The sequence below is a fragment of the Rhinolophus hipposideros genome (assembly GCF_964194185.1).
Source record: "Rhinolophus hipposideros genome assembly, chromosome: 24".
Lineage (NCBI taxonomy): Eukaryota > Metazoa > Chordata > Mammalia > Chiroptera > Rhinolophidae > Rhinolophus > Rhinolophus hipposideros.
The window spans coordinates 29,277,238-29,420,847 of NC_138070.1; the positions used below are offsets into that span (position 1 = coordinate 29,277,238).

Consider the following 143,610-nt stretch of genomic DNA (forward strand, 5'->3'; position numbering starts at 1 on the left):
CCCCAATATTCCCCAATTAAAAAAAAATCAAACTCTCAAAAGTATTAGTGGATTAGAATTACCTGGAGAGCTTTAACAAAACTGAATGCCTTTATGTCAGCTTAGCCTTAGTGATTCAGAATTTCTGAGGTAGGGGCTTAGGAATTTGCCTTTTCGTAAAACTTCTTAGTTGATTTAAAGCATCTTGATTTGGGAGCAACTACCCTAGCCTGGTTTACCTCACTTGAATAGGTGTCGGATAACTAAGTGTCAAATGAATGAGTGCGTGCTATTCATACAAGTATACATTTAGGGACATAAAGTTTACTTTTTCCCCCCAACAATGAAATGCACACATCTTAAGTGCACATGGAAGAGAACTCTTAGGAGAAAGTCTGATTCTTAAGAAGATAGAAGAAAATAGGAGGTTATTTTAGGACCTTTTACTTTTATGCCCAAAAGATGATATAATGAAAGCACAGTACTCTTCATATGACTTGGTAAGTGATATGAGCATATTTAAGATGAAAAATTATTGTTTGAGAACTGCAAGACTAGGTATGGGCCTGTCAGTGACATGTAATAAAAATGGGGTAACATTTTAAAGTCAAGAACATTGATGAACAGGGCAATAAACTCTTATTAATGATCCTTCCGTGACCAGAAAATGCAAATAAACTTCTTTCAGGACCTAACTAATTTTAAATTGCACACTCCCTAAATCATTTTTCTATATTTCCTTGTCACATCCCATGATATTAGAACTCAGTCTTGAACAGACAGCCCCAGAAGCATGAATAGTGAAGCCACTGCCCTGAACTCAGGTAATTTCACTTGTTTTATTTTCGTGGCATTTAGATTTATAGGAATTTAGAGATCCCTGAGTTTCAGTCCCTGATTTTGTGGGCAGGGAAACAGGCCCCAGAGGTACTATAAGATTTACCCAAGGCTCCACAACAGAACTGGGACTTGCGCAGTCACTTGATATTGTTTCCACACATAACTTTCAGAGAAATTTGCATTCGGTAACATGTTGCTTCACTCTCCTTTCACCCCTTAAAGTTTCTTAATGATTTTCACTATTGTACATTCAGTCTTCGTGGAATTACACAAATTGGTGAAGTGAGACAGGTTTTTAATATCCACACTTGACAGAGAAGGAAAGAGAGCCCAAATGATGAAGGGCTTGCCCATAGTTACACAGCTGTACTAATCAGCTGCAGCTACCATAAGGGATGGGTGGTTTAAACAACAGGAATTTATTTCCCACAGTTGTGGAAGCTGGGAAATCCAAGATCATGGTGCTGGATTTGGTTCTTTGAGACAGTTCTCTTCTTGGCCTCCTTCTCACTATCTCTTCATATGAGGGTGAGAAGGTTGAGGGGAGGGTGAAAAGAAGAAGCAAGCTCTCTGGTCTCTTCTTATAAGGACACTAATCCCATCAAAGGGCCCCACCCTCAGGGCCTTATCTAATTCTAATTACCTCCCAAAGGCCCCATCTCCAAATACAATCACCGCAGGGGTTAGGGCTTCAATGTATATAAACTTTGGGTGGCACATAATTCAGTCCACAGCAACATTTCCAGAACTAGGACTGGAACCCAGCATAATTGGTTTCAGTGACACTGCACTATGACATACTGAAGTCTTGTCAGTGGCATAAGAGAGGTATGGAAATAACTAGGGGAGCAAGTGCTACAATGGGAAACAGCAGTCTGGGGATTCAGAAGAGAATGACATTACGTCCAATGGAGCGTTGGAAGAATGCAAATGCTTTCAACAGGTAGATAGATGGTGAAGAGCGGATATTGCAGGCCTAGGAAAGGCTCCTTGATGGAAAGGTGTGGGTGTCTTTAGGGAATGGGGCAGACTCTGTTAATCCACCGGGAACTGTGCATGTCACGCAGTAAGGCTGGAAAATCCAGCGTTCTTCTCATTGCTCCACTCTGTTTAATTTGTGGACACCATCTCTTCCTTTTTACTGTTTCCTGAGGTAGAGACCCTGTTCTCTACTTATTTGGTTGAACCTAAAGGGACTAGCAAGGACTCTACAGAGGGTGGGATATAAATCACAGGGCTATTGAAAGAAAACAAAGCCGTGGTGAAGCCGTGCCAGTTGTGAAATGGAGCAGAAGAACATTTTTCCAGTTGAAGTGGAAATGCAGTAGAGCAAGAAAATACAGAGAAGCAGGTCTCTTGCCAGTGATCTTAAACCTGAAGATGAAAGAAAAGCGATCTTTTCCTATACACAGGAAAGGGACCTGGGCTTTAAGGTCAAACGTGTTCCTTGCACCACTGGTCTCCAGTGGGAGGCAGCTAACTCTGGCTCAAGTGGCCGCTGGGAAGGAAGGGTAAGGATAGGGCCTAAGGAACAGAGGTCAAAAGCCTGGAAAACACCGCCTGGTACAGCCGCGAGGAAAGGGCGAAGCCGGCTCCCGATTAGCCGCGCGCTGGAAAGGGGCGCGCCCTGCGCAGGGGTCGGGAGAGGAGGAAACTGCCTCATTTACCCTTGCCCTGCTTCGGGGGAGGGCCTTCGGTAAACCTGCCAGGACTGGGAAAAACTCATCCTGTTTTTTTAATCCTGCTTTTAATAAAACCATTTTTCAGAACCAAAAAGAGGGAGGTACCCAAAAATCTGAAAAATACCCCGCAGGTTGGGGGGTAGCGAGGCATGCCCGTATCAGAAGGCTGCAGGCACACTGACTAACGCAGCGCAGACCGATAACCACGCGGGTGCCGAAGGGTGGAGAAAGCCCCCATTAGGGCCCAGGCGGACCGCGAGCCCAACCCGCTCACACCCCTGAGCTTCGCGGCCGAGTCGGGCGGGGGCGGGGCCATCAGCGACCTGGGGGCGGGGCCTGGCGGGGGCGCGCGGCTGGGGCGGGTGGGAGGGGGCAGCCTATCTGGTGCCTGATTGGGTCTGAGCTGAACAAGGGGCAGTGTCTTGGTGCAGTTCTTCGAGACGATATTGGGCGGTGGAGAAGGAAGGCGTGGTTTTGTGAAGTCAGTTCCGGTTGGTGTAAAACCCCCGGGGCGGCGGCGAAAGGGCTTCAGATGCTTCTGGGTCGCGGTGGGGAAGCTCTTTAGTACCAGTGTGTGAGCGTGAGAGCGGAGCGTCAGAGCTACCCGGCGAGGGATGGCGGTGACCGGGACCGCGGCCACGGGCAGGTTCCTGGTCCTGCTGCTGCTCGGGCTCACGGTACCCGCCGCGGCACTAGCCGGCTACATCGAGGTGGGGAGCGGGCGAGCGCCCGAGCGTAGTCTCCTTCGCCCGCCGTGGGAGCGCGGCCTGCGGGAGGCGGTAGAATCGCGGGGTCCAGGACTGGCCGGGCCGGGGGTGGGCACGTGGGAGAGGTGGTGGTCCGGCGCTGCGGCGGGTCTGGCGCTCCTTCCCCCGCCCCTGCTTGGCGCAGTGCTTAGCGCTGGAGGTCGGGCTGCCTCCGCCGCCGCAGAGGCCAAATGAAAGGCATCCGGGCTGCGGGGGGCGGTGGACCGCCCCGGCGGTCCCTGCCCAATGCCTCCCGTGGCGCCACAATCTTCTTGGGGGGGACCCCGCGCGACCCAGAAGCCCACCGCGCCCTCCCCCGGGACTGTGCGAACCTTGGTCTGCAGTCCTGGACCTCGGGGGCGGCCCGGGGCCGAGGGGGCAGCGCGCTCCCCCCGGACGGTGGAGGTCTTTCTCCCGGGAAGCGGCAGATGCAGCCTTTGTTGGCGAGGTGGGTTCCGCTGTAGGATGCAGCTTCCCGGGTTGGCCCGTGGAAGTGCGGCGGTGTGGAGCGAGTGCGCTTGGGCTGCACGGTGAGAACGCTCCTGCACCGGCCGCGGGTGTGTCTGCTTCCTGCGCGCCCGTCTCCCTCTCCAGGAGGTCCACTGCGCCGGCACCAGGCCTTGGAGAGGAATTGTAACGTATAGCTGTTTGCCTGAGTCTAATACACAAGGGAAACCCCTCTCTGATGCCCTTGTTGCTCCCTTTTAGAGTGACTTTCCGCGAGTAAGGAAGGTAAAAACTCCTTTGTGTAATCCTACTTTTTTGGTGCAAGAATTTAAGTAATTCTGCATCTGATAACCCTGTCAACATCTTTGTGCTGCGAGGTGGGTAAGTGGCCTGGATTCATGGACGATTCTCTGGAGTTGAGGCCGCGGGAACAGGCGGGTCGCTGAGGTCCGTGTGGGTTCTGCGGCGTATCTGGACGCCGCCGCTTCACAGAAACCTTTTTGTTTCTGGGGAGACCGGGATCTTTGTTTTTACCTGCTTTCTCCAGATAGCACTTGAACTGTTGGACTGGAATGTGGGTTTCTGGTGGTGTCGTTGATTTCTTTTCCCTCTCCACTATTTTTAAAATTACAATTGATTTTGCGTATTGAGTTAATTTCAGAGAGAAGTGAGACTGGATTTGATTACGTACTCATTGACAGAACTTTTTAATAAAACCCCCCAAGTTAGAATGTGTTCTGCTACAGAATGTTTAAGTATTTCCACAGGTAAAATTAATAAAAAACAAACCTTTTCCAATGAAATGGCCTAAAACGTTTGTATTCATTCTGCTTCAAGTTTTATGAGTCTTTAGGGGAAAAAAGGAAGTTAAATTTCAAATAGAAATTGTTAATATTTACATACAAATGCTTTTTTGATTATGATTAATTTAGGTTCCACACAATGGTTAGATTCATATCTGTGATTCCCAATATGTCCCTTGAAATCAAGCTAGAACACTGGGATGGGAGGGGAAGGGAAAAAAGGATTTTATGTGGAATATAGACCTTAAGGTTTGGCGCAGGGTGTCGAAAACCATTTTTCACACTCTTTAACCTCACTTTCCCAGGGGTCGGAGTAACTTCAGGCACTAGTGAATTCACAATAAAGGATTAATCATTTATAAAGAACGTCATCCGTTCAAGTTGAAGCAGAATGTTAACACTTGTATACCTGTAAGGAAAGAAGGGCTAACTATTAGCATTGGTTGTTGTGGATTAAATGTGATGTTACCCACAACATTGTTAAGTGGGCAATTCTGGCTAGGCAGAAAGTAGGAATTAGACATTTCCCTAAAATGGTTTTTAAATGCTATTTTATAGTTAACTTCTATTTTTTGGAACTATGCTTTTGCCCACACTAAATTATCTTTCAAATATTTTTTCCTTTGTCAAGCAGGCAAAATTATATTTGCATGTATATATTTTTTCTTTATTTGTTGTTGTCAGGCAAAGGACTGCCTAAGCCTTAATTTAGATGAGAATGGCCTAAATTGGGATGTCTTTGGAAAGGTCCTCATTGAGATTAGCCAAAGGGATTCTAGCCAAAACCCTGATCAAGTTGCTTGGCACAGAATTATTGATTGGCGAATCTTTAGTGTTGCTTGGTGTTGACTGAATTAATCTCTTACACCTGTTTAAAAAGAAAAACCACCTCTGTACTCAGGGTCACTTCCTCTTTTAAATCCGGGACAAGTCCTGTAGTGTGCATGCTCCCATTTGGGATTCTCAAACGGTGTTTGTGCTGAAACTCTGCACTCTGTACAGTGGACATTGAAGCTTCTGAGAGCCAGAACTTGAGTTCTTTCTCCCACATTTAAAAATAAATGGGCCATTTAATAGCCCATTTCAGGAAACTCAAAGTATGACACCTGCAGCAGAGGATAAAGAAGGCTTTGTGTTCGTATTTTTGAGTGTTGGTATAGGGAATGTCTGGTTCTGATAGGCGTATCAGTCATTATTTTATCATAACTGTTAAAAGTCTCTTGATAAACATAGTAAACTAAGTTTTATAAATCAGGTCTTCCTTTAATAGAGGGATTTGTTTCATCACCTAAGGCTGTGCTACCCGGTAATGTAGCCACATGTGGCTACTGAGCTTGCAGTGTGGATATTATGACTGGGGAATAAATTTTTCATTGCATATTAATTTACATTTAAAAACATTCAAATTGGTGATTGGAAAACTTCTATGTTTGAAACAACTTAGTTATGTGAACCCACTTTTTAAACTACATTTTATGAAATCTAAATGCAGATCAAGTATTTCCTATGAATAGTTAGCGTCTGCATGGAGATGTACTGTAAATGTAAAATGCACACCAGAGTTCGAAGACTTAGTATGAAAAAAATGTAAATTATCTCAATTTTTACATTGATTACATTGAAATAATATTTTAGACATTGGCAAAATGAAATATATTAAAATTAGCTTTACTTGTTTTAATTTTTTAATGTGGCTACTAGGAAATACTACATATATGACTCATACTATATTTCTACAGGACAGTGCTAATTTAATGTTTTGCTTACAGTTGGTTCTGCATGAGTATTTTTATTAGTAGGTTTCCCCCAGTAAAGTCTTGCTTGAAGTTGGTCCAGCATGATCTTAAGAGTTTTATTAGGACAATCTTAAATGTTATTTTTTTGTCTTGTTACTTTTTTCAATTAAAAATTTTAGTTAGAAAAAATTTCAAGCTTACAAAAAATTGCAAATATTGTACAAACAACTCATACCCTTTACCCAGATTCACCAGTTAACATTTCCCCCTATTTAGCATTTGCTTTATTATTTGTTCTATTATTATGCATTTTTTGCTGAGCTATTTGAAAGTAAGTTGCATACATCATGCCCCTTTACCCCTGAAAATTTCGGTGTGTGTGAGTATTTCCCAAGAATGGTGTGTACCAGTATTTCTTACGAGCCAAGGACATTGTCTTACATAACCTTAGTACAGTTATCAACCTAAGAAAATTTGATGGTGATAGAATGATCAGATCAAATACTGTCTATATTCTAGTTTGTCTGCTGACCTGATGATATCTTTTATAGCATTTGAAAACATAGTTATTTTTAAAGCTGAAGAGCTTAGAATTCTTGGCAGTAATACGTGAAGGGTTATTATTTCCAAATATAAAAATCAGATTTTTAAACTTATATGATATTGTTTGACTTTGGAAAATCCGAACTTGAAAATCTTTCAAGATTCTTTATGTTATTTACCCTTACTGAATTCTTGGGCTTTTACATTTTTTTTTTTTAAAGATGTTATCGGGGAAGGGGAACAGGACTTATTAGAGGACTTTATTGGGGAACAGTGTGTACTTCCAGGACTTTTTCCAGGTCAAGTTGTTGTCCTTTCAATTTTGGTTGTGGAGGGCGCAGCTCAGCTCCAAGTCCAGGTCCAGGTGCCTTGTAGCGGCAGGGGGCACAGCCCATCATCCCTTGCGAGAGTTGAACCAGCAACCTTGTGGCTGAGAGCCCACTGGCCCATGTGGGAATCAAACCGGCAGCCTTTGGCATTAGGAGCACGGAACTCCAACACCTGAGCCACCAGGCCGCCCTGGGCTTTTACATTTTCTTTTTAAACAATAGAAAAAATACTATGTAGGTAGTACATGTTCATTGTAAAAATAAAAAATACATGTAAACACAAGGAATGAAAAGTAATCTGAAATCATATTATACAGGGAAACCTCATTGTAAACATTTTGGTGATGTATGTCCTAGAGCAATCAGTAATGCATTTTATAAAAGTGGCATATATTGCGTATTGAAGCTGGCACCTAACAATTATTTTGAATTGTCTTAAAATGAAAGACTGAAAGAAAATAAAGTTTTCTGTGTGATGAAACATAGGGATAAATATGGGGCGGCTGGTTAGCTTAGTTGGTTAGAGCACAGTGCTCTTGAAAACAAGGTGTCAGTTTGATCCCCACATGTGCCACTGAGCTGCACCCTCCACAACTAGACTTGGAGCTGATGGGTCCTGGAAACACACGCTTAAAATAAATAAAAGTTAAAAAAAAAAAGTAGAGTTAAATATTTGTACAGTAATTGTAGTTTCTGTGGAGGGGGCCATTTGAGAGAATTTGAAATTGCCCACAATCCAATTTTCATGAGTTTTTTTTTTAGTGAGATAAACTAGATTACTCTGATGCTTTAATTAAATTTATTGTAGTTGATTTATGGCCTGGGATGGAAGTTGAACCATGGAGGCGCATTTAAGTAAAAATGAGTTCCAGTCCTTTGTATCAAGTATAACAATAATTACTTTTGCTAAGAGAATTTTTCTTACATAAGTAGTATCATGAAGTCTTTTTAAATGAATTCTTTTTAAACATAACTGTAATCTTTTTAAAATATGAGTTTTTATTTGTTATTCATCCTACTGGTGTTAGACTGTAAACAGTATAGTGCTAAAAACAATGCGAAGTGCTTTTTACTCTACTAAATGTACTTGCATGTGATTTCTAGGCCCCACTCCCAGAGATTCTCATTGAGTACATATGGGATTCTCATTTTCTTTCTTTCTTTCTTTTTTTTTGGGGTGGGGGGGGATTCTCATTTTCAAATGCTCCCAGGTGATTCTTATGTTCAGGTGGAGAAAAACAAAACATAACTCCAGCAAACAAAAAAGTCCCAACAGAACTCATTTGGATACATTATCTTATATAAGTTCCCAAACAGTCTGGTGAGTAGGTATTCTTATTCCCACCTAAAAAGGGAGTCTTTAGAGGCCAAGGGTTTAAAGTCATGCATCAAGGCCCAGGGTATGAATCAGTATGTGCTATTCTGTATTTGTTGCTCCTTCTTTCCTCTGTCAGGGTGTTTCATAATGTTTCCCTTTTGATTGCAGATTTCTTTTTATGCACGGCTATCTATCTTCCTCACTACCAAGAAACCCTGACAGGAATATTTTCCTTAAAAGAAACTAATTTCATAGAAGCTATAACATAATATACCAAACTGCTTACAGTGGTTTGAAGGATATAATTACAGATGACTTTGTTTTTACGTTTTCTATGGACTTTTAAAAACTTTTAATGCCTTTTAATATAATATGTAAGTTCTTTTTTATATTTTAATAGTCAGCTTGTTTTATCTTTGTATTCTGACAAAAATTTTAAGAAAATGTGACCCCCTGTGGGGAGGCTTATAAAACTCAGGATATGGTAGACGATTGGATAAAGAAACTGGTACTTCATTTATACAATGGAGTATTACTCGGCCATAAAGAAGAATGAAATATACCCTTTGCAGTGACATGGCTGCACTTAGAGAATATTATGCTAAGTGAAATAAGTCAGACAGAGAAAGACAAATACTGATCTCATTTACATGTGGAATCTAAAGAACAATAAATGAATAAACAAAACAGAAATAAGTCTCAGAGATACAGGGAAAAGAAAAACTGAGGGTTGCTAGGTGGGAGGGGTTGGGACTGGGGGAGAAGGTAAAGGGATTAGAAAGTACAAATTAGTGGGGTGGCCGGTAGGCTCAGTTGGTTAGAGCTCGGGCTCTCAACAACAAGGTTGCCAGTTCAGTTTCCCAGTGGGATGGTGGTCCCACGCCCCCTGCAACTAAAGATTGAAAACTGCAAGGACTTGGAGCTGAACTGCGCCCTCCACAACTAGATTGAAGAACAACATGGAGCTGTTGGGCCCTGGAGAAACACACTGTTCCCCAATATTCCTCAAGAATAACATATCCTCAGGGTAGGAAAAGACTTCTCAAACAGGACACAAAAGAAAAAAAGTACAAATTAGTAATCACAATATAGCCAGGAAGATAACGAAATACAGTTTGGGGAACATAATCAGTAATGTTGTAAAGATTTTGTAGGGGGTCAGATGGTCTTGTTAGGGACACCACTTCAGGGATGATGTAGATGTCTGACCACTGCACTGTAGGCCTGAAGCTGAAGCTGAATGATACGGAATGTCAACCATAATTTTGTATATACATATATATATATATATATATATATATGGTCACAGGATGTGGAGTACAGCATAGGGAATAGAGTCAATGGAGTTGTAACAGCTGTATATGATATCGGAGGGGTAGTAGATTGGGGGAGGGAGTTATCACTTTGTGAGGGGTGTAAATGTCTATTACATTGTTTTGTACACCTGAAACAAACAAACGAAAATCAGGATATGGGATTATTTGGAAGAGAAGAGGCTGCTGGCACCAGATTTACAATCACTGTCTGGTAGACAAAACATTAGGAAAAGGTTGACTCAGTAACCAATATGACTGGGATAAGACTGTAGTCCAGAAAAAAGATAATCAGAGTTTGGAGTGGGGCACCTGTAGGAGCAGCTCAACACCCTCTTTGTACTGTGCCTTCCTCAGTCTGTTGCCTGGTGGTTGCAGCATGGTGTAGTTTTAGAGGACATGCTCTGATGTGGTAACTCCAGGGGAAGAAGAAAGTATCTTTTCTTGTATATCTCCTTTTAAGAGTAAAGAAACGTTTATCAAACCCGACCAGCACAAGACACCTCAAGTCTTATCAGACAGAATTGTATCAGATGCTTCTAGCCAAACAAGACATAGGCAGGGGAATGGTCCCTCCCTGATCAGCTTAGACTTTAGGTTGCGTTCTGTTGGAAAAGAGAGCTATGGACGTTCGGCAGATAATAACCCAATGTCTGGTACAAGGGCATTCTCCATTTGGGAGGTTATATAGCCAGACAAGCTGGAAAGAAAAAGAACTGATTTATTCTTACCAGAATTATCCGCGAGTTGAAAGTTGGCTGGTGAAAATGAGATGGGAGGAACCTCTCATATAGTGCATTTATTAGGATCGTGGTTCTTCATTTTGAGGAATATTGCCATCCAGAATAAAATGGCTGGAATGGTGAAGCATATGAAAAATTTGACATGAAACTGGATGAACTATAAAGTAAATATTTGGCCTAGAGAAGAAAACATGGAATTTGGTGGTGGTAAAGAACATAAATACTTTAGAATATTTTGTACTTTGTCTCTGGAAGGCTGAAGAGATGATTTGCTTAGGCTGAAGCGGAATTTTTACCTGGAAAATGAGCTGATAAAAGAGTATAGGACCTTTTATTTTACTTCCTTTAATTATGAATGTTTCCAACGTAGTATAGTAAACATATGAGAGATACTCATTTATCCACCACCCCATTTTGGTAAATTTTATCACATATTTGTCTTAGCCTTTTTTTTTTTTTTTTTGGAAGAACTGAAATATAAACATTATAATAGAAAGGCCTTCAAACTTTTCCCTATCTTATTAACCTTCCTTTCTAGAATAACTTTTTTTTTTTTTTAAGATTTTAAGATTTTATTGGGGAAGGGGAACAGAACTTTATTGGGGAACAGTGTGTATTTCTAGGGCTTTTCCAAGTCAAGTTGTTGTCCTTTCAATCTTAGTTGTGGAGTGCTCCGCTCCATGTCCAGTTGCTGTTGTTAGTTGTAGGGGGCACAGCCCACAATCCTTTGTGGGAGTCGAACCGGTAACCTTGTGGTTGAGAGCCCACTGGCCCAAGTAGGAATTGAACCGGCAGCCTTTGGAGTTAGGAGCATGCAGCTCCAACCGCCACGGGCTGGCCCACCAGAGGTAACTCTTAATTTCGAGTTGGGAATTTAGCATTTCCATTCATGTTTTCATGCTGAGAGAGACTCCTTTTATCTCTATAGATTCCAAAGAAACTTGCTCTGGCTCTTAAGAGTTCTAATCAATATTTATTTTATCAGGGCAATGTGTTCAATTGTTTTACAATTTATTATAATGATTTTAGAAGGTAAGTGTGCTTAAAATACTGGAACTGTAAGTAAGGATAGCCCCATATTTCTGAAGGTGCCAAACATACAAGGCACCATTGAAGCCCTCCCTACCCAACATTAGATGCCCTTGAGTATTTTTGAGTTTTTTAAATTTAAAAGTACACAAAAGAAGAAAATATACAGCTCAGTGTGTTTTTATAAATCAGATATTTGCGTAACCACCACCAAGGTCAAGAAATACCACCCCCAGTCAGTGTTACCCTGATTTTTATTGTATATAATTCTTGCTTTTCTTTGTAGTTTTACTGCCCAAACATTCATTCTTAAACACTAGTTTAATTTTTCCTGTTCTCTAGCTTTGTGTAAATGAAATCCTTCAGTTTGTATTTTTACTGAAATACAGTTTGGCCCCTTTTACTAAACATGTTTTTGAGAGTCATTTGTATTATTGAGTGTAGCTGTGGTTCATTTGTTTCCTTTGCTATGTAGTATTCCATTGTATGGAGAAACCACAATTTGTTCCGTTGATGGACATTTGGTGTGTTTCCAGTTTGAGGTTATTGAGATAATGCTGTTCTCTCTGTGGCTTGCCTTTTCACTCTTAATGATGTTTTCTGAAAAGTTCTTAATTTTAATGTCTAATTTGTCAGTTTTCTCTCAAAACTGTTAAAATTATTTAAAATGATGATAGGTGCTTTTGTGTCCTGTTTGAGAAGTCTTTTCCTACCCTGAGGATATAACAGTTACTCTTCTGTTTTGTGGATTAGGAGCTTTGTTTTGCCCTGTCACATTAAGAGCTACAGTTTACCTGGAACTGATTTTTGTATAGTTATGAAGTATCAGTCTTTTAATTTTTATCTTTTCCATATGGATATCTAGTCTATACCATATGGTTATCCAGCTTGCACCATTTGTTGTCAAGGTCGTTGTCATGTAGGGACTCTGATCCTGCTCCCTGCGTAAGAACGCAGGATATGGTGAGGCCAAAAAGGAACATCAACGGAGCCATAGATAGGGGAGTCATACCATTATATTCTTGCTAGCGGCTGGGTTGGAGACACAGGGAGCAAATATCCGTCAGTACCCCAACAAGGGGTCTTCCTGCACCCCAGTCTCCCTGGCGGCTGGACGAGACACAGGAAGCAGGATCCACCTGATCAGCAACCTGCCATCCACTTTTCTTCCTGCCTGCCCACCAACCAACCAACCCAGTCACGACAGTTATATCAGTGGCTTATTGGCTAACTGGTTACAGCTGATGTCCACCCAGTCACAGCTGATGGCCATCTACTACCCGAGCTAGCACCTTTCTACATGAGGCCGAGAGAACCTCTTGCTCTCTGGGACTCTGTCCCCACAGTTGTTCTTTCTTTTCTTCCATGACACCTTTGTTGTTATCTATGTGGCTAATATCTATATGGATAATATAGATAATAATATCTAGATAATAATCTAATAATAATATCTTATCTATCTAATAATAATAATTTATAGATAACATCTATATTATCTGTATGGGTAAGTCTGTTTCTGGCCTCTCAATCCATTGCTGTTTTTTATCCTAGTAAAAGTCCGCATTGTCTTAAAGATTATGTGGTTTTATATCTACTAGATAGAGCAAGCCCTTGGTTGTCTTCAGTAGTGTCTTGACTATCCCTTAACCCTTTTCTTTCCATATATACTTGCCACACTTGACCCTAAGCAACCACCTGTTGAAATTTGATTGGGATTGTGTTGAGCCTGTGGTTTATTTGGAGAAAATTGACATTTTTCAAATATTGAGTCTTCCAATCTAGAAACATGGCTTATACCTTTATTTGGGTCCTCTCTAGTTATCCTCAATATTTTTATACTTTTTGCATGGAGAGCTTGTACATCTGGTGTTAGATTTATTAATAGATATTTGATTTTTTTAAAATGCTGTTGAAAATGGCATCTTTAAAAAACTTCTTGGTTGTCATTTTGTTATGGATATATTTCCAAATTGACCTTGTATCCGGTAGTTAAGCTTGTGTATAATTCTAATAATTTATCAGTAATTTTGAAAATTTCTGTGAATTGTGAGGTTTTTCTTTTTCCTTCCAATCCTGTGGTTTTCATTTATTTTTCTTTGCTGCATTTGCTAGGACTCTCGTAAAACATTCAAGAGAAGTGGTATTAGCTAGTTATATCTTTGTTTTAACTCCTGATCTCAGAGGAAAACTGTATTTCACTATTCACATGATACTTGTAGGTGTCTTGTAGATACCATACCCTTTATCACATTAAGGAAGAGCTCTTTTATTCTAAGTTCACCGAAGATTCTTGTCATGAATAAATGCTAATTTTTGGGAAGCACTTTTTTTTCAACTCTTAAGATGATCATATGGTTCTTCTCTTTAAATTGTTTTTAAGTTAGTTTTGGGTGTACAAAACAATGTAATAGACATTTACATCCCTCACAAAGTGATAACCCTCCTCCCCCATTCTCTTTAATTTTGATAGTGTGAAATATATTAATTTAAAAAATATGAAAACAACTTTGCATTCCTGAAATAAACCAAACTTAGTTTATTTATTTATTTGTTTTTTGAATTTGGTTTGTTAATTTTTTTTTTTTTTTATTTTTTTTATTTTTACAGAGGTCTTTTATTTTTTTACACTTATGCCATGAATTCATAGGGAATGGGTTCCAGCAGCTCAGGCTCCTTTCCATTGGTTCTCACAAAGTGTGCTTCTCTGGGTGGGGCAGGCTGGCGTTTCAGTTGAACCCAGGTACCTTTCTCTTTGGCTTCCTTCTTTTTCTGATCATTTTCCTTTACCCGTTTCAGGAAGCTATCTCGGCTCTTAGAGTGCTTAATATGCTCAATACGAACATTAATTCTCTTGGCAAGAATCTTGCCCTTGACTTGTTTGTTTACAACAATGCCAACCGCATGCTGAGTAACATTGTAGACCCTTCCCGTTTTGCCATGGTAACATTTGTGGGGCATTCCTTTTTGAACAGTGCCCATTCCCTTGATGTCTACAATATCACCTTTCTTGTAGATTCGCATGTATGTGGCCAAAGGAACAACTCCATGTTTTCTAAAAGGCCTAGAGAACATATAGCGGGTGCCTCTCCTCTTTCCCTTTGTGTTGGTCATTTTGACGAATTACTGGAAGATGGCGGTCCCCTAATTTTTTTTTTTTTAATTTAAAGTTTATTGGGGTGACAATTGTTAGTAAAGTTACTTAGATTTCAGGTGTACAGTTCTGTATTACATCATCTATAAATCCCATTGTGTGTTCACTATCAGCTTATTAAATTTTTGTTCAGGATTTTTGCTTCTGTGCTCACAAGTGGGTTTGACCTATAATTTTTCTCTTTTATAATATATGTATCAAAAGGAGTTGGAGGGACAGTGCCTCTTTTTATATTTTCTGGAATACTTATACTTTTTTTTTATTCAAGTATTGTAGACAGTTTCAGGTGTATAGCATAGTTATTTAGCATTTATAAATATTCTAAATGATCACCACGATAAATCTAAATCTAAATCTAAATCCACAATAAATCTAAATCATTTGTCAATTCTCTGGAATGTTTTATCTTTTCCTTAAATGTTTGGTAAAAACAGTGAAGCCATCTGGAATTTTCTTTGGTAAGGTTTTTAATTATAGATTAAATTTACTTACTAATTATGGGATTATTCATACCTTCTTGTGTAAGTTTGGTTAGGTTTCTCTTGTAATTTATTTCATTGGACTATTTAAATTGACTGTTTGATTGAAGTTCATAATATGTTTATTGTCTTTGTAATGTCAGTAGACTCTGCAGTGATATCCCCCTTTTTCATTCCTGACTTTGGTTATTTTTGTCTTTTTTAATAGTCTTTTCTTCTTATTTTCCTCCTCCCCTTTGGCAACCATCACCTTGTTCTGTGTGTCTATATAGGGGTCTGTTTCTGTTTTGTGATCATTCGTTTTGTCTTTTTAGATTCCACATATAAGTGAAGTCATGCGGTATTTGTCTTTCTCTGTCTGACTTATTTCACTTAGCATAATACCATGTAGGTCTATCCATGTTGTCACAAATGGCAAGATTTCATTCTTTTTTTTTTTTTTTTTGATTTCATTCTTTTTTATTGCTGAATGATACTGTATTGTGTGTACGTGTGTATTTGTGTACACACCCCACATTTTTATCCATTCATCTATTCATGGGCATCAAGGTTGCTTTCATATCTTGGCTATGAGCTAGTAATGCTTCAGTGAACATAGGGATACATATATCTTTTCACATTAGTGTTTTTGTTTTCTTTGGGTAAATACCCAGAAGTGGAATTGTTGGATCAAAAGGCAGCTCTGTTTTTAATTTTTTGAGGAATCCCCGTACTGTTTTCTATACTAGCTGCATTAATTTACAATCCCACCAACAGTGCACAAGAGTTCTCCTTTCTCTATATCCTTCTCAGCACTTGTTATTTGTTGATTTATTAAAGATAGTCATTCTGACAGGTGCGAGGTGATACCTTATTGTTTGAATTTGCATTTCCCTGATGGTTAGTGGTGTTGAGCATCTCTTCATACGCCTGTATCTGTTGGCCATCTGTGTCTTCTTTGGAGAAATGCCTCTTTAGGTCCTCTGACCATTTTTTAATCAGATTTTTTTTCTGGTGTTGATGTATGAGTTCCTTGTATATTTTGGATATTAACCTCTTAATGGATGATGTATCATTGGCAAATATTTTGTCCCATTCAATAGGTTCTTTTGTTGATGGTTTCCTCCGCTGTACAAAAACGTTTTAGTTTGACGTAATCTCATTTGTTTAGTTTTTCTAACTTCTGTCTGAGGAGACATATCCGAAAAATATTACTATGGGTGATGTCAAAGAGTTTACTGCCTATGTTTTCTTCTAGGAGTTTTATGGTTTCAGGTCTTACACTTAAGTCTTTAATCCATTTTGAGTTTATCCTTGTATATAGTGTAAGAAAGTGAACCATTTTCATTCTTTTGCACATACCTGTCCAGTTTTCCCAACACCATTTATTGAAGAGACTTTTTATTCTTGTTTCCTTTGTGATAGATTAATTGATCATATAGATGTGGATTTATTTCTGGGCTCTATTCTTATTCATTGATCTATGTGTCTGTTTTTATGCTAGTACCACATTGTTTTGATTATTGTAGCTTTGTAGTATACCCTGTTTCCCCGAAAATAAGACCTAGCTGGGCAATCAGCTCTAATGTGTCTTTTTTTTTTTTATAAAGATTTTTATTGGGGAAGGGGAACAGGAGTTTATTGGGGAACAGTGTGTACTTCCAGGACTTCTTAAAAGTCAAGTTGTTGTCCTTTCAATCTTAGTTGTGGAGGGCGCAGTTCAGCTCCAGGTCCAATTGCCCTTGTTAGTTGCAGGGGGCACAGCCCACCATCCCTTGTGGGAGTCGAACCGGCAGCCTTGTGGTTGAGAGGATGCGCTCCAACCAACTGAGCCATCTGGGAGCTCAGCGGCAGCTCAGCTCAAGGTGCCGTGTTCAGTCTTAGTTGCAGGGGGCGGAGGCCACCATCCAGCTCAGCTCAAGGTGCTGTGCTCAATCTTAGTTGCAGGGGGCGGTGCCCACCATCCCTTGCGGTCCTCGAGGAATTGAACCGGCAACCTTGTGGTTGAGAGCCCACTGGCCCATGTAGGAATTGAACTGGCAGCCTTCGGAGTTAGGAGCATAGAGCTCTAACCGCCTGAGCCACCGGGCCGGCTCATCATTTGAGATTTTTGTCTGTCTTTTTATTTTGTTTAATTTTCTATGTTTGTTTATGTCAATTAGACAAAACAGCTGTCTCTCCCAGTCTTGAAAAAGTGGCTTTATGTAGAAACGACCTCTGTGTAGACTGTGTGTGCCCGGTGATTTTGGCAGGCTGGTGGGGCCTGAGTGGGTGCCCAAGATGTCTGGGACACTGGCCTATTGAGCCAAAGCAGCTTTGGGCAGGGAATCCAGGTCTCTGCTGTTCCTGTTTGCTCTCTCTAAAAATTTTTGGTAACTTTTCAATTACGGTTGACATACAATATTATGTTAGTTCCAGGTGTACAACACAGTGATTAGTCATTTATAAACTTACAAAGTTATCACCCAATAAATCCAGTTCCCATCTAACACCATGCATAGTTATTACAATACTGCTAACTGTATTCCCTATGCTGTACTTTACATCCCCATGACTATTTTGTAACTGCCAATTTGTACCTCTTAATCCCTTCCCCCTCTCCCCACACCCACACCCTGTTTGCTCCCTTTGTTAGGAGGAAAAAGGTTCTGGGCATTGTAGCTCAGAATGCCCTCCAGTTCATTGTGCAGGAAGTTCCAAAGCAGACAAATTACGCAGTGCTCGCAAATTGCAAAGTGCTGGAAGTGGAGGGGAGCAGTGGTGCTCACTGGCGGCTCCTGGAGAGTTCCCACAGCTGCAGGAGAGTTCCTGCAGTTTCCTACCTTCTCTAGTTGTGTTTTCTCTTGTTTGTTTTCCAGAAGCTGTTCATTTGGCTTTGTTTTCTCACAGGAGTAACTGTTCTATATATGCTGTGTTTCCCCAAAAATAAAACCTAGGTGGACAATCAGCTCTAATGCATCTTTTGGAGCAAAAAGTAATATAAGACCGAGCCATATATTATGTTATGTTGTGTAAGACTTGGTCTTATAGTAAAATAAGGCCAGGTATATATTACATTGCATTATATTAGAAAGACGCAGTCTTATAGTAAAATAAGATCAGGTCTTATATTAATTTTTGCTCCAAAAGATGCAGTAGAGCTGATTGTCCACCTAGGTCTTATTTTCGGGGAAACACGGTACATGTATATTTGAGTTTGCTTATGGGAGGGGGTCAGTTCAGCATCCTCCTGTGCTGCTGCCATCTTGGACCTCCTAATAGTCTTTTTAAATAATCAACTTTGCATTTTGTTGATCCTCTTTGTTGTTTATTTTACATTTTATCTCTTTGTCATTATTTCCTTCTTTCTGCTGTTCATTGCTTTGTTCTTTTTCTAACAATTTGAGATGATTGCTTTAATTCAACTTTTTTCACCCTTGTTTACTAATATACTTACCCAGAGCTATGAAATTTGCTCTCAGTAGGGCTTTGGCTGTAGTTAATAAGGTTTTTTTTTAAACCTTCCTATTTATTTCTTAAAAATTGAGTTATAATTAACAATAACATTTTCTAAGTTTTTAGTTGTTCAGTGTGTTGATTTGACACATTTATGTGTTGCAATATGTTTACTCCATACTCTTTGCTAATACCAGATCATTTCCCATAATTGTCATTTCTTTATTGTGGTGAGAACAATTCAGACCTAGTCTCTTAGCAGCTTTGAAGTTTATAATATAGTATTGTTTACTGTACTCACTATGCAGTGCATTAGAGCTCCAGAAATTTGTCTACTAGTTGTAAATTCATATCCTTAAATAACATACGAGTTTTGATATGTAATATTTTCATTATCATTCAAATAAAAAAAAATAGATTTACCGTTGTGACTTTTTAAAAAAAAACTAGACCTAGGAAGTGGAATGTGGAATCACTCCATCCTCCTCTCCTTAAGGGGCTATCTAATGGTTAATGAATTTTTTTTTTTAAATGACTAAATAAAAACAAACCCCACACACACTCCCCACCCCACAAAAAAACAAAACACTAGATGTCCCAAATTACTCTCCAGAGTGGCACCTGGTAGCAGCTTCAACAACCCAAAGAAGTCTGTTACAGTCATCACAAGCATGCCTTGCTTTTAAACAAAAAACAACAAAAAATTGAAACAACAAAACAAAAACTAATTCTGGTCACTTTTCTGACAATACACAATTACTTAAAATGAACTAATATTGGGGGTGGGAAGGAGTCATACATATGGGCCTTGTCACACATGAGTGCATGATGGTGGGTGCAGGGCATTTGTCATTATTGCAAAAACAAATTTTAATTTTTAATCTTCAGTTTGATTTAAACATTGCTTTTAGTATGATGTCAACACCAGGTGTGCAGAAAGGACTCTGAAGAGATGTTCATAGCAGCACACACCTCTTCTTTGGTTTGGAGGTTCTAGGGCAGCCTATATTGCTTCATCAAGTACATTTTTAGGCCTTTGTGTGTGAGTGCAGAAAACTCCGTATACTTGACAACCTTCAGGTCCCCAGCCAGCTTTTTAGCAGTCTCTGGAGTGACAGGCTTCTGTTTGTTCTTGGCAAGTTTCTCAGTTGTAGAGGGGTCATCTCTTAGATCAATTTGGGTCCCAACAAGCAAGAAAGGAGTCTTTAAGTAGTGTTGAGTTATCTCAGGCACCCACTTTTCTTTCACATTTTCACATGAGGATGGAGAGACCACTGGAAAACAGACTAGAAATACATTTGTTTGTGGGTAACTCAGTGGTCGTAATCTGTCATAATCCTCTTACCCTGTTGTATCAAAAAGTCCAAGAGTATTTGGCTCTCTACCAATCATAACTGTGACTGTATAGTTGTCAAAAATGGTACCTACTCAGATGGACATTTATTATATAGGATATCAGGAGACATGTTTTATGAATTGCACCATTACCCACAACAACACACTTAATTGTTTGTATTGCTGAAACAGTTTTCTATCCACTTTAAATATTTCAGATCCCATGACCTCAGCTTATGGCCTGTTCATAATGAGTCTAAAAATTTCCTTTTTTTCTTTGACTTACTGAGAAAGGTGTGTTAAAAATCTCCCACTGCGTCTTTTTTTCTTTTTGTAGTTCTACCAATTTTTGCTTTCCTTATTTTGTGGCTATGTTATTAGGTGCATACAAATTTAAAATTGCTCTCTCTTCTGGAAGTATTGAACCTCTCATATAGTTTCCTTCTTTGTAGTTGTCTTTATTAGTACTTTGTGTAATATTTCCGTCTTTATGTTTTAAATGTGTTTATGGTTGGGTTTTTTGTTGTTGTTAATTTAGTAGACAATATTTGTCTTTTAACTGCTATATTTGGTCCATTTACATTTAATGTGATTGCTAAGGTACTTGAGTTTTCATTTACCTTCTTTAGTGCTTTTTGTTGGTTCTGCCAGTTTTGTTGCTTTCTCTTGAATTGAAATATAATAGACGTAACATATTAGTTTTAGAGATACAGCTTAATGATTTGATATTTGTATATGTTGTGAAATGGTCACCCCAATAAAATCTATCTTGTTTCCCCAACAATAAGACCTAACCGGAAAATAAGCCTTAGCATGATGTTTCAGCATGACATCCCCTGAACATAAGCCCTAATGCGTCTTCTGGAGAAAAAAATGATAAGATCTGGTCTTATTTTCAGGGAAACACGGTAGTTAATATCCATCACCACAATTAAATTTTTTTCTTATGAAAATTTTTAAGATTTGCTCTCAGCAATTTCAAATTTACAATGCAGTAGTATTAACTGTAGTCACTATGCTATATGTTACATCCCCAGGACTTATTTATGACTGGAAGTTTGTATCTTTTGCCCCCCTTCACACATTTTGCCATCTCCATCTTCCATCTCTGGCAACCAGCAATCTGTTCTGTGTGTCTGTTTGTTTTTTTTAAGATTCTACATACAAATGAGAGTATACAGTATTTATCTTTCTATGTCTGATTTATTTTACTTAGCATAATGCCCGCAAGGTCCATCCATATTGTTGCAAATGACAGGGTTTTTTTAATGGCTGAATAGTATTCCATTCTGTATGTGTATATGTGTGTGGTAAAGAAATGTATATGTGTATGGTAAAGAAAATACCATATTTTCTTTACCCATTTCATCCAACAATTGGTTGGAATTTAGGTTATGCTTGTCTCTTTACTTAACTCCTTTGGTAGTGGTTATTATTTTATTTCTCTTATTATGTGGGGATACACACACACACACACACACACACACACACAAGGTCTGACAATTAAGTTTGCAAACTTGTTGCAACGATGTTACTAATTTTTTTTGATATCAGAGGGATTATTCATTACGAATTCGTACCAACTGGACAAACAGTTAACCAAGTTTAACTGGAAGGGCTGAAAAGGCTGCGTGTAAAAGTTAGACGACCTGAACTCTTCACCAACAATTCATGGCTCTTGCATCACGACAATGCACCAGCTCCCACGGCACTGTCTGTGAGGGAGTTTTTAGCCAGGAAACAAATAACTGTATTGGAACACCCTCCGTCTCCTGATCTGGCCCCCAGTGACTTCTTTCTTTAGAAGATAAAGGAAATACTGAAAGGAAGACATTTTGATGCCATTCAGGACATCAAGGGTAATATGACTACATCTCTGATGGCCATTCTAGAAAAAGAGTTCCAAAATTGCTTTGAAGGATGGACTAGATGCTGGTGTCAGTGCATAGCTTCCCGAGGGGAGGACTTCAAAGGTAGTGATATTCAGCAGTGACGTATGTAGCACTTTGTCTAGGTTGAGTTCATGAACTTAATTTTCAGACCACATGTGTGAGTGTGTGTGTAAATTCCTGTACTGGTTATTTTAGACATTTCAATAACTTGCGCTTATCAATGTCTTAAGTATGTTGGTATTTTTACCCTTTTCCTGGACAATTGAAAGACCTTATGACACTTGAACTCTATTTAACTCCCTTTTCAGTACTTTTGCCACTGTTGTCATATATGTGAACTTCGTTTTAAACCCCAGGAGACATTATAGAAGTTACGTTTTATACAGCCAAATGAATTTAAATCAGTGGTTATCACCTCTGGAGGCGCACTGGTATCATCTGGGGAACTTTCACAAAACATGGATGCCTGGATTTCAATTCAGTCAAATTACTTTTGGGTCTCTTGGGGGGAGGGTCAGGCATACAGTCCCGTGCCACATAACGACGTTTTGGTTGAGGACCGTTGTAATCCCATGAGATTATAATGGAGCTGAAAAATTCCTATTGCTTGGTGATGTAGCTGTCTTCACGTTGTAACACCATGCGATCCAGTGTCGGAGGTGGCCTGTTGCATGTTATGCATCTTGCCTGTAGGGCCCACCTCTTCTTCCCTCCCTCCTTCTCCCCTGTCTCTCCCCATTGTGCTCCATCAGTCCCTTCTACACTGCACATGGCTCTCGGTGAAGTTGGAGAGGAGCCAGCTGCCTGCAAACAGGAAGGCACATGCCTCCCCCAGGGCCTCAGCCACCTTCCTGGGGACCTGGTCCTAATAGTGCAATGCATTACTCACTTGTTTGTGGTGATGTGCGGTAAACAAACTTACTGTGCTGCCAGGCCTGTAAAAGTAGTGTACTTAGAATTGTGTAACAACTTACAATTGTTACAATTGCCTATGTTTTCAGTACAGTAACACTATGTAGGCTTGTAGACTAGCAGCCATAGGTTGTACCATACAGCGTAGGTGTGTAGTAGTAGGCTGTGCCATCTGGGTTTGTGTAAGTGCACTCCATGCATGATCACACGTCGACGAAATTGTTTAACACACCCTTCTTGACCTGATCCCTGTTGTTAAGCAGTGCATGACTATTTCTTAAAAACTCCTCGGGTAAGTCAAATTTTCAATGAGATTGAGAGGGTCTCATTTAGATTTACATATTCTCTTTGTTATTCTTCATGCCTCTTGTGTTTCTGACCTTCCTGGGGTAATTTTTTTGTCTTCCAAAACACTCTTCAGAATTTTCTTAAAGGTAGGGTGTTTGGGGACATTTAGTTTCACTGTCTTTCTTGTAAGATAAGTTCATTGGTAATAGAATTTCTTTCATCATTTTAAAGATCTTTATTGCTCATATTTAATGTTATCCGTATTGTCATGTTGAATGTTATCAATAACACTGTAATTGTTGCTCCTTTAGAGGTAATATGTCCCTTCTCTCTGGCTGCTTTTAAGCTTTTTCTCTTTGAATCTGGTTTTCAGTAATTTTACTATTGTATAAGCTAGATGTGGATTTAAAAAATCAATGTTGACCTTGAAAAACATGGGGGTTAGGGGTGTTGACCCTGAACAACATGGTCGGGGGTGTTGACACCCCCACCCCATGCAGTCCAAAATCCACATAAAACTTAACTCCCCTAATTTTAAGTACCCTCAGTATCCATGGGGGATTGGGTGCAGGACCACCATGCACACTGAAATCCCTGTATGAGATGATGTAGACCGGCGCCCACTTGGCCCTCTATATTCATGGACTCCCAGCCATGGATTGAGAACAACAGGTGTTTATTGAAAACAGTCCACGTGTAAGTGCATCTAAGCAGTTCAAACCTGTGTTCATTGATCAACTGTGTGCTGCTTGTAGAGCTCCTTGAATCTGTGCTTTGGTGTTTTAGAAAAATTCTCAGCTATTATCTATTTAAGTATCTGTTTAAATATTGCTTCTGCCTAATTCTCTCCTTTTCTGCGGGACTCCAAAAACAAACATCTTAGACATAGTCGTTGTATCCTCTGTCTCTCCACGTCTCATTTGGTAGGTTTTCTTTTGACCTGTCTTTGTGCTTACTAATACTTTCTTTTTTTAAAATATTTATTTATTTTTTTTTTACTAATAATTTCTTCAGCTATAATTAATCTACGATGTACTCTATGCATTGAGTTCTTAATGTCAGTTATAGTAGTTTTCGATTTTATAATTTAACATTGGCGTTTACAGTTGTTTCTGGATCGCATTTAAAATTCTTGATTTTTGTCTTTTATGTCCTTGGACATGATAAGCATACTCGAAGTCTGTCTGAATTTCAGTGTCTGGTCCTCCTGTGGGTCTTTTTCTATTGTCTGTTTCAGCTGGTTTTAATTCATGTTGTTTTGTCTTTATGTTTGTCAAGTTATTTTTGATTTTGTGCCAGACATTTTATTTACACAGATGCTTAAAGATTAATTTGAGGCCTAGGCCAATGTTATGCTCTAGAGAGCATATGCTTTGCTTTTACCTGGAGCTTGAAGACACTGTAGTAATCCAGGATCTCATTCTCATTTCATGGATTGAGAGGATTGGAAGCTGAGCTGCAGTCTCTGTGAAGTCCTGTCAGTTTCTGAGTTACCCTTCTAAGTTCAGCCTGCTTTGCGATATCCTCTCCAAACAAGTATGTTTCCTTTATCTGCTCCTTCCCACCCTGACTCCAAGTCCCTTTTCCTTTAGTCTTTCCATGTTATCAGAAGCAGTACTTAAGTTCTTCAGAATCTTTCAGCATCAGGAGAAGAAAAAAAGCCCTGCATGCTGTACTCACCGTCTTGGGTTTCCATACAACCCTGTGCACTGACCTAGTAAATTTTCACTGTCTTTTAAGATCCCTATTGCCTTTAAGCACTTGCTTTTAAAGTATTTTGTATTGCTTTTCTAGTTGTCCTTATTAGGAGAGTTGGTCTAAATTACCTAGTTGTAATTGAAAGCTAGTTTCCTCAAAATTAGATATTTACTAAGAGTTTATAGAGAAAGCCTAGTGACTTTTTAGGTAATTAAGGAAGAATAGACAAGCAGCAACAGAGAGGAAGATTCTGGTGGTGGTTGGAATATAATAATAAGTTACAATTATGGTACAATTACTATGTATAGTTTTCTCCATGTATTCATTGAAGCCTTAAACAGGAACTATGGTTATCCTTGTTTTATAGATCTGGAGAAACGGGCATGTACTGGTAAAGTAACTTGACCAAAGTCACAGGTCAGTATGTGATGAACTGACTTTCAAGTTTATACTCACTGGTAGACCAAGTGGCTGGGTCAGATGCCTGGGGAAGAGATATCCTAGGGTGGCATGGGGCACCAAAGGTCTGTGGAGAAGGTTACCAGTCAACATTTAAACAAAAATTTGCAGTTGATTCTTAGTAATTAGAAAGTAAAGAGAAAACTCTTCTGAGGTTGTTTCTCAGTGTTCACTACCAACCCACTATCACGTCGTGGGATTTAGATTTACAGTAATTGTACATTATGACTTGAACATGTATGATCTAAGGGACCTCTTTGGTACTTCTTATAATCTTTCATTAAAAGTGACCATAAGATTCTAAATTGACTCTATAAATTATTATGGTGACTTGGTGTGTATCATGTGTTAAAGAATTATGAGGTCATTGTGAAAAAGCTTGAAAAATAAAAGTATAGCCCCCCCCTCAAAAAAAAGAAATTAACTCTAATTTACTATCCAGATAACTAATTTTTTTATTTTTCTAATTTTGTTTTCTGTACATCTTTATTTTTTTAAAGAGTGGATTTCCCTTTATGTGTTTATAACCTATCATCCCCCTCCTGTTTGACATATTGAATGACTTTCCAAGCCATTAAGTATTTTACAACATCACTTTTAGTTCAGTCACCGTTTATGGTTTGGGGCTTTTGAATTCCCTGGTTTTTATTTATTTACATATTTATTTTTATCCTTTTCCCCCATCTTCCACCTTCCCCCACCCCCTCTGGTTCAAGACGTTGTTTCTCAGTCTAGTTGTGTAGGACACAGTTACCTGGTCCATGCTGGTGTTATTAGCCTTACGTCCTCCCACCCCCACCCCAGGCAGTCGGTCAGCTGCTCACAGCTGGTCACAGGTAGCCCAGCGCAGCCCTTAGGCCAACCTCCTGTTGCTCCTGGCAGCCCAGCTCCAGGGAGACAACCGCCTGAGCCAGTGGCCTTTCCCTGCATTTTTTTTTTTTTTAAGATTTTATTGGGAAGGGGGAACAAGACTTTATTGGGGAGCAGTATGTACTTCTGGGACTTTTTCCAAGTCAAGTTGTTGACCTTTCAATCTTAGTTGCAGGGGGCGCAGCCCCGGCAACCTTGTGGTTGAGAGCACATGCTCCAACCAACTGAGCCATCTGGCCTCCCTGGAGCTGAGCGGCAGCTCATTGACTTCATTCTAGCTGCAGAGGGTGCAGCTCGCTGGCCCATGTGGGAATCGAACCGGCAGCCCCGTTGCCCAGAGCTTGTGCTCTAAATACCTGAGCCACCCGTCCTCCTCCACTCCCTGCATTTTTAAATGTGCAATATGTACCACTCTAAGTTGCCTTCCCTGCACTGAATTTGGAGTTACTAAAGTTGCTGCGCATTTTGAGTTAGTGCATAAGGATGCTGCCTACCAGCCAGTGGCTGGAGATTTGCCAGCAGAATTGAAACTAATTTGAATATTTGATTGCATTTTGCCTTTATTTTGTGATAATGAGTGGAAAAAATGGGAAAAGTGCTTATTTTATTGATTTGAAGCATATGTTTTGATGGAGTTAGTGCTTATTTGGTGCTTTCTAGGTTGAGAGTCTTTAAAATTGGGTGAATAATGCAGTGGGCTCAATTATGTAGGAAAAGTTAAGGAATGTTTATAAAGTAGTAGAATTAAGTTTTCGAGGATTTTTTTCCCCCTAAAACACTAGGAATAGTTGAGATTTGTACAAATTACTACCTTTCTAGTAGCAGAAGCCCTAAATACCATGCATATCTTTTAAAGTTGTTCACCTTTTCTGGACTACATTATATGTAAGAGCAAGGGTCTTCCTGTTCTATATTTAATTCATTCCTTTCATTTGATATTTATGTTTTAATTTTTCTCTAATGTAAACAATATTAATGGCTATACCTTTTTTAATCCATTTGCTGTATCTTAAGTTGACATTTAAAAGAAACCTTGGATATAACTTGTTTAAAAGTTGAAGACTTTCTGTGGTAATTGGTTTATTTGAGGTTCTTCATAGTCATCATCATAGGCACACAATTAGATTGCTCTAAGCAAGGTATTGTCATAGGACTAATAACTAGCTGAAGGCAACATAAGGTTCCTAAAATGATAAATGAAAGAAACCTTTTCTATTGTTGGAAAAATGATAGTCAACACTTCTCTAGTCATTTAAAATAAATTTCTTTAGCTTATGTTTTTTTAAACCTTTTTTATAGTGTTTACTTCCAGACGGTTTACGTTGTCAGCCACGAGATAAAAATTTCTCTAAATTGTACAACTCAAATTCCATAGATTTTTGTTTGTGTGTGTGATAAAATATACACAAAAAATTAAACAATTTAACCACTTTTAAGTGTGCAGTTCTGTGTCATTAAGTACATTCACCTCGTGCAACCATCAATTCTCCATTTCCAGAATTTTTCATCATCTAAAACGGAAAAGTTGTACCCATTAAACAATAACTCCCTGTCCTCTTCCCTCTCAGCCTATGCAAACCTCTTAGTGAATTTGTCTGCTCCAGATACCTCGTATAAGGAGAAACATACAATGTTTGTCCTTTTGCGTTTGGTTTATTTTGCCTAGCATGTTTTCAAGGTTCATGTATCAGAATGTTTTCCCTTTTTTTTACAGTTGAATAATATTCCATTGTGTGTATATGTTCCACATTTTGTTTATCCATTCATTTGTTAATGGACATTTGGGATGTTTCCACCTTTTGTCTATTGTCAAGAATACTACTGTGAACATTGTTGGACATGTATGTATCTGTTTGAGTTCCTTCTTCCAGTTCCTTTGGGTATGTACTGAAAAGTGGAATTGCTGGATCGTATGGTAATAACATGCTTATCTTTTTGAGAACTGCCAAACTGTTTTCCAAAGTGGCTGTACCCTTTTAATTGCCACTATCAATGTGCAAAGGTTCCAGTTTCTCCACATCCTGGCCAACACTTGTTTCCTTCCTTCCTTCCTTCCTTCCTTCCTTCCTTCCTTCCTTCCTTCCTTCCTTCCTTCCTTCCATCTATCCATCCATCGTCCTAGTGTGGGTGAGACATGGTATCTCATTGTGGTTTTGATTTGCATTTGCCTAATGATTAGTGATGCTGAGCATCTTTCATGTTGGCCATTTGTATACCTTCTTTGGAGGAACGTCTATTCAAGTCTTTGCCCATTTTTGAATAGAGTTTTTATGAGGGTGGTTGTTCAGTTGTAGGAGTTCTTTATATATTCTGGATATAGATCCCTTATCAGATACATGATTTGCAAATATTTCCACCCATCCTGTGGGTTGTCTTCACTCCCTTGATAGTGTCCTTTGATGAACATAGGTTTTTAATTGATGAAGTCCAATTTAGCTATTTTTCTTTTGTTGACTGTGCTTTTGGTGTCATATCTGAGACATTAATGCCAAATCAGATGTCATGGAGACTTTTCTTTGTTTTCTTCTAAGAGTTTGATCTCTGTAGTTCTTAGGTTTAAATCTGTGGTTCACTTTGAGTTAATTTTTGTATATGATTTAATATAAGGGTCCGACTTCATTTTTTTGCAGGTGAATATCCAGTTTTAACAGCAATGTTTGTTGAAAACACTTTCCTTTTCCTATTGAATGGTTTTGGCACCCTTATAAAAAATCGTTTTACTATATATATGTGAGACTATTTCTGAGCTGTCCTATATGTATGTTTTATTGTATGCGTTTTTTATGCCAGTAACACTGTTTTGATCACTGTAGCTTTGTAGTAAGTTTTGAAATTGGGAAGTGTGAATCTTCCAACTTTGTTCCTTTTCAAGATTGTGAGATTCCACGTGAATTTTAGGATGGATTTTAAAATTTCTGTGAAAGGTGCTGTTGAGATTTTTATGAGTATTGCATTGAATTAGCATATTGCTTTGTCTCATTGTCATTGTAATAATATTAAGTCTTCCAATCTTCAAATACCATAGGTCTTTAAAGTAAATTATTGTAATCAAATTTCTTAAAATTGACAGAATATGATTAATTTTAGTTTATGCTATGACTTATGGGTGTTAGGTGTTTGATGAATTTTACACTTTTAAAATTAACTGCCATCCCTCCTAACTGTGATGCTTGGTACATAAACTAAAGCAGAGATTGAAAACCTTGCATGCTCTCACCATTGCATGGCTTCATTGTATTTTAAATTTAAGTTAAACATCAACATTTCCAAATGACATGCATTCTAATATATAAATTCCTTTCCATTTTTTTGAAGAAAGTGGAAGATCTGGCAGCAATGCTTCAGTAGCAGCAGGCCCCTTTAGTTGTCAGAGACTATGGTCTGCTTGAGGGAGGTTGAATGTGCGTTGCCATTTTTGTTTTATACCCCTGTATGTTCCTGTTACAGTTTCAACCTTTGTTGAAAAGAGGAGAAAGAGAAAGTTGGCTTGAAATCACCTCTTGCAATAAATATTTATTATTTATGGCAGATTTCAAATGAACTAAAAACCACATCTCATAACTTAATGTTTTTTGATTGGCTGGTTAGATTCTGCCCTGGCCCCATCCTCTTTTGAAGAGGATTTCTGCTTAATGCTATATGAAATGTTCTTCTTTATAGAAACTGTTCCCCCCTACCATGGCAACTCTTAAGAAAATGATTATTTGAATTTTGATTAGCTTCCACAGGATCTATATTCATAAAATATTCTTCTGGGCTATTATTTTGAAAGATTAATCTTGCGAATTGATACAAGTTGTTGAGACTGAATGTTGGCTAATGTTGATTTTAAACACTGGAACTAGTCAGGACAGATTAAAAGCAGATTAAAATGTTTTAAGTATTGATTTTAAAAGATTAAATGCAAAGCACAGACTCAAACCCGGTAAGCTCCCAGATAAGCTGATACGTTATATGTGGGTTTACATGTGAATATGTAGTCAGTGAAGAAACTGAACTTGTCACAGAATGGTGGCAGGCATATTGCAGCAGTACTGATCTCTTTGGATGAATGGATAATTATTAAAATGTCCCTGTGGTGATCTGATAATTCTGTAAGCAGCATCTATGTCTGTCTCTGAAAAGCTGGAGAAAATAAAATATAAATTCCTAGTCAAGTTTGAGGTAATGAAGTTTGCTTCAGTAAACTTTATCATGAAGATCAAATTATAGATAAACTACTTTTAGCATTCTTTCTACTTGGTAATTGTGAAGGTAAATTTCTTTTGGATATCACATCAGTATTTGGAACATTTGGAGTCACATGGAGAAAATGACTGGAAGAGAGTAAAGAGACAAAGAAGTGATCAGAAAGGTAGAGTGTCTTATACAAATATAGATTAGATCACATCATTTTATACCAGCATAGGAAAAGTTCTTTGTTGGCCAAGTAAAATATATTATCATGTTAAACATTACTGAGACTAAGATAAGGCTTTTATGATGTTATGTAGGTAACTGTTAGTCTTACATGTGTTTGGAAATGTTTGAAACCAGTTTTTCCACAGGGCCAAAGAAGTCACTTTAACCTAATATGAACACTTGTTTTTATCCTGGCAATAAGTATTAGAAATAAGTTACAAAATTTTTTCCATTGAGCTTGTTAGTAGCTGTCCCAAGAGATGAGGAGGGTGAAGGAGAATCATTCTAATACAAAGCCAACATGAATTGCCCAAATTTGGCTTGGTAGTAAGTGGCCAGATAGTATTATATTAATACTATCCCGAAAATAAGACCTAGCCGGACCATGAGCTCTAATGCGTCTTTTGGAGCAAAAATTAATATAAGACCTGGTATTATATTACATTATATTTATTATACTATATCTTATGTTATATTATCATAAAATAAGACCAGGTCTTACAGTAGTAATAAGACCGGATGTTATATTAATTTTTGCGTTAGAGCTGATGGTCCAGCGAGGTCTTATTTTCGGGGGAACACGGTAGACCTAAGCAGCTGTTTGACCTGCCAGTCTTTAAAGGGTTCAAGGTGAACTAGTACTAATGACTTTGTAAGACTATTTAAAAGAAAAGCAAGGAGGGATTTTTCTAAACAAAATGTGTGTGCCGCACAGATTCTCATAGCTGTTGAAATTTACTACAGTGCTTAAATACCACAGTGCTTTTTTGTTTTCTGTAAAGTCACTGCGTATGTATGTTGGCAGAAATAATTTCTTCTTTCTCCCTACAATGTTTCTGTTGATACATCATTTAGAGGATAATCTAACTGCTACCAAGGACATTAAACACTTTGCTTTTAGTAGAGCTAGTTTTTTATTAACTGGTTTGGTTGTTGGTGTTCTCAAACCATATTCAATTCTTGTGGGGTGAATTTTTAAGAATTACTGAATTTGTGTGAGTGTGTACTTGTGACACTTATACATATACACATATACATGCATGTACTGGGGTTGCCAGAAAAGTGTATACACATGACTTGTGTTCATCTTTTGTTATTGATATATATTGAACATTACAATTTTAATAGTTTTCACACATATATACACAGGGTACCAAAAATATATATATATATACACATTTTAAGAAAGGAAGAAAATGTATTAAAATATATACATACATATATAAAGTATGTATGTGTAAATACATATTACATATATATACACATATATAAACAAATATACATACACACAGACAAAAGATACTAATGCTTGCTCTAGGAAATTTTCAAGAAAAAGTCTTCTATATATATGTATACATAAACATATATATATACGTACATATGTATGGTTGTGGATTGTAGTGATATATTAAAATGAAGAATAAAGACTATTTGGGAATTTTTAACTATAAAATATATAAAATCAATTTAGTAAGATGGTTGTCATTTTTTCATTCAAAATATAATAGTTTGGAATTTGCTGATGGTTGCCATGCTCTCATCTGCCTTTTATTGATTTGCTTTTAAGGAATGCCTGAACTCAGATTAACATGTTATACAGAGTAATTGATTAAACTTGGTCTGTGCAATGTCTGTAAATCATCAAAGGAAGAAGGTTTTGGCACAAGGAAAGGATGGTTTGATTGATTGTTCCATTTTAAAAAAAAAGATTAGATGGATTTTAAGAAAATCATCTAATTTTCAGGGGAAGTCTACAAGCACTGGTACAGAAACATCGCAAAGTTTTCCAGAAAAATTAGCTGAAATTGGGAGTAAGAGATCACTGAACATGTGTCTTTGGGAGAATGCCTGGCTCCCTCCTTGACATGATTGAGGCATTCAGGTACTACAATGAATTGGCAATGAAAATCATCCAGGCATGCAAACTTGAAGGAAACACAAGGTGCTTAGAGCAGCAGAAGGTACTAATGCTTGCTCCAGGAAGTTTTCAAGGGAAAGAAGTCATCTTCTTTCTGTGCTTCATGAGATTTAAATATTTTAAGAAGCTTCAGCCACTCTCGCCCATAAAGGAAACTCTTGAAAAGAACTTTCATGATTGAGATACTTAAGTTTATAACAATATTGGTATCTGCTCTTTTTTCTCTTTATTTTCATGTTTGTTTAGGCATAGACTCCCAATTTATAATATTATGCCTATAGAAAATGGATACCATCATTGTACCTTTCATTGTGGCTTAACTTTTAGCTGCATTTAGGAAACGGTCAGATGTGACTGGGCATCTCTTATATGACAAGAGTTTGAGAATCTTTCCTTTTTTATTAGCATTATTTTGTTTACATGCTGTCTCCCCTACCAGGCCAAGCCTCCACACAGTTGAGGACTTGTGACTCATTCATTTTGTTTATCTAGGGAGCCTACTCTCATAACGCCCTTACAGATGTTTATTGACTTAAAACAAAAATAATTAAATCAGCAATTCCTGTGTGATACGAACATCATATCATATATGCTTTGTCTGTTCTGGGTTTTTTGTTTTTGTTTTTATCTTTGGAAGATGTTTGGATTTTGTTCTGTGATTGTTAGAAGCTTGGGAGAGGGTTGGTTTGTTTCAACCAGGCATACACATATGTAAATCTAAAGAGGTGGGGGATGGAGGAGAGCATGGTGTGTGTGTTTGTGTGTGTGTCCCAGCAATTGAATAAAATAAGACATTTGGCTCTTGGCACTTAACCCACTTACGTATAACCCATAGAAAATCCCTTTTAAGAAGAAATGTCTTGAAATCCCTTTTCCTGTCTAATTTCTGTTCGTTATTTTACTTGTAACCACTTGTCTCTTGAACTAGCTAGCCTGGCCTCTTCAGAGAAGCTTTGTGGCGGTTACCTATTTAACTCTTGGCATCATGAGGATTTCTCAAGGAGCTATTCAAGTACCGCATTCTTGAAATTAACAGAAACCCTAGCTAGCCTTCATAATGGAAGAAAGGAAAGCGTATTTAAATGGAATCTACAGGTGAAAGAAAAAAAGTCATTCAGATTATGTCTTTCATAGCATAATGTTAACTGAACGTTTAACACAGCACTTTACATTAGAAATAAATACAAGGCATATGTGTAATGTAAATTTTCCTAATTGGCATTTTTAAAAAAAGCAAAAATAGGTGAAATTAGTTTTAACAGTATATTTTATTTAACCCAATATAGCTGATGAGATATTATTTTAACATGGATAGTCATTTATAAAGCTGACATGTAATAAAATTAATGAGATATTTTACATTTAAAAAATTTGCATACTAAACTAAATCTTTGAAGTTCTGCATATATTTTACATTTACAGCTACATCTCAATTTGGATGCTAATCTTCATAGGAAATACCTGTTATTTAGATTTCATAAAATAGACCGTTGGAAAAGTAGACTTCCATTCTTTGTTTACTCGGACTGTATTTCCTTTCATCTCCTGTGCCTCCTTGGGCTCACATGGTCGTTTCTGTCACTCCCTCCACCTTGAAGTGACTAGTGCTCTTACAACCACTGAAATCTCGGGCTGACGTTTCAGTTCCTTCTGATTCACCTTTCCTGGTTCTTCTCCCTCCGGCAAGGACTTTCCTTGTAGATGCCCATTATTAAATGTTGATATTTCTTACGGTTCTGTTTTCTCCTTTTCATCTGCAGTCTCCCCAGATGATCCTACCTAATCTCTGGGTTTAAAATTGTTTCAGCCTGTCATTGAAGTGCAAATTCATCATTCCAGCCCACATTACTCGCTAGTTTTTGTCTAGTAAATACCTCCACTATTGCCACTTGGGTAACCTTGAGTACTTCAAATACAACGCATCCAAATCTAAAATCTGTCCATCTTCCATCCCCTGTTCCCTCCCTACCAATCCTCTTCAGTTTCTCTGCTGGTTATTAATTCCACTACTCCCCTAGTTGTCAGAATTAGAAAGTTGGAATCATTGTGACCCTTCTTGTCCCCTGTACAAATCCTGTCAACATCTCTCCAGTCTGTCCTTTTCCCACTGATGCCTTTTTGTTCATCACCTCTCTCCTGGATGAATTCATTGCCTTCCTAACTGGTCTCCTTGTCTCTCCATAATTGCTCCCCCCCCCCCGAAAACATATGCCTAGCAAGGTCGTACATAACTCATGCTTGAAGAGCCCAAGCACGGTTTCTGTGGAGAAGAGGTCATGAAGACTTTGTCCTGAACCTCGCCCCATAGTTGTTTCTCTTCTGTGCTAAGCCCTGTGCCCACCTCTGTTGTAGCTCTTCTCAGCTTACAGTGCTCTCAGTTTTCACTTCCTCACCTCTCATTCATAATGCATGTGTTTTACTGTAGTTCTGGGTTTCTCTATGTCTGGATCCTGTCTCTAAAGACTATGAGCTCCCCCAATATATACATTGAGTCTTACTAGTTTTCCCTGTATATTCATTTGCTAGGGCTGCTGTAATGTAGTACCACCGAGTGACTCAAGCAACAGAAATTTATTGTCTTCCTGTTCTGTTCTGGAGGCTAGAAGTCCAATATCAAGGTGTCGGCAAGGCCATGCTCTCTCTGAAAGTGCTAAAGAAGGATCTGTTCCAGGCCTCTCTTAGCTACTGGTAGTTTCTTGGCTTTTGGTAGTTTCTTAACTCCAGTTTTCATGGGGTGTTCTCCCTGCGGGGGTGTGTCTGTCTTCACATTTCTCGTTTTTATAGGGATACCAGTCATATTGGATTATGGGCCCACCCTACTCCAATATAACCTCATCTTAAATAATTACATCTGTGATGACCTTATTTCTAAATGGGGTCGCATTTGGTGGTAGTGGGGTTTAGGACTTCATATGAATTTTGGGGGCACACAATTTAACCCATAATGCCCAGTGACTAGCATGTTGACTGTAACATAATTGTAAAGTGATAGGGTGAAATAATTTGAGTAAAGATAACAATTTTATTTTTTAACTGGCATTATGTTTAAATAATAAAAAATAAAAGCTTGTGATCTTGTCAATACTTTTCCATCTCCAGTTTTCAAATATATTCATAGTAGCTTTGAATTGTTGCACCTCAAACGATGCAGGCAGAAGATTCTAGTTGTCCTAGCTCTGTCCTGATGAGAGAATGCTGCTTAGTTTTCCATCCATTTACATATGAATAAACCAACAAGTACAGAGAACTGGAGAGAAGGAAAGATGGCCACAGAAGTCTTAAAGATGGAAAGCAGATAGACCTGAGTAAGTGAGCTAGTAGAGCAGAAAAAGCTGACACCTAAATGCAGAGGGAAAAGCCAAATAAAAGCAAACTAATTTGCAGAGCAGAACTTAAATGAAGGATGGAAAGCATCAGGGCTCTGAGTAGGTAAGGCCAGTAACAGGGAAGGGGTTTACACTAAATGTGAGTGATTATCCCCTCAATACCCCTCCCCCACTCTTCACCCCAGGAAGACTTAAGATTTACTCCCAGTGGGAAGCCCAGCAGAAGATGAGGCAGTGAGAGGTGAAAATCGCCCTAACTAGGCCCCCAGGTCCCTGACAGCCAGGCTCATGGGCCCCAGTCAGGGTGTAGGATTCTTCTCTGGAGAGGGGAATGAGAGTCACTTGTTGACAAATCCATGTACAGAAAACTTCTAACCAGTTTTTCAGTGTTCCCTTCTTAGTAGTAGTCAATGGATTAGGTGGTTTAGGATCACCAGGTATTTCAGGAACACCTTGAACATGAACAAGAACAAAACAGATAGGGGAAAAGGCAACTTGAAGACAATGCAAGGAAGATAAATAAAATAACTTCAGATGAGTTTTTGATATATACCTCAAAGAGGAGAAGGTACTACATCAGTGAAATAATAGTTTGCAATAAAATATGGCTTTCAGAGAACAAGGAAGAGTTCTTGGAGATTAGAAACATGACACCAGAAATTTAAAAATATAGAAATCTTTCTGAAAGAGGGAATGAAAAGACACTAGAAAAGATGAGAAAGATAGAGGATTGATAGATATAGGAGGTCCCCAAGATGCAGCTGATGAAAGTTTCATACCGAGCACAGAGGAAACACAGGACTGAGTGTGTCCAGGTTGATGTGGCCCCAACTGAGAGCTTAGGTACGCAAATGACGAAAACCCAGACCAAGGCACCACACGTTCAAATTTCAGAATGCCAGAAATTGTAAGATCTTAGAATTTACTTCCATATGGGGGGGGGGGGGGAAGAACTAAAGGATTAGGAATCAGGAATCAATGGGCCTTAAATTTATCAGCAGCAGTGCTGGAAGGCAGTATCTCCATATCTCGAATTCTGAGGGGAAATTTTGTCCAGCTTATAATTTAGTGCTTAACCAAATTACCAATAAACTCTGTGCATAAAATAGAAACTTGTTTTGAGAACCTGTTATGTTTGAAACTTAACCATTCACATACCTTTTCTCAGGAAGATGTAAGCCACTAAAATAGGCAGTGAGTCAAGAAAGAGGAAGGTCTTGGGTCAGAAAACAGGAGAAAAGTGGAAGGAATTTTCAGGATGGTTATAATCAAAGTCCCAGGAATGGTCGCTGTGCTCAAGCCTATGTGTAGGTGAAGCAGGAAAATGGTGGGTCGAGGGAGAAAAAAAGGAATAGAATCTGTTAGATTACCTAACGCATATGACTGCATTGAAAGGAACTTCACAGATCTTCTTGACAGTCTTGAGTGTTAATGATCAGTACTTGTGAAACCAAGCAAATAAAAGACTTCAGTTGTGGACTCAAAATGGGAAAAGACAAGGTCTGACAATTAAGTTCACGAACTTGTTGCAATGACGTTGCTAACCTTTTTTGATACCAGAAAGATTATTCATTATGAATTTGTACCACTTGAACAAACAGTTAACCAAGTTTATTATTTGGAAGTGCTGAAAAGGCTGCGTGAAAAAGTGAGACGACCTGAACTTTTCACCAATAATTCATGGCTCTTGCATCACGACCATGCACCAGCTCACACAGCACTGTCTTTGAGGGAGTTTTTAGCCAGTAAACAAATAACTGTATTGGAACACCCTCCCTACTCACCTGATCTGGCCCCCAATGACTTCTTTCTTTACCCGAAGATAAAGGAAATATTGAAAGGAAGACATTTTGATGACATTCAGGACATCAAGGGTAATACGACTACATCTCTGAGGGCCATTCCAGGAAAAGAGTTCCAAAATTGCTTTGAAGGGTGGACTAGGCGCTGGCGTCGGTGCATAGCTTCCCAAGGGGAGTTCTTGGAAGGTGACGGTAGTGATATTCAGCAATGAGGTACGTAGCACTTTTTCTAGGATGAGTTCGCAAACTTAATTGTCAGACCTTGTAGATACCTAAGAAAAGAACTGTAATCAGTACATTTTTATGTTATAATAATGTAAATTGGCGCAGTGATTTGACTTAACGGGCAAGAGGACGTGGGCGGATGAACATAGGGTATGGTGGTTTAAGAGTTAAATCCTTTTCTAATAGGAAGTTGATACTGTCTGGACTGAAAAGAAACAGAAATACAGCATGTTTGGAAATGAGGAGGTAGACAGCACATGAAAGGGCCAGAGGTGGTGCTCCCTTTGACAGGTGTGCTCACCTGGGCTGCAGGACTGCTCCTCCTCCAAGAGCCTTGTGTTATGTGGCATTTCAAGCTGTTTACATGGATTCACTTGCCAAAAAAATAACGAAATAAATAAAAATAAAAACTTGCCATGCTGCATAAGTTTCTTTTTAATTTGTCATTCATTATCGGTCTAGTTATATGAAGACTAGCACAGTGTTAATCATTTAGGAATTGCCTCTGAGTGATACCTGCTAATTGATGGTACTTTAACTAAATGTCTTGATAAAAACCAGGAGGAACACAGGCTTTAGATTCGGACAGTCACTTTAGTGGAAATGATTACCTCTATATTCTAGGTGCTGTTTCCAGATACTGTGGTTAGAAAAACATGAGGGTCTCACCGTAGGGACTTACATTCTCATGGAGGGAGTTGGAAAGAGCAGGTGAGTGAACAAGTAGTTTCAGATTGCCTGAGGGGGAAGTAAAACAGCAGTGGTTTGGGGATTGTCCTCAGGAAGGCCCCTCAGAGGATGTACATTTGACCTTTGAGAGTCTTGAAAGGTGAGAATGTGCCTGCTTAGGGAAGATCAGGGGAAGGGAGTTCTAGGTGGAGAGGCTTGAGGCCAGAAAGACCCTGGCTGGTGTGTGGACACAGGGACACAAAGGGTGGTGCTGAGCACAAGGTGGGGTGATGGGGTGAGGCAGGAGTCCTGTTAAAGAGTTGGAATCTCTTGGAACCAAAGAGTGATGTGTTCTAAGATGATTTAGAATGCTGTGGGGAGAACGGATCATGGAGGGCAAGGGTGTGGACACAGCTCCCCAGCGGCCCACCTGACAAGGAGAACAATAGTGCTGTTATACTTCCCAGTGTGTATGTGTGTGTGTATCTGTGTGAGCCTGCACTCACACACGTTTATGTTCTTTTTATTCATTCTTTCTACTTTTTTTGCTCTCTTTTATGTGCTTATTTAGTAGTTAGGTGGCTTGAACCCAGGAAGGCTAATTAATGGCCATGGTAGCTTGCAGTAAACATACTAACTAGCGGCTCAAACTGGCTTTATTACTTTATTTTTTTAAATTGCTGATAATTACAATAATGCACATGGGCATGGGTCCCAGACCGGAAGAATTATTGTCTGCAAGCAGATCTGGTGTGAGTTGATACTACAGCCTCTATTTACTTTCAAATTTAAATGCTTCATAAATCATAGGAAAGATGCCTTTTGACTTGCTTTGAACTTGGAGAGGGTGGAGCGCTTTCATATTTTTGTTATCTTCACAGTTGTTTTAATGGATATTAGAAATTAAAAGTGAGTCGTTACATCAAGATTGGTATCTGAATCTTGCTTGTACCTTGTAAACATAGTAAAATGTTTAGCAGAATGGCAAATAGAAGTTGCTGTTTATGTTTTAAAATGGGAATTTGCCTCTCCCTGCTCTGTGAAAGTCATTTTGGAAAATTGTCTTATTTTCTATTTATAAACAGAGATAAGGATTATTCACCTAAGAATTTTTGCCCTTTCTTGCCTTTCGGCATCACAGACCCTTAGAAATAAAGGTTTTCATGGGCTATAAACACTAAGAAAAAATTTTTAGATAGATAAGGTTGTCAATTATTAATAATAATACAGAATATTTTTTAAAATGACTACCTACTTACTTTTGCCATCGTTTTATGAAAAACATTTTAAAACAAAAGATGGAAAGAAAGTAATCTTAGAATTCAGGACAGTCATTTCTCGAGAGAACAGTTAGCGGCTCTATACCCTGACACTCCTAGACATGTGTGCACATACACGTGCACTCTAGACTTTTCTTATTTTTCAGGTCACTTAAAATCTGTTGTAGACCTGATTAGCCCCCCTAGTGAGTGTTAGGGAACCCTTGCTTTAAAACACTAGTAAAAACCATCCTACATATTAAAACATGAATGTTTTCAGCAGCATGGATTTGTTTTCTTTTCCTGGATATATTGGAGGAAAAGAGATCCCGTGGAATAAATTTCAGATTTCTGACATTGGCCTTTCATGTTTGTGGTTGTAGCATCTGGAAGTCAACATTTCAGCCAAAGTAGACATGTTGGATAGTTTCCCACCTTAACCTAGGTAAAAGTCATTAGGTTGAATATTTATTTTAGTGAAATGGATCTATCTGAAGAATAGAATACTTCTTTAAAAGGTGCAAATTACTACATTTCAAGTACATGAAATATGGTAAAGAAATACCTAATTTTTAAGGATTGTGACACTGCATTTCAAATACTAAATGCAATATCATAGAGCTTTGGATCAACCAGAAGTATGCTTATAATTTCTGAGACTATGGCCAGGTTTGTGCTTGGATATTCTGCAGAAAACCTCCCATCATTTGAATTATTTCTGTCTTCTGCAAATCAGTAAAAATGATTTAGAATGAAGGTATTTAACGATTAATATTTAGTAGTAGTACTTTTGAGTGTTTGTTACTGGAATCATTTCACCCTTTGAAGATTTAGGAAACATCTCTCTATACATTCCGCCCAACCTTGCACACACTGTTTAGCACACCCTTAGTAAATAACTGCCTAAGTGATACTGGCCAGTGAGTTCAAAGGTTAAGCCCAAGTTCACACCATTTAGATCATCCTATATTAATGTTTAAGCCTCTTGGCTCTCTGACCTGCAGTTAGCAGGCCTTCAAAGTATGACACGTTACTGCTTAGCTTTGGAATCATGTAGATTCTTATTCAGTGAGGATGCTGTCCTTTTGTTTCTAAGCCATGTTTCTTAGGCATCAGGAGTTTTAGGAAAGGAGAGTTCTATCTGTTATAATGTGAACCAAAATGCAAAGCTAATATTGTAGGTGTCATTTATTGTAATAACTAATGTTTGGGTAGCGCCATATTTATGTTGCACACAAGCAACAACTAATGTCAAGAGAGAGTGAGTAAATAACTTCCAGGAGGGTTGCATAGCTGGTAAGTAGGGGACTATCCCTCAGGAAAATGCGTTTAGAGAAATAACGTACATAGTGCTCTTTTGATCATAACAGTGTCTCAGTAGTAACTGCAGATTCATGTTGAACTCACTTCCGTGCCAGACGGAAGCCGGACCAGAGCCAGGAAGCCAGAGCTCCCGGTGATTTTCCTTTAAATAGTAGGGCAGTATTAAATTGTTCGTGTAAGCATTTGGTGACTGAATTCCCACAAAATAAAATATAGAGTATTGTTGCAGCCTAAGGCATGTCCAATTTAATAGGCAAAAAAGAAATGTGCAGTCTTTTAAGCCCATTTCATGCCATCCTGGATTTGGGGAGGATGACTGGTCACGTGAGGATTTCATGTTTTTCCCTGTGTGCCCATGATTTAAGCCCCAGTTCTTTGTAATTGGAGCCAGAGAATTAAATCTTCAGGAGCCAGCCTTGTGATAATGATGCTACCATCTGAGTGCTTGCTCTGAGGCCAGCATTATGCTTAGTGCATTATTGTAATTTAATCCCCAAAACAAGCCTGAGAGGAATATGTATGTTAGTAGCCCTGTTTTGCAGATAAAGAAATTTAAAGCCTGGTAATAATAGCCACGGACACTTGAAGAACTTCGATGTAACGAGCACTATTTCAAGTACTTTACATGTGTTAACTCATTTAAACCTCAAAACAACACTGTGGTGTGCAGTCACTATTGTCATCATTTTATAGGTGAAGAAACTGAGGTCCCGGTTGGTTAGGTGACCTGCCAAAGCTGGCAAGCTAGTCAGTGATGGGGCTGGAACTCAGTCACAGTTTGTCTGCCTCTTAAAGCCTATGCTGTTAGCATCACGCACTTTCTCTGAGGTCTGGAGTGAAATAAGCAGAAGACCAATGGTTGGACAAGGCATATCCCTAGTGTCTGCATACCTGTGGAAATCAGTTTCGTAGAATTCCTATTTTTTTATGGGAAATTGGAAAGAAATGAGCCAGTAAAGAAGCTGTTCACTTGAGAATTTTAGTCCATAAACACTGTTCTGCATCTTGGTTTTTTTACATAAAAGTATTTTATGTATTTTAATAACTTCATTTATAAAAGACTTCCTGCTGTCATCTTGGACACACATACAGAAAGACCCGTCTTAAATATTGGTGCCGGTGTAAAAAGCCTTGGAGACAGTCTAAACTGTTTCAAGTCTTGAAAATGATACCTCATTTATACTTTAATATTTAGAGCTCTAATACAAGCAGGGATGATTTGTATAAATTACTGCCTATGAAAATAATACCTAACAGCTGGTATATGTCAGTGGAAGGATAATGGCCTTTTTACATTTGGAGTTTATTCCCTCCTAAACCCAATTCACCAGCTTCTAGTCAGAATGAAGTTCAAATGTAAAAAAAGACCAAGGATTTTCAACTGGTGTAATGCAAACTGTCACTTTTAAGGACAGGTTTTCTGTTTGCTGCTAAAACTGGGAAATGTTTAATAATAATGATAGTGAGTTGAAATGTTTGAAGCTTGGACTTTTTAAAATTGAAAGCTTCACTTTGGTACTGTTGATGAAGATACTCTGAAGGCTCCAAACTATAGGCACGCTTTGACAGGACTTTCTTATGTCTTAGACGCTGGGCAAAATTGCTATAGTCCTTCCGTTGGAGAGATACCAAATTTAATACTTGTGCACAGGGGGTTTTACTACATTATGGTGCATAGCCACGTGTTCAGAATAAATAGTAAGTTTTTCATGTATTGGGCCTGCTCTGATTATACTTACCAGTTGCCCTACCTAAAAGAGTGTCTTCTCTTTTTGACAGATTGGAACCGTGCAATAGCCGTTAAAATTAAGGCAGGTAATGAAGAAGATTAAAAACCAAAACCACTTTATTTTGAACTAATTTAAAAAAAAAACACTTGCAAAACTACTACAGAGTTCCCCATACCTGTAGACCTCCTTCCTTAATATTAACATCTGATATAACCACAGTGCAGGTATCAAAACTGGGGGAATTAACATTGGTATAGCGCTATTAATAGATTTGCAGACCTTATTCCAATAATTGCGCCAGTTTCCCCATTAATGTCCTTCTCCTGTTCCACGATCTTGTCCCCAGACCCCCACTTTGCATTTACTTGTCATTTCTCCTTAGCCTTTTCCGGCCTGTAATAGTCACTCGGTCCTTCCCCATCGGTACTCTTAAATGTCTTACTGCTGGTGAGGATAATGTTGGTGCCTTCACTGTGAAGTAATTTGTCCTACCTTTTGTAGTTAATAAATACCTTGGGGGGAGCTACCGTGAAACCATGGATTTTTAAAAACTTGGTTCAGTCAAGTAAATCTTAGGTGCAGGTTTGTGGACACAGAAGTCATTTGAATTTATGAATTGTGAAGTAGCATTTAGCACTTTGAACAAACAGGAATGCATTAGTATAGTGGGTTTTTACATCCATTAATAGGTTGTCATTTTACAGACTTGACAGTTTTTAAAAAGGGTCTTTGAGTAAGAGTGCTGTTGTCTTCCGATATCTCTGTCATTCAGGAGGTAACTAGTTGCTCGTTCAGTGTTTATTAGAACTAGAACTGCCTTCCCAAGGTGAAGCTTGGGCAATTGAGTAGCTGTGATGCCGCACCTTCCTATCCAAGGAAACATGATTCACTTAGTCATAGGATAAAATCCTCTTTGGAATCAGCTCCCTCCCCTGCAGGCACTTTCACAAACTGGAGCCAGATTAGATTCTGGGGCACTAGCTTCAGTGAGGAAGGAGTAACGGGCGTACATGTTGGCTTGGATTGGGAGGCTGCATTGGTCCAGAGTGACTCTGTGAAAGGAGGTAGGGCTTAGGTGGGCCCAGGAGTTGTGTCTCTTAGTGATGACTAAAGGTTAGGTTCAGATAGAGATTTATTTATTGCTTTCAGGTTTTCAACCAAGTTACTAGAAGCACTTTTTACCAAGTTGAATTTGTCCTTAGATAGCTAAACTCTTCTTAGAGCCAAATTAATAAGATGGAATTTCTTATTAAGAATGAATTATTAAGTAAAATGGAAGCACTGGGCTGGGAAAGCAATTGATGCAATTTGTTTTCAAAGCCTTCAAAGTACTGCAGTGTGCATAGATCACAAGGACTGGCTTAAGTGCCAAAGCATAGGGCATTAATTTTCTTTCAGAGCGGATTCCAGGTTCACAGGATATCAGAAGTGCTGACGTGGCAGTGAAATCCCATTTGTAACATGTTAGATTAGGAAACAGATTGATTTATACATTGATGTAATGGATCAAGGCACAGTGTGTGCTTAAGAAAATGGAGAGCACATTAAATAAGAGCATTTTCAAAGTAATGCAGTACAAACATAACAGAAAAAAAGATCGTGTTATACTCTAGATAAGGTTGGGGTATGTTTGATTAGTTGATTCCTAGACATGGTCCACAGAGGCTTTTTATGTTTCAGATGATACCTTCTTGAGAGTCTCTTATGACCACAAGGATTAATCTTTCTGAACTCAAAAGTGAATCACTATAGCATATTAGCTGTCTGGAATGATTCCAGTTACTCTCCTTTTTCTTGGTGGTAACTGATGTGAGGAGCTGTCCGCTGCTTAGTGGCCTCTTCCTGTTGCTTTAACCTCTGGTATTTTAGATTCTCTTTAGGGAAGGTAACGCTGACCATCTCAGCACAGAGATCAAATGCACTTACCACTGCTGTATTGACCTCAGTGGTTGACCCATAAACTGAACATTTATACAGTTGGAGCTCTGTGGTCTTTTAGCCAACAGCCGTAATGAGGAACATGTGGAACATAATCCTTGGTGCTGATAAATGGCTGCCTGTGCAGTTTTGACCACTCCACCGCTGTGGCTCGAGTGACCTCACATAACTTACTGACCCTGTGCCCTACCTGTGTTCATTTTTTGGAATTGAAGTAAAATGTTCCCATCCTCGTCCTTCCCCCCCCCCCCATGCTTCTGAAAACTTAAACACCACACCTGAAATTCTACTGGTTAAGGGCAGCCTTTAATGTTAAAATAATACAAGGCCACAGAGAATTTAGGAAATACTGCTCAGCATCTGTCAGATTTGACTGTCTTAGTGCATCTATAGCTAGTTTAGGAAACACTTCCTTTCTGACGTGTCCCTTTAGCTTTCTTGCTTACATATTTATTATGTCTTCCTGGGTTTTCCTCATTTGCTTCTGTCTGGGCTTTTGAAGCAGGAAGGAAAGAATTTGGGGAGAGCACTGGTTTCAATACCCAGAAATGTCCCTGGGAATTCCTTGCCTTTGTCTCTCTGTGTACCCATTTTATATATGCCTATTTTCCTCCATATCATAATCAGAGTTTCTAGCCATAGTACTTAGATATGGCTCCCAAAAGAAGAATGGCCGACACAAGAGGCATTTTGGTGCATGTCTTCATGTCATTGTGAGAATTAACATACTTGTCTTGAGCACCCTTTTGCCTTTTAATGATTCCTTTTGATTCAACACCGTTAGAGTATTACCTATAAATAAGTGTGTGTTCCTTTCCGAAGATATGTTTAAATGTTTTTTTCTTTCTTTGGGGGAGACAGCATTTCACCGCATTCTGTAGCTTCACGTGCAGTTATACTGAAGGCTTAGAATCTGCCTTTTACTTTAATAAATGATTATTACTATTACAGCAGAGCTACAAATCGATTCTAGTTAATAAAGTTGCTAATTATTCTCCTCATTGGATTTAATTGGTGTTTTTCAACCGTGATTGATCTAGGCAGCATTTTACTTCCAAATTAGTTTTCTCCCAGCTATCCAACAAGTGTTTATGCTTCCTTTTCTTGTACTAGTAGAAAGCAGGCTAATTTTCATAAGTTTCAAAGCAAAACCTGTGTAGGTGGTACATTTGTCCTGGAAAAGGATCATAAATGCATTTCAAAATCAAATGTAGCCTCCTGATTGGAAGGATCATTCTTCATGTCTGTGTTGGCCATCAGCATAGATCACTAAGAGCTGCTTAGAAAGCATACATTTCCCATATATTTTAAGTTAAATCTACTCTTGCTGCTATAGGAAAACCATTTTATGTTCATTGCTCTTTTTAAAAAGAACAATATAAGATACCACACAATCTAACACTGCCTCCCCCCCCAGGTTTTAACATTTAAAAACAAAGCTGTTTAATTTTTATTTTGAAAGAACTTTTACATTAGGGCAGACCACGAAACTCCCCTGTGGATGTAACCGTGTGTTGGCATATTTCTGGATGCGGGGATGCCTGTGTTTTTTCTAGTGCAAGAGACCCTGCGGGAGCCTTACTGTGTGCCTAGATGTTAGCTCTCACCTGTAACTTGTGACCTGTTAATAGCTACAGTCTTTCCCAAAGAAGCGAATACTAGTCAAAGACAGACTTGTGCTTTGATTATTTTTACCTAACACGAAATAAAATTGTTCATGAAATCCCTTTCAGTGTTCTGTTTCCATGACTGACATCATCAAAGCTAGACGTGACATCTTCCTCTCACCCACCCTGCCTTAGACCAAAATACCAGTATCTCTCTCTAGGACTCTGCAACTCCAGCTTCCTGAGCCATTCCCCTGCAGCCAGTCTGTTTACCCTGAAATTAGAGAAAGCATAAGAGCTACATTTTGAAAATACTAACTTTGGGCTTTACACCTCTTCACACTTTCAGTGATAAAGATCAAAATCTTTTCTTGGTCTACAGACTGTCAGACTGTCCTCTTGTCCCTGCATGCCTCTCCTCCCCTTCTCTACCCACCTTCTTGCCACATATGCTCAAAGCTCTAGCAAGTGCCATTCTCTTCTGGAAGCTTTCTTGATCACTTTACCAAGCCTAAGGCAAAGTCCCTTTTATATGCTTCTTCACTGCTATGTTCTTTTCCTTCTTAAGATGTCTGGAAATGTGATCACACTTTTTTGGTGTGAATATTGTCTCCTGCATTAGACCATAAGCCCCATGAGAGCAGGGGCCATAACATTTTGCTTACCCTTGTGTAAACATTTAGCTTGTTGCTTTGCATAATAGTAGTTACTCAATAAAATTTTGTTGTGTGAATGAATTGAGTAAAATTTACTGGAGCTTTACCCATCCTATACTTTTGTGGTTTGATATATTAAGGAATGGAAAATAGATTTGCTTGTATTAGAAGAGACCATAGTTGGATTATAGGTTCCCAAACTGGAAGTATCCAGATGGGGGGTAGGAGTTAAATTTCCCATTGACCTTTCACTTTGATCCCATAGGTCCAAAGGTCATTTTTATTCTGGCCTGCCATCTAGGAGAATGATTTGTTTGTAAAGATAAAAATAGTAAACAGTAAAGATTTTTTTGAAGATCAAGTTCTACTGTCACAAACCTCTGAATGCCTGTGCCCTTGTGCCAACCTTTTTGGTGTAAACCTGTTTTTTTTCTTCCCCTTTGGTAGGCTCTTGCAGCCAATGCTGGAACAGGATTTGCTGTTGCTGAGCCTCAGATTGCAATGTTTTGTGGGAAGTTAAATATGCATGTGAACATTCAGACTGGGAAATGGGAACCTGACCCAACAGGCACGAAGAGCTGCTTTGGAACAAAAGAAGAAGTTCTTCAGTACTGTCAGGAGGTAAGAGTGTTACCAGAAAGTTAAAACTGCTTTTTTTCTGGGTCAAATTTGAACTGGCTTACCTTCGAAATGGATATTCTGTCATTCTTCCCTTCACCGAAGACCAAGTTGCTAGTGACTGGCACACGGGGCCTTTGTTTCTAAGTGTATGGTGTGATTAAGACTTCTCAAAGGCTGTGCCTGTGTGTGTGCTGTGGACTTCAGTTCTTTCAGGAAGGAATATTGCAGAAGCCTGACACACACCGCAGAAGTGCAGCCTGGTTCTCTTGGCTTCCCACTTAATATGGGAAGATGTGAAGCAAAACATGTCATGTGTATGCTTGTGTTTTCCTCTTTCTGTAAGCGATCATGTCAGGTCTGGTTAACTTGGTTGGGGTCAAAACGTGACCTTGAAAAGGATATAAAATATGCAAACTTCTTACATAACCAAGACTAGCATTGTGGGCCAGGGTTGAAGCATTATTTTATAATTTCATTAACGGACGTTTCCATAGACTTGCCTCTAACATGTTTTAGTTCATGAACTCAGCTACTTACCTGTACCCTACAAGTGGCCTTGATACGTAATAGATTTACTGAGCTGAAAGCTTGCAGCTTTTTTGTGTCCTTAAAGATTCCTTTCTTTAAGAGAATGCATTAGAGGTAGTCAGAAATCTGCCTGTCACAAGAAAACTAATCTTTACATTATCTTTTTACTTGATGAGTTTATCTGGAGCCAGGGACAGCAGAGTGGAACTTGAGATTTATATAGGATAATGGTGACGCTGAGTTGAACATAGATATTCATCCTCACGTGCGAGTGAATGTCCATTTATTCTGGACCACGCCATTTAATTGTGGATGTGCTCTTTTCCCTTGCAGATGTATCCAGAGCTCCAGATCAATAATGTGATGGAAGCCAACCAGCCAGTCAGTGTGGATAATTGGTGTCGGAGGGACAAAAAGCAGTGCAAGAGCCACATTGTGATCCCTTTCAAGTGTCTTGGTGGGTACTTCTCACGAGGTGGGGTCCCTCGTTTTTAAATTTAATTTTCTCTTGACTCACAGTGAAATACCTACATCTGTTCAGAAGCTGGGTGCTGCAGGAACGTATTGTGGGCCTTTCCCTTGAATGTTGACTGCTTCCTGTTCTCAGTCGTTGACTTGTCTTGGATGGTCGCTAACTCTCCGTCTCCCATTCTGAGCATCCTTCTGTCTTTTACGGATGAGTCTTTTCCATGGCACTGACTGAGAGTGCTGCCCTCAGAGTAGCCCAGCTTTGCCTCCCAGGGAGAGCCTGAAAGTACTGTTTTACAGTCACAGTGGAGTGGTACTGAAGCAGCCCAAGGAACAGAATCTTCTGTTCCCCCATCTCATCCTACCCACATTTTGCAAGGTACCAAAATCCTGTCTTGTTAACCAGACGAAACTTGTGGTAGTTTTCAGAAGTCACTTGGGTGCTTGTAGACATTTGGGCATGCCCAGGCTAGGCCCTGTGCTGCCTGCCATTCTGAGGGCTGGGAAGGGTGTTAGGACTCTGTGTGATTGGTGTTAACAGTCAGAGCCAACTTGAGTAAAACCGTAACATTTTATTACCCAGAACAGAGTTGTTGCTTCAAATGCTTTTAGTTAATGTATTCATCCTAACTACTCATCACTGACACATCTGAAGTACACTCACATATCTGTAGTCTGGGTGATTAGGAACAGATTTGGTCACAGAAACTTAAAAAGGCAAAAGCAGTTTATTTTAGATGATCCGTGATAGGATTAACATTGGTATGGTATTAACATAGACATCCTGGGTAGTTCTATGGATGTATTTAATTTTAGCCATGAATTGAACTTATTCCTCTCCTTTGCTTCATTAAAACCTTTCCTAAAATGGAATACATTGCTTTTATCATCCTTACATGTAGCAAAAATAACAGGAAGTGCCAGCACCTGAATAATAGTATTTAAAATATGTAGCAATTACTTTGTTTTAAAAGGGGTAGAGAGAGACACTACATGTGCTTAACTTCATTTACTTTAAAATTGAAGCACCATGCTATGGCAGTACAATACTTGATAAAGTTTTGTATGATGTGGTTTAAGGATGTTCTTTCTATTTGGCTCTAAGAAATTTCTGGCTCCAGAGGTTTCATTTATTCTCTATAAAATTTTCAAATTAAACGAAGCGAGAATATTCCTGAATATTTGTAGATAGACAGTATTTGGAATCATTTCTGCCCTTTGCACTGTTATCCCTGAAGACTTTGCAGCCTGGTCTGTCCCCTTCTGTGTGTTTGTCTCTTGCTGGTTCCACTACCCACCCAGAACTGTGAGCTTGAGATCTGGGAAACCTATGTCTCTGCACATCCAGTCAGTTTTCAAGCTAGCCTGATTGTTACCTCTTAAATATGGCTTATATCCATGGTTCCCAAACTGCACCGAAGCACTCCATGACATGGCCGCAAACTCACAGGGACATCGTGGGATATTTTTGATTTTCAAGGGAAACATCTATCAGACGTCCTATGAACTGCTAGCTGAGGTAGTCACAGTTTCAACACCGCATCATTTCATTCCTTTCTATGACCACATATCTTTTTGGAGCTGTATTTTAGTGGTTCCTAAGATGAAAAGCCAGCATCACACAAAATCGCTGTAGAAGAAATACAGTTGATGGTGTTCAATCAATTGCAACGTTGGAGGAGTTCCACAGGGACCAGCAGGCACTAAGTTGTTAGGATATATAAGTACTTATTAAATTGTTGGACCTAACTACTTAATTTTGGGGTATTCTTTTGGTCTGGGGGTGCTGTGAAAAAATTACTGAGATACTCAGGGTGCTGTGGCTAGAAAGTTTGGGAACCTGTGGCTTAGATCCTCCTCCATCTGATTCCCACTTCTCTAGTTCAGCCTATCCTCATGTCCTGCCTAGGCTCTGACAATGGCCTCTATGCATGTTTCTCAGTTCTGTTGTCCAGGCTATTGCCCTCTGATCTAAAATGAAGGTTGAATTGTCTCTCTTGCACGTAAAACCCTTTTGTAGGTCTTCTTCACGTAAAAAGTAATGTTTAATTAAGCTCCTTAGCATGGGTTGAAAAATTCCATAAAGTGGTTCTTGCTTAGCTCTACTGAGTCCCCCACACCCTCCCACTCTGTGCTTTAGATTCGTCTCAGGGCTCCTGGTCACTTACCATCCAGTTCTCATTGTTTAGAATTTCTTGCCTCTACTTACTTTTCTTGGGGAGTTCTCCCTATAAGACTTAGCTCAGGGGATGCCTCTTTTAAAGGAAGCTTTCCTCCTGGTTGTATTTTCTATCTAGATATCTAGATTTCTGAAATTCTCCTTGTTTTTGCCATTACACCTGTCACTGGACAGTGATGTCTCTTTCAGTTTATGTAAAAGATACAGTTTATGTATCTTTCTCCAACTGTTGTAAACGCCTTGAAAACAAGGACCCTGCTTTAGTCTTTTGTCCGCTCAGCACCATGACAGTGCCTAGAATATAGGATACACTCTTAATGATAATTACAAGACAAGACCACAACCATAGCTAGTACACAACAATTTTATTTTACTTTATTCTCCAAATGCTATAGCTTGAATTTATCCGTGTGTTATAGAACCAGACAATGAAATGATATTGTCATTAACTAAATGCATAAAAGACGGTTTGACCATAAACCATTCAGTAACTTCTTTGCATTGTGGTCACTGAATAAGCAGTCTTTCTTTATTATACAGTCTTTGATGTTACTTAATTCAATTACTTGTGTTTACACCAGTATCCATTTAAACAGTTTCTTAACCAGTGAGTAGAGCTACCCTAAAAACTGTGTTTTGAAATGAATACAGTTTGCCTGAGCCTAAGGTAGTGAGGGACCAGCAGATTGGAGTTTAAAGGAGGTCGTAGGAAGGAAATATTGCTAATTCTTCCTTGTCATGATTTAATAACGTCTCCTGCTGTCCTCACCCTGCCTCCCCTTACAGTACCGAGGTAGAACTGACAGTGGTTAATAATCAGCAATCACCACCTCCTTTTTTACTATAGATTCCTTAGAAAGCCTTTTGGTGATGGTCTTTTAGAGTTACTTTTGCCTTTTTAAATTAGAAGTAATTAATTTTAAAATAACTTCAGAATGGTTTACAGAATGGTTGCAAAAATGTACAAAGAGCTTTTGTATACCCTTTCTTCAGATTTCAGATTTTCTAGTTGTTGACATTTGGTTAATAATGGTAAAATTAGTCTTATCATTTGTCCCCCCCCCCCCACACACACACACTGTTTTTGTTTTGTTTTGTTTTTTCAATCATTTAAGTTGCAGGCAGAATGTCTTTTTTTTTTCTTTAACTTTTATTTATTTTAAGTGTGTTTTTCCAGGACCCATCAGCTCCAAGTCAAGTAGTTTCAATCTAGTTGTAGAGGGCGCAGCTCGCAGTGGCCCATGTGGGGATTGAACTGGCAACCTTGTTAAGAGCATGGCGTTCTAACCAACTGAGCTAACCAGCCGGCCAGGATGTCCTTTTATCCCTTAGTACTTTACTGTGTATTTTCTAAAACCAAGGACATTCTTCCATATAACCATAGTGCAGTCATCAAAATCAGGAAATTATCTATCCAATATCTAATCTATAGACCCTGTTCAAGTTTCGCCTGTTGTTCCAATAGCACTAGAATCTAATTCAGGATCTCATGTTGCATTTATTTCTCTCCAAAGCCTTTCCTTGTCTTTCATGACCTTGACATTTTTATATAGAGTACAGGCCAGTTACATTGTAGAATGCCTTGCAGTTTGAGTTTGTCTTAGGATCCTTTTCATTATGCATTTTTCAGAGTACTGCCACAGAAGTGTTCTCGCTGCCTCGTACGGTATTAGGAGTTGCATGGTATCAGTTTGTTTCATTGCCGGTGTTAACATTTATCACCTGACTAAGATTTGTATGCATTCATTTATTTATTTCATTATGGGATAATTGTTCAGATTGTGCCAGTGGGAGCCCATTTATTCTAGTTCTTGTGTCTTTTTACTATGTCCCTGTCATTCTTTGAAAGCGTCCTTACTTTCTGGTACAAAAAGGTGCTCTAGGCCAGGGGTGTCCAAACTTTTTCCAATGTTTTTCACCAAGGGCCATATGCGGTAAAATATACACACAACCGGGCCTGCGAGGTGAAGTACGTATTGCCTCACCTGGTTTATTTAAGTAAACTAAATATACTTTTGGAATTTGCTGCAGGCCAATTAACAATGGATCATGGGCCACAGTTTTGACACCCCTGCTCTAGGCTCATCCTGTGTTTTGCCTACTCCACCCCTGGAGTCATCCATTTCTCTAAGAAGCCCTGGTTTCATTTAGGACTTTAGATTTGCCCTAAATGAAGGGGAAGGGTATTTAGATTTGCCAAGATCTGGGCATTAGGTTTGTCTACTGCTATTACAATGTTACTGCTTCTAGGCCCACTCAGGAGACAGAGCTAAGAAATATATGTATGTGTATATTACAATCACACACAAATCTGTATTTCTGTATGTATCTATTAAAAACAATGAGTTCATGTTGCTACCTCCAATTCCAGTGTCTTCAATATGTATTTTTAATTTTCTCAGTATCCCCTGTAAATAATCAGTCTCTGCTCTTTGTGAATAGGTATGTTGAGATATAATTCACATACTATATAATTCATCCATTTTAAAGTATACAGTGTAATGCTTTATGGTACATTCACTGAATTATGCAACCATACTCAATTCTTTTAACATAACAAACTGTACTAAAAATATGTAATTCACATACTGTATAATTCACCCATTTTAAAGTATACAGTGTAATGCTTTATCATACATTCACTGAATTATGCAACCGTTCTCAATTCTTTTAACATAACAAACTACTAAAAATTAATGCAGTAAAAAGTGAGAGTCCTATACATTTTATTCATCAGAGTAACCATAGTGAGTCCTTTTATACATATTAAAATGAATACTTGTGGGAAAGAGATGGTAGCAGGTAATTATCTTCATCCCTTTTCAATACTGAAACCCCTTTTCAATACTGCTGCCCAGCAAACCCAAATCATAGGCAAGCCAGAAGTGTGAGAAGATGGGAGCTGGGGAGAAAACAGGATGTGTCTGTGTTGGTTGGGTGCCTCTATGAATTGGTTTGGATGTTCCCAGGGGCCTCATCTGTGTATGCAGGTACTGTTTTTGTTGTTTTTTCGAGGTTAAGGGGAAGGATGTGTCTTGATTAGCACGCTTGAAAGCAGTTTGAGAATGAATGTAGGTTGCTAGCAGTGTTTGCATCAAATCTGATGTTGCACTGTCTGGAGATGTCTGTGTTCACGTCATTCAACTCTGCTCTCCTCTGAGAGCATGCTTAATTACCCATCAGTGTGACTCTTAACTGATGCGTGGTATATTCGGTGAGAAGTGACAGTTCACTTTTCTCCTCAAAATGAGCCTTTATATCTCACGTTACTACTAATTGCCTCCTCTTCATCTGTAAAAATTTATCTAAATAAATAAATAGGACGATCTGAGAAGACAGAGTTGGTGATGTGTGAAGAAGCAAAACTGCTGGTATTTAGGGGAAGGAGTTAGTCATCTCTGACATTTATATATAGACAGGATCCTGGACTAAAAGAAGAGAGCTGTGCAAGCCCAGGACTGTTTTTGTGTTTGGTTATTTTTGGAAGAAGATTTGGACAGGGAGTGTCACTGTGGTGTGAAGACAACCAAAGGACATTTTCACCTCGTCAATACACAGTAGTCACATTAAACAATGAGAGTTGGTGGTTGGATGGCAGAATTTTTGTGATTGCTACTTTCGTTGAGTATCAGGGGTGTCTCTCCTAGCAGAGGCAAATCCTGGTTTACCAGGAGATTTTTGTTTTTTTAAGCTTTGATTGTAATCTAGTTGATTGGTAAAGTTTTTGTACATGAGTCTAACGTACCTTTGTGTTCCTGCATTTGTGTCAGATTGAGCTGTTTGGCCCCAGAAATCCCTATGCTAATAGTGAAATCTTACTGCCATGAATAATCTCAGTCCCCATGTGTAATACGGGGAGGCAGTGTTTACTGCTCCAGCTTGTAATGTCAGCAGATCTTCCCCTTATAGGAGATCAGGGACTTCCTTTACTTGCCACTTGGGTAGTAGAAAGGCTGGCTTCTCCTGCCCAGGGATGAGGCCGACAGGTCCTGAAGGAGCAGGCAATGATGACAAAGCTGGGGAGGGGGTCTACATAGATTTCACACTAGCTCAGAGCCCTAAGACCTTTCTGAGGCCAGATGACTTTCTCACTACACTGTCCTTTTTAAGCCTCAGAAGTTAGTTTGCCTGCTTCCTGCTGCTGCCCCGACTTACATTGCATCTCTCCCTGGGCTAAGTACATGTCTCTCCTTCCTATGGTTTTCCTGCCACGTACAACCTGTGGGAGCATATCGGCGATGCGCCAGAATCGCCTGGGGTGTTTGTTTGCTCAGTGCAAAGTACTGCGTCCCAGTCTAGACCTACTGAATCAGAGTCTCTGGGTGAGAATCTGGTGATATATAAGTTTTTAGCTTTTTATATGGAAGTTACAAACATACCTAGACATAGAAAACACTACCATTAACCCTCACATCCCCACTGTCAAGGTGTATAACTTGTTAATTCGTGAACCACTCCTATTTTTCATCTATGGTCCTGCTCCCACCTACCCGATTGATTTATCTGGAAACAAATCACAGATTCTATTTTTTTCCTATAAATTTTTTTAAAAGATAAGGATTCTCTTTTCTAAACAGCTATGTGTATTTTTCCTCCAGATTTTTATTTTTAAAGTTTTAGACCTATAGAAAAAATGTAGTAGTGAATTCCTCTGTACCCTTTATATAGGTTCTCCAATTTTGCCTTATTTATCCATCTCACTATGTATGTGTGTGTGCGTGTCTTACATACTTTTCATTGTTGTTGAACTATTTGAAAGTAAGTTGAGACATCATGATAGTTCACCTCCAGGTACTACAGCTTGTTTCTTCTAAGAGCAAGGACATTCTCCTATAACTATGATACAGTAATCACAATCATACTTGGAACAATTTCCCTAAATGTCCAAAGAATGTCCTTTACAGCTTCGTTTTAAAAAGGATCACACATTATATGTGATTTAGAACAGTGCCTAAGGCTTATTTTTTTTAAAAAAATCTTTCATGACAGTGATATTCTTAAAGAGTCTAGGTCATTTGTTTAACCGAATATCCCTGAATTTGAATTTGTATTATTGTGTTACCATGATTTGTCTTATTGTGCCTTATTGTATTATCATGATTTGACATACTTTGGCAAAAAGACTGTGTAGGTAATACGTTCTTTTTAGGACATCGTATATGTCACCTTGTCCATGATTGGGGATATAAAGCTGGTCACCTGGTTACGGTCGTGTCCACCAGTTTTCCATTGCCAAATCACTTGTTTCCCTTGGTAATTAGCTTTCCATTGATGATTACGTGAATCAGTTACAATGATGGTTGGTCTTAGAGCTAGGTGTCTTTAGGTACACAAAGGGCTAAAGTAAGATTCATCTGTAGTGTAGGAGGTTACCCACTCTTAGTTTCCTGGGCATTTTGTTATTAGCACCAGTGTGGGCAGAAATAGAGACGTAAGAGGCTGGGATTATTGCATGTGAAGTCAGAGGTGGGGGGGAAAGTACCTGTGTGTGCTTTGGAGGTCATGGAGGGGGGATCCTGTTCCTACTCCCCCACCATGTGTTGCGGTAGCACTGCAGCAGGACTGTGAGGAGAGTCAGGGAAGAGTGAGGAAAGTTCCAGGCATCGTGGCTATAATGGAAAGTTGAGTTCTTGTGGCTGCTTGCCTGGAGCTGTAACATCCAATTGGCCTTTGCAGATGACAGATGCTGAACCTATCTACACCTGACTGCAACTGTCATAATCTGCAGTAAGGGTCATCTTCACTGTGATTCAGATTTGCTTCTCACAAAGCGTTTCTTTTCCAGTGGGCGAATTTGTAAGTGACGTTCTGCTAGTTCCAGAAAAGTGCCAGTTTTTCCACAAAGAGCGGATGGAGGTGTGCGAGAATCACCAGCATTGGCACACTGTAGTCAAAGAGGTAAAAGAATGGACTGAAAAAGTGAAGTGTTGTTTTTTTCTGTTAGGAGAGAAAATAGCATTTTCCTCCAAATCTCACCACGATTTTAAAGTAATTTTCTTTATTTTCCCTTTCTCCCTTCAAAGTTTATAATTACTTGTATCTTCTAATTTAAAAATAATCTGGGAGAAGAATAGATATTTTTGTAAGAAGTATGGTGTTGACACTCCAGCCTCTGAAGTTAAGGATATGAAAAAGATTGTTAGGCAAGGGTGCTGTCGGCAGGGCTCCCAAGAAGGCTATCCTAAACCCTCAGGCCTCAAGGAAGAAATGACCAATGACAGAAACTGTGTCTGGACACATACACTGACAGGATTAGATGTCATTTCATTCTTCTAGTGGTGAGAAATAATACCCTTTCTTAACACTTGTCTTCTGTAGTTAAGTCGGTTCTCCAGTCAGTGGTCAAACTGGTCAATTTCTGAAGCAGTGCTCCCCCTCACAAGTTTGGAATGTAAGTGATCACTGGCCACCTAACTGGTGTTGATAATTACTAGAAGAAACTCCCTTTCCCTTAATTTTTTCCAGCTTTGGGCTTTTATTATTTTTGGCTGCAATGTTGTTTGCCCATTGCAAGCAAAATTTGTCAATCTTCTTAAAGTGATAACATCACAACTTTTTGACAGAAAATCTATGTGTCCACAAGAGAAAGCATTGCATAGTGTTTTGATAAGGGTTTCTTTTGGATAAAGCTGGGAATCGGGTGTGTCCTGATGTGGGTCTGTGGGTTTCTTTTAGGCCTGTCTGACTCAGGGAATGACCTTGTATAGCTACGGCATGCTGCTCCCTTGTGGAGTAGATCAGTTCCATGGCACCGAATATGTGTGCTGCCCTCAGACTAAGATCATTGAATCTACCGTGTCAAAAGAAGAGGAGGAAGATGAGGAGGAGGAAGATGAGGAGGACGAGGAGGAAGACTATGACATTTATAAAAGGTGACTCTTGTGCTGAGCCCGTGAGGTTATTTTGTTGGTAGCTGGGGGCTGCTGGTCTCTCATTTCTGGATGCAGTGGGCATTGCTTTGTTCGTGCTGGCGCTGAGCCAGCTTGCATTTCATTCCAGCTGGAGCCAATCTTGGGAGAACCAGTGGCTTTTGGCTTTATGTTATTCTGGGCCACATTATTTTCTACAGGTTAATGTGGTCCCTGTTCATTAATTCTTCCTATTTGCTGACGTAGCTGGGCCGAGGGCCTTAGTGGCGCAGCTAAATGCGAGCTGAGCTTACTTCCTGTCTCTTTGTGTGTTTCAGAATAGGGAAGGGAGTCATTGTTGTGCTTTGTGCATAGGAATTGGCTAACCTTCCTCTTTTATTGTGACCTTTAGTGAGTTTCCTACCGAAGCAGATTTGGAAGACTTCACAGAAGCAGCTATGGACGAGGATAATGAGGACGACGAGGATGAGGACGACGACAAGGATGAGGACGAAGGGGAGGAAGTGGTGGAAGATCGAGATTACTACTACGACACCTTTAAAGGAGATGACTACACCGAAGAGAACCCCACGGAACCCAGCAGCGATGGGGCCATTTCAGAAAAGGAAATCACTCACGATGTTAAAGGTAACCTGATGTGGAGCAGTCGCAGTAAAACCCGTATGGTAACTGTTTACTTAGAATTGTGGACTGCATTCATCAGAGGTAAGTCACAGAAGGAGAGGTGGTGCCTCTGTGCACTGAAGGGGAAGTCAGCGCTCCAGCACGCTGGTGATGCCAGCTTGGCAGTGGGCCGCTGGGCCACCTCAGGGTCTGCCAGTTGTCACGTCCAGGGACAGATGCAGAATTGAATCAGAAAACTACCTTTTGATTGTAAGGACTTAACTGGAGAGTAAGAGAGACCACATGGTCTACCCTGGGGCAGGCTTCTTCCATATTCAGCCTGAAAATGTTCTCTCCCGAAGGGGAGCCCCCCTCCTCTAAAGGGGCTTTACTGCTAAAGCCCCTACCTTCTGGAGTGGAAATAACTTTCTTGGTTCTTCTTTTCCTGAGTGTGTTCCAATTTGTAGGCTGCCCTATTTATCTATTAGAAAGATGTTTGTAACTGGGAGGGTGGAATTTAATGGCCTATTGGTAAGGAATTGGGACCCACAGTTTTTTCATCTTGTGAATTTTATGAAAAGGTTGTGACAGTTCTAGAACCATTTACACAGAGCCTCCTGCTGATTGTATATTTGAAGCCAATTAAGATCTAAGGAATTATTTAGGACCACCTAGGGAGAAATTACTTAGTGAGTCTAGAAGTTTATGATTCACCTTGGAGGACTTAAAAATGTTCACTCATCCTTTCTAGGTGCTTAAGTAGCGGTTACTATTGTCATCACTACTGATGCTACCTGTTCACCTACATTGTCTCCTTTGGGCCTTGACCCCACCAAGACAGACAAATCAGGCACATATCTCCACCTAACTGGTCAGAAATGTGGGGCCCACAGAGCTATGAAATAAGGAAATTCTTTATGTCAACCTATACATCAATCTAGACTCAAGACAGCACGAAAATTTTTTTTCAATTCATAAATGACTATATTGCCTCCGAATGGAAAAGGAATGCGTCGTCAGAAATGACTGGCTCGAGCTGGTGAGATAGTCAGCCAGGGCGATCAGGTTCTGTCTCACCTTAGCCTTCACTGTTGTTAAGTGTCACCTGGTCCTTCCTCCTCACCTGGCCCAGCCCTTGCAGTCTGTAGCGTTGTGAAACATTTGAAGCTGCTACCTCTGTCCTGCTGACATTCTGACCGTTTCCACACAGCTGTCTGCTCCCAGGAGGCGATGACGGGGCCCTGCCGGGCCGTGATGCCCCGTTGGTACTTCGACCTCTCCAAGGGAAAGTGCGTGCGCTTTATATATGGCGGCTGCGGAGGCAACAGGAACAATTTTGAGTCTGAGGATTATTGTATGGCTGTGTGTAAAACGATGAGTAAGTCCCACCACGCTGGCTCTGTGCAGCAGATCGTCCTGTCCAGCGTTCTGTCTTTCCCAGCCGTCCTCGTGACTGCATCTGTGTAGTGCTCCCTGCCCACTCAGGTGTTTGCTGTCGGTCGTTTTTCCCTCATCTTGTGCTTTCTAGATTTAGACTTGCTTTCCTGTGGGTAGTTGTAAGCTCAGTTTTCCATGTCCCGTGCTCACTGTGGGTCTGGTGGTGGCGGCGGCGGCGGCGGCGGTGGTGGTGGTGGTGGTGGTGGTGGTGTGTTCCCTTCCTGGTACCCCCAGAGTGCCCAGAGTCCTGTTCTTTCTCATCCCACTGTGTAGTCTGCAGGCGCCCAGTGCGCTTTGTGTTGTTTGGGAAGGCAGCCGTGCCCTTGATTGTCTCTAGTTGAAAGGCACGAAAGGGTAACCAGATCTGCCATGAGTTCTGCATATGCTTGTTTCCGGGCTTTTCCTCTCATTCTTGTCTTTGAACTAACCTGTCTCTGACCTCCATGATGCCCGCTCTCCAAAGCAGTGGCAATGGGGATAGTTTTGGGAGTCCAAAATATTGAAATATTTTGCTTTATGCACTCTCAGGCGTGAGCTCTGCAGCTAAGTGGTAGTAAGTCTCTTTCTCCAATATTTTGGCAACACTGGTTCATGCAGAGCTTTAAGTAGTGAAGGAATTTTAGTTTGTGTGTTCTTTGGTCAAAGGAAACTCAGTGGTTCAGTTCAGTTGGGTTTACTTAGATAGGAAAAGTTTTGCTTTTCTCCATGGTTACCCCTTTTCCTTTTTAAGACTCTCTTTCTCTTACCTTGCAGTACTAACCCAACCCATGTGTTTGGAAAATCTTCAAGGCAGGCAGTCTTTTCTTGGTTCCTATTCTGAAATGCATTAGAGTAATGAGTTGCTGCTTGTTCCTGGTATTTGGCTGTAGCTTCTGATGTCTTTTCATTCAGATTACCTTCATGGTTCCCTCTTTTTTCCCCCGCACCAAAACATTTTTGAAATCTTAATATAATATGGTATATTTTTAGCACTTCCACTCCAGCTGCTGCTTTGTGAAAAGACTATTTTGATTTGAGACGACTGAAAGGTGGTAAATAAATGAGTTCTTAGGGAACTTGGGCAGAAACTTTTTTATTCAGGAAAGATGTATAGAGAGAAATTGTTGTGATATTTCCTGCTTTATAAAATTACTTAAACTAAGAGGCAACAAGACATTTGTTTTGTGTTGAAGCCTGAGGAATCACAGATTGTTAAGATCTTGCTGAGTATGCAGATGGTGTCCTTTTCCCAAAGGATCAGAGAGGTAGTGCCACAACACTGTGGAATGGCAGTTCTTCAGGGCATTAATGAAGTCCGCAAAATTGTGGTTTCCTATTATTTGAGGTAGGGGAGGCATGTGTTCACGTACTTGTGGGGCCCCTGGCTGGAGTGCTCTGAAAGCCCAGAAGCATCACTGTTCCCGTGGTCAAGTTGGTGTTCCTCCTTGAAGGGGACTGCAATGGGTGAATGAGCTGGTTATTTTCACACGGACAGGAGATGTGGTTCTAGGTCTGAGCCAATCGTATCTTCAGAACCAAACTTTTAGGCCTACTTCCTCTTTCCCCCTTTGTTCCCAGGGGGTGGAGGAAGCTTGTGTTTGGTATTATCTTTATCCAGCCCAGTGATATGAACCAAAGACTCTGTCTCCAACACATAAGCCTTTAAGCTGCAGACGTGCGGCGACGTGCTTAGTGTCACGGTGGACTTCTGTGCTTTGAAATTCTCCTAGCTGAACTTTGGAGTATCATGGGGAATGTGATTTGTGAAGCTATGTATTTTAATTTAGTTAATCTGAAAATTGGCTGTTGAGATTCTACTTAAATGTATGTATAATAGCAACCAGATATTCTTTGGGAGATTTTAGTTGTAGTTCATAGGTTTAGTAAATAAAAGACGCTCTGATGGGAAACTTTAGAGTGGCTGGCGCATGTGTAGTTAAATTCGTCAGTTAATCAGTTGTTTTCAAGTTACATAAAGTGACGCAATTCTGGAACTTAGGTGAATTTGTTTCTGGATTACAATTCATTGGATGTGGGCATTTGCTACACACTTAGCTCTAACATTACGTCATGATAGAGCAAGTTGCATGTCATCCTCCCTAGCTTGGGAAATCTCGAGTGAACTGGACTAATAAATTTTCATAGATATTTCTTGAGAGGTTGACTAAGTTAACCTGTCATCTCAGTCCTTTCCTTGATGAGGTTAAGCTCCATTCTGCAGATATTTCCTTGCCTGGAGCCATAAGAATCTATGTTTGACTATCAGTGAGGAGTGGTTATTCTAATGGGTTTGTTCTCTGGGTGATAGCCTGTTAGCCAATGAATGTCATGGATTGACTATCTCAAGGTATCTTCATACTCTGGTAAGTCCTTGTCAAACAAATATAGCAACTTTGTCCTTGCAACGTAGTTTTATCCCTGTTTCTCTGTTATTGGGGGTGGGACTAAGAGTCCTTCACTGATAACTGAAAACTGAAGGACAGTAGCTAGAGCGGTTTGGACTTTCTCTACCTAGTCTATCATATGCAAAGAACATTCAGTTGAATCAGTTCCCCAAAGTAAGTTCTAACCTAAAAATAGCCAGAAGAAAGGAGGAAACCTGAGCACTGAAATTCCTTTCAAAATGGAGAATTTGTAGAAGTGCCTCCACGGGTCTGATTTCAGCCCTCGTCTCTGGTCAGATGCTAGCAATAAGGTAGTTATTTTTTAGCATTTAAGAGTTCAAGAACTGAGGGATGGTATAGAAGAAGTGATCTCCATTTCTGCTCCTGGAGTCCTAAGTAGATGCCTCGCTGCTGCCGCAGTTACCAGGGGGCCTGGACGGGCCTGATGGATGAATATCATGTGAGGAAGATGGACCAGTGTATCTAACAGAGCCGGGCCTTGGCAGATAGGAGTACCCTGTACTTCGAATGTGATACCAGACAAACTAGCCTGCTCTGCAGTCCTGAGCTCGGTTTTCTTCCTAAAGCACTGTGCAGTTTCAACATTGGGCCTGACCCCCAAAGAGAACACCCTTTGTCGTTTTGTTTCAGTTCCCCCAACTCCTCTGCCAACCAATGATGTCGATGTGTATTTCGAGACCTCTGCAGATGATAATGAGCATGCTCGCTTCCAGAAGGCTAAGGAACAGCTAGAAATTCGGCACCGCAACCGGATGGACAGGGTAAACCTATGCACTTCGCTTATCTTCATGGTGTTTGGCACTGGGTAACGTGGTTTTCATAGTTGAAGAAAAGGGACACCAATCTAGGGATAGATTGTCATGCTAACGTCATGCTAACCTAGGACAGGTAAGGTGTGAGAGTATAAGGGGAGCTACTTTCTGGGTAGCTTCCTCCCCTCCCCCAACTCCTACCTCCAGGATAACATAATTACCCTCTGTTCCAGACTCTGCAGAACACTTTTCCAGTAACCATTATGTTCTTGTTGTTTTTCTTTGCCATTAATTAGCTTTAAAAAGTTTTCATTTTAAAGAAGGAAACTGTATATCACTGTTGTAAATAGAAAGCTAGTATCATTTACCATTAGAACAAAATAACCATAAAAATATATTAAGTGAAAGCAAGCATGTATTATTAATATAGTTTAGCTAGATCCTGTTGCCTGGTGAAGGTTGTGAGTCTCTGGGATGTGTCCTTTTCTTTTAAAGGGTTGTTAAGTGTTAGAACAACGTGAGCACTATAGTGCAACTGTCTCCTAGACTTATTCAGAAGGGTTAAAAGAAAATTAAAAGCAGAATTATTTGCCAGGTCTTGAGTGCCCCATCACCTGTGCTGGGTTTATACTTTGGGAAATGCTCATTATTGTAGTTTATCCACATCAGTTTTGAGAAGTATTTACTAACCCCCCCCACACACACACACACACTTTTCTTTGGTGAGGAGAATAAGGCACAGAGACTGTTAAATAACCTTCCCAATGTTATAGCACAAGGAGGTCAGAGAATTGAGACTCTGTTTGAGGATATTTGAGGCCTGGGCCCTTAGGAGGCGATAGTTTTATGAATAAAACAACCCTGAGCTCATGAAGGGATCCTGTGTGTGATTTCCTTTTGCACAGTTTCCTACTTTAGATTCAAGACCTGGCAGTATTTTTAGAAAATGGGGGGACTGTTTTAGAGATTACTCTCTGGTTAGAATGGTTTGACCTTTGTTCTAGGTAAAGAAGGAATGGGAAGAGGCTGAGCTTCAGGCGAAGAACCTCCCTAAAGCAGAGAGACAGACTCTGATCCAGGTAAGATGCATTCTCCAGGGACAGAGCTCCAGCCGGACCCTTTGAAGTACCGTCAAAGTCAGAGTCCCAGGAAGTTAGAGTTTGACACCTCCTTTTAGTTGACAGCTCATGTTACAAGGAAGTTTTAACTGGCCTGCTTTTTTTTTCACCCCCTAACTGGTGATCTCTAGAATAGCTCACCTATGGTAGATGGAAAACAAATCCCGGACCAGAGCACACCTAATTCATGCCAGGAAGTAACCTTAGCCGGGCTCCATTTGTTAATTCTGCTTTCCTGGCAAAAGTCCTCAGTCATCTTCATTCTTAGACTGTGACTTGTTTTTTTAGCAGTACTGAATTCCTTTTTTACATACTTATTGGAAAGTCAAAGGCAGAAAATAAAGCTCTCTGGTACCAATTCATCTCTAACTTTGCAAGCGTGTAACCTTAGAATCAGAGCAGCAACTGCGTTCTCCTTGACTAGAAGGGGGTGTTGATAGGAATAGGGATAATAATCCACAGGACAGATTTGGGTTTCATAAAATTTTTAAACATTTTAAATCAGTTGGTGTTTATGTTTAGCTGAAATCTCTGTTCTCATGATAACCTTTATCAGAACACTTTTGCTTTTTATCAGTCACCTAGAAAATCTACGAGTGCTAATTTCTAGATAGCCAATGCATCCTGTGCAAAGAAATTAATTCAGTAGCTTTAAACTATACCTTTAGGGGCAGCCAATTGGCTCAGTGGTTGGAGCGCAGTGCTATAACACTCAACTTCACTGGTTCGATTCCCACATGGGCCAGTGAGCTACACCCTCTACAACTAGATTGAAAACAACGACTTGACTTGGAGCTGGTGGGTCCTGGAAAAACACACTGTTCCCCAATATTCCCCAGTAAAAATTTAAAAAAAATTTTTACAAAACAAACAAAAATATCCCTATACCTTTAAACATGGCCAGGCACCTCACAGATCACAACTTGCCCTTCAGGACTTCCCGTGTGAATGAGTCAGCCAAACCCACCATATTCCTGGAATATGTTTTAAAATACACCTATTAGGCTGTGGTTTCAGGATTTAGAAGTCTGCACCTTGCTACAATGTGGAAAGCAACAGCCTTCTTTTTCTTGTAGAGTATGTGGAGAAAGGAGTAATGTCACTTATGGAAATGCTAAGGAGTCCTTCTGACACTCGATTTACCATACTGTCGTTAGACAAGGAAGTAATTCATCCTGACAAATCAGATAAAGTACAGCAGGTTCTCAAATCACATCCATTCATTCAATATCATTGTAGCAATTTAACTCTTGTTTATATCAATTAGCCTATGGTAAAATTAGTTTTGTTATTCATCATTTCACTTAAAGTCACAGAAGCTATCGAGGATGTTAAGTGAGGACTTACTTTATACAATACTTAGATCTTCTCCTTGCTCCACTCTTTGAGCTGGTTACCAGCGTACCCAGGCAGCACTGGGCTCTAAAGTTGTTTGCCTAGACTTCCTCTAGGTACCATGAATTATATATATCTTGTTCCTACTGACTGGGTTTAGCACTTCCAAGCTATGGTGAAAGCTTTAGAGAAGGAAGCAGCGAGCGAGAAGCAGCAGCTGGTGGAGACCCACCTGGCTCGAGTGGAAGCGATGCTGAACGACCGCCGCCGAATGGCTCTGGAGAACTACCTGGCCGCCTTGCAGTCTGACCCGCCCCGGGTGAGTCATTTTAAGAGCAGGTCACTGATGAAGTGTCGCCTGCCCTGAAGTACTGTTTGGGTAGAACCAATGTATGACACAGGTCAATAAAATGACATTTTTATGTCAAATTCTGGCAAAGCTAGAGGTAAGGAAAGAGGAAGGAGGAAAAGGTATTAGTTGTAGTATCTGCTTATGTAAGCTTAGCATTATACCTACGCCTACGAATGCCACCTGTGGCATGGAAGTATCTGACACCAAAAAAGCATAACCTCAGGATATTGGTTGGTAGTTATTCAGCTACTGAATTTTTGTGGCAGCCTTAGGTTCAAAGATAAAAATATGCCTTCCATGGACAAAAGCTTTTGAACCACTTCTATTCTAAATAAGATGATGAAGAAAGAGGTAATTTATATAGAAACCTTTTTGTGCTGGTGGTCTCAAAACATTTTTACCCCTTAATTCTAACCTGTCTTGCTTTTGGGGACGAAAAATATTGAAAAGGAAGATATCCTTCTTAGGTAAGCAAGTAAAATCTTTTCTGGGTGACACAGGGACCGCCTAGCTTGTAATTAAGGTGTTGGAGGCTGAGCCAATGACAGAGTACACATTGGAAGAGGACAGTGGGCTAGAGGTTCTGGAAAATACTGTTTGTTAAGGAGCAAGTATAACTTTGGAACTTAGTTTTTGGTACTTTTCTTGGAAAGGTAGCTTCTTGGTACTTGACAAGCTGAAAGCTTTTAAAAGTACGGCTTTCATTCTGGGGCCTCACTGCGCTTTACATTCTTAGTGAATCTTTATAGCTTTGTTTTCCTGCCTGTTTTCACTTCCCTCGTCTTTGGATATAAAACAACTGTTCTTTCTTGCAGCCTCATCGCATCCTCCAGGCCTTGCGGCGTTACGTCCGTGCTGAGAACAAAGATCGCCTGCATACCATCCGTCATTACCAGCATGTGTTGGCTGTCGACCCTGAAAAGGCGGCCCAGATGAAATCCCAGGTACACTAGACATAAGAGGAGAGTGTTTCTAGTGGGGAGAGGCTGCTTTGGCTGACAGTTGGACAGCACTGATAGTTGTGCTTGATATCAGGCCTTAGAAAATGATTTTTGATTTCCACAGACACCCTAGGTACAAGACTTGGTTTCTGCAAAGTTACTATTTTTAAAATATCTTTTCCATACTTTTTATATTAAGTACTTTCTACTTAAAGAGTTTCTGAAAGTTCAGGAATGCATGATTATGTTGAATTGAAGTCTGTTTCTGTCAGTTTACTTCTGATTTAGGGTACCACCAGAATTAATATTTGAAATCTTTTTTTAGCAAATGTATCAAGCAGATCTTAAAAATTGGTTTCTTTTGTTTTGTACATTACAGTTTTTGTTTAAACAGACACTTTTACATTCCTGGGTTTTGTCTTATGCTGGGTCTAGCTTTTCTTTACAGTCATCTACAAAAGTTTGTTTCTGGACCCTCTTTCTAATTCGATATTGCCCATATATTAACTTGAGTTTTAATCTCTTGTATTCATTGAAAATGAACTTGCCTACAAGACTGCAAGCTCTCTTTTTGAATCAGGAAGTCTAATAATTCAGCCTGTTAGTTTTCCTAGAGGGCGTCGTAAGGATATAACTGATCTTACTTTGTTTCCTCCCATATTATAAATACAGCACTGTGCTGATTGTGAGTACCCACCATATGTGGGAGGCACTTGTAAGCGCGGGTACTTGCCCATCATCCCAGGAGCTCCCCTTCCTAGCTTCTTGTCGCATGTGTATTATGATTGGAAGGAAATCTGCCCAACGGGTCTAGGAATAGTGCAGTAAGGTTATTATTGCTCCATTTGTTGAGCAGAAGTTTATGTGCTTCCTGTTCACCTGCCAAACTCTGCACTAGCATCTCATGATAGAAAGTTGAATCAATCCATGTGTACCCTTGAGAAGCAGAATTAATTCACTATAAAGATGAAGAATAACTGGCCTTAAACATACAGACTTCACTTTAGCATTGGGGTGTTGGGAGACATGAAAGAACTCGGGCTCCTACAGGGTGGGAAGAATGTAGAAAGGGGATGGATCTGGGACCACAGTGGGGATATGGTATAGGCCTGGAGCTCAGTGGTTCCCTTTAAGCTGGACGGAGTAGAAGAGAAGGAGAAAAGGCCAAGAATCTCCTAGATTGGCTCCCAGGAAGCTTAGGTGGAACAATGCATGCATCTTGACAGGTTAGGTTTTTCAGGTCTACTTGATTTTTTAAAAATGTAATCATTTTTTCCTTTTTGTGTGTGAAAAACTAGACTACTGTATAGTATTTTACGGGGGGTGGGGTGGGGAGCCTGTCCTGTGTGGTTAAGAGTAGAAGGAAAGGAGAGACCTGATCAGTATATTAAATTAACAAGTAGAGAATGAGTTATCTACAAGCAAGATTATAGTGCTACACTAGGTCACACAAGTAAAACCCTCCTTAGAAAATCTCGGGGCCAGGAGGAACCCAGTTCTATTGTGTGATATTTACTGTCTGCTCTGACCCCTTAATTCTAGTGAAGCGTGGCCTCTGAATTACATTAACCTTTTATCTGTCACCTATTCTGTTATCTGGACTCTACAGAGCCCTGAATACATTCAGCCTGTTACAACGTGCATCTTTGGTTTGGGTGTGAGTGATGTCGTGCTTTTACCTCATGCTGTACAGCTCATGGGTTCACTATGCAGATACTAATGTCCATGATTCCACTGTGTGGTTTGTGTGTCCTCATTGGGTATATGAACCATCCTCTCTCAAATGGCTTCTTAATTCATCTGAAGAAGTACAACAGTGTCAACACATGCTGAGGCTGTGGGTGGTCCATGTTTCCATTTCCATTTGCATTTTTTCTCTGAGGCACTCACTCTTGTGCTTTCCCATCAATTTACTTGATTAAAAGAATGGCAAATACAAAATTAAATTACTTCATCCTTGCTTTTAAAGGTCAGAGAGACATCAATCTACAGTAAAAGCATCTTTCCATTTAACTTTTTCTTTCCATTTTGACCCTTCATGTTAATGGCATCGAGTCCACAGAATTAATCCATTGGTTTAGAGCGCCCTCTGTTGGGAGAGCTCGACAACTCCAAGTGTAACCAGGCAGGACAGTAGCTTAGGGGGAGCTACAATATGCTTCACTGTGCCATTGGGGTGGAAGTTAGCCCAAATCACCTTTCATTTCCACCCTGAAAAACTTTAAAAGTAAGTGACCGGCTTTCATGGTTTTTTTTTTTTTTTTAAGTGAATAACCTTGGAACTTTTCATTTAGAAAAGGTAGTAAGCTATGGAAGACAGGTGGTAGATAAGTCTTCCTTTATCACCCCTTAAAATCAGGTTTATTTATATCTCAGTGCAAATGTTTGAAAGATTAGCTAATTTAGTTAAATAGGAATAAACTAGTTCTCTTCTTCATCATGATAATCATTTTAGTTAATTGCTTTACTAAGCAAAATCCATGAATGTCCCCCAAATCTGTTTTTTAGCCTGTGATTTCATTCTTTTTTTACCCCATCTAATTTGACCAGTGGTAAAAATTGGTCGACTCTTTCCCATTTTCACTCAGAAAAACATTATTGAGTACCTGGCATTGTACAAATTAGGGTTCTTTTTAACTCATTCAGTACAGTTAGTAAGTTCCTCATATGAAAAATCAACAAGTGGCTTGTGAAAATTTTTAAGTTTTCTTTTAACTTGGAGTTCTCTCTGGATAAATTCTAAGGTCACTGAGGGGTATCGCATAGTCTGAACACATTCTTATACGTTAGGGGTCATTAAATATTGTGTGGAGATTAATACATTCCCTCTGACCAGCAGCTTTGCTGGACATTGTAGAGAGCGTACATACCTTTTCAGCTGGCCTTTGCAGAAGTGTGTGTGGATGTCCCTCCTGGCCGGATGTTTGGGTGACAAGGCTTCTCTGCCATACTGTACTTCCAGGTGATGACTCATCTCCACGTGATTGAAGAAAGAAGGAACCAAAGCCTCTCTCTGCTCTACAAAGTACCTTATGTAGCCCAAGAAATCCAAGAGGAAATTGGTGGGTGCGACTGTGTTTGTGTTGAGGTCAGGAGGGACTTCTTGCTGAATCTCGAGAATGACAGCTGTGCTAGATTAGAGAAATGGCACAGGCAATGCCATGAAGCTGGGTGTTAGCACACCATCGTTTCAGAAGTCTGGAATTCCCTGGAGCTTATGTGGCAAGGTCAAGTACTGGCTCTGAGCATTGAGTTTCGTTGACCTTCACTCTGTTACCGGAAGAAAAACCTAGGCTGTGAAATTGCAAGGGACTGGGGGAGTCTCCTGTTACCCTTTCCCTCCTTGGTTGTTGATATATTTCAAGGCAGTTATTTTACACACATTGCAACGTCCTCTTCTAGTCTCTATCATCTTTGTTTATTCAATAAGTATTTATGTGTCTGCTCTGTGTCACAGAGTAAAATGGTGCACATGCAGACAGTATCTCCTGGAGCGCATGTCCTAGTAGGAGAAAAACACAGCAAAACAAATATTACAAGGGGATGAAAGCTGTGTAGGGAGGTGCAACTAGAATGAGATTGTGGAGAATGGCTGGGAGGCCAGGGAGGCTGTCTCAGGAGTAGTAACCTGAGACCACAAGGAGAATAAAATGCTGTTAGCATAGGCATGGCTACTGCAGAGGCCTGGAGTTTAAATCAAGTGGCAGCACATGTGAGTAGGTCAAAGAGGGAGAAATGAGGCCAAAGGAAGTAGGCAGAGGCCAACTTGTTACAAGCAATTTTTAGCAAAATGAAGGAGTTTGTATTTTATTCCAGGATAATGGAAAGCTGTTAAAGGCTTTTAAACTAGTGACTGACTAGATCTGGATTACGCTTTTTAAAAAGAGCGTGAATTAAAGAAAAAATAATTGGTTGCTATGTGGAGAGTTGATTAAAATTGGAAACCACCCAGGAAGCGACTGTAAAAGTCCAGGAGAAGGGTGGTTATGTGCACTAAGATGGTAAAAAAAAAGAAGACAGAGATGGGGTGGTCTTCAGGAAATGGTTCAGAGTAGGGTGAACAGGATATGCTATGGGTCGGATGGGAGAGTAAGGGAAAGAAAAGTATCAAGGATAACACAAAAAAAAGAATGCCCAGGTTTTCATTGTGAGCAATTGAGTGGATGGTGGTGCCAAATTTTACCGAGGTAAAGTGTTCCCTTTACACATGTTAAACAGAAATTATTGTTGGATATGACGTGGAGGTGTAAGGTCGGCTAGTAGATTGATGAGCCATAGGTCGGGCAGTAGGTACACGTAGGTTTGGGAGTCCTATGTGGGTGATATTTAAAACTGTGCCATTAGGTAAATTACTTAACCAGAGTGAATCGATGGAGAAGACAGAGGTGCCCAGGTTGGAGCCCTGGAGTTCCCGGTGCTGGGGTTCTGCAATGCCACAGAATTGGGGAAGCTGTTTCAGGAAGGAGGGAGGCAGCTGTTGAACTTGTTGTGAGCTGGAGAGATGCTCCCCTCAGCAGGTCTCACGTTCTATGATGACATGAATTAGCCTTGTTCACACTGTTAGTCCTATGCCTAGAAACTAGATCTTTCTGGAAACCTGGTTCCCTGCCATGTCTGTCTTTGTCAGATGAGCTACTTCAAGAACAGCGTGCAGACATGGACCAGTTCACGTCCTCTATCTCAGAGACCCCCGTGGATGTCCGGGTGAGCTCTGAAGAGAGTGATGAGATCCCGCCATTCCACCCCTTCCATCCCTTCCCGTCCTTACCTGAGAACGAAGGTGTGTATGATCGACAGTGCAATTTCTTGGCAGTGGGGGTGGAGGGTATGGAGGGAGAAGAACACAGTTAGAAAATGGAGGTCAGATTTTTGAACCTGTGTTGTGTTGGGGAGGCTGTGTTTCTCAGAGAGACAGGCAGAGAAAGGGAGACTCAATTCATTGAGCACCTACTCTGCGTAGACACCATGCTGGGTGCTTTCAGATAGTTGGTTTCAGTAGCACCATGAGGTTAATAATATTTCTCCCATTTTATAGATGGTTTGCTTAAATACCACTGATTTTCCTGGTCCCATCAGCTTCCCCCAGTGTGTGTAATACCTTACATGTGGAAGTCATTTTACAGTTTAAATGGCACTTTCATGTTATATTATGTCATTATCTTTTCATAATAGTCTTGGGAGGTAGGTAATGGAGAGGACAGCGGTGACATGACTCGCTCAAGGTGACACCTCTGGTATATGAGGTGGGGATAAGACGCTGTTTCTCCTCCCAGTCACGCATGCTTTCTTCTATTCCTTTGCTCATTCTTGATGTCGAGAGGGATCTCTCAAAGCTTCTGCACCAGAAACAAACAAGGTGCTGAGACCAGTACCCTGATACCGGGGTGTGGAATTAGATTCTACTTACTTGTCTGCTGCTGTTGCTGCTGATGGCCGTGATGGAAAAAATAGTGGCCACAGCTGTGCCAGCTTTAGCTAACCATTGGTCATGGGTGCTCTCATTTTTAATCCTCAAAATAATTCTCTACTGGAGTATTTCCATTTGGGGGTTCCCAGACAGAAAGAGATGAAGTATCTGCCCACGGTCATGTAGCTTGTAGGTGGAGAGTAAGGATTTGAATCCAAGCTGGTTTGGTCCTGCAGGCCTAGGGAGTTACTCACCTCTGACCAGATAGCCTAGTGCTGGACGAAGGCCTGAGGAAAGCACCAGGTGGGGAGAAGGGGGCATCCAGCTTAGCCTTCAGACCTTACATGTCTTCTCAACTAGTTACCTCAGAAATACCAACTCAGTGCAGTTGACCCTCCAATAATACAACAGAATCTGAGAAAAGAGGTGGATAAACAAAGAGTGTTTATCTGTGTTCCTAAAACCTGCACTTCCGTGAGGGCTGTACAGCGGCCACGCCCACACAGCTTATTTGGGACCGGGACATTTGGACCTGTCAGAACTAGGACTTGTCTCCTTTTCAGAAAATCACAATCGATACTAACTTCTGGTTTTGTTGTTGTCTAATGAAAAGAACTTTGTGGGTTAAACTGAATAATTTGGGAATCTCACAAAATTTCCCCCAAAAGACCCAAGACAGACCTGCTTCTTTCTCTCCCACCTTCCGGTAATTTGCTGTAGTTCTTACCGTTGGTTTGTTTATGGAATATCTCAGGCATGGTTCTTAAGGAAGGATACTTTTTGTTCACATTATGGAGAAATTCTAAGATAGGACATTTGAAAGAAGCCATTTTCTTTCTTAATCTCCTTTTGTGCTATTTTGTTTTTATTGTTTTCCTTTCTGCTAGACACCCAGCCGGAGTTGTACCACCCAATGAAAAAAGGTTGGTTTGTCAGAGATTTTCCCTTAAAGACCGTCATTCCTGTCACTTCCCCAGTGTGTCAGAAGTCTCATGTTCTGTTTCATAACATCACCGATTTTTCCACCTCATTTCTTCAGACACGGCTGTGTGTGGAGCCAGAGTGGCCCTATCTTCAGTGCCTAGAGCCCAGTGTCAGTGGCATTGGTTACACAGTGGCCGTCCTGAGTTTTCCTTCTGGATGTCCAGAGACAACCAGAATAACCAAAATAGATTTTTCATAAATTCTTTCAATCTGGGTAGACTTTTAAAAGTATGTCCAAGTTAAACAGATTGGTTGAAAATTGCTAGTATGTGACCAAATATGCTTAATTTACGGTCAGGTGGAGAGTCATTTTCTTTCACCTCTTGTTTTCTCTGCTCCTCCCACTTACATCTTTTCCCTTTTTAGCTATCCCTTGCCCTTTGTCTGTGCCCAACTGTCTGTTGCCAGTTGTCTCATGTCTCCTGAATTACAGCATTAATCAAAACGTATTAGAAGCTGATGGATGAAACAGGTGGAGACAAATGAACTCTTGCTGTAGTGAATCTCCAATTTTCAGAAAAATGTAACATTATGTAAGCACTGTGCTAAATGTTTTGTATACTTGATCTCATTTAATCCTCTGAACCCACTGTAGTTGGTATTTTTAGCTCTCTTTTATAGATTGAGCAGTTGAAGAAGTCTTACAGATTACAGGATTTGCTTAAAGTCATGAGTTTAAGAGGTGGAGGAACCAAAATTTGAACCCAGTTCCCTCTGTCTTTAAAGCCTATGCTGTTTCTGTTACATAAAATACCAGTTTTGGCTGCTGAATTTCCCCAGGTTGTTGGGTAGTCCACAGTTGCTAAGAGTCACTGAGTTAGTTGAAATGTTTTGTGTTCTTAGTGTGTGTTCTATGAGTCTGCTCCTTTGGCTTTGGCAGATGGATTGTGGATGGACTACTAGGGTTCCCTGGCTGAGAATGTGCTGGTGGTTTGTGCCACAGCTTATTCTCAGAACGTAAGGCTGTGATTTAAATCTTCTAAAAATCGCTTCTATGTAAATACTTTATTTTATTCTGCTAGGATATGCCTCTTCATCAGTGTGTTAACATGCCTCTGAACAGCACATCTTAAGATGCTTTTAGATCGACATAAATTTTCTAGAATGTTAACTGGCTTTTCCCCTCATATGTCAACTGTTATTAGTTGGAATAATTTAAATACTAACTTTTGGTCTTTTAAAGTCAACTTGTTTATGCATTTTGTAAAACCAAAATGGTTTTGGTCAGTGTTTAAGAAACACGTGGGATATACCACCAAAAAAGTATTTGACTAGCTTGGACTGGTAGTAGGACTTTAAATTAGTGGGTTCAGTGCCACATTGTTTTTTAGATAGGATACTGTCCTTATGACCTTTAAAATTTTGAGGAAGAGATCCTAAGAAAAAGTGCTGGACAGAGCTCAGAATTGACGGACAGAGCTCAGAATTAGAGTTGATTAGGTTTGAGCATGAGTATCCTTGCTGAGGCAGCACCGTTCCCCTTTCTCAGATAGTTCAAGGGCAGTGTTGCTGTTTCGTTGTCATTTTGAGACTACAAAAGCCAGTCCTGGTTTAACTTACCCTAGAATTAAATTGTGAAATTATTCTTTAAAATGAAAGCTTTAGGGGAAAAAATGCACCATTTTAGGCTGCGTTCTAATGAGTTACTACTGCATTAGCTGGCCTGCAAGTTCAGCTGCAGTAGTTGTTATGAATTGTCCCATCAAGAACGAGTCTAGTTGTAAGCTGGAAAGCTTCTGTGGCTGGCCCAGTAATATGGTTGCCTGCCTTTGGCAAGTACAGGGACAGCAGTGCTTTGCATATACTCATGCTGGAATGTTCCTCACTTGCAGGTGGTCACCTTACAATGCCGAGTATGCTGTCAGGTTGAGCTATTTATAAAGGTTTTAATCATAGATGTTCATATAGCACTGTATATGTTATTATTAATGAGAAACTCTTAGGATAGCTAGAAATCACATGCTTTGGAGCTGAAAATAAAGAGGGTTGCTCCTCACTTTTCCTCTCTGGGTTTTTTCTGGCTTCAGTCACACTGCACCTTCAGACACTGTCATTTGGAGTGCCACACACAAGTGACGTTGGCTCAGGCCACGTCTGACCTTGGCAAGAAGAGTATTGCTATTCTTGCTCCATTTATAGAAAGGTACCTTCCACCCTGGTGTCAGGATTCCTCCTCTTTGTGGAATGCTTCCTTCCTGTTCATTCACTAATAACCATCAAGGATGTGACTGTATAATCTAGGCCCTGAGAGGATCACAGCCTATTGGAGACACAGGAGATTTTAAATGTTATAACCTGGGATTGTCTCCTAAGAGCAGATACAACTAAAGGACAAATAGGAAGGGTTTAAGGTCAGGGAGGGTATCTCAGGCAGAAAGAATTGCCTGTGGGATAAAATACGATGCTGGAGGCGAACATGCAAATTCATTTCAGGTACAACAGTGGTTCCATTCACCTGAGGGAACCCCAGGTGTTGAAGGAGTGAGTTGTGGGATAATAGGAGGTGCTCGGTAATGTCTCATAGGGTGCTACATGTGTTCCATGTAAAAATGCCTTTGGATTCAGCTTCTGTTTCTCATAATAATAAACATTCTCTTCTAAAGGCTTGTATTTCATCTTTCCAAGTTGGATACAAGTAAGCACTCTCTCTTCATTATTCCCATTGGCCCTCTGAAAAATGCCTGTTTCATTCATCCTTATAGACCATAGTATGTCCTCAAAAATGGGAACCAAGTAGCATATCGAGTCACAAGGGGAGGCATTCAGTGGGGGCTCCCTGCCCTCAGGAGGGTGTTTGCTGCTTCTGTGGTCAGCCCATCCTGGGAAACTCAGCTATGATCTCTCTCCACACAGGCTCTGGAATAGGAGAGCAGGATGGAGGACTGATTGGTGCTGAGGAGAAAGTGATTAACAGTAAGAATAAAGTGGATGAAAATATGGTGAGCCTTTTCTCTCTTCTGCCCTGCCCTGTTTTAATTTTGAGAATAATTAAAGTAAGTGACATTGTTTTAGATTCTTCCCAGTGAGCCACCATGTGTTCATTTTCCATATGATAGAAAATGGGTGGGCTCCAGCTGCTCCCACAGGATTGCTGTATTGTTTAGCATCTGGGTATGAGAAGGAATAAATAATTATATTTCAGTAGCTCATTATTACTATACTGTGGGAAAATGTGGGAAAATACATTTGCAACTGAAGAGATGAATGAACTATCAGAGGCCATTTTCAAGTGAGTAGAGATTTTATAATGAAAATGGAGTAGAGGGCCAGCCCAATGGCTCAGGTGGTTGGAGCGCCGTGCTCCTAAAGCCGAAGTCGCCAGTTTGATTCCCACATGGGCCAGTGAGCTGTGCCCTCTACAGCTAAGATTGTGAACAACGGCTCTCCCTGGAGCTGGGCTGCTGTGAACAGCCAGAGGTTGGCATGAGCTGCCGAGTGCTGCTGTGAGCGGCCGCCTACTAACCACCTTGGGGAGGGAGGGAGCGCAAGGCTCATAATACCAGCATGGGCCAGGGAGCTGTGTCCTACACACTAGACTGAGAAACAACGGCTTGAAGAGGAGTGGTGGCGGGAGGCAGGGGAGAGGTGGAAGAAGGAGGGGGGACAAATGGAGTAGAGCTGGGTTTGGTCCTTATACTGCCTTAGGTTTATACCACTTATTAATTATTCTTCTAGCATTGTCTCTTACTTAAATTTCTGGATTATCCTTCACTGACTTTGATATTTCAACCTAGAAATCTGTCCTGAAATATCTCTCCACAACAGTTTTCTGTGGGAAAAAGGAGGTGAAAGCCCTTAAAGGACCAACTGCTATATAATAGTTTTCCAGTCACACTTGGTCCTTCATGTAGGGGTTTGGTGAGTGGATTTAGATAAATGTGGCAGAACTGATTGATTAGTGTATTTCCATCGGGTATCATCTGCTTCCCTCTACCAAATAGTAAATGGAATAATGTTTATACTACATTTCCCCTTCATCCCAGTTACTGACATTTTCATACTGTTTCAGGTCATTGATGAGACGCTGGATGTTAAGGAAATGATTTTCAATTCTGAGCGAGTTGGAGGCCTTGAGGAAGAACCGGTATGTGTTTAACTCCAGAAACTAATGCCAGGTTTTTATGTCCATCTCAGCTATTTCTCTCTCCTGACATCTCATTCAAGTAGAAAATGGGAGAGATGCCCGGTGTCTTAGGTTATCAAGGGCCCTCATCCCCAGTTTTCCATACTTTTGGAGAAGAAATCTAAAATTAGAATCTCCAAGGAGACTGGAAAAAGTGGGAGTTCTCCCCATGTGGATGGTTACCTGGAAAGCGGGCTCTTGGGGTTCCCGTTGGTTCTAGAGACACACTAAAGAAGCATGGCTCTCACTGAGTTGCTCTCCTCTTGGCTGCCATCTCTTAACGCTGTGCCCATGGTCACTGGGACTGTCACACATCTGCCTTGTTGTTTTAGGAATCCGTGGCGCAGCTGAGGGAGGACTTCAGTCTGAGCAGCAGCGCCCTCATTGGCCTGTTGGTCATTGCGATGGCCATTGCTACGGTCATAGTCATCAGCCTAGTTATGCTGAGGAAGAGACAGTACGGCACCATCAGCCATGGGATCGTGGAGGTGAGTAGCTGAGCCTTTTCCGACTTGGCTCTGAGCTGGCAAGGCTTGCTGCCTGCTGCTGGGAGCTGTGTGGAGTTCAGGTGTCTGTACTTGTTGGGCGCTGCACATCACGTAGACTACTCACTGGATTGTTAGGTCACGGTATGGAAGTCGGCTCCGACTGAAGGATGCTGATCCCATGACAAAGGGCTGTTGCCAACTTTCAGCATTAATTTGGGCTTTGACTGTGAATGTGAGAAAACTAAGAGCATTTTATGCTGCAGAGAATGAAAACTGTTCTCTCCAATTATTTCCTTAGTGTTTCCCTTTTTTAGGTATGTTCGATATTTGAGAATGAAGGACTCTTAATACTCTGTTGTTGTTGACTTGTTTTATAAGGAACAAACCAGGTATATGATAGGTCAGGCAACAGTGGCGATTATGAGTGAATTAAGCCTTAAAAAGATGAACTGGGAATAATACTCTTCTTTTTTAATGGGGAAAAAAGCAACAGAAATTTAGAAAGAGCCACAGCAGGCTGTTTCTGTTTCATCTTTTTTGCTGATTTGTAATTAGATCTGCTTGTCACTCGTATTTTGGTGGGTGGTGGAAACGTCTAGTCTCTTGATTCTAGAAAATGAATCCAATAAGGAATATAACATGCACTGGAAAATTAGTTTAGATGCATATCTTAGTTATTTGGTTTCATCTCCCGCCGGACACAGACCCAGTTGTAGAATTCCAAGAGCTAGAAAAGACCCGATAGAGCCCCCGGCCCACTCCTTGTTTTACAGGGTGCTCGCCTAGGCTGTCCCAGATGGGAGGTAGCAGAACTGGGACTTGCTTGTCACTGTGGTTCTAGGAAATTCAGTTCACTATTTTCTCTGACTTGGACTAAGCTTTTAGGACTCCAGCTTTCAGAAGCATTGCCTCTTGGACCCCTCCTCTTTTCTCTCTTGTCCTCCTGTGTCCTCACCACCAGCTCTTATTTGGTTCACCCAGTGGAAATGGGATGCTGGGCTGGTTTTGGTCCCCAGGGGATTTCACAGCAAACAGCTCAGGTCTTCTGAGTCCTGTGCCATTTTCTTAGGTGCCCCTTAGTCTTTGTTCCTCTAGGTTGACCCAATGCTCTTAGGTGATCCTTAGTCTTTGTTCTTCTAGGTCGACCCAATGCTCACCCCCGAAGAGCGTCACCTGAACAAAATGCAGAACCATGGTTATGAAAACCCGACGTACAAATACCTGGAGCAGATGCAGGTTTAAGTGGGAGAAGGCATGTGGCCCCCCCCATTGGAGTGCAATGGTGCAGGTGGGCCAGAGAAGTCCAGCATTTGGGATCGACTACTGACCAACAATTACTTCCAGAGGATTTCATCTTACATTCAGACCTCCTGGATCATTAAGACTATAAAGTACTACTGTAGAATCACAATTTCCATTCTTTTAAATGGGTGAAAAAAATGTTAATATAACAATATATGATATATAAACCTTAAATGAAATGAGAAAATGATCTATTGCAGATATTTGACTGATGTAGTTTTCTGTTTTTAAATTAATCAGGAATCCCACTTCTATTGTATTGTTTCACACGTGCTCTCTATAGACATGGAAAATGTTGATTTTCAATGATAGACTGTATATGCAGGTGGTTTGTTCCAGTTGCATTGTATAAATCAACTGTTTAAGGCTCATTCACTGTCCTGGTTTTTATTTTTTTTAGAGGTATTCCCTTTTAAAATTAGCTTTCAGAAAGTTGCTGCGAAACTAAATGAAATAGGGAACTGTAAGACCATTGAAGCACATCTGATACCCTCTCCAAATTATTTTAAAGGACCAGTATGTCGGGAGTCTGGTGTTCGACTGCTGGGTACCTTGGTGTCTCCACACAAGTCCCGTCACCAAGGAGGTTAAAAGCATTTGAGTTCCAGCATCTTTAAGCAAGCCTAATGTATACAGAATAGGACATCCACTACTGCTTTCCTTCTAAATCCAGTTCTTCCACAGAAATTAGCCTGTAGTTTGTATATGAACTTCATTGTCCACCGTTTATTTACCGTAGCTTTTTACAGCTCACTTCCCTCCCAAGGAATGTCCGAATGTGCTGTCTTTCCCCTCTTTGGACAATTCCCTCTGAAGGCACTGATTCTTGTCCCTCCCCCTTTGTACCTTGACTACTCTGCCCTCCCTCTCCCGTCACCAGCCTTATCGGTGTTCGCTCAGAGAAGACTGTAGTTACAGGCGGCCAGTGGCCAGGGAGAGACCATGGGAGGTTTGCTTTCTGTGGAAGGAGAATATTCTGAATTACACCTGATATGGTCTGTAGACACCATGGGAAGTGGTGAAGATTTTGTTTCCTTCACACGAGTCTCTGTAATGCTTGTATAGTTGGCATTGATGCTCACAGCTGTTTCTTATTATTCTGAAGGTTCTGGTAACCTGTGGTGTATTTTTTTCTATTTCCTTGTGACTTTTTTTTTTCTTCTCCCCTCCTTTCCCTTATCCATGTCTCTTCCCACTATGCACAGATAAACTTTACCTACAAACTCCTTAATCTGATCTGTGGAGAATGTACAGAATTTAAACACATCAATAAATACTTTAACTTCCACCAAGACTCCTTGTTTTATTGGCCTTGGTTTATTATTCTGTGGTGATGGTTTCAACCCTCCTACGTCCAGGACGATGGGTTGCCAAGCTGCTGGCAGAGGCGGGGATTAGTCTGCTCACACAAGTTGGACTCTTGAGCTTGAATTCCATGAAAGTAACAGGGGAAGTGCTTTCAACCTGAAGGCAGATGTCTGTTAACTCAGAGAAATATTCTTTCATTATGTCTTTAAAGCTTTCCTCCACTGTGTTTTGCATGTTTTCTAAAATTATAATTGGTTAGACCTTGGACCTCCCTGATGGCTTCTTTTTCTTTAGTTTTATTCTGTAATCTGAGTGATTGCTTTTTCTTTACCTTTCAGCATTTCTTGTGAATTTTATAATCATGTTTTTAAATTTTGTGAGGGCTGCTTGCTTTATCTTACTGTTTTTTTAAACATCCCTTTTTTAATGATGGCAAACCCATCTGAGTTTTTACGTTAGAAATTTTAGTTTTCGTCTAATATGTAGTAATAGAAAGAGAACTGACTCTGGGTGGTGTACACACAATGTGAGATATAGATAATGTATTACAGAATTGTACACCTGAAATCTATGTAACTTTACTAACAATTGTCACCCCAATAAACTTTAATTTAAAAAAAAAAGAAAAATTTTAGTTTTCTTCCCTTCTCTACATAACCTGTTTTCCTTTTGAGCTACTGGTTTCATGTAAATGGATAGCGATCATTTGTTTGATCAAACTTAAGAAAGTACAAGGTTAGCTTAAAAAATAAAATAAGAAGGAAAGTCAGCCATGAGTTTTTGTCCAGCAAAATTTAATTTAAGCTACCAATGTTTATTAATGAGACTTTGCTTCTTGATACTGGAAACAATGAGGGGAGCTTGTGGCTGAATTTTCAGAGAAATGTTTGCAGTCTCCGTTTCTGAGTTTCTTAAACAACCTGCCACTAGGAGGCGATGTTTTCTCATTGAAAGGTTTGTTTACCTGTCAGCTGCTTACAGTCACTTCGTTCTAGGGGAGGTTTACACTGGTGACTAAATCTTTAATGTCTGGCTACACGTATAAGTAAAATCGGGTTAATCTCAGAGTCATCACTCTTTAATGTAATGCCAGTTTACATATATGGCGCAATTAATCTTGCACATACATACATATGTGTGTAAATGTACGCGTGTACATGTATGATGTTTCTTCCTAGGATACTGTAATAGGGAGTGCGCATTTTGTGAGCCTCTGGCAAGGAAGCACCTTGGGACAAACCAGTTAAACAGGCTGTTTCTTTGTAATGATTAGCACTTCCCCATCTGCCTCTACCTCCTGCATTGGCCATTCAAGTCGTGGCCAGAGCGGTCATAGAAAAGGTGAAACTTTATTTTTTGAATCCAGTTTCTGCCACTGCTTGGAAGAGTGTAGCCATTGACCCTGTGTAGTATCAGCTGGAAAGGTGTGGATCTAGCATTCATTATCTTATTTTAGTGCCTGCCACCTGCTAGCTGCTTTACAAGCAGTGTCTCATTTAGTTGTCTTAACCTTTATAGCATGGGCATTCTTACTGGACAGAAAGCTGAGGTTTTCCTAGTCTAGCGGAAAGAGATGGAGCAGAGATCCAAACCAGCTGTTATAGTCAGTCCCTTGTTCAGTACATGTCAGTCGTGGAAGACACCACGTCATGGAAGTCACCTCACAAGCTGGTGCCTGTCAACTACTGGGAATTCAGTCTGTTACCGACATTCCTGTTAATGGGCCTGGGAGAAGTTTGGGGCCAGTGAAATTGCTGTGGCTTCTGTTTACACATTCATGACCCAAATGGGCTCAGTACAGAGACATTCAGGGTTAGAGTTGAATGTAATGGCAACCAGGCTCCCATATCTCCCTCACCCCGGGTTGACTCAGATCTGTAGATGTAGTTGCTCTGTAGAGAGAGTTTTTGCATTTTGAAAGAAAATGTCATGGAAATTATGTAAGTCTTGGACTGGCCGGTGGGCCTCGCCCTAGACCAGCTCCATCCCTTCCCCTCATCAGGTATTGAAAGAAACTTACCTCCTGGTTTCTGCCTTGGTGACTCAGCTGTGCCCTCAGGAATGTGGCCCTGCCTACCTAGCTGTCAGTCTCAGATGATGACAGCTCTCAGCTGACTTGGGTGCGAGGTCCTTGTACTACCCTGTCTGCTCACAGTTACAAATTGGCACCGGGTGTCCTGGCAATCTGCTCTGGTTTCAGTTGCTGTGACACTGATATTTTAGGAGACTCAGACTGGGATGTGATGAGTCCCTCAGGTTTTGGGAGCTCCAGGGGTCCACTCTAAAGGAGGCTGCTCTGTTGCGTTCCTTGTTAGAAGTGATGGACACGGACAAAATGGATGGAAGGAACTAGAAGGGCCCTATGGCTTGTCTCATTTCAGTTATAACATGGCCACAAAGTCCCACGCTGTTCAGCATAGAGCCCAAGTCTGGTCATAGAGCCCAAGTCTGGTATGTGCAACAGGTTCTTTTTTCAGGTTCTTTTTTCTGGGACCAAGGATAGTAAGTACTTTTTTAAAAAAAAAAAAAAGATTTTTTTTATTGGGGAAGGGGAACAGGACTTGATTGGGGAACAGTGTGTACTTCCAGGACTTTTTTCCAAGTCAAGTTGTTGTCCTTCAATCTTAGTTGTGGAGGGTGCCGTTCAGCTTCGAGTTGTCCTTTCAGTCTTAGTTGTGGGAGGGCACAGCTCAGCTTCAGGTCCAGTTGCCGTTGCTAGTTGCAGGAGGCACAGCCCTTGAAGGAGTCGAACCGGCAACCTTGTGGTTGAGAGCCCACTTGCCCATGTGGGAATCGAACTGGCAGCCTTTGGAGTTAGGAACATGGAGCTCTAACCGCCTGAGCCACTGGGCCGGCCCGATACTAAATACTTTTAAAACAAGGAGAATGGTATGTTGCTTTGTTACCTACTATGAAAAAAAGGGAAATCGTGTCTGTCCTCTGTGGGTACTTGTATTAAGCAGACCTTAACAGTTACAGACTATTAGTGCATCTGCACTGTGGAGTAGCCCCGTTATCAAGAGAATGGGACAGGAGACATAATCAATACTTCTTTTCCCCCCTAGAATCCTTGAAATGAATGGGGCATGACTTTCTTGAATCTTCTGGAGTTGTCTGGCCAAGTTCACTCAGGTCTGGTTAACTTAAAATAACCTAAAATGGTCTGGTTGAACTTAAAATATTGAGGTCAGTGGCTCTTTCTGATTAGAGCAGCAACCTCCATCAATAAAACATTTTTAATCTGTACCTTATGTGTATAGTTATTTAAAAATTATATATATATACTGTCAAATAGACACTTGGAAAGCATAAAACAATTTTACCCCCAAATTTTAAGGGTACAAAGCCTTTGGGGTCCAATAAAATATTACTAGTTTTAGTACAAGCAAAGAAAGTGCCTCAGCCAGGTGATCAAGGCCGGCACCCATAGTGACAAGTCATGGTGACAGCCAAGTTCCCTTGATATGGTGTGGTGAATATGGCCCTTTAACCTCCGTGTCTTCCTCCCCAATAACACATAACCCCAGGGTCTTATGAGAAAAACATCAGACAAATGCCAAATAGAGGAGCCTCCTACAAAATACCTAACCAGTGTACCTCTAAACTGTCATGATCATCAAAAACAAGGAAAGTTGGAGAAACTGCCACAGTCAAGAGGGTCTTAAAAGAACACACCTAAATACAATGTATTCTGGGACAAAAAGGACATCAGTGAAAACTAAGGAAATCTGAATGAATTTATGGACTTTAGTTGAGGGAGTAAGGGAGGGAAAGCAGTGTTGCTCATTTCCTCCAATGTGAAGTTTTTTCCCCTCCCCCTTCCCTCTTTGGAAGGAGGTCACTATGTGCCACTTATACATACAGAGTGGAGAGTTATGCTCCCCCATAACTTACTATTTTTTAAAAACTGTTGTAACACTTTGAAATAGAGCAGTTAGAAAGTCTGGTTCTAAAGTTTATGTTTCATTATTGTATTTAATGGCTATTAAAGCTGAAAGAGTTCTTGATTGTAGTGATTGTTTAATGGGTGTATATATTCGTCAAACTTGTCACATTGTACACTTCCAATATGTGCAGTTTTATATATCAATTATACCTCAATAAAGGTGTTTAAAAAAAAAAACCAGAAGAGATATCTTGCAAAAACAGGCTGGAATGGAAGAAGCGCCTCATTGGCTGTGCCTATTATAGTACTACATTTCCCATCGTCTTTACCAATTCTACTTCCAAATTTAAATATACAAATAGGTCTTTTAGTTGAGACATCACTTTTGACAGCAAGATTACCCAGAAATGGAAATCTTTCCAGACTTGTTTTAAAATTTCTCCATAGCATGAGTTTCTCTAGAAAAATAGAACAGGTGGGGTTTTTTTTAGCTTGAAAAAAAAAAACAGACCAGTAACATCTTTAAGCTCAACAACTCTTTAAATACTGTCACCAGATGAATCTCCGTGTGGTATAAAATGTTTTCTTGGTCACTTACAATCTTACTAAAAATATTAGAGCTGGCCCGGTGGCCCAGGTAGTTGGAGCGCCATCCTCCTAATGCTTAGGTCGCCGGTTCGATTCCCACATGGGCCAGTGAGCTGCACCCTCTACAACTAAGATTGTGAACAACAGCTCTCCCTGGAACTGGGCTGCCATGAGCAGCCAGAGGTTGGCTGGGCTGCTATGTACTGCCGTGGGCTGCCATGTGCTGCCAGGAGCGGCCGGCGGCCAGTGTGAGCTGCTGTAAGTGGCCGACCAATGACCGGCAACCACCTGCCTCAGCCGGGGGGAGTGCAAGGCTCATAACACCAGCATGGGCCAGGGAGCTGTGTCCTATACAACCAGACTGAGAAACAATGGCTTGAGCTGGAGTGCGGGGGAGGAAAGGAGGAGAAGGGGGAAAAAAATTAAGTGTTCCTAATTCTTGTCAAAATAACTTCATCAAAGACAGTTTTTAGCATTTTGTGCATTTATGGTATCCATGTGAACTAGCCTCAAAATCTTAGCCGGAAATATTTCTTTACTCCAAAGTAGTCAATTCATCAGTATTAAAATTGTCCCAAATTTTTCATAATATATTTTCCATAAAATATGAATAAAATTTAGGAGTCAGCTATCATGTTGTAAATGGGAATTATGAAACTGTAACGCAGGCACTCAGCTCCCGCTCCCCACACAAAAACGCAGAATATGGTGAGGCCAAAAAGGAACAACAACGGGGCCATGGATGGGGGTTCATACCACTATATTCTTGATGGTGGCTGGTCGAGACACAAAAGCAAACATCTACCGTACCCCAACGAGGGGTCTTCCTGCACCCCAGGATCACTGGCAGCCGGGCGAGACACAGGAAGTAGGATCAACATGATCCACAATCCACAATCCTCTTGCTAACTGCACTTGCTAGCTGCAATCCACGCTTGCTAGCTCAGCCACGGCAGTTATATTAGTGGCTAATGGCTAACTGGTTACAGCGGATGGCCATCTGATCACAGCTGATGGCCATCTACTGCCCAAGCCAGCACCTTTCCACGTGAGGTCGAGAGCCTGGAAACTGCTCCCTACACTCCACCCCTCCAGAGTCTCACCTCACACCCTACGCAACCAGCGTCTTTTGCGAGGGGCCCCATGCCAGGAACCCAGCTCACGAGAAAAAGTTTCAGTCCAGTTTAGTGTCCCAGGCGGTGACCCTCAATGTCCAGCCATACAGCCGTTGCCACCTGGAGTGGTGAATTTTCCACAGCAACCCGGGTGCTGAACTAATAATGGGCAGTTCTGTGCTGGTCTGACAAGATGACTGACTCACCACACCAGTAAAAGTACAGGCCCAATCCACTAGCATATTAGCCCATAGGCACCTACTGACGGAAAGAAATAGTCATAGGAACCAACAATGGCAAATCCCTTCCATCTGGGAGGATACATGCTAGCTTTTTGTCCTGGGAAAGGAGGGTCCCTGCCACTGGCACCTTTCCCGGTTTGTGGTACCAGACCTTTATGGCAGTGCTTGGGGTCGCTTGCGTAGTTTCAACATGTAACAGAACAGGGGACCCCATAATAGGCCATAGTGAGAGCACATAGGTTCTCCGCAAAATCGTCCTGGCATCGGGACCTCCGTATACTACAGTCACTTGCGGTGGCCACTCAGCCACCACCCCTGGCGTCACTTGCAAATCATGGGTCGAACCGGCTCCCCATGGGGCTATCAGGCCCAACCATCGACAGTGGGGGCTTTTGACCTGCCAGGGCCAAGTCCGTTGCTGTTGTTCTCCTGCTCTCAAGCATGTGGGTGCTGGCAGCAAAATGTTTCCATTTCTGCCGTAACCTGGCTTTAACAGAGTCTCACTGGTGGTAACTTGTAACTGAATGGGAGATACTGTTCGATGTAGCAGAGCTTCTACTGGTGCGGGCCCTCCCTTCTGTGGTCTCTCATTCAGGACTCTCAGGACGTCCCATACACACGAGGCACAGTACACATCGTGGAAGGGTGTTTTGACACTCGGAGACCTTGCTTCAAAAGGCCATTGTAGCGTTCAGTCATGCCAGCTGCTTATGGATTGTACGGAGTATGAAACAACCATTGCACGTCCATCCTGGCAGCCCAGCGCTGCACTTCTTGCCCCGTAAAATGAGTACCCCTGTCACTTTCAATGACTTGGGGGCGCCCATAGAGGGCGCACAGCCGTGTAAGAGCGACCACTGTATGTCGCTGATCCTCATCAGCCGGACACTGCCAAGCTGTGGCAACAAAGCTTGCTCTATAGCCTCTGTCCAATCCCATGAAGCCCCTTTTTTATCATGTTATACAAGGGCCTTGTTACCTGTGCTAAATGGAGTATAAACACCCGCCAATACCCCAGCAGACCGAAATACGTCTGCAGTTGGGAGACCTTGGTTGGCTGGGGAAATGCTTGTATCTTATCAATAACAGCTTCAGGTATGACCTTTGTCTTACCCGACCACACAACACCCAAAAACTTGACAGATAAGCCAGGGCTTTGGACCTTTCCTCATTCACAGCCCAGCCATGTGACTTCAGGTGGCGGAGAAGAGAGGGAGCTGCTTGCTCTAAATCTGAAAGAGAATCAGATGTTAGTAAAACATCATCAACATAGTGAAACAAGGCCACAGAGGACAGGTGACCCCACTGTGCCAAATCCTGGGCTACAAGCCTGTGGCAGATAGTGGGGCTGTGCAAGTATCCTTGCGGAAGGACTTGAAAAGTCCCCTGCTGCCCGTCCCAAGTAAAAGCAAACTGCTCTTGACACGCGGATGCAATGTCAATGGAGAAAAAAGCATTGGCCAAGTCCACTACATAGTGATACGTTCCCAGGCTGACAGTCAGACGATCCATTAAATCATGTATTGAAGGTACTGCAGCATGCGAGGGTGGTGTCACCTTATTTAACTCCCTACAGCCCACAGTCATTCGCCAGGTCTCGTCTGGCTTCTTGACAGGCCATACTGGGGAGTTAAAGGGACTGTGCGTTGGCCTCACAATATGTGCCTTCTCCAATTCCAATATTGTACGACCAGTCTTCTCCTGCCCTCCTGGCAGGCGGTACTGTCGCACTGTAACCACGTGCCAGGGCTGCGGCAACACTTGAGGAGGGTGGTGAGCATGCCCGCGTGTCACCGCTTTCACCACCCGGATCCAGAGACGGGACTCTCCTACAGACATCTGTAAGCTGAGGCCACGTAGCACGTCCACCCCTAGAATATCTTCTGAAACGGGGGAGACATAAACCTTGTAGGTACAAGGGGGAAGCCTTCCTATACCCAGTGGTAAGGAAACAGCTTTCACAGTCACAGTCTTTCCTCTATAGCCATCAATACAGATTGCTGGTCCAGGGAACAGTCTGGGTTCCCATAAACAAGACTGCAGTCTGCGCCAGTGTCAACTAGGGCCAAATCCCTCTGCACATTAGAAGGGGACCAATGTATGGACAGTTCCACATCGGGCCTCTGGTCCTTGCTCGTCCCCTCTGACCGGGTACCTTGGCCCCACCCCTAATAAGCTGACAGGAGTCGGCCTCAAGTGGCCACATGAAGTCCTGGAGGGACACGGGTCGCGCTTTCCCAGATTTCTCCTTTAGGCTTCGCCGGAATTGCTGTTCCGGACACAACTGTTTCCAAAGTTCCAACAAGAGTGCATTGGGTTGTCAGTCTATTTTTTCCCGATCAACCCCTGCTGCCACGAGATCATACCACATCTGTGTACAGCTTACTTTCTGACCCTCACGACCTCGCCCCCTTGCTTCTGATTTGGGTTTCCTGGTCTTGGCTTCTTGGACCTCACATCTTAACTTCCCCTGAAGCAGGCTTTCAACATCCCCCAGGGTTGCCATGGCAATGGTAACTTCATGGATCTGCCACCCCACATAGGGCATAAGAATGGCAACCAAGGATCCAAAAGCATTTGCAGGGGCAGTATCCAAAACCAGATCTCTTATGTTGGCTGTAAAACGCTCATCATCCAGACCCCTGCATATTAGGGTTGAACATAACATGTCTCCTACCCATTTCACAGATGATTTCAGCAAGTTCAGCATATGATTGCCATTTACTCACAGTGTCTGACAGCTTGCCAGCCTGTCCCCACACAGTGCTCACCGCAGCAGTGAGCTACTCCATTAGAGTGTGGTTGCCTTGGCTTTAACCGACGGCAGTTCTGTAATCGGATGCACTGTCATGAAGGCTAGCTTTTCCATCTCGTCTGGGGAGCAGAGAATGTTGTCTGCCCCCTCATCTCATAAACATAGTAGCCAAGCCGAGACTGGCTCTCCAGGGCGCTGTCTGTACCACCTCCCCAGCTCCTGCAACTCAGTGGGAGTGTAAGGGGTGTAGGTTGTGAACTCAGTCACTGCTAGGTTGCCGGCAGTAATGCCCCTGGAGCCCAAAGGCTGCTCATGCTTTACCTTTTGCTGCACGATGGGCCTGGTGTGAAGGTGGGGAGCTACATTGCTTCCACTTGCATCGACCCCTCTGCCTCAGAGTCTCCACTGTGGGGCTCCTCCTCTAACAGGCAGACTCAAGCTTCCAGTGTCTCCGCCTGGGACTGCAAGTCCCATACCTGGGCTGCTTCAGTAAGCGCTTCCTCCGTGCTACGAAGCAACGCGGTGAGGAACATCCAGCCCACAAGGCTGGCTGTGCTTCTTGCCTTCTCCAGCAACTGCTCAGTTAAATCCTGCAGGGCCCTTTCTATGCTGGCCGGAGAGCCTGGAAACTGCACTCCTGGCTCTGCCACCAAACCATTCTTCCTGGTTCTTTTTTTTTAATTTGACCACTTACTAGCTGGTGACCTTGGGGGAAGTTATTTAACTGCTCTGTGCCTTAGTTTCTCCATCAAAAAATGTGGAATATGATAGTACTTACTTGATTGGGTCATGAGTGAGTGACCACAGGAAAATCTCCTAAACCTAGACTGGTGCCCAACACAGAGCAAGTGCTCAATGAATGTTAGGTATTATTTTTAACTGTTGAAAACATCTTTGCCAGTACGTAGGGCTGACTAAAAATATAGTACTTGTATGCTTATGATCAATACAATTGGCAAATATCAGGCCATAAAATGAGCTGTAATAGTGTCAACCGATGGTCACTGTCACTATGGGGACAGAGCCAGGAGTGCAATTTCCAGGCTCTCCTCCTCACCTGGAGGGGTGCTGGCTCAGGTAGTAAATGGTCATCAACTGTGACTGCATGGCCATCAGCTGTGGCTAGTTGGCCATCAGCTGTAACCAGTGAGCCATTGGCAACTAATATAACTGCTGTGGCTACGCTAGCAGAGAAAGGGGGCTAGCAAGGAGATGGTGGCTGGCAAGCGCGGATTGCAGTTAGCAAGGGGTTGGTTGGTTGGTAGAGAAGCGGACTGCAGGTTGCGGATCGTGTGGCTTCTGCTTCCTGTGTCTCCAACCCAGCTGCCAGGGAGACTATAGTGGTATGAACCCCCTACCTATGGCTCCGTGGGTGTTCCTTTTTGGTCTCACCACATCCTGCGTTCTTATGTGGGGAGTGGAAGCTAAGACCCTGCAGGCCGCCCTGCATGACAGTCACCAATTCAGGAATTTCCAATTTGGGGTGTGTTGAAGAAGGAAACTATTTAGTGCAAATAGCTCAACTGTGATATGTCACAGCTGTGGAACAGCACAGCTATAGAACAGCACAGCTGTGAGATGCCCTGGGCAACCCTCAGGTGTCGCCCCTCTCTGGCTAGACAGCTCTGCTCGGCTCAAGTATAGTCCGCTCCTGGCTGCTCTGCCCTGCCTGCTCTGCTGAGAGGTCTTAGGTGTTTCAGCCTGTGAAACACAGTCTTCAATGGAAAGGAAAAATGTGCTCTCCAAGCCAGAGGGGAGCTGACTTATACAGAGAGAAGTCCTCATACAAATGAGGAATCCAAATCTTCAGTTTGGTCCAAAAAGCACTGTTCTGATTAGTTGAAGTGGAACAACTCTGATTAGTTGGTGAAAACGGGGCCGTAGCTGCACAGCTCTGATTGGATGGGGAAGTCTCAGTCCTATTGGTTAAAATACAGTTCCAGGAACTCCTTTATAAAGGTTGGCTTAGTGGGCAGGAACACAGCACAGACCTGCAGTTCAGTGCAGGCTTCTCTCTGAAGAGCGGCTTGTATGAGAGGTCCCTGTTAACAACTGCTACTCTGTAAATTTGAGCCAAATTAGACACCAGGAGCCTTTATTGGTTGGTATCTTTCTCCCGGTCAACAATAGAAACATCTGTACTTTTATCTGATCCTTCCATCCTCTTCCATTGTGTGTGGTTAGTTTCTTCAAATCTATGCATCTTCCAACAGCATTTCCTGACAGAAGAATGGATTACAGTGTTGCCATGTTGTTTCCGTGTATTGTCCCTCAGCTATTTTTACTGTGGCAGGAAATAGTGATTCTATAATGGTTTATGGCTTTTTTCTTTGGCTTTTAATTAAGAAATCTCAAGGTGTACATTATCATTCCTTAATGAAGTTTTATAAATTGCCAAATTACATTATTGCATGACTTTAAGCACTAAAAAAATTGTAGTGGCTTGTCTTCATGCACTGGACATTTAATTTGTAAGTCTCATCAATCATGTTGGCCTCATAATATTCATTAACACCTCATGACCCAACCTACATTTGGAGAGAGCAATGTCATCATTAGTAGTGAACTTGAATCCATGGTCTTGATAGCTTATAACTTTTTGCCAACTTTTTATCGGATGATAATTGTTTTAACCTGATAATGTGGCCATTGAAGAGTTTGTACTAGGAGTAGAAATGTCAGTCCTGGCCAGTCTCTTGTTCTGTTCTTGCAGTATTAGTATTATCTTCAATCGCAGTGAAGATAATATGTTGCAAGAATCTTTTAAATCCACACTCATATATTTACATTATCTGATTAAAACTTCAGTTCCTTTAACTAGGCACTTGAGCACTGAGCTCAGAATGTAAGCAAATGAGTCAACATCCTTTGATTTTTAAAAAGTCTCTGTAGGCCACATGGGTCAGGGAGTAGGTTGATCAGTACTGTAGGTCAAAGAGTGGGCTGGACATAGCTACACAAAGCAGATGGGAGAAGGAATGAAATGGGATGTGCTGATTATGTGGACAGGGCAGGGAAAGTCAGAGAAAGGGAAATTCTCAGTGATACTCTCAAGACAGAGCCCTAAGTAAGTAGCCCAGGCTGATAAAATGTATTTCCGGAAAGGCTCCGAGGACACACTCCCAGACTACCAGCTCAGAGCATCTGCATTTGCCCAGTGTATGAACACCAGGGTGTCTTTTTAGCAGTCCTCCTATATTTGGAGGGTTTCCATATTCTAAGTTCTGCCTACCCAAGTCAGGAACCAGAACTCGACTTAGCTGGCTTGTAGGTAGGGCACAGATGTAACTTAGGATCGCCAGTGAGGTGCATTTACGGAAGACTTATTCAAGAGGGGAAAAAGAGAGGACGCAGGCCTCTCTCTAGCTAGGATGTCATTAGAGGAGTGCGTTTTCAGTCAGCAGTGGTATCGTTACTGGTGTCCACGTGGGGTCTCCCTGGGACTGGAGCAGTGGGGGCTTCCTGAGCAGCCTTGGGGTGTGGTCGGCTCTGTTCCTGGCTGTGTCTCTTCCCCTCTTGCCTTTCTAGCCCTCCCAGAAATTCTGTGAGTTTCCTAAGAAGCTTTTCATAATTTCCTCTTTTTTTCCCTTCAAACTAGCTAGAGTATTCTATTGTTTGTGAGCTGACAAGATGACAAAAACTCAATTATTATCAAAGAGTGGGTTGGGCAAATTCACTGAATTTTAATGAGAAAACTGTACATGTCACAGTCATTTAATAAAGGAGATAGGACTAAAAAAACGACATGAGAGCAAGGAATCTTAGTGTGGAAAAAAGTAACTACAGATAAAAGAATCAGTTCAGTCAATATTTGAATCAGAAGTATCAATATAAACTTGGGTATTTTACCTCTTCAAAAAACTCCTAGTTTTGTTCACCAAAAGCCCCAGAAACAATGACCAACTCTGTAGTAATGAACATACCTTGTGCCCAGATGATTGTCTTGAAATACCATTTTTCACTAAAAGACATGAGGATGTCTTGAAGAAATGGGTGCGCAGGAAATGTATAAGATGAATTTGGAACATCTTACCAGAAAGCACAGAAACAATAAAAATGAGTAGGATTGGGTCAAAAGGACTCAGAGACAAGTGGAAGAGGCTCCCACTGGCCAAAGAGGAGACAATTTGAACATCAAGGAGCCTAACAATGACAATGGACCAAAACATATCAAACACGTGTAAATCCAAGAGCTCATAATCAGAAAAAACAAGCAAAAACCAATTGGTCCCTTTGAAAGATGTGCGGGAATTAATTATTAGGATGGTGCAAAAGTAATTGGGTTTTTGTAATTATTTTAAACCTCAATTACTTTTGCACCAACCTAATATTTTGAAAACTACTAAATAAAGGGAAAGACTCATGCCTTTCTCCTTCCTTTCCTATACAAATGTTAGCACTGAGTATCCACATAGATGAGAAATGTCTCTTTATAGAAGTATTCCACATAGGCAACAGTTTAGTGGTTACCAGAGGGTATGGGGGCTGGGAGGATGGTAGAAGAGGGAAAAGAAAAACAAAACAAGAAGTAGTCCAGCAAGTAAATAAACAAGGAATGATAAATTGAAATGTTATGGTCACATTTCCTACTGAAATTAGAATCTAAGCATGGAGCTAGTGATACAAAGCAAGAGACAACCAGACAAGAGCCTCATGTTGAAAACCACACCAACCCCTATGACGTAAGCTCTTCTCTGAAAAAAATCAAACCTTTATCTGATTAGGCCTCTAGATACTAAAATTTGCAGGAAATACAAGGGGCCAGGGAACTCACAAAATCGACTGCACTTTGAGAATAGAATCAGCAAAATCCTGACTGTGTGTGTGGGGCGGGGATCTGCAGAACACATGATTTGACAAAAAAGATGCAGTGGGAACCTCTGGATTAAAAGAGACCTAAAAGGTATATTTAAAACAAAGAGACAAATAAAAAAGTAGGCCAAAGCTAAAGTGCAGTGTGTAGAGATTTGCACCTGGATGATAAAAACCACATAAAGAAAAATGAGAAAGCAATCCCCATGGAAGTCAGTGGAGTGCCGGCTCTTAGTGGGGAGAGTAGGGACTGTTTTGGTGGACAGGCACATGGAGGGCTGGAGGTGGGAGGTCTGCTGGGCTGGGCTCTGTAGGGTTCTGTGTTCCTCTCACAGGTGGTGGTGACAAGGGTTTTGCCTTAGAATAATCCAGTAAGCTGTATATTTGTTTTATGCTGTTTTCTATATTTGTGTAACATTTAATAATAAAAAGTTTTAAGCGATAACAGAAAACATTTGCTTACATTTTCACTTATTCATTTATTCTTTTAATAATTTAACAAACACTTCTTGTGCGTGAGCTGGGGAAACTAACAGATACTGACCTTGCCTTCAGGAGCTTTGTGTTTTGTGAAGGGAGTGATGCATGTTGAGTATCTTTCAGGAAACCACATCGGATCTGAATGGAGTCGAGTGGAAGAAGGCGGAGCATTGAGGAGGCCATGAGCAGTCCAGGGAGGAAGTGATGGCGGCTGGGAATAGGGAGACTGCAGTGGGGAAAGAGAGAAGTAAATGGGACCCAAACACATTCAGGAGATAGAACTGACAGACAAGATGATTTACTTGTTTTATTTGTGGGCGGGACAGGAAAAAAGAAATCATAATGTCTTTAGAACTGTTTGGCTCAATGGATGATGAAGACATTTACTAATATGGTTGGATCTGAGGTAACATAAATGAGATGGCACTCATGGCACTAAAAGCTGCTGTTCTGCAAAAGAAGTGTCACGTATTGTCTCCCAGGTTCCTAGAGCGTCATCTTTTATCTCAAGGAGCTAATAAATGCTTTGCATATAGAAGGCACTCAGTGCTGTCATTTGGACATAATACATATGCAACGCATTACTGCAAATCCAGATTCAGAGAAAGTGACACAGGTCAAGAGCCTTTCCCTATGCTCATTGTGTCATGTCAACTTACTGAGTGCATGCTATGTGTGTGACACAGGAGGAAGTGTAACTATATGTCATGACATTAAACCCATTTGGCTTAATCTTCATAAAATTATGATATATGAGGTAAGTGCTTTTACTCCTACATTTTAAGTGAAGACACACAAGAGCAGAAGCCTGATCTGGGGAACCGGCATGAACTGGCCTCACCCATTCTTTCTTTCTTTTTCTTTTTAAGGAGGGCACAGCTCACAGTGGCACATGAGGGAATCAAACCGGCAACCTTGGTGTTATCAGCACCACACTCCAACCAACTGAGCTAACTGGCCACCCCCTCACCCGTTCATTCTTGCAACAACTTTCGAGAGCTCTTATGTGTACCGGGAAAATCAAAAGGCCCTGTAATGTAAGCTCTCACTGAGGACTGTACCAGTTTCTGGGAGAACTGAGGAAGAAGAGATTAACTATGCCTGCAAAAAGTTCCACAGAAGCGATGTTTTAGCTGGATTTGGATTTCACTGGGAGAAGAGACAAAGTGGGCTAGGGTGAAGTGGGAAGGATTCAGGCTGGTGGACTGGCACCTTAAAGGCCAGGGGTGTGGGAGAGCATTCAGTGTCCTACAGCTGTGCACTGGGTAATGGGTGAGTGGGGATTGTCCAGGGAGAAGGTAGCGTCACCTTGTGGCTACTAAACAACTGATATCTACAAGGTACATTTTTACCTTCCACGAAGCACCTTCCACGGGGCTTTGCTAGAGCTGCAGCAGCACAAAGACCAAAGTGGCACCAGGTGTCAAATATATAAATCTTGTTGTTCCAGAAGATGTAGATACGTTCACGGATGGCGGTTCTATAACTGGTTCATTCTGCCTTGCTCCGTTCATTCTAAACCTTGCCCATACCCCTTGTCTGTAGACTTCTCCCTGCAGGAGTGGGATTTGCCCACAGGCCTGGCACAATCTGCTCTGGTTGGGTCTGCCGCCTGCTCTTGGACAGTAACAGAGCTTGGTGATTTTAAACTTAGGCTGGGTCGACCTGATGTGTCTCACTCTCTCCCAGTGTTTTCTGGCCTATGGTCAGGTCCATACTTCTACACCCTGTAAGTGGTCCTGGGCCCAAGGTCACTGGGTTCAGTGGAGAAGCCCTCTGAGCAGTCCCAGCAGGCAGAGTCCTGGGGTGGAGAAGAGAAAGACTCCCCAGAGAGATGGCTGGTTTGGCATGGGAGTGTTGGGGGCAGGGAAGAGGATGGGGATGGAGGCTATGCAAGTTGGTCGCTGCTGCACACAAATGATAACAGGCCTCAGGCTGAAATCTGGGTTTGAGTTTGAATCATTTCTTCACTTACAATTTAGGAATAAAAGTACCTATTTTACATGTTATAATGTTGTGAGGATTACAACAAATGCATTTAATGTAAATAGACATGTCAATCATAGGGAAAGGCCCTTGACCTGCATCGCTTTCTCTGAATCTGGATTTGCAGTAATGCACTGCATATGTATTATGTCCAAATGACATCACTGAGTGCCTTCTATATGCAAGGCATTTATTAGCTCCTTGAGATAAAAGATGATGCTGTAAAGCCGGTGGTTAGCTCAGTTGGTTAGAGCGCGGTGCTCATAATGCCAAGGTTGCCGGTTCAATCCCCACATGGTCCACTGTGAGCTGCACCCCCCCCCCACAACTAGATTAAAACAACTACTTGACTTGGAGCTGACGGGTCCTGGAAAAATACACTAAAAACAAACAAACAAAATAAATAAAATGATGACACTCTAGGAACCTAGGAGACAATATGGGACACTCCTTTGGCAGCAAAACAGCAGGTTTTAGTGACATGAGTGCCATCTCATTTATGTTACTTCGGATCCAGCTACTTTCAATCATCCAAATTGTCCCACTGGTAATTGTAGTATCAATGTAGTACCTACAAAGGACCATAGGTGATTTTGTCCCACTATGCAGAAAATCATTTTTTGATATCTTCTGTTTAGCTTTGGAGTGCTTTATATAACGGAAGATAACAGATTTATTTTCTATTATAAAATTGACACAATTTACTATGTTAGTCATTGTGCTAGGCTCTGAGGATTCAAAGATGAGTGAGATACTGACAGGAATACAAAGAAAAGGTGATAAATTCCACAGTAGAGGTACAAACAGACCTAGTTGTGGTTTAGAGGGAAGGAAAATCTCATTGAGGAGGTAGAATATCAGTCAGGATGGGTTAGGTTTGCTGCAATAATGAGCAACCCTCAACTCTCAAAGGTTTAACATCCTCAAAGCTTACTTCTCATTCATGCTACACATTCCATGCACGTCACAGGGGTCTCTGCACACTGCAGCCACTTAGTGTCACAGGATGACGGAGGTTTTATATCAACATGTGCTCCCAGGATGACCTTGCAAGGAAGTAGGTGTGGGAATTTTGCATTTCCTCCTTATGCTCCTACCTATAAGTGGTGTGTATCCCCTCATTTGATATTTCCTTGGCCACAGCTATCCATATGGCCACAGGAGTGCAATCCTATCCTGTGTTCTGAAAGTAGAGAGCTAGAAACACTCAGTGAACCCCACTAATGACTTCAGTAAACCACATCAATAACTACCATGGGTAACTTTGTCCCAATATACAGAAATGAGTGTGAAGGAAGAGGGCTTTCCAGTGTATGAGAAGCATTAGGAAAGGCAAAGGTTGGAAAGCCTGGCTGCAGAGAAGGGGTCCAAATAGGAATGCTGGGAGCCAAGGTTGCAAAGGAAGACAGGTCACATTGTGAAAGCCATGCAAAAGAGGTTGGATTTCCTCCAGGAGACACTGAAGGTTTTAAAGAAGCTGTAGTTGAGGGAGATGAACCTGATTGCCATGTGTAGGAGAGATCAGAGGGAGCAAACTGGAGGCAGGAGATCCATTCACTTCTTACACAAATCCAGGCAAAGGGTGATGAAGGCATGAATAGGAGTCTTCTAAATGGGTAGGAGAGTCAAAGATGATTCCAAGGTTTTGAGCCTACAATAATGATACTATTATATAATAATTAGAGAAAGCCATGGAAGATGGGCACGTCTGGGAAGAGAATTTGGGGTTTGTGGATTGCAAAGTAGGGATTTTTATTTTATCTACTCTTATTTCCCAGCACCTAGAGGAGTGCTTAGCATATGTGTGCTCAGTAACATTTGTGGACTCTGTAACACCAGTAGAACACAAATGGAGAAATTCCCTGGCAATAGTTAATGCAGAATTGGCACTGTTTCATGATGTTCATGCCAGGAAGGCAGATTTATCTACTTGAAGCCATAAGAAAAGATACCAAGAAAGTATAGAGAAAACAGGGAGGAGACTGAAGAGAGAACTTTGGAAACCATGACATTTAGGAGCTAGAAAGTTGGACCAGAATTCAGGGCAGGTGGGCATCTGAGGATGGCATCATCCATCTCAGGTGTGACAAGCGTGTAAGGGACGCTGGGAACAGATAAGAGGGCGTTTGGTTGGGCAACTCAGGACTCTAGTGACCCACGAGGGAGAGCTGGAAGCAGGCCAGCAAGAGCCTTTAACAATGAAGAAGGGGCAGCGACTTCTGGCCGCCAGGAAGGCTGGGCCACGAGGCAGGCCTGGTGTTTGTTGGGGTTTGGAGGCCGTGGAATTTGAGACCTAGTGATGTAGACAGGTGGAGAGATTGAAGTAAGAGGGAGGGAGAGAAACCATGGTTGGCCTCAAGGAAGCTGATGGAAGTTCTGTCTTCCAGCGGAAAGAGAAAGGACCCCTTCTTCCAGGAGTGGAAGAAAGCGCGGGGACGGCTTCCGTCGTTGTTGGGTGCTGACCATTAGGTGCGGGGCACAGTTAGGGCTAATGGCCACCACCAGCCCGGTCGTCGCGTCTCACTTCTCCGTCACCTGCAGGCCAAGGGCCTTATTTTCCTCCTTCCCAGGTGGGAGGCGATTCCCCGGAGGCCCGGAGGGAGGCGGGGGCCCGCGGAGGGACAGCGAGTCTGGGAAGGGGCGGCGGCGGGGCGGGGCGGGGCGGGCCCGGGAGGCCACACCCTGAAACTACCTGCGCGGGACGGGACAGGAAGCGTGAGGCTGCGAGCCACCGCGGGGCCGGGCGCCGGGCCTGACACCGGAACTCGCCGCGGGCCGCGCTCCACGCCCTCCGCGTCCCCCGTGTCCCTTTGCCCCGACGGCGATGGAAGCCAGCCGCCTCCGGGGACGACTCTTCTGAGACGCGCGGTCGGCCACCCGGACCATGAAGAGCCATCGGGGCCGCAAGGGCGGCGGGGGCTCCAAGGACCTCGGCGCGGGACTCAAGTACAGCTCCCGGCTGGAGGTGGGTGAGGGCTCGGGGCGGCCGGGCGGCAGCACCCACGCGGGCCTGGCGGCACCCTGACCCGGCCGGGGGGGAGGGGCGTGGGCTTCGTGGGCGCCGTCGGGCCGGGAGCCCCCAGTGCGGCCGGGAGCCGGACTGTCGGAGCGGGCGCCACGGCCCCCACCGCGCGCGCTTTGTCTCGGCCTAGGGACTGCCCCTTTGTGGCCGGGGCGCTGGCCCAACAGGTGGAATTTCCAGTTTGGCGGGTGCCTGGCCGGGGGACCTTTGGTACCTGCCCTGCTGCGCGCCAGCCACCGGGGAGGCGGGAACCCTCAGGTCCTTGGAGACGCGGGATCTCCAAGGAGGACAAGGGACCATCTCGGTTCCTTAGAGGACTGCGCTCTGTCACAGCACCTCCCGAAGGAACTGCGGGCGGAGTCTCAGAGTGGGATGATTTGGGCGAGGAAGGGAGATTTCCCCGGGGGCTTTGGAATCTAGTCCTTAGCCTCTGCGGAACGTTCGTGTTCCCTCCGCGGTCACAGGCATTTGGAGTCCTTTGCAGAGGGCACCTGGGAGACCAGAGCTTTGGTTGCTAAGGACTGGAGCTAAGGACTCCAGGGTGGAGCTCGTCTGAGCTTCTCCAAGAGAGCCTTTGGGATGGTGACTTTGGAAGGGATTTGGGGTTGAACCTGTGGTCTTGAGCATTTTAGAAGACCTGGAATCTGGGAGGCCCTTGTTTGGCAGGAAGGACAATGAGAGAGACCTCTTGAGATATCTCAAAGACATTGTAGAGAGATGGGAACAGGTTGTTACTTTATTGAAGGACACACCTAGGTGGCAGTGCCCAGGCAGGACTTCCACCTCCCTGTCCAGTGGGATCCCCAGGTTTCCTGGAAGGCCAGGACCAACCCTGAAAGGCAAGGGCTGTTCTGTGAGGGAGCTTGGCCACTCTGCAAATGACGGCTGCCCTGTGCCCTGGCTCTCACTTTCTCTAGTGTTCCTCCGTTCAGCAACCTCCTCTCCCCACACTGCGGCCATTGCGCCCATGTTAGGTCAGATTTTGGAGCTCTCCTGAAACAATTCCTTTTCTCCAAGCAGTATCTTAGGCAGCTTGCAGAAGTCTAGATTCTGGGACTGCTGTGGTTAGGTGAGCCCCAAACAGAACTAGTTACTTCCACTTTTCACTCCCCTGTAGGAGGAAATGTGGACTCAACAGGCAGCCCAGAGGCTGGACCTGTGTTTCTGTTGAGCCCCTGCCTGCTTCAGGTGGTGGACGCCTTCAGATTCACCCGGTGGACGCCTTCTATTTTCCTTTCTGTAATTGCCATGTTTATGAACCCTCGATAATTACCTACTGGGGCTCTGGACTCCGGCCTCCTGAGCAGACGGCCTGCTGTTTGGTATTTGTTATTTCAGGGCAGTTTTTCTTCATGACTTCCCTTTCTGGGACTGTCTTCTGCTGACACTGGGAGAGCTGGGCCTTCCTGGACTCTCCTGGGTCACCTCACTGCCCATGTTCCTTCCCCCAGTAGGACCAGGTCTGAGGCTCACCTCCACACCTGCTCTGAGCTCCTAGGGCCTGCTGACATCTCTTGTCACCTGCTAGTCCTTGCTTTCTTGTCCCCTTGTCCCTTCTCATTTTTTTATGTTCTGTGAAACTCACCCATTCCCCACTCCACTGCTCTTCCTTCCACGTACAAGTCTGTGGTTTTCCTTCATACGGATCATTCTGTCTGTTCTCCGGCCGAACTCCATTGGACCAACTCTGTGCCTTGTCCTGGGCTGGGCACTGGTGCAGGGAGGGCTCTCAAAGGCAGGTAAGACATGGCTGTTTCCCTTGAGGGACTTACAGTCTTGAGAGCCATGCTAGGAGGTGTGATGGGACAAAGTGTGTCCTGCAGGAAGTGGCCTGCAGTGCCCAAAGCTCATACACATTTCTCCAGGAAGTCTTCAATCTTCTCCTCTATTCCAGGCCTTACCAGCGCTCTCACTCCCTGAATCACCTGGCGGTGTTTGCAGCCAGGGTCTGCAGACTCTGTGTTAACTTATTCCCGATGAGGAGGTGCGGCTGCCTCCCCTGGATTTGCCCTCTGCATCAGCAGAGCCTGTCTAGAACATGCCAAGTCAGAAAGGGGCACTGTTGCTTCTGGGAAAGGTTCTGTTTGTTGGTACTGTGTCTGGCTGTGCCCTTCCGAAGACTGCTGACTCTGGCCCCTGCTCCACCCCACCCCCACCTGTCCCCATCCAGTGGAAAATAGCCACCTCTGCTCCCTACCATCTCTGGAACCCTGATGCGCTACTGTGTCTGGGGATTGTGTGAGCCCTGCCTGCATGAGAGAGGGTGTGCAGAGGCCAAGTATTGTGGCTATTAAAAAGGCTGGGAAGCCTGCCTCACTGAGTGTCCTGGGCTGTATTGAATATGTAATAGTGGCCATCAAGTTGCATTGGCATCCACTGGTTCCTTCTCAAGTCAGGATTGCCCCACATAAGACTTGGTATGACCCAGGCATAGGAAAACCAGGACTGGGAAATCAGACGTTGCGGGCCTAGACAGCTCGGTTACTCAGAGTCATCTCTGTTAACTGGTCAAACATTCATTCCCCCACGTAACATTTATTAGGTACCCACTGACTGAGCATGTTCCAGGTACAGGGCCATAGCATTGGGAAAGATCCCAGTCACACAGTCTCTGCCTTTAGGGAACACCCAGTGTAGTGTGGGATACAGAGGGTTAAATTCCGTGTGATAAGAACTAGATTCTGGAGAAACCCAGGGTGGACACTTAAGATGGGTATCTAACCTGGGCTTGAAGGGCTAGGGTAGGTGGACGGGGGCCAGAGGCCATCTGTGAAGTGGTGGCAAGAGTTTCCAACATGGATCCAAGACATGGTGCTGCTACTTTTTTGCCAGGTGATCTCAGAGGTGTTAGCTAATCTCTCTAAGCCTCAGTTTCTGGGACTATAAAAAGGGGATGACATATACGGGTTTGTTGCAAGGATTAAAAGGGATACGTTACATGAAAGCCCTCTGTAAGTTGTAGCGTGGTGTACAAATCACACAGTTTGAATTTCTGAGTTGGAAAAGGCCTCGAGACAAACATTAAGGTGTTAGTAGGATACGTGCATGTGCAGAGGCTCGAAATACGGTTGTCAGTGGGGCGTTGACCTTGCCGAAGTGCTGGCTTGCCTTACTGGACACAGGGATTCTCCCTGAGGAGTGTTGGGGAGCAAATTCCAGTGATTGAGACCATCTTCCTATGGTTCTTGTTTTCATTTCCCTCTCTTACACAGCTTCTATGAAAAAGAGCCTGTATGGAAAGGAAAAATGTGCCAAGACCATATGACCGGCTACTCATGCGTTTCTCCCTTTCATTTCTTTCCCTCCCCAATACAAAACAAAACTTAAAAATTCCTTTCTCTTGAGCATGTGCTGTGCTCTCCGAAGGCCCCATGTCCTGGAAGCTGTGTAGGCGTGGGGGGAGGAGTGAGGAAAGAGCAGGGAAGATAGTCAGCTGCGGGTCACTAAGATTGTTCTTTAGGTGGGGATTCACCTCACAGGTGCTGCGGGTGGGCAAGGAGCCTGCCTCCTTCAGGGGGCTTCCCTCCACCTTGGTCTTGGGGAGACCTGAAAAGTCATGGTCCTCATTTAGGAGCTGGGAAAACTGAGGCATAAAAGAAGACAACCCTCACTTGATAGCTGCCCAAGTAAGCAGCCCAAGTTGCCTATGCCCTGTGGGAATCTGCCCAGGGTGGATTATGCCCTGAACAGGCTTGTTGGTGGAGCTGCCATGTCTCCACAGCTCCCCCCCCCACCCCCCCGCCCGGGAAGCTCACTCTGCTCCCCAGGAGGTGTCACTGCCTGTGCTGTGGCCACTGTGGCCCTGGAGTTCCTCTGGTGTCTGTTCCTTTTCTGGTCTGTGGTTCTGCCCAGGCTGTTGGCTCACATCCCTCCTAAGAGAGAAAGTCTGTTCTTGAAAGAGAAAGGAGAGTGTACTGGATCCCTCAAGGGCCCAGGGCCCAAAGATGTTGCTTCTGACATTGTGCACATGCTGTTAGAGTGCTTAGCATACTATTAACCATTGCCAGCATTGATTGAGCACATATCATGTATTGCACCTCTAAATGCTATTGTTACCTTTTCATGGTTGAGGAATATGGAGCACAGAGGGGCTAAGTATTAATAACTTGCCTAAGGTCACAGAACAAAAGCAGTAGTGGGATCAGGATTTGAACCCAGGTATTTTGGCTCTGCTGTACTCTACTTGGAATGCTCTAGTACAAGACAGGGCTGTAAGCCCAATGGGCTCAGGAACAGATGGATTACTAAGGGTAGGAGTTGGTTTGATTTGGTAAGAAACTGAATTTCTCTTAGGATGTTTCTGAGATGCCTGTGGCTTAGCAAAATTAAAATAGCATTTGGTAGTATGGGAATGAGAACGGGAACTTTTGGGCTTCTCAGAGAATTTTCACCATGGTTATCAGTGGTGACAGCATCTTGGAGTTTGCTCAGAGCTCATGGCCAGTAATTGCCTGTTTTTCTTTGTTAAGAACTTTTCTAGAAGCAGGTCCCTGCTTAAAATTCTGTCTTGGAATCTCCTATTTTCAGAATTTGCTTATTCTGTCCAGGTTTAGCAACAGAATCCGTAGAATCCTTGTGATAGTTGTCTAATTGGTCAAAATCTTGGCTCCTTGTCTCTCTTGAGATGGTGGTAATGATGGTGAAAAGGAGAATATGATGACGGTCATTCTACCCATCACTAAATATGTGCACTTCAATTCATTATCTTCGAAGCAACTGTGTGAAAAAAAAAATGCCTAGTTGAGAAAACTGAAACTCAAAGGGTTTATGTAATGGCCCAAAGGCAGAAGTAGAGTAAGAGCTCAAACCTAGATCGGTGAGACTTCAAAGCCTCTGATGTTAACTGCAATGCCATTATACAGTTGTATTCCACAGGTCGTGCTGATTGATGTGTACCCCCAGCAAAATCATAGCACACGTTATTAAACAGCGTGGTGAGCACCAGGCGCCAGCACAAGTCCACTAAAAACGTCTCACACCAAACTTGTCTGGTTTCCCCCTTTGATGGGATTACTCATCTGGTAGACGAGGAGTCCCTCTGGAGATGTGGTTTCAACAAGGCTTTGAACAAAATGTACCTTTGTTTATTACATACATGAATAAAAATCATAATGGAAATTTTAAAATGAAAAAAATCATTCACCCTTCCCCAAACCAACAAATCAGGTTGTTCACATTTTTTCGTGCCTTCTTTCATTCCTTACCCTATATATACGTTTTATCTAGTTTGTTGTTGTGCATATACAATTTGTGTTCCGGGAAAGGCATTCATTCTATCAGCATTTTGTCTGCTGGGCATGGTGGAGGACTGGGGGCTGGAGGACAGTCAAGTCTGGTGGGTTTGTGTCTGTTGAAGAGCTGTGCCCAAGAGGGTCCATTTACACATCCAAGTCACTCTGGGCTACTCCCGACTCCTTCCTGGGTTCTGTGACATTTCTTAGTTAGTAGCAAATCTGATGAGGTTTTGGGACATTTGCTTATCTTTGCAGATGACACCCTCCTGGGAGGGAAAAGCCAGATCTTAGATGACTTAATTATGAGTCAGAAGGACGTGGACAGCCTGTGGGATAGGCTGCCAACAACACAGTTGTGTCCATCTGTCTTAGGAGTAACTGCTGTGCTTACTGCACCACCCTGACAGTGGAAAGAAAAGCCACGTCCCCCACACCCACGGAGATGTGAGCCAGGAGATGAGGAGCCAGTGGAGAGCCAGGATTTTGAGTTGATGCCAAGCTCAGTAAAAGCCCGGCATGTAGTGTAGGCCTCCTAGACTCTAAAATGAATCCCCCCTATATTTTTATTTGGTTATAACTTTAAACATTATTATTAAAAGCTAAACTTATTATTATTTAAAAAACATTTGGCTCAGATAAGTAGAAAGAATTTTAAAATGGGGTAAAATTCCCTAGGGAAGCATTTTACAAATTTGGTATTACTTATGCATGTTTTCTAAAGGAAGTTGTTTTTTTTTTCTTTCTTATTACAAAAGTTAGGAAGGACTTTTTTGTTTCTTCAAGTCAAGCAGTACAGAAATATACAAAGTAGAAGGCCAAATCCTTTTGAAATTCTCTCTTCCAGATTTTATAACCTGTATAAATAGTTTGGTTTATGTTCTCCCACAAGTCTTCTATGCATGTACTAATATGTACCTATGTGGATATTAATATATGTGTGTACACGGATTTTCCCCCAAATGGAATCATAATGTCATTCCTATTCTGCAGCTAAAGACATGGTTGTAATTAATTCATCACACACTTATTAACTATCTTAACCCACGTTAAGATTGTAGAGCAAAGACACAGCCCCTCCTCCATCCTTAAGGAGCAGGTGGTTTATCTGGGGACTTGGAGACTAGGATGGAGGTGTGGTGAGGGTGCTAGGAAACCCGGAGGAAGGCTTCTCACTGAAATGGTGGGGGAAGGGCCCTGCTTGGGAGCTTCTCAGAGGAGACACCTGAAGTGAACTTGGAAAGGAGGGAAGTGCCTATGTACCTTCTGACTTCTTTTTCAGCACTGTATTTTAGGTAATTTTTCCATAGTATTACCTATTCTTGGAAAAACGATTTTTGATTGCTGCATAAACTTTCATCAAATGGTTATGTCATCCTTTATTATTTTATTTGTATTATTTGTGTGTGCTAGTTGAATGTATTTTTGGACAGTTGATGGACATAGAGCAATCAGGATAAGGGAGGTAACTGATGAACAGCCCCCATGGACGCCACACAGGTTTGGTCTAATTTGGATTATGCTGTTGAATTTGGGGTTCCATGTCTTAACAGAAATATTGCTAACTAATAATATTGTGAGGTTGAACCAAATGACCAGAGGTTTAGCGAACAGTTTGATTGAGTGGAGTGTGTTTAAGCCAGAGCTAGAGCAGACTCGGAAGTATTTCAGGAGCTGCCCTAAGCAGAAGTTAGGCTGGTTCCACTGTAATGCTAATGTGCAGGGGTCATTGTGATGCTGATCACACTTGGGGGCAGGAAGAACTTTGTAATACTGGCAATAAATAAAATACGATTTCCCCCAGAAAGAAGGACCCTGGAAGGATGGGAGATGGGAGGATGTCTAAAAATTGTCTCAGCTCTAAGAATCTGATTCTAAGGATGCAATTCCTCAGTTCTCTCCTCGCTCCTATCCTGTTACTTCCTTCATGGGGATTCTGGGTTGTAACCTTGGACGGCTCCCCCATTCCAGGCTCCCTCCCTTGCCAGGGGTGCTTTCTTGTTTGTATATTCAGGGCTTTCACCCAAACAAGGTCTTAGATTTGTAGCTCTATTAACATGCCTGGGAGCTACTCTAGAGGTGGGAGAGGTGTTTCTCTGAATGTGGTCAATTCCAGGAGGCAGGTGTATTTGGGCTTTTCCGCTAACTTCTAGGTCCACCAATGCAGCTGTTAAAAAAGGTTCAGTGAACTATAGTACCTGCGTACCATGGAATAGTACTCAGCAATAAAAAGAAACAAGCGACTGACGCATGTAATGACTCGACTCATGCTCCAGGGATTTTTGCTGCTTGAAAAAAAAGCCAGCAATCCCAAAAGGTTATATACTAGATAATTCATTTCTAGAACATGTTTGAAATGACAACTTTAGAACTGGAGGATAGGTTAATGGGTGGGAGAGCTAGGTCACACCGGGGCAGCAGAAGGGATCAGAATTTTGTCGGTGCTGGTGGATACAAGAACCCACACCATTGATAAAATCGTATGGCACTTAATACTTACACCCAAATGAATACAGGCAAAATGGGAAATGGGAATAAGATCAGTGGATTATATCAATGTTGAGGTATTATAACATAGTTTTACACGATGTTAGCATTGGGAGAAATGGGGCAAAGTGTATAAGGGATCTCGGTGTCATTTCTTACAATGGCATGTCAATCTACATGTACAATGATCTCAACAAAAATTTCAATAATTCAGAAAGCACTAGCCTGTGAAAGCAAAACATGCACTCAGAGAAAAAGAATGAAAAGAAGTTACAGGGTGCTGCTTTTGTTTCTTGTTTCTCTTGTTTTGTTTCTGGGGGAATCTGCCTGGTTGTGCCACTGCAGGAAGATGCTTCTGCTCCTTGAGTCTGGTGACTGGGGCTGGAGAAAGGTGGCAGGGGCTAGGGCCAGGAGGGGGACCTCTGGCAAATAAGGACAGGCTGGTGCAGAGTGTGGGATCAAAGAACCCTGGGAGGGAGCAGGTGGAGGGAGTGATCTTGGAGCTGAGATGGAATTCTCTGGCTGGAATTAAAAAAATAAAAAAAGGTTGTGTCCTGGGGTTAGCTTTTAACTGAGGACTGGGAGAGGACAAGACTGAGAGAGTCCACACTTAGTTGGGGCTGATAAATGGAGCACGTGGCCAGGCCCAGGCTCACACCAGAGAGCCAGAGGGGAGAGAGTGCCGTAAGCAGAACCTCGGGCGTGGGGGGATGGGAGAGGGGACTGAGTATTCGCCGTCCTTCCAGGGTTGAACACAAGTCTGGAAAGTTCCCTGGGTCATAGCACCTGGGAGATTATTCCAACTAGCCTTGGATATGCTATCTAAGTCTGAAGAGAGAAGTCTTTCAGTCAACCGATTCACCCATCATTCAATCAATCAATTGCTAAGTCTGGCAAAGTCAAGGGTGGAGGAGATGGGAGAGAGAAGCAGAACGAAGAGGATCTGGGGCACCCTGACCTCCTTGGGCTGCCTAGTCTGACCACTGAGGCAGTGGGGTATCGTTGATGTCAGGTGGGCGGTACAGGTTGTAAAGGAGGTGAAGTCCCAGGGAGAAAGTTCCGTGGATTGAGGTGGTCTGCAGAGGTTTCCTGGAGGGACTTGGCCTTGGGCTGTGTGCTCAAGGGCAGGTGGGTTTGGTAGGTGGTGAGGGGAGCCACGCCATTCTGAGTGGGCAGGCTGGGACCAGCCTTCTGGTTCCATGCAGGTTTGGGGGCCTCCTAGATGGGGGCAAGGTCAAAAGTGGAGCAGTCAGCCCCGCTAATGTTGAAGTGGTGGAAATTCGTATACAGTGCTGGGCACAGCATGCCCCTATCTAGGGTCCAAGAAGAGGGTTTTGTAGTAGTAGAGTTTTGTAGCATGTTCTTTATTTTCGCTGCGACGGTCATCTAGAGTCGAATGATATTTCCATGCTGCCGACTGCGGCGTTCGACTTTACCCCACGAGCCAGTGTTCCAGAAAGGAAGTTTAGGAAAGCAGATGTACATTTTTTTATATTTTTGTGTTTTTCAAGAATGAATAACAATAGGAACTTTTTATTCTTTAAAGTGAGCATTTATTGTAATAAAATGTAGCACCTTAACTGTATTTACTTAAAAATATAATTATTTTTGACACATTTTGGAGAATAAACTTGAAATCAATTAGCGCAGTGAAAAGGTTTAAGGAAGTTAATCTCTGAGCCTCCTCAATTTTGTCTGGGGGGTGGAAGGGGTCATACTTGTCCCCCTGAGAAGCCGCAGGGTATCCTGAGAAGAACACTGGTTTTGGGGTCAGACAGATATGGATCTGCAGTTCAGCCCTGCCACTTTCTAACTATCTGGGTTTTTGACAAGTTAACCTCTTTTAACCCATTTCCTCATTTTCATTTTCATGAAAATGAAACCTAGTTGTGAGAATTAGAGATAATATGTATTAAAAATGCTTGCCATGACGTTTGAGGTAAGGAGACCCACTAGGATGATCAGGAGGTTATCTGGATGCAGGAAGAGTATGAGAATGAGGATAATTGAATGGATTTCAGAGAACTTAGCATGTAGAATAGAAAAGAGTTGGAGATTCATTTGATTTTGAAGTTATGAGTGAGAAGTAGGAATCAAAGAAAAGATAGGCAGTTCACATAAGTACCTCTTGTTATTCTTGACAATGTGTTGTTTCCCATGTACTAAGCATTTGATCTTATTTTTCACTTAAACTAATTAATTGATGCTGTAGATAGTTCACTCTGTAAAGGTACAGGCAACATCTTATCTGTGTTTGTATCCCCTTACCTGGCACAGTGCAGATACATGTCACTGATAGAAAAATAGAAATAAATACCCATAAAACACCAATAAAACATTAACAATAAAAATTGACAATCCTTTAAAAAAAATGCTTGACATGGCACCAAGATGCACAAAAATAGGGATTATATTTGTCGTGGCCTCTGCCTTTCTCATGGAGCTCTAAGTCAGAGGCGGTGGGTAGGAAAGCCCCTTGGGGACACTCAGGGCATCCTTCTGTGGGCTTCAGCCCACGTGCAGACCCCCTTCTGATGTTGCCCAAGAGAGCAATAGGGCAGGTGTCGTCTCACTCAGTGGTTTCGGAATCTCCTTTGGCCTTTTGTGTCAGTGTCTCAAGGACAGTAGCCCATAGGTCCTCCAGTCCTGCTGCTACTGCAACCAGTCTGTTTATTGTTTTGTTATTTTTGAGGTGTTGTAAGAGCTTGCATTGGAAATAAGATTTTAATGTTTCCAAACTTTTTGGAAACGATTGGAACTTGATGTGTAAACAGAGACTTAGTGTAGATGTGGTCAGGCAGATGTGCTGGCTTTGCTGAGTAAATCGTCTATGGGTTGTGAGTGGGTGGAAAAGCCCCAGGAAGGGCTTTCTTCTCTCCCACAGGCCAGTCCCTGCCTTCCTCAGTGGAGGGGAGAGAGGAGAGGGAAGTGGGGCAGGAGCAGGAGGTCTTCCCAGTGCAGTGAACAGGCGGGCTTTGATTTGTCTTTCCCCAGGGCTTCCCAGAACACATGCCAGGTCTGCTCTTGCCTGGCTCTTTGAGGCCCACAAGGTAGACAGACTTATGCTGTGAAGGGTTTTCTGTTGTTGTTGTTTGCTTTTAGTGTTTTAACTTGAACTTTAGCTGTTCCCCCAGACCAGAGGGAGGAATGGTCCATGCCTGGCTTTGGGCTGATGGCTAGACAATGGGTGGAGAAATCAAAATCGAAGGGAGATGGTATGGTATGTAGGCCCCAGCATGAGTCAGCTAATTATGTTTTATAACACCCCTACTTAGAAGGCTAGAAGGAGTCATTAATCCACTTTAAAAAAAATAAATTTTACTGGGGGAATGTTGGGGAACAGTGTGTTTCTCCAGGGCGCATCAGTTCCAAGTTCTTGTCCTTCAATCTCGTTGTGGAGGGCGCAGCGCAGCTCTAAGTCCAGTTGCCATTTTCAATCTTAGTTGCAGGGGGCGCAGCCCACCATCCCATGTGGGAATTGAACCAACAACCTTGTTAAGAGCTCCCGCTCTAACCAGCTGAGCCATCTGGCCATCCCTCCAGGCTCAGTGGCAGCTCGTTGTCTTCAATCTAGTTGTGGAGGGCGCAGCTCACTGGCCCATGTGGGAATCGAACTGGTAACCCTGTTGCTCAGAATTTGTGCTCTAACCAACTGAGCCATCCGGTCGCCTCTATTAACCCACTTTTTAGAGGGGAAAACTGAGGTACAGTGAGAAATATTTGCTCCAGTGGCTCAGGGTTCTCAGATCTGACCCCTCATCTAGGTCACACCCACCCCAATCCCTCAAAAGGAAAGAAGAGAATTGTATCCAGCAGTCCTCCCCCTAGTCTGTTCTTTGTCCCCTTTTGCAGTCATGTTGAAGGTGTGTGTGGTCCCAGGACCATGGCTGTGTGGGCAGGGCCCTGGGCAGTGCAGCAAGTTGGGGAGGGGCACAAGAGTGAAACCTGCAGGAGCCAGGTACTGGCTGGCAGAGAACCACCGGGTTTCTGTGCTGACAGTGTACCCGAGGTTGGCTGAGTCAGGCCCCTGGGGACTTCTCTTCCTGCTCTGACCAGGTGTGCAGAGTTTTGATTTATTTCCTTCAGTAGCAACTGTTGGCCATGGGTCAGCTTTCTGTTCCCCTAGATGCTTTGGGGTCACAGATCTACAGGTCATTCTGGATCCTCCTTGGGGGTCCTTCTGGTGGGAGGGCAGTGACATGTCAAAGGGCAAAGGTGAGAAGGTGGGCAACAATAGGTAGAGGGTTCAAGGAGGCTACGCACCTCTGAGGGCCTCTGGTGGCAGCCTAAGAGACTCTAGGTGTTGCTTATAGCCTATTGTGGGAGGGCCCCAGGGCACGGAAGCAAAGTCCAACCAAGCAGGTATGTTGCTTAAAATAGGTGGACTGAAACTGTACTGTGGATTGGCTGGCTCCTCTCACTGTGATGGGAAATGGGTGAGCCTGGCTGGCAGCCTCTTGGAAACAGGAGGCCGAGTTTCTTGAACTTTCAAGTTCCTAATAATAACCTCGGGCACTTGTTGAACTTTCCAGATCCCAGGGCCCTGCCCCTGACACTGTATCAGCATCTCCAGGAATCTGATGCTGGGCAAGCACTGTACTTGTTTTTGTTGTTGTTGTTATTATTATTGCTGTTGTTTTTCATGCCCAGACTAGTCTGGGACATGCTGGATTGGTACGATCAATGGGAACCATAGCCTCTTGTGGGGTTCTTCAGAATCTGGCTACTTGTGAGATCAATTGTCGTGGGCTGGGGAGTGAGTAGAGAATTCTGATGTGGGTTGTCTTTTCCTGTCGGTCATCCTGTGAAGAAAAAACCGAGTGTCCTCTCTGTGTTGGTCACTATGCTGCACCAGGATTACAAAGGCTGCAGGACGCATGAAGTCTCACCCTTGGGAGCCTGCACGTGGGCTGGCGGCTCTCTCCACAGCTGCCCAAGTTTTCCAATGTGTGGGTGGCAGTTTAACCGGAGAGAGCCCATCCTAAATAGGGCTTCTGTGAGACAGGATCCCTTTATAATCAGCCACTTGAAACAGAGGGCTTTCTCCAGTTTCACCTCTGGTATCTCGGTGTTGTGCATTTCTGCTGGATGACAGATACAGCGTTAGTTTTTAGAATTCATGCCTTGCTCTGTCGTCTCAGGTGGCGTTGAGTCATGCTGTCTTTCTGGGGATTCTGGCCAGGATCTAACACAAACTGGCATCAGGGAGTGGCCACGAGAGTTAAGCTGGCTGTGTCTTTCTCCAAAGGAAAGCACCTTTGAGCGTCACAGAATACCTCCTCTCTGTGGAGAACCATGGCAGATGCTCAGACTGTGCTTTCTTGCTTGAACAATCTCCGGGATATTCTATGGTTCTCATGACCATAGTGACAGTGATGATGTCATGGAATTGAAATCTGTCCCGTCTGGTGGTGGGTACACTGAGTCACCCAATGTATTATAAGTGAGGAGCACCTACTACAAATCCACGGCCGAGCTGGCAGTGGCACATGAAGCCAGCCACCTTTGTTCTAGTCTCAGGTCTGAGCAATACACCTTTGTCTCCAGCCAGTGACATCACCCCTGCCCCTTGACCTTGATCTGTAGCAGGTTACCAGTTGTCATGTGATGGCTTTTTATGGTCCCTTCCAGGACTCTCAGTGACCTCTTCCTTTTTCAGTTTCATTCCCTACCTGAAGATCACACCCAACCTTAGCCAAATGAAGAACAATCTTAAAAAAAAAAAAAAAAAAAAAAAAGCGTAGCATGAAAGTTTACTTTTTCTTCATCTACTTTGGTTGGAATCTTGTGTGGATTTCTGGATAATGTTTTTTTTTTGCCATTTATAGATGTAAACACTTACCAGTTGCTTTTCTCTATTGAGGACCACACTCTGAGCTACTGATGGCAAGTACAGCTTTGGATTTGCTGGTCCCAGAGCCAGTGGGAGAATGGACCCTGGAGAGTTGGAGCTGGTGACAGGTCTGTTAGAGTGTGCTTAGGGAGCCAGGAGAAGGTGCCTCTCAAGTGGGAGGATTCTTTGGATGACTTGGACACAGAGTTTTGTTTGCTTAGCAGTTAGCTTTCAGCCCTAGTGAGTTTCTTATTTAATGGGAGTCAAGAGACTGCAAGGGTCTTTCTTATATCATTCAAATACCTTATGTAAATTAGTTTTTATTGACAACCACTGACCTTGGGAAGGATATGTGTCACTTGCACTAGTGTGCCTAAAACAACAGAAAATATGACATTCTCCAGGATTTCTCCTCCTGCTCCTGGATTTCTGGACCATAACCTTCGGTTCTTCCTGAGAGTTGGATGGGAACGATGATCATCTGATCTTGTCCCCTCAAGCTGCCCCCTGGCTTCTTCCCTTCACACCTCCAGGGTCTTCACTCTGCGTGTACTCCAAGCCCTTCATGCCCACCTGTCCTCCAGGAAGTTACCCCTTGCTCTCTTGTCTGAGCTGGCTCTGAGCCTTGCTGTGTTTCAGGGACTCTGGCTGGCCAGTGGGAATTGGCCTCAAGGGTTATGTGGCCTCTGCCTCTGCTTGTGGTGAGCAAGAATCTGGCTTCGCAGCACTGGGTTTTGTATGTGTTTGTACCTGCAGATGTATTTACTTTTACCAAAGAGAGAAAGGAGAAGCAAAAGCAGGCACCAGAATACTTTCTCTTCCATTGGCTTTGTGACTCTGTAGAGAGATTGTTATACAGTTTAGAGAGATGGTTCTGTATGCAGTTGAGCCCAGTGGACAGGGGCACCCTGCCCTCTCCTCCTCTTCCACGTGCATACATGAATCCTGTCTTGGGTTGGAAGGGCCTGGCTCATCCCAGCTTTCCTGTTTCACTAGCTTCACTACCTTTGTGACTTTGGACAGGTTACTCCCTCTCTCAGCCTCAGTATCCTTATCAATAACATGGCTGGGTTAGGCAAGATGATCTCTAACATGCTTGAAAATGGAGCCGAGAGTACGGTTATAAAAGGAAGCAGTCTAGTTACTGATTAAACAGCATTTCTTGGCTGAGTGGAGCCCAGCATTCACACTGTAGGGACATTAGGGCCCTACCATTGAGCCTGTCTCGCTGCTGACCGCCTTGCTCCATTGGCAGACAGGAGGTGGCCCCTGGGGTGCACTGTCTATGTTGTTGGCCACTGCTCCCTTCCCAAGGAGCTTGTTTTCCCTTTTTCCTGAATACTTGCTTCCTGAGTTCTGGAAGCTGACCACACAGGGAGACACAAACCAGGAAAATTCTGGACTGGCTGTGTGATCTTGCAAAGTCATCAGTTCTCCAGGCCTTATCTATAGAATGGGGGTGATGGCACCAGTCATGAATGTTTCCAGGATTGTTGGGAGGATTAAGTAAGAAAATAGTTCTGAACGCACCCTGTCAATTGAAAATAAACATAATAAACAATTATTTTGTTACATTTCTTCTAACATATATATACACATACACACAGTCTGTTCAGACAATCTAGCTAAAGCCTTATTATTTTTTCATTTTTAAATATGATTAGACAACCAAACACCATTGGCTATTTAAAGAAAACCTACAGCCTAAAAGAGAAAGACAAAGTTCTGAAGATAATATATATTTTAAAAATCTAGTTTTATCTTAAGAAAGAGCAAGAAGGTAGTGCAATCATAAAATAAAAAAGGCTACTCAAAAAAGTAACCATCAAAGAATAAAACATCACTCTTGGAAATGAAATATATGATTTTTGGAATTTATGGAAAAACATTCACTGCCTTTATAATAAGTGATGAGATCAGGTGATGTTAATTCTTCAGTTTTGTTCTTTTTTCTCATGGTCTGTTGTATTTCCATATGAATTTCAGAGCAGCTCATCAATTTCTACAGAAAACCTACTGAAATTTTGATCAAGATTGTATTGCGTCTATAGACAGATTTGAGGAGAATAGACATCCTAACTATATTGAGTCTTCCAATCCATGAACATGGGATATTTCTTGATTTATTTAGGTCTTTTAAAATTTCTGTCAGCAATGTTTTGTATTTTTCAATGTACCTCTTTTGAAAAATGGACATCTTTTATCAGATTTACCCCTAAGTATTTTATGTTGTTGCTGCTATTGTAAATTTTAGGTTTTTAGTTTTAATTTCCACTTTGTAATTGTTAACATATAAAAATACAAGCGATTTTTTTATATATTGATCTTGTATTCTGCAACCTTGTTAAACTCACTTATTTCAACAGCTTTTTTGACTTACAAAGCTACAGTAATGAAGAGAGCACGATATTCACATAAAGACAGACAGAGATCATGGACATGACAGAGGCCAGATATAGACCCATAAATATATGGACAACTGATTTTTGACCAAAGACTGTATCCAGAATATATTAGGTTGGTGCAAAAGTAATTGTGATTTAAAAGGATAAAAATAATTGCAAAAACCTCTCAAAATTCAATGGGGAAATAAGCAAACCAATTTTAAAAAATTCGGAAAAAGATTTGAAAAGACCCCACCAAAGAAGATAATCAAATAGCAATTAAGTATATGAAAAGATGTTCAACATCATTAGTTATTAGGGAAAAGCAATTTAAAACCAATGTGAGATACCACTCACTATAAATCTCTTAAAATGGCTAAAACTAAAAAGATTGACCATACCATGTGTTGGACAGGATGTGGACAAACTGGAATCCTCATATACTGCTGATGGGAATGTGAAATAGTACAATCACTTTGGAAAACAGTTTGGCAGTTTCTTAAAAAGTTAAACATACACTTATGCAAACTTGTTATTCCACTCTTAGGTAATTTGCCCAAGAGAAATGAAAGCATACGCCAATATAAGAACGTGTACAGGAATGTTTATAACAGCTTTGTTTGTGATAGCCCTAAACTGAAAACAACCCAAATGTCCATCAACAGGTGAATAGGTAAACAAATTGTATATCCACACAATGGAATACTACTCAACAATAGAAAAGGATGCATTATGAACCTAATAAACATAATAATGAGTATGAATCTCAAAATATTGTGTTGCTTAAAAGAAGCTGGACAATAAAGAGTACATGTTGTATCATTCCATTTATATAAAGTTCTAGAGAAAACAAACTAGTCTTTACTGATAGGAAGCAGATAATTAGTTGCTTGGGGACAGGAAAGGGAATGGGGAGGAGTGCGAGGGAAGGGCCAGGAGGAAACTTTTCAAGGTGATGGATATGTTCATTATCTTGATTGTGGTGATGATTTCATAGGTGTATATATATGCCCCAAAATTGTACACTTTAAATATGTAGATTTTTCTTTTTTGGCCAATTATGCCTCAGTAAAGCTATTTTAAAAATTCTATAGGTTTTAAAGTAAGTAAGTTAAAAAACAAAAAAATCCCAGAATGTTGAAGAATCCCAGAATCCTAGTGATGAAAAATGTAAAATACGAGGGTGGGGGGAGGAAAAGCCAGATAGAAGTTTAGAGAACATAGTCTTTATCCTTGGTGTTCTGAAATTCCATCATAATGTATTTAGTTATATCTGCTTTTTCATTTATTTTTCTCAGCATTCAGTGAACCTGAAGGGGTGGGAAATAGATTTCTCTAGACCTGAGGACACTAGGTGCAGAGGAAGGCCGTAGTGAGGGGCAAAAAGAGGCAAAGGTCTATTCTCTCACATGGTCTGGAATGCTAGTGGCTGTGTTTAAATTGCTCTATCCAGGAGATTAGAAAATTATTCTTTGGAGAAATTAAACCACCCCATAGAAAAGATCTACATAGCCTAGCTGTTGGGAGTGCCCAGTTGTAAAAACAAAACAAACGAACAAAAAACTCTATAATTGTGGCCTGTAGTAAAGCCACTTGGGGCAAGCCAGGCACACAGATCTTCCAAATGGACCTTATTCTTAAATATGAATGAACAACAAAGCATCGTTGGGCATTTGAGGAAAGCCTTCAACATGAAAGAGAAAGTGAAGAAAAAAAAAGAGAAAAACTACTCAATAAAAATATAAAGATGAGATTTTTGCCTCCAAAATTCAGAGAACAAGAAAGAATAAATTTCAGAGAACAAGAAAGAATTCTTGGAAATTAAAGTTTTGACAGCAGAAATGAAAAACTCAATAGAAATTTTAAAAATTGAGATGACAATAGCAGAGAAAGGATAAGTAAAGTTAGCGATCAATATAATAGAAATTGCAGAAAGGTAGATCAAAGAAAATGAAGGGGAGGACATAATTTAAAAAATAATACAACAAAGTTTTCCAGACTGAAAAATATGAGTTTCCAAACTCAAAGGTAGAGAGTTCAGCATCATGAAATTGAAAGACCCAATTCACGGTACGTTGTTAAGGCTTTCAGAGAAAGAAAGATAATAAATCATGAGTAAACAATAATGGATGTGTACTATTATATTTCTCAAAAGCAAAATTAGAAGCTAAAAAACAATGGAGTCTGTGAAATTGTAAGTGACAATTATTTGAAACCCAGAGTCCTATACCCAGCCAAATTATCAAAAATGTGATTGCAGGATTAAGGAACTTTCACAAACAAGCAAAGTCTCAAAACATTTCTCAGGAAGCTATGAAGTATGGTGTTCCACCAAAATGAAGTAAGCCAATGGAGATGAAGATATGGAATCTAGGAAACAAATTTTAACACAAGAGGAAGATGAAGGGAATTCCCAGGGTGATGGTGAAGGTAGTTCCAGACAATCGCTATGGGAAAGGAGAGAGGATGTAGGAGGGAAACTCCTAAGAGGAAAATGAAATGAAAGGTTGTTTGACAGACTTTATATGTGGAAGAGTAGAAGAGTATTACAGAGCTCTTAGATTGTATGGAAAGACTTGGGTATATGTTAAAAAGAAATCCAAATAAGTGAATATTTACAGCAGGAAAAACAAAACTATTATACTGGGAAGGAAATAATAGTGAACAACATTTTCAAAGACTAATGAAAACATAGAGTATGGATATAAATTTTTAAAACTTTAGCTCTATAACTATTGGGAAGTTGGGTGAGACACAATGAAGGAAGGACATTAAAATCCACATTATCATAATAGAAAGTCAGTTGATTATATTTAAAATAGATGAATCAAGATATAGTGATATTGGCATATATAGAAATATGGAGACAAATTCCTGAACAGTAGTTTGAAAGCATTTTAAGTAGTTGCCTCTGGGGTGTTTCTTTTCTTTTTTAAAAATTTATTTTTATTGAGATATAATTGACATATAATATTGTGTAAGTGTAAGGTGTACAGCACATTGCTTTGATACATTTATGTATTGCAATATGATTACCATGGTAGGGTTAGCTATGGGGTGTGTTTCTGTGAGTGATATTTGATCAAGTCACAAATATAACTTATTAGGAAACTAAAATTAGAGACAGAAGTATCCACATGTGTCCGGAGGGGGAGAATCTGTCATAGCAATGAGTTAATAGATACTTGTAAGGTTTAAATGTGACAAACCAAGAAACGTTAGTTCAAGCACATTATTTAGAGTGATAAGGTTAACACCAGAAGCACTACATCTGCAAACTGTTAAAAATGGCCACATCTGTGGAATTTGGGATGGAGGCTATTGCTTTTATTACAAACCCTTTTGCAGTGGGTCTGAGGTAGTTAAACCTATAAAGGGCATGGCCCCTTTCCAGGATTGAGGGCAAGCAGGTAGAGTGTGTGCGGTAGGGCAGAAAAACTACCTGTCATTGCGTGCTGACACTGCACCTGCCCCTTCCACATTCATGCTTCCCTTCCTGGATTCCCCCTGACAAGGAGGAACCAGGGAAACTGCTGTCCTGTTTGTCACAAGTTTTATTGCTTTTCGTGCTTTTGTGCCTGAGCAGGGGTGTGGATTCCAGTAGAGACATGGCCTTCTCACTTCACCTTGAGATCATGGACTGGTACATTTAAGGCTAAAAGTAGGGTAGCTTGTTCCACAGTGGCATGACAGAACTGCCCAGGTTTATAGCATGGTTAAACACTGGCAGAGCAAGGCCACTGGGTAGGATGTACAGTTTACATGCTGCCCACAGGCTCCTGTTGCAGGAGATCGGTTGGGACAGAATCGTCGGGGCTCCTTGCTCCATGCCTGGGGCTGTGGTGGCTGGAGGAAGGGCTGCCTTTAGAAGTTTGCACAGAGGCACCCAGTGGCCAATCATGGCTTGGGTTGGGCCTGCTTTCCCCACATCTGGACATCTACCTGCGTCAAAAGATGATTCATTTAAGTGGAGAGCTTCAATGACGGGCTGTTGAGGTGAGAGAGTTTCTGAACTGCAGTGTCCTTTTCTGTTTAGAACATGAATGGCTTTGAGGAAGGCCTGGAGTTCTTGCCGGTGAACAACACCAAGAAGGTTGAGAAGCGAGGCCTCAAGCCCTGGGTTGTGCTAGTGATTGTGCTGATCAGCTTCTTCTTGCTCTCGCTCATGGCTGGTTTACTGGTGTGGCACTTCCAGTGTGAGTAAAGCTGGAGGGGGTGGCTCAGGGGGCGATGTGGGAGTGGCTCTACCTTCTCCCTCAATAGACAGAGCCAAGGCCTGCCTCTTATGGACCAGAGAATGGAGGGTGCCATGGGGGTGGGTGAGGAGGCGTCTAGGGCTCTGTCTCCCCTCGCTCTCTCAAGCCGTAAGGTGTGTGTGGGGGGGTGGTGGGAATGAAGAACTGGTCAGAGCTGGCCTGCAGGGCTCATATGTCCACTGGCCCCCTCCTGCATTCACTCCCCTGTTTGTGGGAAGTGTTGTTGCTTTTCACAGTCTTGGATCTGAACATAGGTATGGATTCCAGTAGAGACCTGGTCCATCTGCCTCCATGCCCTTCCTCATGGCAGCTCCCCCAGGGACGTCCACAGGCAGCTTGTGGACGTTGCGGGATGACACAGGACTGCTGTCTCTTCTCCTAACTACTGTCCTTCCCTGGTCTTGTACAGACCGGAACGTGCGGGTCCAGAAGGTCTTCAATGGCTACCTTAGGGTCACAAACGAGAACTTTCTGGATGCCTATGAGAACCCAAACTCCACTGAGTTTGCAGAGCTGGCCAGCAAAGTGAAGGAAGCGGTGAGTCCTATCCCGGGGCTGAAGCTCTGTTCCTGCTGTCTGCTCCCTGGGCTGATGTGGACCACGGGAAGGGCATCCAGGTCCCCGGAGGGAGGGAGCAGCGAGGGCTCGGGGCAGGGGGCTGTCACCGCTCTCTGGCCTGCTCTGAGCCTCTTGTCCTTCCCGCAGCTGAAGCTTTTGTACAATGGGATCCCAGCCCTGGGTCCCTACCATAAGGAGTCAGCGGTGACTGCCTTCAGGTGGGTACTGAGGGGAAGGCTGGGTGTGGAATTGACTGGGAATAGGATTGGTGTGTGGTCCTACGTGGGACAAGTGCCTGGGAGCCTGTAGGGTGATGAAGCGAAGGCAGCAGTCCTATTCTGTCCTTTATGCCCATGACTTACCACGCTTAGCTCTTCTGTCCCTCCAAGATGGGTGACCTGGGAGTGTTGCTATGATGAAGGGCTCGGAGGAGGGTGGAGTGCTTCCCACACTGCCTGCCACTCATAAGCCACTCAGGAATGGTCGTGATTCTTTGTTATTTTTTCCAAATTTGGGTTTGGGTCTGCCCCTCACATCTGGGAGAGTGGGGACAGGAAGAGGCCCAGAGCCCCTTCGCATATCAGACCCGGTCGCCTTTCCCCAGCGAGGGCAGCGTCATCGCCTACTACTGGTCCGAGTTCAACATCCCCAACTACCTGGTGGAGGAGGCAGAGCGCGCCATGGCGGAGGAGCATGCGGTCAAGCTGCCGCCACGCAGCCGCACCCTGCATTCCTTCGTGCTCACCTCCGTGGTGGCCTTCCGTGAGTGCAGGGCTGCGGGGTTGGGCGTGTGGTGGGCCAGGCTGCGGGGGAGCAGGGGAAGCCACTGCTCCTGGGCGAGTGCCGGGAAGAGAAGACTGCGTGCTGGCCGCACCGCCCTTTAGGGGAATAAGGAAGCAGGAATGAGGAAATAGACCAGATCGGTAAATACTGTATTCTCCCTCTTTTTCTTCAGCCACTGACCCCAGGACAGTACAGACCACCCAGGACAGTAAGTATGGTGCCCTTTTCCCAGAGGAGGATTGGGATATGGCCAGATGCCCCTTCAATCGAGGGGTCCCCAAAGTTGCACTGTGGTGATAGCCACACATCCCCTTGCCTCCCCCAGGCCACGAGAAGCCCCCTCCTGGTCTCTTGCCAGTCCAGGGCAGCCTGGGGCACCTTGGAGAGGCCAGGTGTAGGGACACCCCCAGGAGGGCTGTGGGCTGCTCACCCCACCCACTCTTCCCAGCTCTGCCCATGTCCTCTTGTGTCCCACAGACAGCTGCAGATTCGCCCTGCATGCCCGCGGTGGGGAGCTGACTCGCTTCACCACGCCTGGCTTCCCCGACAGCCCCTACCCAGCTTTCGCCCGCTGCCAGTGGGCCCTACGGGGGGACGCCAACTCCGTGCTGAGCCTCACCTTCCGAAGCTTTGATGTCGCGACCTGTGATGACCGTGGCAGTGACCTGGTCATGGTGTATGACACCTTGAGCCCCGTGGAACCCCGCGCTATGGTGCAGTGAGTGTCCAGGCGGGCTGTGGGAGCTTCGTGGCTGCCCCTCGTGGGCTGGACCACTGGAACTAGTTGCAGTGTAGGTTGGGGATATAGAGTGTGACTCTTGGCCACAGGCTGCAGCAAACTTCCAGGCAGTGGAGAAGAGGTGTGTGGTGCGATCCTCAGCATGAGCTCCAGTGCAGCATCTGGGAGGTGATTTCTAGGCCTTGGCAAGGGCGGGTGAGGAAGGCTCACTAGATGTCAGTGAGCAGGTGTGCTGCCTGTACCTGCCAGAGTGAAGGTGCACCTGCTGTGGGCAAAGTTATGTTGAGGCCAACAGATCAGGAGACAACTGCCATTGAAAAGATAGTTTGTTACTCACACTTCTGAGAGCGCCACAGAGGAGCCACACAGGGCAGCACCAGGGTCGGTCAAGAGGCAGAGGAAATTGTCAGAAAATGTGGGCAGTGCTGTTTTGTTGTGGTTTCCACAGGAAAGGCAAGGAAAGGCAGGATATATAAGTTAAGGACTAATAGCTTGAATAATTCCAGTTGGCTCTGGGGCATAGGTTTGTCTCTCACTGTCTGGGATGGTACCTTGTTGTGGGGTGATTAGGGCAGGTGGATGGTGGCTTGGAGTGTAACACCTGGAGAGAAGTGGTTGGGGGTGGGCTTTGAATTGGTTGGTTTGCGTGAGAAAGGCTGGGCCTCAGGTGAATCTTTGCTATCTCTAGGAATTGTCTAACCCTTGGAGGGCACTCTCTCCAGCAAGGCTGCAGATGTCAAAGCATCTGGATTACAGGAAATAAAACGGCACCTGCTAAGGAGGTCGGGGTGCCCAGAAGCACGCCACCCTAGCCAGCCGCATGTCAGGATGGAGCACACTTCTTAAAGGTGTGGTGGGTTGGGGGCCAAGTGCCCCCCTCCCCCTCTCTCCCTGACTCAGTGAGCCAGAACCTTCTACTGCCCTCTGTGGAAATGAGCTGGGCAGATGTTTCATGATTAATAATGGGCTAAGATTCAGGCTGAAGCCAAGACAGACCCATCTGCTGCTATAGTTTAGCAGCCAGATCTCCTGTCTAAACACTCTTCTTGTGCAGGGTTTTTTTCCCTCTCTCTAATCTGTTAATTGTACAACAAATAAATACATGTCCTCAAAGGGAAACGTGGAAAACAGACATGCGCAAAGAGGACAAATGTCATTCGTAATCTTACTTCCTAGAAACGATCCCTGTTAGACTTGTGATGTATACTCTTCTAGACTTTTCTGCTGTTTATGTATATGTTTGTGTATATATTTAAATATAAGATTATACTGCATCTTTGGTTTTGTTATCTGCTTTTAAAAAATGAAGTATATTATGATAGTCTTTCCAAACCAGTAATCCTGTCCCTAATCATCATTTTTAATGGTTGCGTGACATGGAGTAGTCGAGAGGCTGCAGGACATGGTCGTTGGCCGTGTAGGCTCTGGAACCTGATGCTTGGGTTTGAATTTCAGCCCCGACACTTAGTAACTCTTAGTAACTCTTAGTAACTGGAATTGTGGGCTTTCCCATGCCTCAGTGTCCTTATCTGTAAAATGGGGATAATCGTCTTTACTTCAGAGTTGGTAGGAAGCTACCTGAGTTACTAGATATAAAGCATGAAGAATAGATATAAAGCCATGCTCTTAGTAAGTGTTAGTTGTTCATGCTTTCACTACTACTGTTATTGTTATTATTTGGCTTGTAGTTTATTTAATGAATTTTCTAATGTTAGGCATTCAATGTTTCTGAGCTTTTGCTATTTTAAACAAGGACAGCCTTACAACTAGTGCACAGTGCCTGCAACATATGCGAGGACTCAGGTGACCTGCAGAGCTCATCAGGGATGTGCCTGAGCTCAGGTTGCTGATTGTTTGTGTGGGATGGCCTTTATGAGCCCACCCTTGGCCTTTTGTGAAGGGGTTAGGGATGGAGTCTTTGGGTCCCCTCTGCTTAGGTTCTGTCTGCTCTTGCTAACGTCTGCCCCTTTTGCCCCCGCAGGTTATGTGGCACCTACCCTCCCTCCTACAACCTGACCTTCCTTTCCTCCCAGAACGTCCTGCTTGTCACGTTGATAACCAATACCGGGCGGCGAAATCCTGGCTTTGAGGCCATGTTCTTCCAGCTGCCTAAGATGAACAGTAAGGAAGGGTTGGGGTCAAGTGGAGAAGGGGACAGTCTTTAGCGGTTGGCTTGAGCCCAGGAAGCCATAGGCCAAACCCTCTGGCTGGCAAACTGGCCCAGGTCGATGACAAAAGTTTGAAGCTTAAGCCAAAGGGCTTTCTGCCCCTCACCTGGGTCAGGAGGCCTCCCTAAAGAAGTTGGCCTCCTAGCATTCGGACTTTTCAGCAGCTGGCTGTGGAGGCTTCAGGTGTCCAGGCCTGCAGCCTGAGAGGACCACTGGCTTTGCCTCAGGCTGGCTCTCCTGTCGCAACCTCCCGAGCAGGTCCTCAGTCCTCATGCTCTCTCCTGCTTTTCCTCTCAGGCTGTGGAGGCTACTTACGTGAAGCCCAAGGGACATTTAGCAGTCCGTACTATCCGGGCCACTACCCGCCCAACATCAACTGCACGTGGGACATTGAGGTAGGAGCTGTGGGGGGAAGAAGGAGGGTGGGGAGAAAGAGAGCGAGAGAGAGAAAGGGAGACAGGAAAGGATGCTCTAGGATGGCACGTGAGAAGGGCCGAAGGGAGATGGGCTCCTTAGCAGCCCCAAAGTGGCCACAGCTGACCCCCGTGGCAGGAACTGAATCCCGCAGGCGGGCAGGTTTGCACCGGGCTGAGTTGCTACAATGTCAAGCTGACCCAGACTCACGTCCTAGCTCCTCTCCGTGGCTGATGCTTGCTTGCGCCAGGTCACTGCGTGTGCTGATGGCTGCCTCTGAGAGGTGTGGTTGGGATTAGGTTGGAGAATGTGTGTGCAGCAGAGAAAGCACTTGCTGAATGGCCGTGAGACAAGTCTTGCTGACAGGACTGCCCCTCATGCCATCCCAATCAAAGATCCATCACTCTTTCCTACTTTCGATAATGTAGGGAGAACTTTCCAGCCTTTTTTAGCGATATAGCAGTGTCTCTTGTGTCTGAGTCTAGAAGTTCTTCCAAACATGGACCCTGTCTCCTCCTGCTCTGTTGCATGTTGCCCACATGGGCTGGAGAGGAGAAGCAGCACAGCCAGGCTCCATGCCCTGCTTCCCCAGCCCCCACAGCCACTACGCGACGTCCGTGGGTTTAGGAAAGAGGGAATGAAGCAGCAGAGGCCCAGCAGCATCTCTCTCTTCAGGTGCCCAACAATCGAAATGTGAAGGTGTTCTTCAAACTCTTCTACCTGTTGGAGCCCAACGTGCCCCTGGGCACCTGCCCCAAGGACTATGTGGAGGTCAACGGGGAGAAGTGAGTGCTGGGAAGTGGGCGAGGGGGAGGCAACAGAGGAATGGACGAGCTGGCCCAGTGCTGGTGCTTGTGGGAAGGGGGTGCCCGAGCCCCAGGATGTGTCTTCTTCCTACTGTTGGCTCCTTCCTTCAGGTACTGCGGAGAGAGGCCCCAGTTTGTGGTTGCCAGCAAGAGCAGCAGGATCACTGTTCACTTCCATTCGGATCAGTCCTACACGGACACGGGCTTCTTTGCTGAGTACCTGTCCTATGACTCCAGTGACCGTGAGTGACTTCTTTGGAAGGAGGAGCCTGGCTAGAGGGAGGGGCCCCGATTCGCTCTCTATGCGGCATCTTCTTAGCATTGTGCTTTCCTGATTCTAAGAGGCCAGAGAATGTGCATATCCCTCTAGTAGATTTCTGAAGGACAAAAGGCTGCCTTAAGTGCATTTGTTACAAAGGCCACAGTGAGCGCTGGCACACACCGTGCCCTTCAGTCCCACGGTGACACACCTTGAGCCCAAGCACCCTGAGTTCCTTTGGGCCACCTGTCCCTCTGGTTCCACATCCCTGTGACTTTAATAATTGGTGCTTGTCTTTGTGGCCTTTCAGCACCTTTAGAATTAGTAGCTTAATTTTGAGACACATTAGAAAATTCTGGAGCATGAACATGATACTCATTATTCCTAGCTTTGGCAATTCTGTGATTTATACCTAAGAGATCTGGCAGATTCTGTTGCCTTTAATTTCCCTGTCTGCTATATAAGTAGCAGTTCTTCCACATACACAGTGGTCTTTTGTTTCAGCCCTGCATCAGAGAATAACCTTTAGAAGACATTTTAAGTTAAATTCCTATATGCAAGATTCTGAATTTAAGTTAAAATTCAATCGCACAGCTCACCATCAAAAGTGTTATTAGATGAGAAAACTGCTTTGATAAGTGACTAAGCTACCTATGCAGAGAAAGTGACACTGGCCTCCTCTCAACTTTGTCATCTATCTGCCTGATGACATCAGTTATCAGACACCTTCCAACTTCAGAAACATGGAAATGTGGGAAATACCTAATTAAGGAAATGTGGTGGTGCCGTTTGACCCTTGCATAGGACACATACATCGTCGACCTACTGAGCTGCTGTTGCTCTGTGTTGCCGACGGGGAGGCTGGGCCTTGGGGGACATGGCCGGCCAAGGACACGGCAGTAAAACTGAGTGTGCACCCAGCCAGTCCCTCTTCACTTTGCCCGGAGCTTCCTAGGGTTTGGTCATCCGCAGTCAGGAGGGACTCCCGGCCAACTCTCCCCTGCGGGCATTAGAAGCCGCCTTGCCAACAGCTTGATGGGCCTGGGAGCGCCCTGCCCTGGGGTGCCTGCCCTGTCTCTGTTGAGGACTGGCGAGAGTTTTTCTTTGGGCCTCAGTGTTGCTGTGTGGTTGGCTGTGAGGGAGGAGGGTGAGTTGGGGAGCCAGCTGTGGGAGGCAGGGGTGGTGGCCGCATACTTCAGACCTGCCCTGTCCCCTGCAGCGTGCCCTGGGAAGTTCATGTGTAACACGGGGCGCTGTATCCGGAACGAGCTGCGCTGCGATGGCTGGGCTGACTGTGCCGACTACAGCGATGAGCTCAACTGCAGTGAGTGGGGCTGCGGGCTGGGCCGTCCTCCCTGTCCTTGCTGTGCCCTGGTGCCTGCCAGCTGACCCCCGTGGCAGGAAGGCCCCAGGTGGCGGGGAGGTTCTGCCCATCCCCTGTGTGGACATCTAGCCCCCTCCCCTCTAGCCATGGCTCCTGTGGAGCAGACAGTGGAGCGTCTGTGCTGAGGTCAGCTTCTATAGCCAGTGACACAGGGCCCCTGGACCCGCTCTCCAGATGGGACTCTGTCCTCAGGCAGCTTCCCGGGGAAGCTGAGTGATGAGTGAGCCTGGGGGGCTTACACCCCAACCCCCCTGAGCCTCGCCAGCTGACGGCTGCTCTTGCCCCATCCAGAATGCAATGCCACCTACCAGTTCACGTGCAAGAACAAGTTGTGCAAGCCCCTCTTCTGGGTCTGTGACAACGTGAACGACTGCGGCGACAACAGTGATGAGCTGGAGTGCAGTGAGTGCTCTGGGGGCATGGCCTGGGTGCTGCAGCCAGCTCTCAGCTGAGGCTTCGAGCCCCGGCTGAGTGCTTTGTGCTTCTCAGATTGTCCGGCTGAGACCATCAAGTGTGGCAATGGGAAGTGCATCCTGAAGAGCCAGCAATGTGACGGGAAAGACAACTGCGGGGACGGGTCTGATGAGGCCACATGTGACAGCGGTGAGGCCTAGCCCAGCCCCCTGTCCTTCAAGGGACTCTTCCCCCCTGTACCCAAGAGAGGAGCCATGAGCACACTCACATGCCGCATGTCCAAAGTTTAATGAACACAAACCACCTCATGTGAAGTGTTATGATAAAAGGTGTCCATAGGAAGAGAATCTTCCAGAAGGTGGAGAACCGTTGGCAGGGCTGGAAGGACAGTGGGCACTGGTGTACATGGGTGGACAGGCCTGAGTGAGGGGCATAAGATGGGTGGCTCATCAGGCTTCTGGTTGGGTGCCACAGAGGAACTGATTTTCTCCCCATGTCCTCCCTGAGCAGTGAGCACCGTCCCCTGCACCAAACACACCTATCGCTGCAACAATGGGCTCTGTGTGAGCAAGGGCAACCCTGAGTGTGATGGGAAGAAGGACTGTAGCGACGGCTCGGATGAGAAGGACTGTGGTGAGCAGGGGTGCCATATGCGGTTGTTCACTGTGCAGGCACATACAGAGGCAGAAATCACACCGGTGCCTCACTCACCCAGTTCTGCCCTGGTGAGAGGGTGTGTCTGCCTGGAGGAAAGGATGACTTTGCTGGTTGGTACTAAGACACTGCCCCATTGTCCTGGAGGCAAGGCCACGAGCAGCCAGCGTCAGTGCCTTCATGGCAGGGCTGCCGGGCTGGCCCCTGCTCCATAGACCCAGCCACAGGCGCGTGGCAAGCCCAGGCTTCCCATCCTGCCTGGAGGAGAGAGCACACAGCTTGCTGGAGCACTTGGCAGGGTTTTGCCCACACCCACCCCATACTTTAATTTGTAACCTCCTGTGTGTTTCAGAAGCACTGGTCTCAGATTAAATTTGAGCATAGCTGCAGCTATTCTGTGACTTTATGTCACCCATCCGCTGTTCTCTCTGAGAGCTGTGTCCTTCAGTATTTGACAAGGAAATCTAGGCAAATGACACCCATAGAAAATCTAAACAAACCAACAGCTGTCTGGAGGCCCTTCGAATGCATTTGTGCAGGAGGCAGTAGGGGAGCATATGGAGGTTTTGAACTTGGGAGTGGGGAGAGGGGCCCAGTGGAAGCAGGGAGGCTTGCAGTTACTACTGGAGGGGTCCCTCATGCCACAACTGCTCTGGTGGTGCTATGCCTATCCCCATGGGGGCTCTTTGGGCTGGCGCCCCACTTTGACTCACTGTCTTTTCTTTGGGTTATCTGCCCCTCGCAGACTGCGGGCTGCGGTCCTTCAGCAGGCAGTCTCGGGTTGTTGGGGGCAAGGAGGCAGAAGAGGGTGAATGGCCCTGGCAGGTGAGCCTTCATGCGCTGGGCCAGGGCCACCTGTGCGGGGCTTCGCTTATCTCTCACAACTGGATGGTGTCTGCGGCTCACTGCTTCGTCAACGACAGAGGATTCAGGTGGGCCACTGGGCAGGAAGTAGGGGGGCCTCCTGGGAAGCGCTCCTCTGTGTATTCTGGGCTTGGAAAGCCCTGTGTCTGGGAGTCACGCCCAGGTGGGCTGGCACTGGGGCAGGGCCAGGACTGGAGGGGCTGCAGACACCCAGGACGGGCTCACTCGCAGTAATAATAAAAATGAGCATCTCCCTCTCAGTCAAGTACCATCTAAGTGCCTTTCCTAACAACCCAGTTAGGCAGGTCTGGTTATGTCCCCGTTTTACAGAAACAGAGATTCAGAGAGGTAAAGACATTTGCTCGAGGATGCCCAGCTATTAAGTGGCAGAGCCAGACTGGAACCCAGGTGTGTGGATTCCACAGTCTGAGTGGTTAGTCCCTACGCCAGAGGGACGCCTCGGGATGAGTTCAGACCAGCCTCGCAGTCACTGCAGCTCTGGCTTGCCAGGTGGCCTTGGGCAAGTTATTCACACTTCCTAGGCCTCAGGTTCTTCGGTGGTAAGGGTGACACTGCGAGTTCTTATCCTTAGAGCTGTGAGAATTAAATATGGCAGCGCACCCGAAATACTGAGCCCTGTGCCTGGCACAGGGAAGGTCACTAAGGAAGGGTTCTTCTGGCATCTTAGGAAGGGGTGAGCAGAGAGTTAGCCCGAACAGGTGGCCTGAGCCAGGGCTCGGCTCTTCGTGTCTTAGCTCCAGTCTACTCAGGCTCTTGGGCCATTGGCTGTGGGTGGAAGTCTAAGGGGACAGCTTGCTCCTGGAGCAGACCTTCCAAGGGATTCCCACCTTTGGGGACTTCCTGCTGGGCACATGCTCTCCTGCCATAGGCAGCAGCATGAGGGCCCCCCCGGCTGCCATGACACCCTTTTACAGGGACGAGAGGAGAACCGTCATGCACTTTCAGGAGAGACGGCCTACAGCAGCACAGGCCTCAGGAGCAGATGTGGGGCATGGTCAGATGGGCACATGGGCATGGGTGGTGGAGGAGACACCGCAGGTCTGGAGGGAGCAAGGTCAGTGCGAGGAGTGAGGCCTTGCTGGACTGTGGAAGGGCAGCCCCGTGAAACCTGACTGTCCTTTCTCTTCTCATTTTGTCAGCTCCACTGACAAATGATTTTCTTTCTTTTTGGGGTGATGAGAGGCTACTTAAGAATGTTTTAAAATAAACTTTATTTTGGAATGTAGATAAGTTGCAAAGATAGTACAGAATTCCCATATACCCCTCACCTGCTTCCCCTTGCTGTCAATGGGGGATGTCTGTTAACACTAGAAGCTCCCGCTGGTCTGTTACGGTTAACACACCTCCAGGCCCCGCTGGCCTTGCCCTAGTTTTTACACTGATGTCCTTTCTGCTCCAGGAGCCCTCCCGGTTACTACTTTGCGTTCTGTTCTCCTGTCTCCCCAGGCTCCTCTGGCCTGTGACAGTTTCTGTCTTTGTTTGTTTTTCATGACTTTGACAGCCTGGAGGCCAGGTATTCTGTAGAATGGCCCATCTAGGTTTGTCTGATGTTCTCATGATGAGACTGGGGTTATGAGGTTTGGAAGAATATCACATCATATCAGCAGGTAAATGATGTCAACATGACGTTGCTGGTAGAGTTAAGCTTTGTCATTTGGTTAAGATACTGTTTGCCAGCTTCTCCCATAGGAAGTACCTGTTTTCTCCCTTTCTACCTGGTATTCTTTGAATATCGGCTGATTTGGAATTCTTCTGTAAAAAAGATTTGTCCCTTCGCTCCCCTTAGCCATCTATTTATACTCCACAGGCTCCAACAGTGTGTATTTATATTTCAGGTTGTAATCTGATGCCATGTTACTAACTTTGCTGCTCAAATTGTCCCAGATGTGGCTCTTGGGAGCTCACTGAGCTTGGCTCCTGTGTTGTGCCCCTTTGACATGGCCCCATTCTTTTGCTTATTTGAGTCACTTTCTTGCTTTCTGGCACTTCTAGGGGCTCCAGACTTCTCTTGTGTGTTCCCTGGCCCAGACCTAGAATGAGCCGTTTCTCCAAGGAGCCGTCTTAGTGGGAATGGTGTTTAGAAACCAAGACCTGGGCACTCGGCCTGCTCATCGTCACGGCAGCCCCACGGGGAGAGCTAGGACACCATGTCTGTGTCCTCCCCAGTGAATCTGCCACGGCCTCCTGTACCTTTTCCTTTTCCCTCTCATCATCGTCTCATGTCTCATTTCCCTTTCCTTCATCTTCTGTTGATCATCAGTCTTACTTTTTGTCCATTAATTCCTTCAGTAGCCACTGTTATTATCAGCACTGTGGAGATAAAATGAGTAAGACTTGGTCCCTGCACTTCACAGACTTCCCAGGGTAGAGGGACGAGATCCGTTATGCGTGCACATGTGCATACACACACGTGTGCACATACATGGACATGCATGTGCACAGTAAGTGCTAGGCCAGAACTGTGGACACGTTACCTAGAGCCGATGTGTGGAGTTTAGAATTCTGCCTGAGCGCTGGGAAGGGCGGCTGTGAGGAATGCCGTTATCAGCAGGAACATCTGATCTGAGTGTCTAAATGTGAGGGTATTTGTCACTGGACAAGGTAACTCAGTCCTTCCAGACAAAGGGAGTGTTGTTAGCAGAAGCAGGCAGTTGTGAAGTGTTTAAGAACCTAGAGTGCAGTGACTTTGGACACATTTCTGAGTCAACAAGTACTCACAAGGTGTTACCAAGAGGTGGTATCATGTTGTGGTTAAGAGCATAGGTTGCCTGGGTTTAGACTGTGGCCCATGACTTACTAGCTGTGTGATCTTGGGAAAGTTACTTAACCTCTCTGTGCCTGAGTTCTCATCTTAAAATGGGTGGCTGTATCTTGAAGAACAGTTTGGGAGATAAAATGACAACATGTGAGCATTTAGACAAGTGCTTCATGGGTGGTCAGCTGTGTTCCAATGTTAACTATTTCCAATGCTGAGGGGATCTAGGTGGCCACACCTTCCCAGCTGGTTTCTCAGTTACTGGTAAGTGTGTACCTTAAACAATCAGAGACTAAGTTTGCTTGTATAGTCAAAGACTGTCTTAAACCGGGTACCATGGGCTTTAGAGAAAAGACCATTGTGGTGGGGTAAATAGGGAAGACTCAGTGAAAGGGGCTGGGTGATCAGGGTCCAGCTGAGGGCGAGGGGTGGAGAGCCTTAGGGCACAGGGCTCAGCACCAGCACAGGGCTGAAAAAGGGATGTCCACGTTCGGTGATGGGGTCAGGGGAGCATGCAGCAGGGGGGTTGATGTGCCTCCCCTCCCTCCCCCATCCCATCCCATCCTTTCAGCCTCCAGTCCTTGCCTCCTAGATATCCTGGAAGCATCCTACTCTTTCCTACTCGCACTGCTACTATCTTGGCTCCCCCTGGCCGAGGGGGCTGCAGCACCCTCCACCTGATCTCCTTGCTTTCTTCTCCGCACTCTGGTCTGTACTCCCCAATGCCAGTGTGGTCTATCCAAAGAACTAACTTGATCCTGTCGACCCCCTACTTACATGTGTGCGTGGCTTGCAGGATAACGTAGAAACGCCTTAGCTTGACCAACATGGCCGCATCACCTGGCCGCTGCCCATCTCTCCAACCTCAGTCTCCTATCCTGGCCTCACACCGTCCATATGTTCAACTTCGGGGGGCTTCCTAAACATCCCCATTGCTCTCTTTGAATATGCTACTTTCTCCTCCACCTGTAGGCTGTGACCAACTTATATTAGATTTTCAAGGCCTGGTTCATGACCTGTTTCCTCTCCTGACTCACGCATCCCACCCCATGTTCTTTCAGGGTATCTCCCCAAGCCTCTGAAGGATGCTTTTCGCACTGTGCTCCCGTGGGTGGGTTTCCTGGTTCTCTCCCCAAGGATACTGTGAATGTGAAGACTGGGTATAATACCGTTCCTGGAACATCAGAGAGGCCCAATAATTACTGAATAAATGAACAGATGGATGGGTGACTACCCATATGGTAGAGTATGGGGATGATTGTGAGAAAAAATTAGAAAGGGTAAGGCACCGTTAACGGTGGTATTGAATGCCTGGATGGGAAGGAGAGGCTGATCTGACGGGTAGGTATTGAATCATTTTAGGTTGTTGAATAAGACAAAGAGGTTCTCACAACAGCAGTTTTGAGGAAGTTGCTATCCGGCAGCAACAGATTAGAATGAAGAGAGACCAGAGGCAAAAAGACCTGGTGTGGAAGCTGGCGCTTCAGTGTGGGTGTGAGACACTATAGGGAGGGGGTGTAAGAATGGAGAGGAAAGGGTGGATGCAGGGTCAGCAGAAGGCAGCTGGTTAGGGGTGGGGCGACAGATACTGGTATGTGAGTCTGAAGTGCACGTCTGAGGTGAGGCTGCTTCCGTAGCCTCTTGACTTCCCTGAGAGGTTAGAGAAAATGAAGCGGGTCTTCATGCTTTTCTCTATCATATACAATTTTCTATTTTAAAGATATATTTTCCAGTTTTTTATTTTGAAAAAAATTCAAACCTACAAGTTGCAAATACAGTGATAGAAAAGAAAAATTACAACAAACGCCTTCATACCCTTTATCTTACATTCACTAATTGTTTAATTTTACCACATTTGTTTTATTTTTCTCTCCTCACACATATATGTGTATACACCCACATATTTGGTCTTAACAAATATTTTTCTTTTGAGCATCAAGGTATCTCAGAACACCTCAGTAACAAAAGATTTGGTTCACTAAGGAATCTGCTTGCTAGCAAAACACGTCAGACCACAAAGTTAACATTAGGTTACATACATCTTAGAAAAAACATTACCTCGATCTGTTAAAATAAGCCAGTGTGAAACTAGGAAAGAATAACTAGAAAAAAACAAGCTCAGCTTCAGTGCCCCAAGTATCACACTTAGAAGTAGAAAGATATCTTCTCCTTAAGTAGTTATTGTTAGGCCATACAGATTTTTTAAATGTTAACAAAAATAAAGGAAAAAAATCCTTGAAAATATATTATCAGAGGCAATGAAGAAAAAATATCAAATAAGGAATTCTTCAGGCAGAGTTTAGTCTATTTCCCTGCACGACGTATCATCATCTCCTTTGAGGGATGGCATGCATCTCAGGTACAGCAGCCTTGCGACCATCAGCCATCGGATCATCTTCATCAGTGCTAAGACCAGGTTTGATCATCCTGTTAGCGTATGTCTGGGATATGCCAGACTGAAGCTGGAAGACAGGAGCGCAGTTTCGTGGAGCACGATGACCACATCCTTGCTTCACAGACTTGTCCTACTTGTCGGCCTCTTCCTTTTATGTTAAAGTCTTGGTGATGGAATGATTAGGGTTTATTGCCGGGTGTTTCTTTGCTGCCATGTAACCCATTGTTGAGTTGTCTCTTAGGGCTTGGGCCTACATGATTCTTTCCATGTTTTCTGTCCAGCCACTTGTGCTTGTGGCATTGCAGCATTGGTCAATTAATTTTGCACGACCACCCTTTTGGCTTTTTTCTCCAAGATGTCTTTCGGGGTTTCTCAGAGCTTTTGAAACGGCTTTTTCTCTTCTGCATCTTCTGGAATGTCCAACCCCTCTTTGGTGACAGACACTAAAATCTTCCCCTCAAATTCCTTCAGCTGTTGGACACAACTTCTCAGTAGGCTTGGTCACACAAATCCTTCTAAGCTGTGCTTCCAAAGATGTTCACATATATTTTTCTGAATTGTTTCTGAGTTAGGTGCAGCCATCATGACATTCTTCCTTATGTACATAAATCTGCATCTCCTACGAACAAGGAAATTCTCCCATGTAACCACAATATGTCCAGAAATGACAGTGCTGATATGGTACTGTTAGCTAGCGTACGCCCCATATTTCATGTCCTCCAATTCTCCCAATATTGTCCTTTATAAGTTTTTATCCCCTTAAATCAAGGATCCAGTCTAGGGTTATGCTTTGTATTTAGTAATTAGGTTCCCTTAGTTTCTTTTAAATCTAAAACACTTTCTTCAAGCCTTATATTTTTGGTCTATTACCTTTTTGAAAAGTCCAGGTCAGTTATTTTGCAGACTATCTCTCAATTTGGATTTTTCTGATTGTTTTTTCTTTTTTCTTTTTTTTCATTTTAACCTTAAATATTCAACCTGAATATTTATCAGAAATTTATGTGGGTACAATGAAGGAAAGGGTGAGTTGTTTTTATTTATTTGATATAAATAACCATCTGTTGGCTTATATTTTTATTCATCCCATCATTTAGTGATAGCTATTGCTATAGCTTTTATCACTTTTTAATATCTAGTGGTCTTATACCATGCTTTTTTTCTTCTTCCTTTTTTTTTAAATTAAATTTATTGGGGTGACAATTGTTAGTAAATTTACATAGATTTCAGGTGTACAATTCTGTAATACATCATCTATAAATCCCATTGTGTGTTCACCACCCAGAGTCAGTTCTCCTTCCATCACCATATATTTGATCCCCCTTACCCTCATCTCCCACCCCCCTGATTGTTTTTTCTTGATTAGAGTTAGGCTACAATTTTTTTTTTTTTTTGGTAGGAAACACTACCTAGGTGATACTGTGTCCTTCTCAGAAAGCCATGATATCTCATTAATGGGAATGACTGGGAGAAAATTATAGATTAGTTACTTGGTTAAGGTGGTGTCCATGGGTTTCTTCATTATAAAGATACTTCCCTCCCTTGGTTATGAGTTAAGTAATCTTGGATGATCCATTGAATCAGTGTGAATATCTTACTCTCCAACAATCTTTTACCCAGTGGTTTTAGCATTCCTCAGTGATTCTTGCATGTATTGGTTATTGCTGTGGTAGGTGCAAAATGTGACTTCTTATTGAATAATTTCTTTTGTATTTATTAGCTGGTGTTTTTCTGTAAAGAATAGCTTTCCTTGCTCCCTTATAAATTTTTTTTAAATTATGTTTTAGACTCAGGATAGACTCATGGATTTCCCCTTCTCCCTTTTCTATTATACAGCATGTGTAGAAATGTAATCCAATTGTTTATTTTGAAGTTCAGATGATCTTGACTTTGGCCAGTGAGCACCTTGTCCTACTTGTTCCGTCACTGTTTTGAGCACTCACTGACTTGTAAAACAAACGTTCCAGGTTCATTTTATGCTTTACCTACTCTAGACCTGAAATCAACTGATTCCGCTGCCAACAACAAACGTAGTATATCAACTTCAATCTATTTTTCAACTCATGTGGTGCTTAGAATATGTATCACTGTTAGAAAAATATTTTGAGTGAGTTGTGTGTTGTTCCTTCTGTGAAAGATCAGATTAATAAGCTATAATAAGGTATTTTTGGATAATCGGATGAAAATGAATTAAAAGAAGGAAACAAAGACGGAATGGGGGTGGTGAGTGCGGTGTCAGGAGGCATCCAGTAGTTTCCAGTTGAGGATGGAGGCCGAACTATGCGGCTGTCCGACGGTTTGTCCCGTGGCGCGCTCATCTCCGGCGGCTCTCTGGCTCCCTCTGCAGGTACTCCGACCACACCATGTGGACAGCCTTTCTGGGTCTGCACAACCAGAGCAAGCGCAGTGCCCCCGGGGTGCAAGAGTGCAAGCTCAAGCGCATCATCAGCCACCCTAACTTCAACGACTTCACCTACGACTACGACATCGCACTGCTGGAACTGGAGGAGCCGGTGGAGTACAGCAGCACTGTGCGGCCCATCTGCCTGCCAGACACCTCACACTCCTTCCCGCCCGGCAAGGCCATCTGGGTCACCGGCTGGGGCCACACCCACGAGGGAGGTGAGCTAGGCTGTCCCACCACCCACGCCTGGGCAGGATGAGGCTGTCCAGGAGTAAAATGGAGGCTTCTAATGAAAGCGGGACATTTGGAGGCCGGGCTCTGCATGGAAGGCCTGGCCCTGCTACTTAACTGAGCGACCTAGGCCCAGAGTTGCTTAAACTCTGTTTCTTCCCCTGTGCAGTGAAGATAAAATCACCTTCCCAAATGGTACTTAGTGAATGTAAGAACGTTGCTGTGGAAACACTGATGTAGAGAGTACTGTGGAGCTGTGCCTGGGTCAGGAGCGGTGGTGGGAACCTGGCCTCTTCTCTCCTTCTCCGTCCATCTGAAGGCCGTTAGTTGGTAAATGTTATGTTGAAAAAACTCAGTTCTAATACCGTGTTACCCTGAAAATAAGACCTAACCGGACAATCAGGTATAATGCGTCTTTTAGAGCAAAAGTTAATATAAGACTGGTATTATACTATATTATATTATATTAAATTATATTATATTATAAGACCCGGTCTTATTTTACTATAAGTAAAATAAGACCGGGTCTTATAATATAATGTAATGTAATGTAATGTAATATAATGTAATATAATGTAATATGATATATTAATTTTTGCTCCAAAAGACGCATTAGAGCTGATTGTCCAGCTAGGTCTTATTTTCAGTGAAACACGGTATTAACGTAGCAGACTGCTAAAAATTTGTAGATTATAGAGAGGAAAAAGAAAAGTAACCTGACTTAAGGCTCTATGCAGGGGTATCCAAACTTTTTTCAACATTTTTCACCAAGGGCCATATGCAGTAAAATACACACATAGCCGGGCCACTCACTCGAGGTGAAGTACGTATTGCCTCACCTGGTTTATTTAAGTAAACTAAATCTATTTTTGAAATTTGCTGCGGGCCAATTACAATGGATTACGGGCCGCAGTTGGACACCCCTGCTCTACTGCCTTCACAAAACTACTGTGGACATTTTTGTGGTACTTTCTTTTAGTCTTTCTGTTTCTTATTTCTCATATGCTATTCCCACGGTGTATATTTGATCTTATATCACCTGTCACATTTCCAGCCTGCCACCCAGTGAACTCTAGATGGCTGCGTAATATCCCGTTGAGTAAATGTGTCGTCAGTTACATAGCCATTTGTCAGCCACAGGCCTTTGGGTTGTCTCCAGAGTTTTACTAGTACAGTTACTCCTGTGGGAACGTCATGGATGGCACTGTTGCCCGTGTGGCACGGCCCCCTCAGAAGCCCGCGTGCTCAGTCAGCCTGTCCTGCCCTCTCCCCAGGCAACGTGGTGCTGATATTGCAGAAGGGCGAGATCCGCGTCATCAACCAGACAACGTGTGAGAAGCTGATGCCACAGCAGATCACCGCACGCATGATGTGCGTGGGCTACCTGAGCGGGGGCGTGGATGCCTGCCAGGTGAGTGCCGGCAGGAGAGCCTGGGCTGGGCTCAGCCTGGGGAGCTGGGCGGGGGCACTCAGGCCTTGTCTTTCTTTCCTCAGGGTGATTCCGGGGGCCCCCTGTCCAGTGTGGAGGCAGATGGGCGGATCTTCCAGGCTGGCGTGGTGAGCTGGGGGGACGGCTGTGCGCAGAGGGACAAGCCAGGCGTGTACACGAGGCTCCCTGTATTTCGGAACTGGATTAAAGAGCAAACTGGGGTATAGACGCAGAACCCATCCACCGGCCACCCCAGTTTGCACCCCTGAGAACAGGATTGCTAACTGCACCCCTGCCTCGGGCCCCCCTGAGCCCAGACTGTGAGCTGAATCCCCAGGACTCTAGAGATGGAGGACCAGTCTGCAGAGCCTCTCACCTCCCTCAGCCTCCAAAGCAGAAGAGAGGATCCCAGCCGTGCAGATGGGGCAGAGGCTTGAAGACACAGCCAGTCCCCTCCATCCCCAAGTTGGACTGAGGCTCTTTCCTGAAGATCGGCTTCCTCTGCATCTCTGAACCAGGAGCAGCTGTAATGTTGACTCTGGGACCCCTTAGGTGGGGCTGATGGGGCGCTGGGTGTTCCTAGGGCCACACTCTTCAGGAAACCCAGGCCAGAAGGATTCTGGAAGACAGATGGGTCTAAGATTTGAATTGTTTTACCAAGTCCCAGGGTCGGGTTCAGAGTGCGTATTTGTGTGTATGAGTAAAACACTATTTCTTTTTAGGTATGCTTTATTTCTTACTGGAGTCAATGGGCTCTCCTTCTTCTTCTCCTTCCTCCTAGTCCCAAGTCCTACTCCCAAGTTGTAACTGGGTTTAAATGTCCCTCAGCACAGACCCTGGAGTCAGGCTAAGAGTGAGGGTCTCTGGCCAGCATAGGGCTGTGTTGAGGGTCTCCAGCCAGCTAGCAGAGGGCAGAGGGCTGTGTTTTGTTTTTTGTTTTGTTTTATTGGAGAATATTGGGGAAACGTGTGTTTCTCCAGGGCCCATCAGCTCCAGTTCAGCTCCAAGTCGTTGTCCTTCAATCTAGTTGTGGAGGGCGCAGCTCAGCTCCAAGTCCAGTTACCGCTTTCAATCTTTAGTTGCAAGGGGCACAGCCCACCATCCCATGTGGGAATTGAACCCGCAACCTTGTTGAGAGCTCGCGCTCTAACCAACTGAGCCATCCGGCCGCCCCTCCGGCAGCTCAGCAGCAGCTCCTTGTCTTCAATCTAGCTGTGGAGGGTGCAGCTCACCAGCCCATGTGGGAATCGAATCGGCAACCCTGTTGTTCAGAGCTCACACTCTAACCAAGTACCATCCGGCTGCCCCCCAGAGGGCTGTGTTTTTGCTCTTATCTGCAACTGCAAAACCAGGAGCGGTGGGGAACGTGTGTGGCAGCTGCCTGGTCTGGGCACCCTTGGAGGGTGGAGGAGCTTTGTCCCCGAAGAAAAGAGGAAGTAGGACTTTTTTAGGTGGGGAGGTGGTCATGTAAGCTGTGTGTGTGTGTGTGTGTGTGTGTGTGTGTGTGTGTACATGTGTGCTTACACATGCAGGTATGAGAGGTCCTGAGGCCTTGGAGTAGATCTGCTTTGCCTACAGGTTTTCGTATCTGTAGTGCCATCCACCCTCCTTTGAGTTTTACTTATTTAAAATACTCTCTTCTCTTGCTTGGGGTGGCCCAGAGGGACAGTGTCAAGGATCTGGGGAGGGCTTAGGGAGTTTTTAAAGGAACATTTGAGGTGCTATATGAGTTGGGGCCAGGGGAGAGCAGCAAACCTAGGAAGAGGAATGAGATGGCCAGTGTCATGAAGGAAGACGGGTTGTCTTTGTGCATCGCTGTATCTGCAGCTCAGGCCTGGCTCCTAGAAGACGCTAATATATGTTTGCTGAATGAATGGTTTTTACCTTCCATGAGTTTTGGAAACCAAAGAAATCATAGTGTCATTGGAGTGATCTGGTCAGATTTCTTGGAGGAGGTGAACTGCCTCTTTCATTTTAGTCTGAGTGTTTTACCCTTGGGAGGGAGGGAGAAGTTTTGTCTTGACACCTATGGAAGCACCCACGTTGAATTTCCCGTCCAGGAATGGGAAAGTGTGTCTGTTCTGACCAAGATGTGGGGAAGTAGAAGGATGGAGATGTCAGAAGACGCCTGCACAGATAGCTGTGAGTAGCTGATGTGTAGGGAGAAGCCTCACTGGCATCTGGTTCCTGAGCACACCTGCCCCTCAGGCCCAGTGTAGACGTGTTTGCCCCACAGTGGGGCTCGAGGAGGCCAGCCTGGTCTGTGCCTCCCCGTAACACCTGATTCTCCCACCACAGCCTGCCATTGTCTTAAAAACTCCCTTCCCAAGTCAGAAACACAGGCAGGATCAGAAGACTTCACTACAAATTACTTTTGTTCCCTAATGGCAGTGTCTCTTTACAACTCCCTGTTCCAATTTCCTGTGGTTTCTCAGGCTCGTTATTTTCTACCCGGGGAGATGGTTAAACATGCAGGTGGTTAGTCATTCAGGAGTCTTGTGGTCTGTGTGGTGTGGGGACTGGGCACACCTTCTGTGACAGTGTCCGCACAGTGTGGCCCTTGGGCCAGCAGCATCAGTACCACCTGGGGCGTCTCGGTGGCGCAGATTCTCATGCTTCACCCCGACCTCCTGCATCAGAGACTCCGGGGCGGGCCCAGCAATCCGCTTCCAGTGACTTGAATGTACCGAACGTCTGAGAAGTACTGCCCACGGGCTAACAGCCTCCGCCTCACTGCCAGACACTCAAGGCTCACAGGCGCGTGCCCTCCAGTCCTGTCAGGGTCCTGGAAGCTTCAGCAAAGGGTCAGTGCCTTTAAAATGACTGGAGCCAAATCCAGCGTTACTTCTGACACATAAGAACAGGCTATGAATCCTTCACTTGTGGGAAGTCAAGTGTCACTCTGAGGCTTGTCACTCGCTGATAGCTCCAATGAAGACCGGAGGCACTGGTACAGAGTCTGAGTTGACAGTGGGAGTGGCAACTGGCCTGTGTCCACCTTTCCCTGCTGAGGACAGTGGTGCCGGCTGGGAGCAGTGCACAGGCACACAGCCGCTGCATGGACCGGATGCGTGCGGTGGGGCCGGAGGCCTGCTGTCCTTCACCCACGGCATTGCTGGGGGAGGGACTGGTGGCCAAAGCTATTTTGCACACATTTGCATTTTAAATCTTTGAAGTCTAGCTCCAAGCGTGTAAATGAAAATGCAATTTAATTAGCGCAGTCTGCCTTGGTTGCAGCCAGGTCTACGGTGCAGGGGGTGGGAGGAACGTACATTTGCAGACCCAGTCATGTAATTGCATCTGGAATCAAGTTGCTGAGAGCAAGAGCGTGCCCCTCACTGCCCCAACAGCTAGTCAGGGCTGTCAACAGGCTGCTGCTCACTCAGAGGGGCCCTGTGCTTGGTTTAATGCTCTGTATTGCCTTCCTTAAATTCTTCATTTTGTACCGGGCCCCACAAATTACATAGCTGGTCCTGCAGCCTTATGAACATGGCCATTCTCCAGGTACCCTAAGTTCACAGTGTGAACTGGGCAGGGAGCCGGGTCTGAGAAGGCTCTGATGGGGTGGAGCGAGGCGTGGAGTCTGCCAAGAGGTGGAAATGACTTCTTCTAAGCCCCTAGCTGCTGCCCTGTTGTGTGGGCACTGGGGGGTGTGCAGTCCTCTTCAGCAAACCTAGTGAGGGTACCTTAGGATCCTTAGCATCACCGGCAGGTGTGGGACCCCACAGCAACTCAGGTGCAGCTGACAGTGAGAAGGAAGTGGCAGGGGCGGGGCCAACGGGCTGGCATTCCTGCCCACGTGAGCACCTATGTCCTGTGCTGGGTGCGACGCCCAGTGCTGTTGGTTGGGTCCCCCTCCCAAGCTCAGTGAACCACCACGGGATCTGTCGTGCAGGAGACCCTGCTCGCTGCACCATTTGTCGCGCACGGTGGCCCTCGGAGTCTCTGCTCCCGCACCCCACATAAGAACGCAGGATGTGGTGAGGCCAAAAGAGAACACCCACGGAGCCAGAGGTAGGGGAGTCATACCACTATATTCTCGCTGGTGGCTGGGTTGGAGACACAGGAAGTAGGAGCCATACGATCCGCAACCCTCTGTCCTAACTGCAATCCGCGCTTACCAGCCACCATCTTCTTGCTAGCCCCCATTCTCTGCTAGCGTAGCCACGGCAGTTATATTAGTGTCCAGTGGCTCACTGGTTACAGCTGACGGCCAACCAGCCACAGCTGACGGCCATCTACTACCCGAGCCAGCACCTTTCCACATGAGGCCGAGAACCTGGAAACTGCTCTCTGGGGCTCTGTCCCCACAGGGTCCTTTCCTGGCTGACCAGCCTGTTTTGTTAGTATGATCTCGAAACTATTCATCTCCCTGGTCCCTTTAAACTACCTCTACCTCAATTATTTTAGCCACCAGTTGAAAATATATAAAGCTTAATGAGTGTTTAATCCGATTGCATGGACAGGGAGTCTGCAGGAGTAACAGTGAAATCTGGTTAGCTAGGATGGCCTTGATAGACGGGGTAAGGGCCCGGTTTGGAAGTCTCCGAAGACCCAGAGACCTAGACCCTGAAGGGCTGGGAGGGAAGGTGTTCAATCATGAAGGGCATTGCAGGATTTCCCTTCCAGGCTGTGGGCTGTTGGTGGGATGTTGCACTCACAGGGGTGCCTTCTGGGGGTGGGCTGTGGGTCGGTGGCGAGGTGGGACGGGGAAGGACCCCAGTTCCACTGCTGTCCTCTGCTGCTTTCCTGTCACTAGTGCAGTAAGGTTGGTGTCCTACCTCAGGGTGAGCACACAAGAGGCCCCAGCACAAAGCTTTCCCTGGTCAGTCCTTTGGCTCTTTAGTTTCCCCCACCCCCATCTGTAGACCTGGCCCTCAGAGCTGGAGGATATACATTCCCAGGGCAGGGCTAAAGACCACTTTTGAGGTTGAAAAGAATGGTGACCCATGGGCAGGAGGTGGGTATCTGAGAGTAGCAAGCAAGTGTGAAACATCTCGTTGAACACGCATAACCTGCACGTGTGTTCTTATACACACACACAGACACTGACATTTTGGGGGAGGAGTGGAGTCTGTGTTTCAGGGAATGAACTGATTAGATTATGCCATAGGAATGGGACCTGGCTGTGACACCAGGGCACCCTCTCCCTCCCCAGGGCACCCGAGATGCCTGCAGATTAATTCAGGGGGCCTCCACCTTTTTGTGATGAAATGATGCTTTTCACTTTTAGGCTTGGGATTGGTGTGTGTGTATGTGTGTGTGTGTGTGTGTGTGTGTGTGTGTTGTACACCTGCAACCACATTTAAGGGAAGGTGAATCTTTAAGCCAGTGTTTCTGAGACATTTGAAGTTCTTGGAACTGTGAAATTATAAGAGAACATGGGTCCAGCATATCTAACGTGATGAAGAATGCCTCCTCAGTGTTCTAGGTGCTTTACTTGCCTTGTTTCATTTAAATTCACAACAACCCTTCGGGAATTCCATTTTGCTGGCAGAAAACCAAGGCACCAAGAGTTTAAATAACTGTGCAAGGTCCCACATGTAGGAACTGTTGGACCTGGGATTTGAGTGCAGGTGATCTGGCTCACTGTCCCACCATGCAATGTCACTGTCCCACCATGCAGTGTCACTGTCCCACCATGCAGTGTGTTATCCATACATCGTCATTTCATAAAGAAAGACAATGTTAACATGTACAATGAAGGTAGACCACACTCTTAGAAAATGTGGGGATGAGCAAGCGGGAATTGCTCCTCTACGCATGAGTCCCCCTTTCCTCTGGGAATTCTGACAAACCTGGTTACGAGACCTTCCAGCTATCAGACTCTCCAGGGGTGGGCTCTGGGCTGGTGATACACTTGCCTTTCATCTGCTTTGCCAGCCTGGGCGGAATGTCGCTGCACATTGGGTCCCTGGGCCCCCCAGCCAGCAGGAAGGTGATTTTCAGCAGCTTTCGTGCCATCTCAATTTGCCCGATGAGGCTGGTCAGTTGGGGAGGGAAGGGAAGGAGTGTTGGGAGAGGTGGGGCATAACCGCTCCCTCAGGTCAGGTCCTGGTCACTGGGCTGGGATTCCTCAGAGTGCCAATCAGGAAGGGAGCCTGGGAAGCCACCCAATACCACTGAGGATGATGAGCCTAACCCCGAAGCAAGAATGTGAATACTTATCACCTGCTTTTACATTGTGGGATTTCCTAGA

General features: G+C 43.4%; 3 protein-coding genes and 1 pseudogene across 7 annotated transcripts; 2 read left to right on the forward strand and 2 right to left on the reverse strand.

The window, feature by feature from the left end:
• Positions 1-2,985: 2,985 nt before the first annotated feature.
• APLP2 (amyloid beta precursor like protein 2) lies at positions 2,986-80,039 on the forward strand. 4 transcript variants are annotated; one of them, XM_081036876.1, is made up of 18 exons: positions 2,986-3,211; positions 47,308-47,481; positions 48,343-48,466; positions 56,442-56,554; positions 57,332-57,528; positions 57,917-58,152; positions 59,339-59,506; positions 62,580-62,710; positions 63,706-63,780; positions 65,315-65,473; positions 66,322-66,450; positions 69,410-69,509; positions 71,075-71,227; positions 72,742-72,777; positions 75,692-75,777; positions 76,848-76,922; positions 77,294-77,449; positions 78,590-80,039. In XM_081036876.1, exons 1-18 carry the CDS (start codon positions 3,116-3,118, stop codon positions 78,689-78,691), a joined length of 2,310 nt encoding a protein of 769 aa, XP_080893002.1. In that variant the 5' UTR covers positions 2,986-3,115; the 3' UTR covers positions 78,692-80,039. The 4 variants fall into 4 exon arrangements, with proteins under 4 accessions (XP_080893002.1, XP_080893003.1, XP_080893004.1 ...); XM_081036877.1 differs by lacking the exon at positions 72,742-72,777; XM_081036878.1 differs by lacking the exon at positions 59,339-59,506.
• On the reverse strand, positions 14,113-14,643 carry LOC308492432 (large ribosomal subunit protein eL21). The gene has a single exon (XM_081037411.1). It carries the CDS (start codon positions 14,617-14,619, stop codon positions 14,137-14,139), a length of 483 nt encoding a protein of 160 aa, XP_080893537.1. The 5' UTR covers positions 14,620-14,643; the 3' UTR covers positions 14,113-14,136.
• On the reverse strand, positions 19,556-22,888 carry LOC308492609 (cell division control protein 42 homolog; annotated as a pseudogene). Its single transcript has 2 exons — positions 22,828-22,888; positions 19,556-20,070 (listed from the first exon to the last, which is right to left on the reverse strand). The product of its transcript is annotated as a cell division control protein 42 homolog (transcript).
• An 18,578-nt stretch (positions 80,040-98,617) lies between the features above and the next one.
• Positions 98,618-140,616, forward strand: ST14 (ST14 transmembrane serine protease matriptase). The gene is made up of 19 exons (XM_081037719.1): positions 98,618-98,888; positions 118,917-119,076; positions 119,546-119,673; positions 119,842-119,912; positions 120,299-120,456; positions 120,650-120,685; positions 120,955-121,195; positions 123,198-123,337; positions 123,682-123,779; positions 124,474-124,583; positions 124,716-124,846; positions 126,083-126,187; positions 126,539-126,649; positions 126,737-126,850; positions 127,172-127,294; positions 128,061-128,247; positions 135,695-135,969; positions 137,257-137,393; positions 137,477-140,616. The coding sequence occupies exons 1-19, from the start codon at positions 98,808-98,810 to the stop codon at positions 137,636-137,638; spliced, it is 2,568 nt and encodes an 855-aa protein (XP_080893845.1). The 5' UTR covers positions 98,618-98,807; the 3' UTR covers positions 137,639-140,616.
• Positions 140,617-143,610: the final 2,994 nt, after the last annotated feature.

Coding starts and splice junctions, on each gene's coding strand:
- APLP2 (XM_081036876.1), top strand. CDS start 3,116: ATGGCGGTGACCGGGACCGCGGCCACGGGCAGGTTCCTGGTCCTGCTG. Junction 65,474..66,321: donor TGCAGTCTGACCCGCCCCGG/GTGAGTCATTTT, acceptor TCTTTCTTGCAG/CCTCATCGCATCCTCCAGGC. Junction 77,450..78,589: donor TCAGCCATGGGATCGTGGAG/GTGAGTAGCTGA, acceptor TTGTTCTTCTAG/GTCGACCCAATGCTCACCCC.
- LOC308492432 (XM_081037411.1), bottom strand. CDS start 14,619: ATGACCAACACAAAGGGAAAGAGGAGAGGCACCCGCTATATGTTCTCT.
- ST14 (XM_081037719.1), top strand. CDS start 98,808: ATGAAGAGCCATCGGGGCCGCAAGGGCGGCGGGGGCTCCAAGGACCTC. Junction 120,457..120,649: donor CACCTCCGTGGTGGCCTTCC/GTGAGTGCAGGG, acceptor CTTTTTCTTCAG/CCACTGACCCCAGGACAGTA. Junction 123,780..124,473: donor ACTGCACGTGGGACATTGAG/GTAGGAGCTGTG, acceptor CTCTCTCTTCAG/GTGCCCAACAATCGAAATGT.